Here is a 106,264-nt window from a genome sequence, read left to right as displayed (position 1 = left end):
CTCATTTGCATATCTAATGAGCTGCCATTTTGCGGAAAAGGCTCTTGCCCAAGAAGGAGCGTCTACATTGCCCCTTCTTGTGCAAGAAAAACTCTCTTGCACAATGCTGTTATTCCTGAAAATAATCAGAGTAACGGCATGGCTTCAATCCCTAAAAGTTCACTGAAATTAATTGGCTGACAGAGGGGTTACATCAACAGACCCAGAATATATGTGTAAATTGCTCTGACCCTGTGATATATTACAGTGGAATTTATTCCAATGTCATTAACATAGTACAAGATAATTAATTCATCTAGGCATGATTGATTCATCATAGCTTTTAAGGCCAGAAGGGACCATTGTGATCATCAGATCTGATGTCATGCACAACACAAGCCATAGATGTCTCTGAATTCCTGCTGCAAGACCAGGAGCTGTGGTTGAATTAGAACATACCTTCTAGACAAATATCCAATCAGAATTTAAGATTTTCCAATGATAACTTCTTAGCATATGCACAACGTGCCTTAGGTGGGACATGACCAGGATACATCATGGATTTTGGTCCACTGATTGGATCATTAACTTCCTTGGTCTGAGCTGGGTGTTGACAGGGAATGCATACTGCCCATAATTTCTAGTTTGTCTAGCTTCAGCACCCTGCTATTGGATCATCTTACAAAGTTGCTAATAGACAAAGAGCCCCCTATTATCAAATTCCAGTTCCCCCCATAGGTACTTACAGTCTGTGATCAAATTATCCTTTCTCTTTCTTTTTATCAACTCTAATATCATTAGCTCACAGACATTTACCTCCCCCCCATCCCCCTTATGTTCTGAAATTTGATTTGTCTTTTTCGTATGTGTTCATTTTTTTTAATTGTATCCTTTGGTATATATGGTTGTGCCAATTTTCTTCCACTATTTGATCTGAGGAAGTGGGTCTGGCCCACGAAAGCTCATCACATAATAAACCATCTCCTGCTTTTTGTTTCAGCTACGCCAGACTAACACGGCTACATTTCTATCACTATTTAACAAACAAGATAGGCTGAGCTCCTTGAATATCTCTCTGTAAGGCATATTTTACAGTCCTTTTATCATTCTTGTGGCTTTTTGTTGGCCTTTTTCTAAAAGGGTGTATCAAAACCGCACTCCAAAGGGGACAGACAGCTATGTCCCAGGAAACCACACTCCCTGGCCCCTTCTGCTTACGCTCCGGGTGGAAGGAACAGATAAAAGGAGGCAGCCCAGCTCACTCTGGGAGGGCTGAAAAGGAGGCTCCTGTGATTCTCCAAGCAGGGAGAACTGTCAACCTGGACTACCCCACAGACAACCAGATGACCACAGAGACTGACTGAAATGCCGAGCCACTGTCAGCCGAAGAGATGCCCAAGAGGAGCTTTATGCTAGGAGGTGACATAGGGAATGTATTTGAAGCCAATGCTTAAACCCTTAATTGGGAATTTCCTGGTTTCATAGGGCCCTGGGTCAGAACCCGGTGAAGTAGGGTGAGCTCAGGTTTCCCTATCCCCCACCCCATCCATGCTTGCCACTGGGTGTGGCTATTGGGCGCTACAGCTACCAACTGTTTGCTATGCCCTTCTTAGGGGCTACACACTGAGAGTATGTCTACAATGCACACTTATTTGGAATAAGCTATTCCAGAAGAAATACTCCAAAATAGCTTATTTCAAAATAGCATGTCTACGCTACTGGGATGCCTCAATATTAGTCCAACGCAGGCTCCCCTAATCTGGATGTGCTACCTTGATTTAGAGCCTCAGGAAGCACTAGGGCCATGGTCACCAACCAGTAGATCGTGAGCTATCGGTAGATCTCAGGGGCTCTAAGAGTAGCTCTTGAGCCTTCTCTGAACTGCGCACCTGTGCAGTACATTTACATTAGATTTCCTCATTTCAGGAGCAGCTATTCACTGAGCAACAACACAGGTGAGTAGCTGCGAGGAATGGTGGGAGCTGGGAGGTCGGGAGGGCTGAAACACTCCAGCCAGCTGACTGTGGCTTTCACAGCTGGAGCTAGACACAGCCTCCCTGGGCTGAGCGCAGGGCAGCCGGGCTGGAGGGAAGAGAAGCAGCTGCCCGGCCAGCTGGCCATGGCGCTCAGCCAGGGTGCACTACGCTCCACGTGGGCTGGCGCAGAGGAGAAGCTGCCTGGCCTGCTGGCTGTGGCATTCAGCCCAGAGGAGGCTGAACTGTGCTCCAGCTGATTGGGCGGCTTCCCCTCTGCGCCTGCCCACGTGGAGCTTGGTGGCACCCTGGCTAAGCACCATGGCCAGCTGGCCGGGCAGCTGCTTTTCTTCGCTCTAGCCCGGCTGCCCTGCAGTCAGTCTGGAGGGAGCGCGGGTTGGAGGCTTCCCTCCGTGGCTGGTGTAGGGAACTCCCTGCCCCCAACCTTGTTCCCTCTCCCTTGCCCCCCCGACCACGCTGCAGAAACCTGCCCCCCCTGCAGAAACTTGTCCCCCGGCACCCTGCTCCCCTCTGCAGAAACCTGTCCCCCCCAGCACCCTGCCCCCTCTCCCCTGCCCCCCCTGGCACCCCGTTCCCTGCTTCAGAACCCACTAGCACTCCTCCCCAGTACTATGTCCCCTGCTCCCAAATGACTTTTCTATGGGTCAGTGACACCTGATTCAAGGCAGGTTCCCTGCCATTCTCATAAATAAAGACAATGCAGAAATTTTTTGTGTTTAACATAGTATTCTATTTAAAAATGAAGCCTGGCCAACAAACCCAAAATTGGGGCCAAGCTCCCATCTGGCCACAACCACTCCTGTACTCCCCCATTCCCAGACCCTAGATCTGAGCTTATCAAACACTGGAACCTCATGCCCTCAGCCCCTCACATACCCCAACCCAAATTCCTGCACCCTCACATCCGCAAGCCTGTGGCTTGCTTACTATCCCAACACTGCCCAGCCTGGAGCCCCCTCCCCGAGCCAGTGTCCCTTTCTCCACCTCCTCCTGCATCCAGATTTCCTCCCAGAGCTTGCACCTCTCACCCCTTCCCACACCCAAATCCCTCATTCCCACCCCAGAGACTACACATCCTGTCTCAAGACAGCAAGGATCCAGCTAGACTACAGGAGTTTTTCAGGATTCTGGAGATATCCCAGAAAAACTCTTCTGCATCCAGGGTTGCGTTTGTTCTTCCGCTTTTTTTAGTGGAAGAGCAAACAGTCTCTTTTGGTCACCCCTATCCACAAGGAATAAGGTGGCTTCCAAAAGAAGGGTTTTGTTTTCTGACATTTGGTCCAGTGTAGACAGGCCAAATGTTGGAAAATCCTCTTCCTACAGAATAATAATAATAAAAAACTAAGCAGCAGTATAAGGATTGGGGATAGCAAGTGATGGAGAGGAGGAGAATAGAGAGGGCGGGGCTTCAAGGAAGGGGCGGGGCGGTAGATCTTGGCTTGGTCTGTCATTTAAAAAGTGATCTTGGGTGTAAAAAGGTTGGAGACCACTGCACTAGGGAGTAATTACTTTGAATGGCCCTGGGGAGGAGCTATTTTGAAGTAGCAGCAGTGGAGCATCCACATTACAGCTATTTCGAAATAGCTATTTTGGAATAGGCATTATTCCTCGTAGAATGAGGATTACAGAAGTTGGAATAATCCATCCATTATTTTGAATTTATTTTGAAATAACAGAAGTGCCGTGTAAACGCATTGTTATTTTGAAATAACGGCCATTATTCCAAAATAACGATGCTGTGTAGACACACCCTGACTGTGTTCTGCCCTGCACAGCGGGTCAGAGCCCTCAGCTGCTATTGCCTGACCCAGTAGAAAGGCTTAAGAGGCTCAAACTATTTGCTCTGCTTGACCCTGCCCAGAAAGCTGCAGACTATTTGGTGGCTTTATCTTACCCGGAGGGTTAAAGACATAACTGTGATCTTTGCCCATACCCAGAGGCTTGGGAGGGATAGACAGAGTGTTAACTCAGCCCACCCAGGGTTCTAAGCCCCTATCACAATTGCCTGATCCTGAGGCAGTCCAGACGATTTTGTGGGGAGCAGGTACCAACCCTAAGCTTGGCCAATGGTGCAGCTCCACTTGACACACAGTGCCCCCTGTGACACGTCCAGTTTTTCAACATCCTTCTTCAAGTGTGAGCACTAAACACTCTATTGCAGCCATGGTTGCATTAGTGCCAAATAAAGAGGTAAAATAAACTCACTCCTCCTCCTCAGTGTGCCCCTGTTTATATGTCCAAAGACTGTGTTAGCCTTTTTAGCGAAGCATCACACTGCAAACTCAAGTTGGTCTGCATATTCTGCATCCTCCAGAATTGTTTTAAAATGTTTTGCTCAGGAACTCTTTTATTTAAAAAAATCATTTTAAAAAACAACAACAAATAGTCTACTAGAAACTTAAAGACTAACAAAACATGTAGATGGTATCATGAGCTTTCATGGGCACAACCCATTTCTTCATATGACTGGAATATTAGAAGTCCAGATCCAAGAATAAATAAGGGTTGGAGGTGTGTTGCGTGGTTACTGGAAATAATTTTTCTGAGGTTAGAGGATTGTGTGTAGGCGAGGACTTGCTTTTCCCCCAAGGCCTGTGAGAATGAGAGGTCATTTTTCAGGATAGGTTGTAGATTGTTGATAATGCATTGGAGGGGTTTAAGTTGTAGACTGTAGGTGATGACAAGTAGAATTCTGTTGTTTTCTCTTTGGGGCCTGTCTTGAAGTACTTCATGTCTGGGTACTCTTTGACTCTATCTGTTTTTTCACTTCTCCAAGTAATCATGCAAGACTCCACCCCTGCAATCAGCCCTAGTGCCAACTCTGCACACACATCTACACTAGCGATTTCATCACGGACCCAACCACATCAGCCACCAAATTAGAGGCTCATTTAATTGCACATCCACTATTGTGGTCTATGCCATCAAATGCCAACAATGCCCCACTGCCATGTATATGACAGTCTCTAGGGGAAAGAATTAATGGGCACAAATCAGATATCCGAAAAGGCAACTGTGACAGCCTGTCACTGGTTGGGGGGCGGGGCGGCCAGAACCCCGGTCCCCAGGAGACTGACGCCGGGGAACCGGCTCTCCGGCGTTCCCCCAGCTCGAGCGGGCAGCGGCGGCGGGCGGGAGAACTCCCCCCGCGCCTGCGCCGGCTGCGCCGTGCCGACTCCTTCCCCACGTCCCCGGACGGCGGGGGCAGGCGGGGGCGGATCAGCTGGGCAGCGGGACGCTGCATGCCGGCGTGCCCGGAAGGGGCGGGGTCCCAGGGAGCGGCGGATACGGCGGGCCAGCTCAAAAGGGCTGGCCGCCGGCGGAGAAGGAGGCAGGCTCCCGGCAGGAGCACAGGAACCGAGCCGGAGGCAGGACGGAGCCCGGCCGGCATACCCCGCGGCTGCCAGCCCGGCGCTGGGCCCGGGGTCTTCGGGACAGCCACTGCCCCTGGCGGTCCCTCAGCCCATCGGCAGATGGGGGGGGTACCGCACCGCGTCGCGCCCAACAGGAGCGGGACGCACGGAGGCAGAACAGTGCCACAGAGTGATCCCCCGAGGCTACGCCGGGAAGTGAGACACCACGAGACCCCGAACCAGGATAGGTGTGAATGCGGCGGGCCCGATTGGCGGGCGCTGCCCGGGGGGAGGAAGGAGTCCGGGGCAGGATGCTTTTGGCGACCTTGGGTGGACGAGTTTCGGAGGGATTAGCTCCCGCGTCCACCGCGTCGGGGCATTAGCAAGCCCCGGCGCCTAGGGCCCCGGGCTGGGACCCGGAGAGAGGGCGGGACCGGGTCCCCCTCCCTCCCCGAAGGGAGTATACTACTCCCCGCGGCTTGAGCGGCGAGCTGTTGTAAGTCACGACCCCGCAAGGGGAAACGCTGAACCAGGGGCCGGCTGCCCCACCCCACATAGGCGGGTGACTGTCGCCGGGTTCGCTGACCCCCCCTTCCTCCTGGGAGGGGGTGATCGCACCCATTACTGGGAGTTCCCCGTTGGGGGCCCCGAGGCCAACTAGGCACAAAAAGGGGGCACGAGGGTTCGCTGACCCCCCCTCTTGGGGCAAGAGGGGGTGATCGCACCCTGAAACCCCCACAGCAACACACAAAAATCTGTTGGAGAACACTTTAATCTGCCTGTACGCTCATTAATAGATCTCCAAGTCACCGTGTATTTTTAGGCCAATTCCATAAGACAAATACACAAGGAAGGATTGGAACTTAACTTCATTCACAAGTTTAATTCTTATGCAAATGGTATGGACAGGAACATCCGATGGCTTGCACACTACCTTCCACATCCTAATGACTTAACCAACCAAACAAACAATGAAGGTGCTATTTGTTCTTATCAGCCTCTTGTAACTACTTGAAACATCTACTCACTGTCTCTCTTCCCCCCTTCTCTCTCTTTTTTTCCTTCCTCCACCCCTTCTCCCCCCTTCCCTTATTTATTCTTGGATCTGGACTTCTAATACTCCAGTCATCTGAAGAAGTGGGTTGTGCCCACGAAAGCTCATGATTCCATCTACATGTTTTGTTAGTCTTTAAGTTGCTACTAGACTATTTGTTGTTTTTTAAGTTTTTCCTGTTACAAACTAACTTGGCTACCCCTCTGAAGCTTTTGGATATTTTTGTTTTGTTTTGTTTTGCTTTTCACCCAGACTGAAGCTGATGGAAACAATGGGTACTCTGTTTATGGGAATCAGACCCTGAAAAGTTGCATTCTCACCCAAATGTTGGTCTTTTCTGTTAAATATATCTTGGTAAGTAGCTGATCACAAAACAGACGTTATGTACTGTATTTTTCTACTAAGCACAGTAAGGAAAAAGCAGATAGGTTGGGAATAAAATATACTTTCACTCAAGATAAGATGGTGTAGCATGGGGAAATTTATAATCAATGCTGGACTCATGGAGTGTGTCACACTGGAGAGGTTTATGGAGTAGTACCAGTGAAGTAGCTAAGCAGCAAGGGTTAGGCTTATTTGGCAAGCCTCTAAACTAAGAGCTCCCTATTTCCTAACTGCACTGCCTGGAGCACTGGGGGAGCTGAGGAACTGAGAGCTAGTCTCCCTGGACATGATCATCAGCAGCCCCTGCTTGCTGCACTACCTGGAAGTTGGGCTGGCTCTTCTCAAGCACAAATGTCCTGATTCTACTCACAGGGTCCATTGGGCCAGATATGGCCTGTGGGCTGTAGTTTGCTCCCCTCTGCTCTAATGTGTATTAACACAGATTAGTTAGCCCTGAGCTGTTGCTCACATCTGCATTGCCAAATTAAACCATCACCCAAACTTTGTTTTTAAAGACATTCTGGGCCCATTTCTTTTCCATTTATATTGGACAATGGGGTTCTCTTCCCTGGCCTCATATATTAATGCATTCATATCTAATGACTACCCGATTACCCTGTTGGGGCAAGAATTGTTTTATGTGAAATGCATGACAAGCGCAAATGATCAGAAGAAAAAGATACAGTAACAGGCCAGGTTCTGGGCTGTTCCACTACTCTCAAGCTGATGCCAATGAAGGCATTCCGGATGTCACATCTTATCACTGAGATCAGAATATGGACCATGACCTCAAAATTCTTGGGAGAGAGTGTGATGGGGCAGCGCAGCCCCACACTGAAGCCCCAGGAGCTCCCCTGGCCCGCTGGCCGTACAGGCCCCAACTCCACAACCCTGCTGGGCGTGCTCAAGAGGGAGGCGGGGGATAAAAGCCCGGGCAAACAAGCAGTCAGGGGGATAGCCGGAGGGGCAAGAGCTCAGGGAGGAACTCCTGAACTGCACCAGCAGTGGCAGCTGCCCCAGGAGCAGCCCAAGCTGCCCCAGGAACAGCACCTGCTACCGTAGCCACCCCAGGAGCAGCAGTCCCAGCCACAGCGTCAGCCTCAGCGACAGCACTGGGCAGGGAGATCATCGGACTGGGACTGACCCAGGCAGCAGCACGCAAGGACAATGCCTAGCACTGGAGGAAGTAGGAAAGAGCCCAGGGCAGACGATTGCACTCCGAGAGCTCAGCGTGTTCCGGCAGGCCGCCCTGCCAAGCAGACAGCGAAAGCTTTTGCTGCCATCAGGGCCCTAGGCTGGGACAGGAGGACCTAGGTCCCCCACCCCAACCCAACCGTGCTCCCTTTGGAGATTTTGGGGAGAAGCTCACTGAGAAACTAGGCTGGAAGGCCCTCCACAGCCCTGTATACACGGACTTGTACTTTGGGATTGGGCCTAGAGGGTCGTATATAACTGTATAGTGGTACTTGTACTTTGGTGAACAGGGCCTATAAGGCTGTATATGCTCTAAAAGAGGAGCATCTGTGTGCAACTAAGGACAGCCCTGTCCAAAGGGGGCCATAACCCAGCTGTAGGGGACGTCTGAGTTACTGAGGTGCAGGCAACTCCTAGACAGCTTGATGGAGAACGTGGGCACGTCCTGCCCCTGTGTTGAGGGGCAAAGGAGGTAGCTTGGTATAGCATAGGGAATAGGACATGGGGGAAGGTAGAAGAATGGAATTAGCTAAGTTACTTGACTGGCTGGCGGAAAATCAGAGTCAGCAACAACTAAGGGCAGCCCTGTCCGAAGGGAGCCGTAACCCAGCCGTAGGGGATGTCTGGGTTACCGAGGTGCAGGCAACCCCTCGACAGAGAGACGTACTAGATATGGACTAATAAGAGTCAGGTTTGTTTATTACTAAATAAACTGCTACTAATTTTTATTAACAGGCAAGTCTGGATGTTCATAAGAAAGACAAATAAGCATGGTAGTGCCATTTTTAATGTAATTTCTGGCCATACTGTATCACAATAGCAAAACTGTGTAATTTAAGGAATGAAAATGCTGTTTGACATGCTGACAGTGCTGTTGCAGTGAAATATGATACAACAGTGACAGTGTTTGAGAATAACTCATAGTACAGCTGTTTAACATGCACAGAGTCTATGAATCATAAACAGTCAAAGGACAAGGCTCTCGTACATAATCTTCTCCACTTTTAAACAGCCATTTAAAATAATATGGATATATAGTGCATTGCCTTAGATAGGGAAATGGATATGTGACTAGGCTAATAATCCTGATTTCATACTGACAGAAGAGTTTGACTCATCAGGATGGACTGAGTACAAGATGGTTTGCAGTGAGTAACGTTTGTTTTACATGGTGTTACCTTAGCTGAATGACTCTGAATTCTGCATTTCTAAAACAGCTGACAAGTTGTTTAATTAATTTTATTAGGAAAACCATTTGAAACCAATATATTAAAGAAACGTGGAGCTCCACATAACAGGTGATTTTGTGGAAGTGTAGATAATGATCCAACCCACATTATTAAGCTCTAGCTGAAAGCTCCGGACATGAGCTCACTAATAACTGCAATAAGATGTGATTCAGATTTAGCTTCATCGCTCCTGAAAAGCAAAACAGAGCAGAAGGTTCCCAAACAAAACATACAATTGCCTGGCAAGAGCTCTTCTCACCTAACCCTGAAGGTTAACATTGCAGTAAAATGACTTTTTTTTGTGACTTCTCACGCAGGAATAAGTCAGAGGAAGACTCTAATCTCCTCTGCAATGATTCATAAACTACTGAAAGCCAGTGGTGGTATTTATTAATTCCTCTTTGGTTTTTCCAGATGGCTGGGGAGCTAAAATACTTACCAGATAACCAGTGTCTTGTAAAAAGTTTCATAATGCAGACTAAAACTGAGTGAAGATTTTTGACTAGCTATTTATGACAAAAATAAATTTTAATCATACTGAGTAGATCCTTATGTTGTTTAATTACAGAGTATACCTGGTACTTGATTATTGGCAGTTTATTTCCTAGTTTTTATATGCAAAGGAGATATTCTTCTCCTGGACTTTTCTCTCTGAACATTTACATCTGGAGTGCAAGTTAAACAATTAATTAACAAAACAGTTTGATACAAACTTTGTCTATGAATCTATAGCAAATGCCTCTAAGTCTCTGCATTGGGTGTAGGACAACTGCACTTGATTAAAAAATTCCACTGTAGACCAGGGAGACCGGGAGCAAAGCCTTGGAGCATGCCTGCAGCGGGACAGCCCGGGAGCGCCTGGGCTGTCCCGCTGCGGGCGTGCTCCAAGGCTTTGCTCCCCGTCTCCCTGCAGACCAGGGAGACGATGGTTCAAAGACCCCAAGATGCAGAGAATCCTCCCGCTAGTGACCCAAGGGTTCTAAAAGAACTCAAATGGGAAATTGCTGAGTTATTATCTGTGGTTTGTAACCTATCTTTTAAATCAGCTTCCGTACCTAATGACTGGAAGGTAGCCAACGTGACACCAATATTTAAAAAGGGCTCTAGAGGCGATCCTGGCAATTACAGTAAAGAATAAAATTGTGAAGCATGTAGAAGAACATAATTTGTTGGACAAAAGTCAACATGGTTTTTGTAAAAGGAAATCCTGCCTTACTAATCTGTTAGCGTTCTTTGAAGGGGTTAACAAATATGCGGACAAGGGGGATCCAGTAGATATAGTATACTTGGATTTTCAGAAAGCCTTTGACAAGGTCCCTCACCAAAGCCTCTTGTGTAAATTACATGGCCATGGGATAAGAGGGAAGGTCCTTTCTTGGATTGCGAACTGGTTAAAAGACAGGAAACAAAGGGTAGGAATAAATGGTAAATTTTCAGATTGGAGAGGGGTAACTAGTGGTGTCCCCCAAGGGTCAGTCCTGGGACCAATCCTTTTCAACTTATTCATAAATGATCTGGAGAAAGGGGTAAGCAGTGAGGTAGTAAAGTTTGCAGATGATACAAAACTGTTTAGGATAGTCAAGACAGAAGCAGACTGTGAGGGACTCCAAGAAGATCTCACCAAACTAAGTGATTGGGCAACAAAATGGCAAATGAAATTTAATGTGGATAAGTGTAAAGTAATGCACATCAGGAAAAATAACCCCAACTACACGTACAGTATGATGGGGGCTAATTTGGCTACGACAAATCAGGAAAGAGATCTTGGAGTTATCGTGGACAGTTCTCTGAAAACTTCGACACAGTGTGCAGCGGCGGTCAAAAAGGCAAATAGGATGCTAGGAATTATTAGGAAAGGGATAGAAAATAAGACCCAGAATATCTTACTGCCCCTGTATAAAACTATGGTACGCTCACATCTTGAATACTGTGTACAGATGTGGTCTCCTCACTGAAAAAAAGGTATTTTGGCCTTGGAAAGGGTTCAGAAAAGGGCAACTAAAATGATTAGGGGTTTGGAACGGGTCCCATATGAGGAGAGGTTAAAGTGACTGGGACTTTTCAGTTTAGAAAAGAGGAGACTGAGGGGGGATATGATAGAGGTCTATAAAATCATGAGTGGTGTGGAGATGGCTGATAAAGAAAAGTTATTTATTAGTTCCCTAAATAGAAGAACTAGAGGACACCAAATGAAATTAATGGGTAGCAGGTTTAAAACTAATAAAAGAAAGTTCTTCTTCACACAGCGTGTAGTCAACCTGTGGAACTCCTTGCCAGAGGAGGCTGTGAAGGCTAGGACTATAATAGAGTTTAAAGAGAAGCTAGATAATTTCATGGAGGTTAGGTCCATAAAAGTCTATTAGCCAGGGGATAAAATGGTGTCCTTGGCCTCTGTCTGTCAGAGGCTGGAGAGGGATGGCAGGAGACAAATCACTTGATCATTGTCTTCGGTCCACCCTCTCTGGGGCACCTGGTGTTGGCCACTGTCAGTAGACAGGATACTGGGCTAGATGGACCTTTGGTCTGACCCAGTACGGCCGTTCTTATGTTCTTATGTTCTTATGACCTGTGCCCCCATGCTACAGAGGAAGGCGAAAAACCTCCAGGGCCTCTGCTAATCTACCCTGGAGGAAAATTCCTTCCTGACCCCAAATATGGCGATCAGCTGAACCCTGAGCATGTGGGCAAGACTCACGAGCCAGACACCCAGAAAAAAGTTCTCTATAGCAACTCCTATCTTCCTACCATTGGCCTGTTTACCACTGATAGTGAAAGGTCAATTCATTGCCAAGATCATGTTACCTCATCAAACCATCCTCTTCATAAACTCATCTAGCTTTATCTTGAAGCCAGATACGTCTTTTGCCCCCACTACTTCCTTGGAAGGCTGTTCCAGAACTTCACTCCTCTGATGGTCAGAAACCTTTGCCTCATTTCGAGTCTAAACTTCCTAATAGCCAGTTTATATCCATTTGTTCTTGTGTCCACATTGGTATTAAGCTTAAATAATTCCTCTCCCTCCCTGGCATTTATCCCTCTAATACATTTAAAGAGAGCAATCATATCTCCCCTCAGCCTTCTTTTGGTTAATGTAAACAAACCAAGTTCCTTGAGTCTCCTTTCATAAGACAGGTTTTCCATTCCTCGGATCATCCTCGTGGCCCTTCTTTGTACCTGTTCCAGTTTGAATTCATCCTTCTTAAACATGGGAGACCAGAACTGCACATAGTATTCCAAATGGGGTCTCACCAATGCCTTGTATAACGGCACTAACACCTCCTTATCCCTACTGGAAATATCTCACCTAATGCATCCCAAGACCGTATTAGCTTTTTCAAAGCCATGTCACAATGGCGGTTCATAGTCATCCTGTGATCAACCAGGACTCCGAGGTCCTTCTCCTCTTCTGTTACTTCCAACTGATGTGTCCCCAGCTTATAACTAAAATTCTTGTTATTAATCCCTAAATGCATAACCTTACACTTCTCACTATTAAATTTTATCCTATCACTATTACCCCAATTTACAAGATCATCCAGATCTTCCTGTATGATATCCCGCTTCTGAATTTGCAATACCTCCCAACATTGTGTCATTTGCAAACTTTATTAGCACATTACCACTTTTAGTGCCGAGGTCAGTAATAAAAAGATTAAATAATAATGGTCCCAGAACTGATCCCAGAGGAACTCCACTAGTAACCTCCCTCCAACCTGACAGTTCACCTTTCAGTATGACTCGCTGTAGTCTCCCCTTTAACCAGTTCCTTATCCACCTCTCAATTTTCATATTGAGCCTCATCTTTTCCAATTTAACCAATAATTCCCCACGTGGTACTGTATCAAATGCCTAACTGAAATCGAGGTAGATTAGATCCACTGCATTTCCTTTATCTAAAAAATCTGTTACTTTCTCAAAGAAGGAGATCAGGGTGTTTTGGCACGATCTACCTTTTGTAAAACTATGTTGTAATTTGTCCCAATTGCCATTAACCTCAATGTCCCTAACTACTTTCTCCTTCAAAAATTTTTCCAAGACCTTGGATACTACAGATGTCAAACTAACAGACCTGTAGTTACCCAGGTCACTTTTTTTCCCTTTCTTAAAAATAGGAACTATATTAGCAATTCTCCAGTCACATGGTTCAACCCCTGAGTTTAGAGATTCATTAAAAAATTTTGCTAGTGGACTTGAAATTTCATGTGCCAGTTCCTTTACTATTCTTGGATGGAGATTATCTGGGCCCCCTGATTTACTCCCATTAAGATGTTTGAGTTTGGCTACAACCTCCGCCTAAGCACAAGTTGTATCCTATGACTTCTAGTTATTATTACTTCTAATTCAGGTAAACATTTCAGGAGCAGCCTCTCTCATGGCATTTCTATGCACCTGCTTCTGACACAAGCAGGCTAACATGAAAGCTTAAAACCCCCCAATTATCTGACATTCTTGTAATTCTAACAGTATGCTACTTACTAGTCAAGTAACCTAGACAAGCTAAGTAAAAAATGGCTCAGAACAAGGACAAAGGCCTAACATGAAAAATTAATAACAAAAAATATATGCAGCTTCTAAATCTTGAATGCATCCAGAAGCTGAGCACTGAGCTTGGTTTTATGTTTCATGCTCTGCCTCACTATACGCTCCATGAACCTCTCGCTGTGTGGATGGGGATTTAAGATGCATCAACTGAAGCTATGTAATTTATGCAGCTGGAGTTGTGCATCTTACTTCAATCTTCCCATGTACTGCGTACCAAGCCTGAGTAAGAAATTCTGCAAATGTCAGTAAATGGAATTCTCACTTCACTTTTCACATGCTGTGTGGATTTTTATTCAAATTCTCTCTCTTTGCATATTTGAGGGAGGCATGAGCACTGTTAATATATATCTGCAGCTTGGCACTTTAAAAATATAAATATTTCTGAAGAAATAGCTCAGACTGATGATTCTAATATGAATCATCATTTCAGGCACTCCTTAAAGACTAATAATGTAGGAGGAAAATCAGACTTGTCATCTGCATTGAATCTTCACCTATACCAGGATGCACACTGACTCAGTAACACTTTATTTCACACAGTATATCTATGCAAGGAGTCATAGAATCACAAAACAGATGCTGTGACTGATAAAGAAATTGAGAAATTAATTAACATCTCCAAATACTGCTTAATTTATGTGTTGCAAAACAGATGCTAGAAGAAACTAGAAATCCTGTTCTCTATTGCTCCATCTGTATCTCACTGGGAAGGTATGTCTACACTACAGCGTCTTTTTGGGAAAAACGGCCTTTTTTCCAAAAAAACTTCACTTACGTCCACACTGCAAGCATGTTCTTTCGAAAAAAAATTGAAAGAACAGAGGGGTTTTTCCAACATTGGTAAACCTCTTTCTATGAGGAAGAAATCTTTTCCCAAAAGAGTTCTTTTGAAAATAGGCGTGTGTGGAAGGGGAAGAGGGCGTTCTTTTGGAAAAAGAGGAAAGAGGAAAAAGCACAGGTGCCCTGGTGGCCATTCCGTCCATAGTAATCACAATTTAAATGTGAAATAGCATCCATTCAGTGTGGATGCGATCTTTCAAAAAAAGCAGATGGCTTTTTCAATGCACTTTGGCATTGTGTACTCACTGTGTCAGAAGACTTTTTTTGGAAGTTCTCTTCTGGAAAAGCTTCTTCTGAAAGAAGCCTGCAGTCTAGACATAGCCCAAGAAATAGTCACCTAGTTTGGAAGACTGGGATGTTGGGTTGTAGGAAACAAGCCTTTAACCTGCATCACCACTTAAAATCTTGTTCAAGTTGGTTTTGATTCAAAGTTGGTATCAGCTGATGCAAATTCAATGCCTTATCCTAAATGTATTTGGTAATCTTACCCTACTTCCTAGAGGACTATTATCAACAGTGCAAAACCGGGGGAGGGTCCTCACTAATTTGCACTTTTGTTGGCATTCTCAGCTAAAAAGCCATAACCCTTAAGTAGACTTATCATCTCTACTTATGGTCTCTTCAGGGTCTGCACTCAGAGAAATTAACTGGGCACTGCAGAAAAATCTTTCATTGCCCCTGTCCATAGTACAGGCAGTCCCCGGGTTACGTACAAGATAGGGACTGTAGATTTGTTCTTAAGTTGAATTTGTATGCAAGTCGGAACTGGTATATATTGTAGGGGAAACTCTAGCCAAACATATCTCCAGAGCTCAGTTTTATTCTCCCACACCTCACTTCCCTCAGTCCTTTATTCTCAAGCTGAGGTGTCTGCTGAGAAAAGCAGCTCCGTGTCTCCCTGGTCTGCTGGGGGGAGGGGGAGCGCTAGCTTCGCGTCTCCCTGGTCTGCTGGGGGGAAGCAGCTAGTGCGGGGTTGCCTCACCCTGTTTGTAAGTAGGAATCCGATGTAAGTCGGATCCATGTAACCCGGGGACTGCCTGTATATGTGTTCTGTGGATTAATGCTAAAAACAAGTTAGCAATAATGTAGACTATTTTATCTTGCATCTCAGAGATCTTAAAAGTGAGTAAGTCTCATTTGCCCCAGCTCTGAAATTCAGCTAATGACACTGCAAACTTTGAGATAGAAAGAAGCTGCAAACTTTGGTTACAAATCCAACTTTTCCTAAAGTTAGTAGGTGTTTGTGTAACCCACACACCTTCTGGGTGTGGTGTACTGTCCTGCCTAGTGGCACTAAGACAGGGATGGACAATAATTTTTGACTGGGGCCACTTCAGAAATTTGTGATGTGGACCTGCGCCACCCCAGAAGGGATGGGGCTTCAGGTGGAAGGGTGGGGTCAGGATACTTCCATGCTTCCCTGACCACAGATTGGTCTGGGGGTGGGGGTTTGGTCTGGGGGTGGGGGAGTGTGTGAAGTCTTTGCCCCTGACTCCCCCCAGAGAGCTACCAATTGTTCTGAACAGCTGGTGGTTCCTTCGAGGCACTCGCATCCCTGGCGCTGGGAGGAGATTTCACACACCCCCCCTCACCCCCACTTCCAGGTCAATCGGAACTTGGGGGCAGGAGGGAAGCATGTAAAGTTTCCTCCCACCCTGCCCCTGTCCTGTAAGAAGCACGTGGTGCTTAGAAGAGCCACACCCCTGCAGGCAGCTCTAAGGATGGGGAGGGGGCGTGCTGCACTCCAGGCAGCTCTGAGGACTGTCTAGGGGCTGGCACAGAGCCCTTCAAACAGTGTTCACGGCTGGCTACCCTGGGCCCGCCCTTTCTGCCTTAGGCCCCACCCCTACTGGGATCATGGAGCTGACTTCCCCCTTATACCTTGCCCAGGGGCCCGTAAAGGCTATCAGCTCCCTTGGTTCAATAGAAGATATAATCTCTCCCGCCTTGTTGCTCTATTTTTTAAACAGTCAAGTAATTTAGTCTGAGAATTCCTCCTAGTAGTGGGAAATTCCTTCCAAATTCTATTACTTTAAAAAATGTCAACACTGTATTACCAAAATCTTTTAAAAACATGAACTGTATTAATAACAGTATTTTTCACATGCACTTTTATAGTGCCTTTTGTCAAAGGATCCCAAAGCTGTTTATAAACATTTATAGAGATTTTTTCTGATTTAGATATACTGATACAACTCCCATGCTATGTCTTTATCTACTACACCTACACTATAAAAAGGCTGCCGCAGCATAGCTATGCAGGCTGTCCTTGCTATAAGTCCAAGATACATTCCAAAAAACTTGGACTGATAGTGAAACAACTTATAACAGGGAAATGTTTTCCTGTGGCTGACTTCCATTTGTGCAAATGGGGAGGGGAGAGGAGCATGACTTAAGAGTGGGAAATGTGAGGATTTATAATGCCTTCGTTCCTACAAGTGTCAATGACTTTTTTGTGGAATTGGATGTATACTGTGGAGACTTATAGCGGGGATGCCCTGTATCAGCATAATCAGATAGTGTTGATGTAGTTGATACAGTTTTCTGTCAGTCAGACCATCAGACCACCACCTCCCTGAATGAAGTCAGCTATGTCAATGGAAGCCCTCTTCCATTGACTTGGATGCACCTACACTAGCCTTACAGCTTCACAGATACTTTCGTCAGGGGAATGAAGCAGCCATACCACTAACAGTTATACCAATTTTTTTTTTGTTGTCGACCAGACCCTAGTGTGGACTCAGTTATACTGGTATAAGAGTCCCTTATACTGATAGGCTACATCTACACTATGAGTTTTCGTGGCAAAAATATGCTAATTAGAGACTAATTTGCATGAGTCATGATCTCATTTGCATATTTTCTGCCAATCCGTATTTGTGCTAGAGATTTTGCGCAAAAACAAGCAGTGTGGACATTTTCTTTTTGCAAAAAAAACCCTTTTCCTGCAAGATCAATAAACCTCTTTTTGGGGCATAAGGATCTTGCGGGAAAAGGGGTTTTTGCGAAAATAGAAAATGTCCACATTGCTTGTTTTTTGCACAAAAACCCTAGTGCAAAAACGGATCAGCAGAAAATATGCCAATGAGATCACAACTCATGTAAATGTGTCCCTCATTAGAATATTTTTTGCCGAGAAAACTCGTAGTATAGACGTAGCCATATAGTTTATGTACTATGCATATGTGAATAAGCTGTACAGGTATATGTACCTTTTACTGATATGACTGTGTCTGTACTATAGGGGTTGCACACTTTAACAATACCAGTATAGAAAAAGTGGTACAACTTTTTTTCTGTAGGGCAAGGCTCCATCTCTCTCTGCTCTTTTAAAGAGCTCAGTCTTATTGTTCAGCCAGGTAACCCCATTTGTTAATCAAAGTTGGGGCTATGGAGGTGAAAACATGGCATGAGCTGAACCAGTGGGAGAAGGAATAAGTGGAGAAGGATATCATTAGGATCTTTGTTTTTTCTTTGTTCTAAAGAGGCAAACGCTTAAAAAATTAAAAATAAACAAGTTAAAATAACAGAAAACTTCTTAACACAGAAAACTTCATTTGCTGAAAACCTTTTAGCAATTTGCTTCAATGCTTTTAAGCTCAGAAGGGTACATGCTGTGCTCTTATCAGAGTTTCTAAACCCTGGAAGTGAAGAGCTTGTAGTATGTGTTAATGAAATCAAAGAAATATAACAGATTCCATTTGTGACTACCCCATAAGGCCTCGTTGTTACATTTACCATGTTACTTCTAATATGTGACACAGTTCAGCATGGTTGGCATTTCATAAACATATATTGAATTTCTCCTGTATTTTCCACTTCACTGGTATACATAGAATATGACACAAAATTCTGGCAGGTTCCTGCTGCTCTCTCTTGAAACCTAGCTGCATGGTGATAGTAAACAAAACTGGGGCCAAGAATGAGAACATGTGGATTCTAGTCCTGCTTCTGTCACAAAGGCTATGTCAACACAGCAGCATTATTTCTGAATAACTGATGTTATTCCAAAAAAACATAGACCACATCTACACATATTTTGACACTTATGCCAAAATAATGTTGAGGTGGAGGACTGCTTACTCCAACTCGGGTAAGCCTATTGTACAAGGAGTAAGGGAAGTCAGGGGAAGAGTGATTTATCTCAACATAACTTCTGTGTAGACAGCACCAATTGTCAAAATAAACTATTTTGACTTAAGCTACGCAATTAGCGTAGCTCAAGTTGCAAAACTTATTTCAAGGTTAGCCCTGCTGTGTAGAAATATCCTAGTCATCAGGTGACTGTGGTCAGACAGGTTTATTCATCTGTCTATATCTCAATGTTTCATAAAATGAGGATAATACTTCCTTAACTTTGGAAAATGCTTTGAGATCTTTGAAGGAAAGGCACTCACTTATAAATACAAAAATGGTGGTGTTATTGGTGGAGGGCCTATCTTAGAAAACAGACTATCTATGTCCTGTGAGTGATATGCAATATTTTTGGAAACCACTGTCTTGTATGATTTACCATAAAACAATCTGTTGGAGGAAAATAAATTTGCTTCAAATAAAGTTAATCTCAGCTAGATGATACTGTGATATCAGGTCAAGTAGGGTTGCCAGGTATTCGGTTTTGAACTGGACAGTCCAGTATTTGAGCGTTCTGTTCGGGAAATTGAGAAAATATAAATGAGAAAATATAAATGTCCGGTATTTTCTAAATAAGATGTAATGTAGATTGTGATGTAATGTCAAGTGTGTCCGGTATTTTTGTTGAAACCATCTGGCAACCCTAAGGTCAAGGGTTCTATCTGAGAAGCAGTTCGTGTTTGCTGCTAACCAGGAATGCCACTGACTTTAATGGGCCCAAGATTTTACCCCAAGAAAAGATATCTCTCAATGTTGCTATTGGGCATATGCTGTTAACATGCAAGGGAAATACTGCATAGCATTGGAAATACCTCCCTTTCCCCATTTTTCTCCATAACACTTGTTAGATCTTATAGAGTTTCCTAAATGGACCTTCAGTTCTTTGCTTTTGATTTCATGTATGAGATCTGAACATGGAGATATGGGGGTTAAACCAGTGTACCCTGCCATGGTACACATGTCAATAGAGGATAATATTTCTCTATTGGTCGCACTGTTCAGTAAATTATGACCATCCAAAAGCTGGAAACATCAGTTCCTAAAACAGTCAAGTGATGTATGCTACTAAGCAAGGCTTTAGTGGCAGATCTGATTTTTCAAGTGAGAAAAGAAACTTCTCTAAAGAAAGGTTGATTTTAAGAGAAGGAAACACAATTTTAAGAATTAAATACAACATAATTATAAGAACTGATTAGAATCCAGCCAGCTTGTGGCTACATTATGCTACTATATTTGTAACTGCTACGTACATTTGAAATGTAAAAAGGCTCATTAATGTAACAGATGTGTCTTGACTCTCTTGAATGTTCTGATCTTCTCTGTATGTTCAAAATTTCAGAACGGTTAAAGGTCCTGAAAGCAAGGGGAAAGTTCTTTATTCATTTCATCATTATCCTTTGAGGTAAATGGTTTACAAAAGTAATAAAAAAACCAATAGTTCAAGGCCACTTTGGCTCTATGATGCGGGAAAGTGGTGCATAACATATGTACTGGGAGCTTGTAACTTTAAAGGTATGATTTACTGAAGGCTCTCCAAGCCTTTGCAGGCCCTGTGATGGTTTGTTCTACATATTGCAAAACTGCTCTCTAGTGGTAGATATCTATCACTGCAGATTGAGTATAGAATCATATTAAAGCCAAATTCTTACCCAGTCTAGATAATTGTTTTGCTGGAATAAGGGGTGAGTAAAACCACTGTAAAGGCATCAGGATTGGACTGTAGGAAAGTGAGACAGAATAGATCTATTAGTGCATTTAGCCTAGTTCCCTGACAATATAGATTGATCCCTTCAGTACAGCTTAATTCGTGTATCTGTACTTCTTAGGGGGCTGGCATATGTTTTGGTGTACTTATCAGTTGTCTTGGCAGATTAGGAGCTACATTCATTGCTGGTAAATAAGTTGGCTTCAATGGCTGCCTGGAAGCTGGGAAAGTTATAATATGAACCTTTTCTTCATTGCAGATTGCCAGTAGTCAATAAAGTTGTTTCCCCTTTTCAATTATAGAAATTGGAGACTGGACTGCTCTACTGAGACATTTCAAACCGTTCCCTTGCTAGGTTTGTTTACTTACATATATATTTTAGTTCATTACCAATCTAATTTTAAAGGTCCATAAAATTGCTAAAATACATCATATTCTATTTGTAATATACACTGTAGTTTTGCTTGCAAAACTCAGAGAAACTAAGAAAATCAGTAAAAAAAATATATATCCTTTCTATCATTGCTGAATGTCAAATTGAAAGATGTAAAAGGCATTGAATATAATCAGACCTGAAGGCTTCATTGTACAACAGCCAGGATACAATATTGGAAAATTTGAACTTTTCTATAATTATCTCCTAAAAACAAACTTGTGGTAATGGAGATTAGCTGTTATATAGCAGCTATACAACTGTTTCTCATTAAATTTATGGTACTGAATATGAAGAAAACAATAAAAAAATTGAATTAACTTTGTTGAATAGATTTTTTGTGGGTCATGATAAATACAATATTTTGTAAATTCTGTACTGGTATACAAGAGGGTAGTTATTCCTCATATTTTGCTGGTTTCCAATTTGCAGTCAGGGTGACACACTGTGCTGTGTGTTGTTCTCTCATCTTGAAATTTAGAATCCACAAAAAATCTCACATGGGCACAATTAAAGTAAGGGACTGCCAAGGAATTTGTGTTTACTATTGGCTTGTCATTGGTATGATAAACAATTGCCACAGCACAGCAGCTGCCTAGCCAATGTATAAACATTTATAGGCATCACAGCAGTGGAATATTTTAATGAAGACATTAAAGGAGAATAATGAGGTGGTTCTGTGAATGTCTATATAGGGAGCTAGCTCCTCACACACTTTTAAAAAAATATTACCTATGTCAGTGCTCTCAGTTTGCTGATTTGTGCAGGTAAGTGCATATAAAGCTATGGTCACAGTTTAAAAAAAAAAAATTGGCCCAAGGCATTTTGTATCAATGAAATACCTTAATCTCCTCCTCCAATCCCCTTCATTTTGAGGGAATGCATCCTTTAGAAAATGACTGTTAGACCTTGCCAGACCCAGGCATGTTCTAGAAAGATACTTTGCAAGCTCTCTTACGATTAATGACTGTGTACTTCATTCTAACCTACTGTAAAACATCCGTACTACTTCACATCCAAATCTCTTCTGAAGAAAGGGTGCTGATTATATAGAATGTTCTGTGATGTTATCTACTCTACAATTGAATGGGTGTGAAGCCACCAAGAAGTTCTGGCCAAATTCAGATTTGAGCCTAGACACAGAATCATAGGACTGGAACACAGCTCCAGAGGTCTTCTAGTCCAGTGTTTCTCAACCAGTGGTACGAGTGCCCTTAGGGGTACTTGAGAGAAGTCTGGTGGGTACGTCAACACAACTGAAATTGAGAAAACTGAATTTTTGTTTTAAGTTTTACAGCGCTTTATTATTTTTGTACTTTTTACACCCAAAAATTTCATCGCCCACCCGGCTACGATTAAGTTGTTTAAACAAATGTGTTGCAATGGTAGAAAAAAATTGTGCGTCTGAAAACTATAAGTACTGGGAGTACTTATAATTTTTTTTTTAAAGGGGGTACTTTATAAAAAAAAAGGTTGAGAAACACTGTTCTAATCCAGTCCCCTGCACTAAAGGCAGGACTAAGTACAGTATTAGTATTAGCAGGGCCGGACTAAGGGGTGGGCTAGCCAGGCAGCTGCCCAGGGCGCCAACCTATGGCCGCAAGGCCTTGCACGGCCAGGTGCAACCCGCCCTGGGTGACCCTGGGTTGTGCGCCATTGGCGGTGGCCGGGCCGACTGGGCAGTGCATACGGTATGCGTCCGCCCACGCGCCCTGAGGGCGGGCCTGCGCATGGGTCGTGCGCCCGGAGGTGGGACCGCACATCCTGGGGGCAGGTCTGTACACGCGCCCCGGGGGCGGCACCGTGCACCTGAGGTCTGGGATGCCAAAATGGCTCGGGCCAGCCCTGAGTATTAGACAGTGCTAAAAAATATTACATAATAACCAAATGTAGTCATTGCCGTAATCTGAAATCACTAATTTAATTTAATGTAATTATTAAGGCATTTTACTTTCAATCATTCTTAAATACAGGCAGTCCCCGGGTTACATACAAGATAGGGACTATAGGTTTGTTCTTAAGTTGAATTTGTATGTAAGTCGGAACTGGCTCCAGATTCAGCCGCTGCTGCTGAAACTGACCAGGGGCTGACTACAGGAAGCTGGAGGCAGAATTGCTCTGCCCCCAGCTTCCTGGAATCAGCCACTGATCAGTTTCAACGGCCGCTGAATCTCTAGCCTGGGACAGAACAGCTGGGCTGCCAGGTAGGTTCCTGCAGGACCAACCCGGCAGCACCCCAGCTGCTCTACCCCAGGGAACTAACTGCGCCCCCCCCCCCCAGCAGACCAGGGACATGGGGAGCAAAGTTGCAGCAGCAGCGGGGTGCCGCGCCTCTGAGGCTTTGCTCTGGCAAAGCCTCAGAGACGCGGGACCCCTCCGCCTCCCCGGCTTTGCTCCCGGTGCCTCTGGTCTGCTGGGGACCATCTCCAGCAGACCAGGGACACCGGGAGCAAAGCCGCAGAGGCGGCAGAGTCCCGCGCCTCTGAGGCTTTTCCAGCGGGACCCCTCCACCTCCCCGGCTTTGCTCCAGGTGTCCCTGGTCTGCTGGAGACGGTCCCCAGCAGACCAGGGGCACCCGGAGCAGCTTTTCTCGCCCCGGAGGTCGAGGTGGCGGGACCGCTGCGCTCTGGGCGGTCCCGCTGCCTGCGAGCTCCGGGGCGAGAAAGCCCCGTTTGTAAGTGCGGATCCGACATAAGTCAGATCCGCGTAACTCGGGGACTGCCTGTAAATCAATATTTGCTATGGAGACTAGACAACAAAATATTCAATGTCCAGTGAAGTCCACCAGCTATGAATGCGCAGTACTATCTGAGAACAATTACAGTTTTCAGCAAATGGACTCATCAGCTGTTTCATAAGAAGTGCAGGTGATTTACCATCTGTGCCATGCAATAAATTCACTCCCCAAGATGTTCTATAGAGTTATGATGCATAAAGTGATGCAGTTTAACCTGTTACACAAATCTGGACAATCTTGTATTGGGCGTATTGTTTTCAATACACTTAAAAAGCAGATATTCCAAGACTAGATAGAACAGCCTTAATACCTCTTTTGTCTTCAGTAGCAAAGGGATAGTATGGCCTCATATGACCCATTCTGCAAGATAGTATGGTCAAAAGTGTTTGCATGAACTACATCAACTGATAACATTGTACTGGCATAGTTGGTGTAAACAAATTGTTCAGTAAGTCATTACTTTACATGCCACCTGCAGTTTCTATAAAGCAATGAGGTCAGTACTGCTCATACGAGATGTGTTTGTGAAGTCTTAAGTCAAACGAGATTGTTTGCAGTTACAAAGCACTATAGAAAGCTGAATTAAGGCAATATAGTTCTCTGCTATGGCCAAATGCACTAAATTTTCAAAGCACTCTAAACTAATGCATTGCACGAAATCAGAATAGAAGTGGGAATACTGAAGTGTCACAAAGATGAAATCCAAGCTTTTATCTTAGAGGCAAAAAAATGCTCCCAGAAGGTAATAACTGAATACTAGGAAAGGAATAAAAAGGCTTGTGGTTAAGACAACATTCCTTACCGTGGAAAGGTAGGAAATGGCTTACTAACCACAGGAAGAATTATTAGAAATTGAATACACTTTGTCATTTAAAGGAATGGTACATCTTCCCAGTAAACTGACTCAGTAGCAGTAAACCCTCTGCAGTTTGATATTTTCTTTGTCTGTTTTGTGTTTTGTTCATTTTTATACTTTTGAAAAATGGCTATGGGGAAAATGGCTTTGTTTGTGGGGTTCCATGTTAATTGTCTTTTACGTGTTTTTATGTCAAATTTGCTCCACTTGCTAGTGGAAAGATTTTTTTTTAAACTGCAAGGCCTGAAAACTCCATCTGGACTAGAACACAGCCGGATGTTCACGTATCATTACCAGTACAGCTGGTCCCTGAGTTGCAAACGGTCGGCTTATGACCATTCACATTTATGACCAAAGCTCCCATGCAGTGGTCGTAAAGGTGGTCCCCGAGTGATGAATGTGAACAGCGCGATCGCTATGTAACTCAATGGGGTCCGAGTTACAAACAGATCGAGTTATGGCCAAGTGTTTGGTCCGTAACTCATTCGTAACTCGGGGGGAGGCTGTAATAAAGATTTTGCAACTAGAACTTAGTTAGCAGTTGTGTTGATGGATGAATCAGAATTGAATCGAATTTGCTTTCCTTCATTGGTGTTGGTTCTGTGGTGCTAACAGGAAAAAATACCCAAAATATTTAAGTTTTATGCACTTACTTATTTGCAGAATTAAACTGCAAATGAATGCTGATCTGGACATTCCATGGCTGAGATAACAAAACCAGATAAGATTGCTCTTGCCACGTCAAAACAACAGCCATCTAAAACCAGTACATGTTCAAAAATCTCCCTGCAACTTTGGGGAAGAGAGCCTCCCAAAGAAGGTATCTACTAAAAAAAAAAAGTTTTTCCAATTTATCCCAACACCACCCTCCCAATGTACTCTGGGGAAAAGAGAAGTTTTGCAGCATGCCTGGAATGTTAGCTAACCAGGGCACAAGCAGGTGTCTACACTGCACCCTTAGCTTGAAATAAACTACGCAATTTGAGCTACGCAAATTGTGTAGCTTATTTCGTAATTTGGTGCTGTCTACACAGAGCCAAATTTTGAAATAAACTGCTATTCTGAAACCTCCCTTAATCCTCGTGGAAAAAGGTTTACAGGGACGTCGGAATAGCGAGCCTGTTATATTTAGAAATAACGGGCTTGTTTCAAAGACGCAGAATAGCGCTGCAGTGTAGATATTCCCTAGCTGACTAAAGGGGAAAGTTCATTCAGAATAGGGACATTCCCAGAAGACAATGCTCTTATGTCAGCAGCCCTCTCACCTTGATACAGAGAGAGCAGCAACTCTAGCACCTTCTCTGGTTGCAACTGCAGGGGTATGGCATAGGTGTAAAAGGGTCCCTCTGGGTACATCTACACAGCACCCTAAACTCAAAATAAGGTGCTGTGTAGACGTGTATTTTATTTTGAATCTATTTCGAAATAGCTTATTTTGAAAGAGGTCTACACAGCACCAAATTTCAAAGTAACGCACCATTTTAAGACATCCCTTACCCCTCGTGGAACAAGGGTTACCAGGATGCTGAAATAGCATGCCTCTTGTTTCAAAAAATATTTCAAAATAACTGGTGGCTTTTGGGATACCTCTGGTATCCCAAAATAGCTGTGCAGTGTAGACGTACCCTCTGAGAGTTTGGTCCCATATCAGGATGGGCTTTAAACTTCAAAAAATAGCGTCTTGAATTTCACATACAAACCTAGAAGAGCTCAAGCAAGTTCATGGAGCATCAGTGTTAAATGCTCCTGGGGAGCTCCTGGTTAGTTGGCAGGCTGCTGCATTCTGCGCCCATTTCAGGTTCTAAGTAGTGTAACCCTGCCTCCAAAGGTCATGCTTGTCTTACCAAGCATAGATGGAAAATACATTTTTAGCTGTGGCTGCTACCTGATTGTCTAGCAGTCTTGGAGCCAAAGGGTATGTCTACACTACAGAATTTTGTCAGAAAAACAACCATTTTTCTGACAAAGCTTGAGAAACGTCCACACTGCAATTGCGTTCTTCTGCAAGAAAATCGAAAAGACAGAGGAGTTTTTCCGGCATTAGTAATCCTCATTCAACGAGGAAGAAGCCTTTTTGCGAAAGAACTCTTTTGCAAAAAGGCGTGTGTGGACAGGGAAGAGGGAGTTCTTTCGGAAGAAGAGGAAAGAAGAAAAAACACAGGTGCCCTGGTGGCCATTCTGCCCATAGTAATCACAGGTTACATGTGAGATAGTGTCCGTTCAGTCTGGACGCTATCTTTCGAAAAAGCACATCGCTTTTTCAATGCACTTTTGCAGTGTGGACGCTCTCTTTCAGAAGAAGTTTTTAAAGCTTCTTCTGAAAGAAGCCTGTAGTCTAGATGTAGCCAAATATACTCCCAAACTGCAGAACTCTTTTAGGTAATTTTCACAATTATTGCTGTTTCCTCAGTTCTATAAATATTACCTTGGTACTATTTGTATTTTGCTTCAACCAGCTAGACCAGGAGTGGGCAAAAGGGCCTCCACAGGCCAGATCCAGCCCACCAAGTGAGTTGATCCAGCTGCCACTCCCCTCTGACCTCCAGCAATACAGGCCCGAGGGTGGGGGGGAAGCACACAAAGTCTCCTCCTGCCCTGCCCCTGCCCTGCAAGGAGTGCGCGGCGCAGTGTGCTCCTGGAAGGACAGGAGGAGACTTCACATGTTTCTCCCGCCCCCAAGCCCTGATTGGCCTAGGGGTAGGGGGAGCATACCGCCTGCCCTGTGAGGAGTGTGGCACTTCTAAGCACCACATGCTCCTTGTAGGATGGGGGTAGGGTGGGTGGAGACTTCGCATGCTTCCCCCACCCTAGACCATTCAGGGCTTGCGGGTGGAGGGGGGGGGTAGTGTATGAAGTCTCCTCCGGCTCTGCAAGGGGCTCAGCACTTAAAGTCAACTGCCATCTGCTCAGCTGGTGGTTGACTCTAAGCACGGCACTCCCTTGCAGGGCGGGGGCAGGAAGCAAGAGACTTCATGTGCTCCCCCTCCCCATGTCCTGATTGATCTGGGGCTAGCGGGGGGGGGTCTTCTCCCATGGCCAGGGACATGGGTACTTAGAGGGAACTGTCAGCTGTTCAGAACAGCTGGCGATTCTCTTGGGGGGACAAAGACTCTTCCCATGGCCAGGGTCTGTGGGTGGGAAAGCACGGAAGTTTCCTGTCCCCACTCCTTTCATCAAGTCCCCGCCCCTTCCAGGGCAGCCCTGGGCCACTTCAAAAATGTCTGAAGTGGCCCCTGGACAAAAATTATTGCCCTCCCCTGACCATCATTCAGATCCTGATCACCAGGTCTGAAACAGTAAAGGAGACATATAAAACTCAGGAGACACTGAAAGTTAGGGTATGTCTACACTGCCACCCTAGTTCTAACTAGGGTGGCTAATGTAGGCAATCGAAGTTGCAAATGAAGCCCGGGATTTAAATATCCCGGGCTTCATTTGCATCTTGCCGGGCGCCACCATTTTTAAATCCCCATTAGTGCGGACTCCGTGCCCGCGGCTACACGCGGCACGGAGTAGGTAGTTCGAATTAGGCTCTCTAATTCGAACTACCATTACTCCTCGAACTAGAGAATAACTACTGTTACTCCCTGTTACCATTACTTCTCGAATTAGAGAGCCTAATTCGAACTATCTACTCCGTGTCACGTGTAGCCGCGGGCACGGAGTCTGCACTAACGGGGATTTAAAAATGGCGGCGCCCGGCAAGATGCAAATGAAGCCCGGGATATTTAAATCCCGGGCTTCATTTGCAACTTCGATTGCCTACATTAGCCACCCTAGTTCGAACTAGGGTGGCAGTGTAGACATACCCTTATAGAAGAGAGCAGAAAGACTCCTACATGTTGAGAAGCATCGTCATCATCATTCTTCCAACCGTCCTTTTTCTCTGTACATATCACTGCCCATTGACATTCAGTTTCAGCTTCCTGCTGATGTACCTCGGGATAATGCTCATTTGCAGGTCCTAGTGAAGGACATTCATTATCAATAAAGCAGTGACTACTCCTACACACTAAGTGCTGCCCAATGCTCAAATTAACAAACTGGGGGGAGGGGGGGAAAGAGACAGAAAATGCATCTTTCCCCTTTTCTAATCTCTTTCCAAAAGATAAATCTCAGGGGTTATTCCATACAGAATGAATAATAATGTTATTCCCATACAGAATTTTCATATGGAAAGTGATTTTCAGCTTTTCTATGTCCTTTGAAAGTCCTCTAGTTAAACACAAAAGAAAGAGAACAGCCCATAGTAGTGCATGCCTATGATACATCCGTGTGCTGCATCCGTGATTTGAAATCACCTCTAACAGTTCTTCCTTCCTGTACAGTTCTTAGCCTCTGTGCAGATACTGCTAACAAGTCTGCCCTTTCTGGTAGTGCTTTCTGCCAACGTTGGTGTAAGGAACCACAGATCAAGAACCTAGAAATGCAGGGGTCCAGTTGACTGATACCTTTATGATGCCACTAGGGAGTCAGCTGAAGCACCAGACAAAGAGAATGAATGGTTAGGTACCACAGGAAGTACCACTCTAAGAGGCCAGAGCAATAAAATGCTGAGGCCACCTGACTGGTCCTCACCAACTATTTAAACCACAAAGTGTAGCCAGGGAACTAGCTAAGTAACCATGCAGATTCTTCTTTGCTGCTGACCTTGTCTTTTTGCCCTGTCTTGTTTTTTGCTCTGAATCCTGCCTTTTCCCCAGGCCAACTATGGTACCAGAGTGCTGATTTGACTTGGTAACTAATCTTCACTCCTACCTTTGACCCCAGTCCAATGAATTGTACTGTACTGGCCTGGCCTGGTTGCCTCTGCTTTGGCCATGATAGTTGACACCCATGCACCAGAAAATGGACTGATACCATTGTCTCATCTTGCATTGGCCACTTCTGGTAAAAAAAAATGTGGTGAAAGTAACATTCAGTCACTACCCAGGGTGGGCTAACTGAAGCTGGAAATCAAGAGGTGGAAGGCTTCTAATATGTTTCTATTAACCCTCTAAAACATTAATTCCTAGTGTTTGTTTAGCATCAGGAAACCCATAATGATGAAGAACCTCCCAGATTCCTTGGTATATCTGCTGCAGCGCTGCCAGTCTTAACCATTGTTACTATTCATACAAGAATACACAGGCAACAGTGGACTCACTGGGCGTTCCAAGCAGGACTCATATTCCTGCTGAGAGGGGTCCAAGTTCAAAATCAAAATAATTACCCAGACGTTGATGGTATTAAATACTCAGTTACAAGCTGAGCACATTAGGATTTATGTTGTTTGTCTTTTCCAGTGTAATGGCAGACAATAAATATGGTAGCTTGAGTGAAGTGAGTGTGGTACCATTATTTCACCACTAGGTAGCCCCTTGTGCACACCATTGAATACTGTAGGAGAGGCTACACCAACACAAAGCCATATCTTATAGCAGCAAAAAAAAAGTCATATAATTTGTATTGATTGATTCACTGACCAGCACCACTGTGCAGAGTGCTATGACCTGCAAAATAAAGGTATATTGTCCCTGTGGTTTTGGTGGTCACATGGAAGGCTGATGGAATAAGGAGCATGGCATGACCATTAACCCCTACAATTCAGTGTAATTATTTTTCATTACAGGGTTTCAAAAAGTCAAGAAATAAACTGGCCTGATTATTTTTAAATTACTTTTTTCCTGTTTCCTATGAAATCATGATTCAGTCTATGGAAAAGAATTGTATGAGATTTTGACGATAGGTAGTATTTAAGTTTATTTCCCTGTTATATTACGGAATTCAATTTTCAAACTTGGATGTCTAAATAGCCATATTTAAGTACCCACGTTAATCTTTTTTTTTTCTGATTTGGGCACCCTGGGTACCTAAATATAAGGGTTCTAAATAAAATGGCTCCCAAATAAGTGTGTGTCTAACTATAAATACCCAAGTTTGAATATTTACTCCACAGTTTCATCCTGTATCTTTGAAAAGTGGAAAATTCTACTTTCACATAGACAACACTGGCTTCCAGCAGGGGATCTGCCCCAAGGAGTTTTATGGCTCTCAAATAAAACTCCTGCTCCTGCTTTCACTTGAGGCCATGATAAATATATTAGGGGCAGATCTCCCACTGCTATAAATTGACACTAATTGACACCATCAGGAGAATCTCTCCAAGGATTTTTTTTTCACTCTTTATGACTGAATGTGCTGGTGCAATTAAGAAAAATACCTGTTTTATTTTGTTGTTGTCGTTGTTTTTTTTACGAGCCATGTATGTTCAATTTTGATTATAAAAGTTTTAAAAGCAAATAATTTGGACAGTGCATTGTAATTTTGTAGTGGTATTTATACATTTGTTTCTCACAAAATGTGCCTGGGAATGGTGGAACCATGACATCAAATTCTTTTTAACTCACTCACTCCCTGATGAGATCCTTACACAAAAAAACTAGTGTGTAAAAACTACAGTGGTCTCTGCTGCTCAAGCCATTTAACTCAAGATAAGACTACTGGACAACTAAAAAGACATTATTTGTCTCCTGCTCAACATGAAACGAAAATTCATGTAATGATGCAGCATCCAAAGAGCCCAACACAAGAGAAGATGAGGAATTAGAAGTGCTGAATAAAAAGTATAACACAGCCTTCACTTCTTTCTTTTCTTTAACATAGACACCTATTTGAAATGAAGCCAGAAACAAAATGTTTTGAAAATCCCTCTTGACTTAAGGCTCAAAATTTGCTAGATTTTGCTCTATCATTAGAGGCATATTTACTTGATGTTCTAGGCAGATCACTCTTTTGACTGAATTATCAATATATATTTGTTTTAGCAATTATATCCCAATCATAACAAACTAAGGGAACTTTAATAGATTATCACCTAGTCAAGACAATGGAATACAGCTTGAAAAATTTCAACTAGTTAATGTTTTTCATTTAAAAATGCCCTTTTTTCCCCAAACATGAATAACTTTGCGAAAATCCTATTCACTTTTGAAAATAATTGTGAATATGTTTGTAACACTTTTTTGTGCTTTTCAGCTATGGCAATGGAAAAAATGATCAGATCAAGTTATTGTGAATTTCTGTTTATTTTAACTAATGGTCTCTTGTTAACAATGTTATGGGAATATAATCTGTTTTCTCTGCTATAACCATGAATCTGATTGTAAAAAATGTGTATATGTTTGTTCTTTCCTCTTTCTTAGAAAAAAAAGAGTGAATGCTGGAAGGTGTCATCTATGAAAATCCGACTGGGAATAACTGAAAGGTAATCAGTAAAATGCCAATGACTCCACTCATGTTAGAAGAGGTATGTGGGATTCATGTTGTATTATATCATGCCATCAAATCTAGAGCTGGGTGACCTGTGAGCTACATTCAGCAAACAAGTTCTGTGTAACAGTTGTACATGAGGAAAGGGCATGGTAGGTACTAAGTAAAATGTGTTGCTTTGAATATGTGGCAGTGAAAAAAAATGTGTAGAACAGAATATTTATGACAACTAATAAGCTTGCTTCATTGACTCTAAGGGGAATAGTAAAAGGGTTGGTAGTTCAATACTAATGCAACTGTATTTTAATAGTATATGACATTTTCTATCCTTTGGGGCCAGTTAACAGGAGGTGTGACCAGGTGTGCCTCTACAAAAAACACAGGTTGAGCCCACTGACATGAAGTCTGTATTTTAACTCCCATCTTAAGCAGCTGTGAAAAGTGCTGTGTATACTGTTGCTACGTTTCAGCACAGACATGGCTGCTTTTTAGTGGTCTTAGGGTGCTTTGGGGTCTTCAATGAAGCTAAGTAAATGTAAGACCTTTACCAGGTATTGAAACAGTAGGTCACATTATGAGATTTCAGGGCACATATAAAATCACAAAGAAAAAAATGAGCTGAAACTTAAACTAGACTTAAAAAAAACAAGAGTTGATATTAGAAAAACCTCAAATTTCAGGACTTTTTTATTTCAGGCAGGCTGATTTGTGATCATTTAAACAATGAATGTCTTATCTTTATTGTAAACTATGAAGTAAATTTGCTGGAAGTAAGTAAAACATCAGTATGCTATGTGTTGAAGCAGCAGTGACAAAGGCACATATATCCTAAAAAACCTCCTATCATTCTGTCCACAAGACTGCAGTCACTTCCCTGCTTCTCAAGAGAGGATAATAAAACTATCAAGATAGTTGAGGGCAGTTTGCAGAATGAGAACAAGCTATAGTGCACCAATTGTGTCAGTTAAATTTGCCTGTTCATTTTAACGGATGACAAACAAATGTGTGTGGCAGACTTTTTCTTCTAACACAAACATCTCACAGGAGCTATGCTGTAAAAACATTAAATGCCCATGCTGCTGGAGAAAATATGAGAAAATGCTCAGATGTGACCTGTGTGAAAAAGCTTCACAAGACACACCTTTCTTTGATTTCAGTAGAGTTCTCTGGATTTCCAGTGATGTCAATAAAATCAGAATCTAGTTATAAACCTACTGACATTTGGTCTAAAATAAGACAGATTTTGTTAAAGTGCTAAATTGACCTGATAGCCTTCCTGTCTCAATTTGCCATGTAACCGTATTGTATTCATGTGCCTCTGAAAGACTGAATTCTGCACCATCCACTGGAAATATTTTTAAGAAGGTGCTTCCAAGTTAACATTTCTTCTCAGCTTCTCAGAGCATTTTGTATCTTGTACAGCACTCAGCACAACTTTTGACACAACCAATAATAATAATTAGCATTCAATCTGAGTTTCACTAATTGGTGATGATCCAAAACATAGCGATGGAAATGGAGGTTTCCCAGTTTTTGCTCAGAAAAACTCCTAGATTGGGACCCAAAAGGGTTTTTAGGAGCCATTACAATCCACTGAATGCCCACTCAGCTGAGAGGGAGGAGGGGGAATTGATCAGTGGGGCCGGCTGGGGGCAAGGTGGCGAATGGGGGAAGTTTGGCTGCTGGTGGGTGCTGAGCACCCACTAATTTTTCTCTGTGGATCTGTGTTCCTGGGATTGCTTTAGGTCCTTTTCTGGCCTTACAACCTGAGTGAAAACTGAATAAGAATCTCAGGGTATGTCTACACTAGAAAGTTAGTTCGAACTAACGGACGTTAGTTCGAACTAACTTTCCTATGCGCTACACTAGCGCTTCGCTAGTTCGAATTTGAATCGAACTAGCGGAGCGCTTAGTTCGAACTAGGTAAACCTCATTTTACGAGGACTAACGCCTAGTTCGAACTAGCTAGTTCGAACTAAGGGCTGTGTAGCCCTTTAGTTCGAACTAGTGGGAGGCTAGCCCTCCCCAGGTTTCCCTGGTGGCCACTCTGGCCAACACCAGGGAAACTCTATGCCCCCCTCCCGGCCCCGGACCCCTTAAAGGGGCACGGGCTGGCTACGGTGCCCGTGCCAGGTGCAAGCCTGCCAGCACCCAGCCAGCAGACCCTGCACCTGGCACGGCACAGAGCCACCCACCCGATGCCCCCCAGCCCACCCCCTCTTGCCGGGACCAGGCTGGCGGCTCCCGGGAGCTTGCCCTGGACCGCAAGAGGCGGGCACCTTCCTGGGCTAGTGCGGACATCGTGGACCTCGTCCACGATCTCCGCACTAGGCACAGGAAAGTGGCCGTCTAGGGCAGGAGAGCTGCCAGCCTGGCCACCCAGGACCAGGTGTGCATGAAAATCAAGGGGGTCCACTGAGACCCCCGACACTGAGCCCTGAGCTTACAATGGCCGTCCTGGGTCAGACCAAAGGTCCATCTAGCCCAGTAGCCTGTCTGCCGACAGCGGCCAACCCTAGGGACCCTGGAGGGGATGGACCGAAGACAATGACCAAGCCATTTGTCTCGTGCCATCCCTCTCCAGCCTTCCACAAACTTTGGGCAGGGACACCACTCCTACCCTCTGGCTAATAGGACTCCATGGACCCAACCTCCATGACTTGATCTCACTTCCCTTTCAACTCTGTTCTAGTTGTAGCCTTCACAGCCTCCTGCAGCAAGGAGTTCCACAGGTTAACTATTTGCTTTCTCAAGAACAACAACTGTCTCTTACTAGTTTCAAGCCTGCTACCCATTCCTTTCCTTTGGTGTCCTCTAGTCCTTCTTTATGGGAACTCAGGAAGAACTTTTCTGAATGCACCCTCTCCACCCAACCCCTGCTTTTAGAGACCTCTATCCTGTCCCCCCTCCGTCTCCTCTTTTCTAAGCTGAACAGTCCCAGTCTCTGTAGCCTCTCTTCATCTGGGACCTGTTCCCAACCCCTGATCATGTTAGTTGCCCTCCCCTCTCCCAGCCTTTCTCTTCCCCTCTCCCACCTCCTTTTCCCAGTCTCCCCCAGTTTTTTTCAATAAAGACAGAGTCAATGTTGGAAGAAACGTTATCTTTATTTTGTACATCAATAAGAAGGGGGGCTAGGGAAGGGCAAGTGGAAGGAGGTGAGGGAGGAATGGGGTACGAGCCCCCGATGGGGAGGACTGGGCTGGCTCTGCGGGCTTCTGGGGGTGGAAGCTCTCCTGCAGCCCCCCAATTACTCCCTCTCCCCAGATGGCAGCCTGCGGCAAGTGCAGCCGGGCTGATGGCCGAGTGGTGTGATGTGCCCAGTGTGGGCACTCAGGGCACTCCAAGCCAGAACTTCTTTGCAAGCGGGGCACCCCTTAGAACTGTGTGTCCGGGGTGGGGGTCGGGACCCTTTAAGCGCAGCCCTCGGCTAGCCTGAGACAGTATCTCCATGCTCTAAGTCCTCCTTTTATGCCCTGCCGGCACTGCTTCCGGCCATCATTAAGCCCTGTTCAGAGTCCACTCAATGTGGACTTACTAGTTCGAACTAGCAAAACGCTAGTTCGAACTAGTTTTTAGTTCTAGATGCGTTAGTTCGAACTAGCTTAGTTCGAATTAACTAATTCGAACTAAGTTAGTTCGAACTAGCGCTGTAGTGTAGACGTACCCTCAGAGACAGACTGCAAGGCCACACTCTGTCTACTCAAAATATTCTTTAGCCCCAGCTGTTCTGGATTCACAACAATTGTTTACTGTGGCTCTCTGAACAGCAAATATACGCAAGGTGTCACCTATCGGTCTTGAAGAGCTCTGCCAACACATTCATACACATTTTATCTATAACCGCAAGGAATTCCGAGTTGTGTTCTGTGTGGTGTGTTCTGGTCTGCATTATGTAGCTCTGTAAATAGTGCAATGCCCTTCTGAACTCAGGTATATTGGTGAGATTGACAGATTGGCACATGGTTACTTAGTGTTATTCTGGCTGAAATTTGGTTGCTTTATATACATAATATATATTATAAATATCTTTCAAAGGAATAGGTCACAGGCCTTGCTTTTTAGTTCCTCCCAGATGAAAGTAATATTTTTAAATGCATAGGCATTATAGCTCTTTATATTTCCCTGGCAGTGCTGATAAAGCTGTCTGAGTAAGTATTTCTGAAGTTCCAACATGTCAATAAGAATTGTAAGGGTATGCATTGCAGACCATGTGCTACCTTTAAAACAGGGAACCACCTGAATAGTGAAGAAGTGGAATTTAAGAACAATCTGTGGAAAACCAAACTAAACATAGTGCATCAGCAGGCAGGTCCAGGCTGAGCAACGCAAGGAATCTATTGCAGTTCACCAGGCATGTTGTGTACACACATCAAAGAAGCCAAGACAGGAGGACAGAAAATGAACGTATGTGCAACCTACCACCTGATTGCCCAAATTCACAATTTGGGGCCGTATGGTATAATTTTTACTTCCTAGTACCAGCTTGGACATTCGCAGTTGCTGCTGCTTCTCACCTCCTGGTATTTTAACTGAGAGCAGGGGGCTGACAGCTTCCGTAGGCCCTCGGAAAAGGTATGGGGGAGCCCCTGAAGGGGTGGGGCTTCCTCAGTTGGAAGGGGCTGGACTGGAGGTAGCCAGCCCTTGGCAGCAACCAGACTGCAGTGTTGGCTCCCCAGCCATGCAGAATGGCGCGCCGCCATTCCCAATGTGATTTAAAGGGCCTGTGGCAGTGGTGACAGTCAGGAGCCCTGGGCCCCTTTGAATTGCTGGGCCTTGGGGCAATTGCTCAGTTTGCCCCCCGCCCCCCCATCAGCAGGCCTTACTGAGAAAAAGCAACTTTCATATCCACAGAAGCACTTTTCATGGAAATAATGTCTCAAAGCATCTCTCAGCTGTCAATCAAGACTTCACCCTAGCCATAGCCATATGCATTTGGGTATCACTGCTGACTCACTACCCCTCAGTCCTTGACCAGGAGGAGGCTCTGGTTGGTTTCTGCTACTGGAACCTTACTCTCTTTTACAGAGAGTATGCTTTGGGACCCTGCAGCGGACCCTGGTCTGAATTTAGCCTCAGAAATAGTAGCCTTGGTACCTTAGCTTCAGCATGCAAACTGGAGTCTGCAATAAATAGCTTATGGATGATTTTACTGTAAATGCAGTGAGAATCATAATAATGATGTGACCTCCCCACTAGGTAAAGGTCAAAAGAGATTTATTTCTAGGGTGAAGTTAAGTAAAACAAACCTCCAGATAGTGTCAACCAACATACTAGAGAGTTTACTCAGGATTCCATTAGCAAGGTGCATGGGATCAAATCTCCAAAGAAAACAATGAACATTTGCCTTCCTGCATGGATGTTTGACCACATGCAGAGAGCAAGATTGTTTTAAATTCTCCTTCAGCTTGCTTCAGTCTTTATTTGTTTGAAATGATCAAGCTTGACAGCCCTGCATTTGCTTCCTTTTCTCTTGTACTCCATTCCCATATGCAATCTTTTATATGCATAAACATGCAAGCCGGATTTTTAAACATCACCAGTGATTTTGGATAGCTTGTTTGTTGGGGGAAGAGAGAGGGTTATAAATAAATTGAGTCTGATTTTGAGAAGTGATGTGCACCCTCTGTGTTTGTTTATTTGGACAGTTGGGGGAGAGGCCAAAACACATCTGAAACTAGGCCTTGAATGTCTCAATTTAGGCTCCCGAAATCAGTGATCACTTTTGAACTTTTTGGTCTTGGTGGCTGTTCTAGTGATTATGGAGCATCATTTTTCTAGTGTGATTCCCTGTTTACCAAGCACAACATTATCCAGTATTAACCTTTATTGCCTACTTATTGAGAAGGGACCATGTCTGCTTGCACCTCATAATATTAATTAAATGCATTCACTACACAAGTAATCCAAATGAGGTGGCCCCTGAAAACTCTATGGAGGGTAGCGGATGTCTGGATCCCATCAATACTCAGGGGAGAATTAAGAGAGCTATGCAGTTCCAGGAGAGAAACTGGCCATAAAGTGCTCCCTGAAGTCACCAAGAAAGAAGGAGAGTGTCTCTGGGAGCTGGATATGAAAGACATCTTTGGAATGGGTCTTTTGGAGGTTTGATTTAATTAAGAACCTGAATCTTCAAGTGAATATCATAACTTGGTCCACTGCCAACCGCAGCACCCAAACTCTATGGCTGTGTCTACATTGGCACCCTTTTCCAGAAAAGGGATGCTAATGAGACACTTCGGAATTGCAAATTCTGCAGGGGAATTTAAAGATCCCCCACGGCATTTGCATGAACATGGCTGCCGCTTTTTTCCGGCTCGGGGTTTTGCCGGAGAAAAGTGCCAGTCTAGACGGGATCTTGCAGAAAATAAGCCCTTTTCCAGAAGATCCCATATTCCTACTTTCAAATAAAGTATCTTCCGGAAAATGGCTTATTTTCCACAAGATCCCGTCTAGACTGGCGCTTTTCTTTGGCAAAACCCCGAGCCGGAAAAAAGCAGCAGCTATGTTCGTGCAAATGCCGTGGGGGATATTTAAACCCCCCGTGGCATTTGCAATTCCGAGTGGTCTCATTAGCATCCCTTTTCCGGAAAGGGGTGCCAATGTAGACACAGCCTATATGATTTGCACCGCTCTGAGAAGTCTATATCCTGATATAGGAGTCAGTCCTACGCAGAACATTTAAAATCCCAGTTGATGAGTTGAGAGGAAAAAAGGCAAGATTCTGGGTTTCTTAAAATCACAGCTTTAACTTAAGGTATACAGGCAGTCCCCGGATTACATACAAGATAGGGACTGTAGGTTTGTTCTTAAGTAGAATCTGTATGTAAGTCGGAACTGGCGTCCAGATTCAGCCGCTGCTGAAACTGATCAGTTTCAACAGCGGCTGAATCTGGACGCCAGTTCTGACTTACATACAGATTCAACTTAAGAACCCCAGGCATCCCCAAGTCAGCTGCTGCTGAAACTGATCAACGGCTGATTCCAGGAAGCCCGGGACAGGGGCTTCCTGTAGTCAGCCACTGGTCAGTTTCAGCAGCGGCTGACTTGGGGACGCCTGGGGCAGAGCAGCTGGGGTGCTGCTGGGTTGGTCCAGTAGCGCCGCCGCTCCTCGGCGCTACTGGACCAACCCAGCAGCACCCAAGCTGCTCTGCCCCAGGCGTCCTGATTCAGCCGCTGCTGAAACTGACCAGCAGTGGCTGAATCAGGACGCCTGGGGCAGAGCAGCTGGGGTGCTGCCGGTTTGGTCCAGTAGCGCCCAGAGCGGCACTACGGGACCAACCGGCAGCGCCCCAGCTGCTGTACCACAGGCATCCGGAGCAAAGCCGTGGAGTACGGGGGCAGCGGGACAGCCCAGACACGCCGTGGCTGTCCTACTGCCCTCGGGCTCCGCGGCTTTGCTCTGCTTTGCTCCCCATCTCCCTGGTCTGCAGACCAGGGGGACGAGGAGCAAAGCCACGGAGCACGTGGGCAGCGGACAGCCCAGACGCGTCTGGGCTGTCCGCTGCCCGCGTGTTCCGCCGCTTTGCTCCCCGTCCCCCTGGTCTGCAGACCAGGGAGACGGGGAGCAAAGCAGAGCAAAGCCAAGGAGCACGCGGGCAGCGGACAGCCCAGACGCATCTGGGCTGTCCGCTGCCCACGTGCTCCGCCGCTTTGCTTCCTCTCCCTGGTCTGCTAGAGACCAGGTAGATGGGCCCCATTTGTAACTGCAGATCCAACATAAGTCAGATCCGCGTAACTCGGGGACTGCCTGTACATATGACATTTTCCCACATGCTCTCCTTCAAATCTCATTCTTGTGAGGCAATTAGGTCAGCATGGCAACTCAGGCAAGGTGTGGCATCTCTGATTCTACAAAGCCAGCATTCTGAGCTTCTACTTGTTTTGCTCCTGGCCATCAGATAAGATTTACAACATTTGTAGTTCTCCTTTTTGCTTCCCACGCTTTTATTGCAAATCAGTGATTGACATATTTCTTAAAAAGTGTAACATTATTCATCTTAATCTACTTACTATCTGAATTTAACAATCATGATGATATTAGGTTTGGTCCCATTAATCTCTCTCTTTACTAATAATGTGCAGGAGAAGTTATTTTTAAGAACGTAGAAGAGCCTGTAACACCACACCTGAATTAAATCCCAAACAAACATACCCCTTCTTTTTGTTTCAGGCCGGGTATCCTAAAACTACTACCCAAAATTACTAGCCACTTTTGAAAATCTTGGCTTAAAGAATGATGATGTATTGTCTACAATATATTAGGCCATTGAATAACTGAACTGCACGTTGGGCCAAAATTTATTCTGAGGTAACATTGGCTTCCACTGTGGCACTATATAGGTGGAGTTACTTCTGACAGACACTAGCATACAGGAGTGCAGATTTTTCCTCTTTGTGTTTAGAGGTAACCACTGAGGGTGGGTGTAGAGGTATTCTGGGAGTAGCTATGTAAGTACATGACACAGCAGAGAAGTTCTGTTAGTGAAATCTCTCCCCTTCTATTTCTTACTCATATGCATCACACCCAACTGGGTTGGCACTAAAAAATGATGAAGGGATCTAGGACACAGATTACGCTAACAAGGGCAAAAAAAAAAAAAAAGAGAGAGAGAGACCTGGACCAAATGAGAAATGTTATAGACTGTAAAAATTGTAGAATATGAAATAGAATTCTTTTAATCCAATGAAAATGAACTATTCCTGGTGTTTTCCTATTGTAAAATTTTGACAACTGAATACATTTTCTCTTTAGATTCCAGTAATACCCTTAAAATGAATATGGGTGGTTCTTAGTGTTACGGATCACTGTCATTATCTCTTCTTATTCCGTTTAAGCTCCCTTCTCTGAAACCTGTGTTCACTGCTTTTTAACTCCAGGATCTTTTTAATTCCGTTACTCCAGGAGGCTCTCCCCCCCCCCCCTTTTTTTTTTAACTTATAAAACAAAGGGAATTTCAAGTGGAACAGTTTAGAAACATACAAGTACCAATAGATTCCTTCCTTCTTTCAGAAGTTTTCTGGAATTAAATCCCTGATCAAATTCTGAAGTACCCAAATATCCTGTTAATGGATATGGTAGGAGTTCTAAGTTTGGAAGGCTCTTACAGTTTTTTGGGGGGGAGGGGATGGCGTTTGGTTCATCACACATGTACTAATTGTTTATAGCTTAATGCTTATATATGTGTCCACTCCAATGGGTATGCACACTTTGTGAATGAGATCTAAGCAAATAAACACTTATTACATGTTTTACCATATGTTAGAATACTAATTTGACTAACAGTATAAGAAAATTCTTCTTTTTGTGGCTATATAATTTGACCAATTATCTGTAATGTCATAGAATGCCTCTCTCTTTCTAAGGGTCTAATTCTGCAAATGTGCGCCTTACGAGATGCCCATTAATTTCATTGCAAGTTGAACAGACGTAGCACATCACAAGATCCAGTACAGAAAGGACTTATAGTAGGAAAGCAGTATCATCAAACTTGAATGCGATCTTGAAGATGACATCAAGTCTAAATTCCTACACGTATGTTATGAGAAACATGAATATATCACCATCCTTTATTTATACTGTGAATGGTCAATGGCACTGAATCCTGAGTACTCACAATGCTACCAGACCTATTAGCATTGAAACCTTTACTGCAAGCTTTAGGAAATTCCAACAGCTGGTTTTAATGAATTAGCTAACACCTTTCATTTGAACTTCCTTATGTTATGTGATTTAGAAGAGGCATTTGTAAAACAGATTTTGCCCAAGTTCTCATTGACAGCTTGTTTTAAAGCGGTGAAAACATCAAAAGGAGAAAGTGGATATGATCCAAGCCAGTTATCAGATGATCAGCTCCTTCCAAGTCTCATCACTTCAGAGAAAAAAAAAAAAAAAGACAGATGATGGAGATACAAATCCAGGAGCTGAGCATGAATTGTTTTGTTCTGAAGTATTTGAATTTACTATACCTTAGCTGAGTCAGGAGCATTATTGATTATACTTTTGGAAAACTAAATGTTTAAGCATAAAAAATTCATGTTAAAGACATCTATTAAACAAACAAACAGGAAAATATTTTTCAAAATTTTTTTACCTCCTACAATGCAGAATATTTTATCAATGTTGCTTCCAGTCACTGTCAGACAACAAGATTTGTAGAGGTTCATTTCCTACCTAAAACCAACCATGGGATGGCTTAGCTGCTAGAATGAGAAAAGCTTGACTTACAACAAAATTGCTCCTGAACAAATTATGGCCAAACTTTCAAAAGCTTTATAGGCTTCAAGTTTTTGCATACTCAACTTGCGACATTAAAATCTAGAAGGCTAGATTTACACAGAAACCAAAGACCCACAGCCTGGAAAGGCTTTCCAAATAAATTACTCTGACTAAAGGGTTGTCTCTTTGGGTACATCTACATCACGCTTATTTCAAAATAGGCTATTTTGGAAGAAATACTCTGAAATAGCATGTCTACACTATAGGGAAGGCTCAAAATTAGTCCGAGGCAGGCTTCCCTACTGTGGATGTGCTACCTCAATTTAGAGGCACTGGGAAGTAATTTCTTTGAATGGCCCTGGGGAGGAGCTATTTTGAAATAGCAGCAGTGGAGCTATTTTGGAATAAGCATTATTCTTCATGGAATGGGGTTTACAGATTTTGAAATGAGCTGTGTAGACACTCGCATTGTTATTTGAAAATAACGTACATTATTTCACAACAACTGTGTTGTGTAGACACACCCTTTGATACCGCTATATTTAATCACCAGACTAGCATTTTGTAGGCTTCAGGATTAATCCTTCCTCAGTTAGGATTCCTTATAACCTTGTGTCACGGGGTACACCCCCAGCGTGAGGGTGTGCCCCCTCTCTTAAGGTCCTGTGGCCCGCTGTATCAGGGTAACTACAACCCTGGCAGTCCCAACATAAAGTCCAGGCCCCTCTATCAGGGTAAATACAGCTTTGTAGGCCTAGCTGCTCAGAGAAGCCTCTCCTGGACCAAGGGTTGATTATCCAGGGAAGGGAAAACGGGTGGTAGGGGGACCCAGGTCCCCCCTCTCCACCAGGTCCCAGCTATCAGGAGGATAGGGTCTGTAAATTATCCTCAGTATCCAAACAAATATAAACTAAATATAGTCTATAGTACATTTATTAAAATAAATGATTTTGCAAATAAGCACTTAATTCCTTAGCTTTGGATCCAGCTAAGTTCTTGTTAGTGCAGGATCTTAAAAGAGGACAAGGTAGGTTTACATAAGCATTGCACTCCCTCAAGACCACAAGCAGCTAGAGGTCAATTCAGCCCCCATTATAAATTAGAACAGGATCAAGGCTCTTTTCATTTATGCCCATTTGTAATTATTCCCAAGGAGCCATTGCATTAATCAGGGATAGCTAAAATGCAGTATAATGTGATTACTATTCCTCCTATCCCAATACTTCTCTAATGCCAGAGGAACTGGTAGAAGGGATGTAGAGGCACAACAAAAAAAGTCTTTGACTGCTTTCAGTGGTTTTCTTTAAGGTTGTTTTGTGCTACTGAAATAGCTCAAAATGGCTTTATCAGAGGATAGGCCCAGACATTTACTTATAACTCTACTACAAGTTGAACCTCCCAAATCCAGGACTCTCTGGTCCAGCAACATCCATGGTCCAGAAGTGCTCTGGAGGCAAGGAGTGGAAGCCAGCCAAGAGAATGCAGGTATTGGGGAGTCCTGGCTGGGCTAGCTGCAGCAGGGCCAGGGAATCCCCAGCGTCAGTGGGGCCAGGTGGCAGCCAAGAAATTATTGCCCTGGCAAGGGGAATCCCCAGTGGTAGCAGGACAGGCAACAAGGGAAGTCCCAGCCAGCCAGCATTAGCAGGACAGCAGCAGGGTGGGAAGGCCCAAGGAGAGGAGCCAGCAGCAGGGCAGCCAGCAGGGGGGAGTATTGACCTGTGATCTGGCAAAATCCCTGTTCCAAGACCACTCAGGTCCCAAGGTTCTGGACCACAGAGGTCCAATCTGTAGCATATTTACCTGGCATTGTTTGAGTCCTTCAGAAGGGCTCAGGGAAGGCGGATGGAGGTGTAGGTGGTGAGAAGGGGCTCTGGGAAGGGGATTCTGTGTGTGTGTGTGTAGTGGGGTGACCAGGAATGGTGGAGGCAGGCTTCGTGCCGTCCTCCCAAGATTCATACCAAGGCTGCTTGCTCTTCCCTTTTCTGTCCTTGTCAGGAAGTGAGAGCTGAGTGCACAGTCTGTTTTCCCCTTGTGCTCCTCAGACAGTGAAGAATGCAGCAAATTGTGCACTTTACCCTCACCCCTGACGAAGGGGTATAGGTAATTCTGTGTAGACACACCCTAACAGACAGACTCTCTCAAATGTATTGCAGATAATATGTAGTAGCTTATAGTCTCAAATCATGCTAAATCAGTCTGCTCACAGAATGAAGTGAACAGTCATCTTCCTTTTCTTCCTGGTATCAGCAGGCAAGAGTTGTAGAACTTGAGATTCTAGTACTCTTTTTCTTTAGGCTTAAGTGTTTTTCCCACAGAATAACCTTCCATTATTACTGTGTGTTGGGGCATGCCTGCTTGGCTTGAGGCTGAGCTCTTAACTGAGTTAGGACACCATTTGTACTTGATGCTGACATCCTCTTGGCTGAATGCCAAACTCCCAGCTGAACTTGGTTATAGAATTTATAGGAAACCAATTAGATCATCCAGTCCTTCTCTCTGCCAGTGCAGGATTGCACCCTGTTGTTTTAATGCTTTTCTAGTTTAGTTCTAAAAGTCACACCTGATGTGGTTTCTGCCAATTCTTCTGGGAGGCTTCCAACATATTGTTAGGAACTATTAAAAAAGAGATAGACAGTAATTCAGAAAATATCGTAATGCCACTTTAGAAATCCATGATACACCCATACCTTGAATGAGATATGCAGTGCTTGTTGCCCCCATTTCAAAAAATATAATAGAACTGGAAAAGGTACAGAGAAGTGCAAAAAATGAGTAAGGATATGGATGAGATTTTGGGTGTCTCCCCCCACAGGGCTTAACTTGAAATAAGTTTCGCAAATTGAGCTATGTCAATTGCATAGCTTATTTTGAAATAGCTTATTTCAAAATTGGGAGAATCTACACAGCACTTATTTTGAAATAGAGTACTCTTCCTCCGACTTCCCTAACTCCTTGTACAATGAGGGTGACAGGAGTCGGAGTAAGAAGTCCTCCAGTTTGACAGTATTTCACAATTATTTTGAAATAACTTCCTACTGTGTAGACATGGACTAAGTTATTTGATAACGCTAGTTATTTCAAAATAATGTTGCTGTGTAGACATACCTTCTGTATGATGACCGGGACTGTTCATCTTTGAAAAGATACAATTAAAGAAAGATATGAAATTATGAACGGCATGGAGAAAATGAATATGCAAGTGGTATTTACCCCTTCACATAACATAAGAATCAGGGATGACCAAATGAAATTAATAGGCAGCAGGTTTGAAACAAACATAAGGAAATACTTCTTCATACAATGCAGTCAACCTGTAGATTTTATTGCCAGGGATGCTGTTAAAGTCAAAAGTATAATTGGGTTAAAAAAAGAATTAGATAAGTTCACAAAGGATAGGTCCATCAATGACTATTAGGCAATATGATCAGGGATGCAGCCATAGGCTCCAGGTGACCTTAAACCTCTGATTGCAAGAAGCTGGGACTGGATGACAGGGGTTGGATCACTCATTAATTGTCCTGTTCTGTTCATTCCCTCTGAAGCATCTGGCACTAAGGATATTAAATTGAGGTTATCTGGCTAATTGTGTAGTTGATACATATTGTATCGATTACGTGATGTGTCGATAAGGACCGCTCTGCAGAGCCACAGTGGGGGTAGCTCCAGGAGCCAGCTTGAGCTGGAATTGAGCAGTCCTGGCTCATGCCGGCTCCGGGAGCCACCAGCACTATGGCTCTGCACTTGAAATGTAGAGGTGCAGCATCCCAGATCAATGCGAGATTTGTTGTTGCTTTGCAGCAACCTCCCCTATCCTTCCTCAGACCTCTCCTCTCTCCCCGCTGGCTGTAATAGAGGCAGCAGGAGGCAGACAGAGCGGTACTGCAGAGACAGTGCTGGGGCGAAACCAACTTTTAAGCCAGCTCCCGCAACCACAAGGTCCTGTCTCCCCCACCTTGTTGCCTCTCTGTGAGCAAACTTAGGAGGACTGGCCATGTCATCAGAATGGAAGACCACTGTCTCCCAAAACAGATATTGTATGGGCAGCTGAATCTGGACAAATGAAAGGTTTTCCATATAAGCTCTTCAAAGATAATCTGAAGAGCAACGTGACACTCTATATAACTCGGGGGGGCACCTTGTATCCCCCCCTTATTCCCTATTTTGTATATAATTGCGATCTTGCATATAAAGCATGCCATGTACAATATTAGGGGAAAATTCATGAACAGCTGAAACCCATTGTTTTATCTAAATATATGTCTCTTTAGTAAAAGCAATAAGGAATCCAGTGGCACCTTAAAGACTAACAATTTTATTAGGGCATAAGGTTTTGTGAGTTGCAACTCACTGTGTCAGATACATGAAGTGAAAGAATCAGATGGTAGGGATACAGATTCTTTCACTTCATGCATGTGACAAAGTGAGTTGCAACTCATGAAAGCTTAAGCCCTAGTAAAATTGTTAATCTTTAAGTTGCCACTGGATTCCTTGTTGTTTTTGCTGAAACAGACTAACACAGCTACCTCTCTGAAACAAATCTTTGGTGCATATGAAGTTAGGAGATTGTGTTATATGATTGTCACTAAAATGTGCTATAAGTTGGGGAACCTGCCATATATTAGATCTTCAGAGACAACAGCAATTAAAGTAACCAACAATTGGGCAGGTGTCAGAACAGCCATTGAGGGAGCTACAATGTGATGACCAGTCTCCACCCCACCCCTTATGGAGCACGCGGTGTGGCACTCTAATGGCAATTCTAAAAGGCCCAGGAGTCCAGCAACTGCTGCTGCCACAGTAGCAGTGGTGGCAGCCACAAGCCCTGGGCCCTTGAGAATCACCAGGCCCTGGGGCAATTGTCCTCTTCACTCCCTCTGTTGATGAGCCTGGTGGAGTCATATCCATAGCATTCTATGAGAATTGCAACAATATTGTCATCATCATCAGTGATGGATTACCAATGTCATAGCAAATGTGGCATAACAGAACGCAACATATGTATCATTAACATTTTCATGTACAATTAAATCATTCTGCTACTTAGAACTGATTAAGTTGTGATAGAGAGACGTTGCAGTTTGAAGAGGGCCAAGGTTTATGGGAAGGGTGATGAGAGACGGTAAATAAATTTGGTTTTGTAAGTGCTTGTCAAGAAACATCTGGCACATTTATCAAACTGTGAAAAACAGAAATGAAAAGATTCTGCACAGTGTCCTTTTAGCCTTTCTGCCAAATACATTTACTCAAGAACAGTGTTCCCTCTAAGATTTTCCATCCATGAGCAGAGTGAGCTTTGTCAGCTGCACCAACAAGGTCATATGCACTTGTTCAGATGTGTGCCACTGTGGCAACCAATGGCGCTGTTCCCCAAGACTCTCTCCCAGGTAGTGCACCCCTGCCACGTGACCCTACCAGGCGCTGGCCGCTGGAGCACCCCAGACCCCCCACCATGCCGCCCCGGTTCTGGCCCCAATAGGGCCATCAGAACATCTGCCAGACCAGTTCTCTACCACATGGCTCCAGTTCTGGCCCCAGCTGCAGCTGCTGGAGCAGCCACTGCGTGCCTGTGACCCAGCTCTGGCCCTGGCCCCAGCTGGGACTGCTGAAGGAGCAACTGCCAGTCACCCGCCATGCAGCTCTGGCTCTAGCCCCAGATGCTGGAGTAGCTGCCACCCACCACGTGTCTCGCAGCTCCAGCTCTGGGGCCAGGCCTGCATGGTAGCTGCCCTACTGCTCCTTGGGCAGGGCAGCCTCACACCCCAGAACAGTTGAGCAGCCACTGTGCAGCTTTGGTGAGGAGGTGGGCGGGGCTCAAATTATTGGTGTGTTCCTGTGCAGGTGGCACCTTTGGGGGAACAATGCTCAATAACCAGTCATATAATTTTATATAACTTTTCTTGGAAGTTTAGTAATTACCCAATGTGTTCTAAATAAAAGAATTTTGTGACAATGAACAAAACTAATCCTAGAAACTGTTTTCAAGTATTTGCCCCAACGCCATGAAAAAGAAAGAAATAGTGTTCAGCGGGGCACAACTAGGTGGCTTGCAGGACATGGCACACGTTGCAGGCCTACGGCCACAGGGGGACCCAAATCCAGAGGTGAAAAGCAGCATGCCCCGGTGCAGGGCTCTGGCAAAAAGAAGGTGGGGCACTTGGCTGCAGAGGCTCCCAACCAGCTCCTGGAGCTCTCCTCCAGGATGCTTTGATAAGAAGCAGGCAACCAGACAGGTGAAAGGATCTGGCTGAAGGTGTGTGTCCCTCCTCCCCTGTTGATGGCTGCCCCAACTCCTAGACTTGACCTGCAGCCTTTAGAGGGGGGTTGCAGCTGCATGCACCTGGAACTCTGCTGCTTTTCTTCTTCCCCTATCAAGGAGAAAGTGTGCAGCTTGTGTGCCCAGATTCCTGCACTTCCTACATCCCCCCTGCCCTTATTCCTGAATGCCCCAAAACTTTCCTGCTCTGAGGACTCTCTCCTGCTTTACTCTAATCCTCTGCTTTGATCCTCTGACACTTAAATTTCTTACAGGTACTGTTGTATTGAACGCCGCCTCCCAACACTCTGCCCTCAACTTTTCCCTCCTCCCATGGTGCAATGCGTACTTAAGCATGGCTATCTCTTTGCTCTAGTTCTGGGATCAGGACAGTTGTGTTTTCTTCTTTCAATGCATAATATTTTCCCTCATCTCTGCTCTTCGTGTCTCTCCTGCACGTTGTCCTGTCACTGATTGGCAGCAGTAGCCCTGCTCGTACCCCTGTTCTGTCTTACACGCAGAGCTTCGTTATCCCCCTCTCTCACGCACGGGACACAGACTAAGGGACAGACCAGTGTTAACCATAAGGAGGAAGTTGGTTTATTGTAGACATTCAGTCACGAGGTTATTTAAATGAAAGAGGTGTATTGTGATGTGTCAGGGACTACGCAGAACTAGCGACACGCACGTAAAGCGGATCCAGCAGGGACTCGAGCCCCCTATTACAAACGAGGACAATGTATATTCCTCACAGCTCTTGACACCCGCCCTCGGCAGAAATTTGCACCGCTAGGACCCTGGGTCACGGCCCGGGTGCCCCCAGTGAAGGCGGGGCCGCTGCTCGCGCAGGTAAAGGCAGCAAACGCGGCCAGTTGCCGGCCCTGCCCAGTGCGCAAGAGGCGCTGCGCAGGCCTGTCGGCGAGCACGGAGGAGGCCAGGGGCCGATTTATGCCCGTGGGGCGCGCCGAGCGCAGCGGCGCTAGGACCCGCGCGCGCAGCGGCCAATGGCCCCGCCCCGCCTTCCCCTCCCCAGGTCCTTGCTTAACGACACGCGGGTTTCGGGGGCGCGGCGGGGAAGGGCGTGGTCACGGCTCAGTGACGTATCAGCGTCTCCCCCGGTTCTGCCTGCGCCGGCTGACGTCAGTGCGCGCCGCGGCCTGGAAGCGGCGCAGGCGATGGCGGCGGCGGGGACGGGGCAGCAGTGGGTGCTGGTGGAGATGGTTCAGGCCTTCTATGAGGTGAGACTCCCGCCCTGGGGAGCGGGCGCTGGTGGCACCGGCGGGGGCGCTGCTTTGGCCGAGAGCGCAGTAGCTCCCCGCCCCCCTGCTTCCTGGGGGGTGGGCAGGTCCTCTTAAGTTGCGCGGGTCTGGCAGCGGGGCACGCTGGGGGAGGGGCATGGAGGGTGGTGGTTGGGGCCCGGCTCAGGAATCTCCTTGGCGCTGGGGCATGGTGGGTTCGTGTAACTGATCTTAGGATCCTAGACCGCTAGAACTGGAAGGGATCTGGAGAGTCCAGTCCCCTGCCCTCATGGCAGGACCTGGTGCCATCTAGACCCTCCCTGATAGACCTTTATCTAACCTGCTCTTAAATATCTCCAGAGATGGGGATTCCACACCCTCCCGAGGCAACTTATTCCAGTGTTTAACCACCCTGACAGTTAAGAAGTTTTTCCTAATGTCCAACCTAAGCCTTCCTTGCTGCAGTTTAAGCCCACTGCTTCTTGTCCTATCCTCAGAGGCCAAGGAGAACAATTTTTCTCCCTTCTCCTTGTGACACCCTTTTAGATACCAAAGACCCTATCATGTCCCCTCTCAGTCTTCTCCTTTCCAAACTAAACAAGCCCAGTTCTTTCAGTCTTCCTTCATGGGTCATGCTTTTTAGATCTTCAATCATTCTTGTGCTCCTCTTTGGACCTTCTCCAATTTCTCCACAACTTTCTTGAAATATGGTGCCCAGAACTGGACACAGTACTCCACTTGAGGCCTAATCAGCGCATCTACTCTGATTAGGCTTCAAGTGGAAGAATGAGTACTCGTATTTTACTCACAACACTCCTGTTAATGCATCCCAGAATTATGATTGGTTTTTTTGCAACAGTCACACTGTTGACTCATATTTAGCTTGTGGTCCACTCTAGCCCTTAGATCCCTTTCTTCAGTATTCCTTCCTAGACAGTCGCTTCCCATTCTGTATGTGTGAGACTGATTGTTCCTTCCTAAGTGGAGTACTTTGCATTTGTCTATATGAAACTTCATCCAATTTACTTCAGACCATTTCTCCAATTTGTCCAGCTCATTTTGAGTTATCCTCCAAAGTAGTTGCAACCCTGCAAACTTAATAAGCATGCTCTCTATCCCAATATCTAAATCGTTGATGAAGATATTGACTAGAACCGGTCCAAAACAGACCCCTGCAGAACCCCACTTGTTATGCCCTTCCAGCAGGATCGTGAACTGTTAATAACTACTGTGAGAGTGATTATTCAGCCAGTTATGCACCCATCTTATAGTAGCCCCATCTAAGTTTTATTTGCCCAGTTTATTGATAAGCAGGGCTCAACAAATAATGCAAGCTACTCGCCTGTGGTGAGTAGATTGCAACCTGGAAGAGCCGGGTTTGGGCGATCTGTGCATGCGCAGAAGGATCTGCACATTCACAGATCACCGGACAGCGTGGCTGGCAAGCGGGGCTCGCTGTGGTTCAGCGAGCCCTATTGATAAGAATATCATGTGAGACTGTATCAAGTGCCTTACTAGAGTCTAGGTATACCATATCCACTGCTTCTCCCTTATCCACAAGACTTCTTATCCTGTCAAAGAAAGCTATCAGATTGGTTTGAAATGATTTGTTTTTTATAAATCCATGCTGGTTGTTCCCTATCACCTTATTATCTTCCAGGTATTTGCAGATAAATTCCTTAGTAACTTACTCCATTATCTTTCCTGGCACAGAAATTTAACTGACTGATCTGTAGTTTCCTGGTCTGTTCTTCTCTTTTTATAGATGGGCACTATATTTGCCCTTTTCCAGCCTTCTGGAATTTCCCCTGTCTTCCATGATTTTTCAAAGATAACTAAAAGCTCAGATCTCTATCAGTTCTTTGAGTATTCTAGGATGCATTTTATCAGGCCCTAGTGACTTGCAGACATCTAACTTTTCTAAGTGATTTTTAACTTGTTCTTTTTTTATTATTATTATCTTCTAAACCTACCTCTTCCCCACTAGCATTCACTGTTAGGCATTCCTTCATCATCAGACTTCTTGGTAAAGACGAAACAAAGAAGTAATTAACCTCTTCCATTTCCAAGTTTCTTGTTACTGTTTCTCCCTCCTCACTGAGCAGTGGGACTACCCTGTCCTTGGTCTTCCTCTTGCTTCCAATATATTTATAGAATCTTGTCTTGTTTCTCTTTGTCTGTAGTTAGTTTGAGCTTGTTTTGTATCTTTGCTTTTCTAATCTTTTCCCTGCATACCTGCATTGTTTATATTCATCCTTTGTAATTTGTCCTAGTTTCCACTCTGACTCCTTTTTTATTTTTAGATCATGCAAAATCTCCTGGTTAAGTCAAGGTGACCTTTTGCCGTACTTCCTGTCTTTCCTATGCAGCGGAATAGCTTGTTTTTGGGCCCTTAATAATGTCCCTTTGAAAAACTGGCAACTCTTGTCAGTTGTTTTTCCCTTTAGTCTTGCTTCTCATGGCTCTACCAGCTCTCTGAGCTTACCAAAATCTGCCTTCCTGAAATCCATTGCTTTGCCCACAGGGAATTGGGCAGTGAACCAGTCTAAGGGTGCGATAGCTGGCGATCAGTGCCCTGGCTCACTTCTTGGAGATGTAAGCAGGGCTCAGAGAAGAACAAATTGAATGAGTAGTGGCTTGGAGATACACTAACAGTAGATCAGGAATGCCCTGATCCAAGTACAAGGTGACATTCAGCCAAATTAAAAAGCAAGAAATTTGCAACTAATAAAAGGACTTCTTGTCTTATTAGCAATATGCATGTTTAGTTGGTTAGCAATATGCATGTTTAGTTGGTTAAGTGGTAGAGGCTGCCTCTTCAGCTGGGCTGGTACAGCACCTGCTTGTAGCAGGCCAGTGCACCCCATAAGCAGGGAGCTGTATTGGTGTCCTGGCCATACCAAGCTCTGTCCATGGCTTGTGCAGTTGCCCTGCAGGTAGGGTCTGCTCCTGCTGGGATGCCGTGGTAGTCCCTGCCTATGGGGCACTCTGGCCTTCCAGGTGCAGGGGCTGCCTAGAGGAGAGGGCCATGCTGCAGCTGGGCTAGAGTGGCCCCTCCCACCTTCACCCCCTTTAATCAGTAACAATATTTTTATTATTTTTACATCCCTATTTTTTTATATGACCTGTCATTTGACTGTGGAACTTGCTACCATAGGATACAGAGGCAGCAGCACAGAGTGGAAGGCAGTGACTCAGGAGTGAGGCTGGAATATACTGGCTGCTGGCCCCACCCCTAGGGACTATAGAATAGTCAACTAACCGATAAGAATTCATGAAGTTACTCAACTATTCAATTAACTGATATTTAACATCCCAATCAGAGACTGGATGCTGGAGTAGATGTAGGTGGGGTCTGATCTGGAATAGCATTTGCTATATTCCTATATTGACAAACTATGCATAGTTTGTCATGTCAAAGATAAAGCATAGTGACAGTTGTGTCTCGAGGTAAATCTAGTATCCATCTATGGTCAGATTTTACATTCACCTTTAGCACATGGTATAAATTCTCATCAGTATTATTGACCAGTTCTGACTTGGAGATGGCTTGCTGCAAATTGTGACTTATTTCTGCTGTTACATACTATGTTATGTTTTGGTGTCCACTATTTCTACCACATTTATTTTTTGAGGCAGAAATCTACTGTTTTAGTAAGTCTCTTGTCTTATTACCTCCACACTTAGTTTACATGTTGGTACTATTATTGAAAGGCAAAGATTTATTTATTCATACTCTGAATATTTTTTTCTCTCAAGATGGATTCGTTGTCGTTTATGCTAATGGCAAAAATGGATACTTATTTCAGAGTTTTTAAAACAGGCATTTCTGTCTTGTAGATCCTGATGTCTTGGTTGCTGCTTCATAGGAAAAGGTGTTGCTCTGATCTCTTCCATCCCCCACACAATTTAGGGGGTGACCTACTTCCAGTATGGAGTCTTATTTGAGTTACCTAGTAGATCAAACAGTGATGCAGCAGCAACTCTGACATTGATGGCATTTTTTGGTTGGTCTCTCTCTGTTCCTACATCTTGGTCATTTAACACGGTTCTTAAACACCAGGGCTGTGTCTACACTGGGCCACTTATTCCGGAAAAGCAGCCACTTTTCTGGAATAAGCTGCGAGCTGTCTACATTGGCCCCTTGAATTTCCGGAAAAGCAGTGATGATCTACTGTAAGAAATCAGCTGCTTTTCCGGAAAAACTATGCTGCTCCCGCTCGGGCAAAAGTCCTTTTTTCGGAAAACTGTTCCGGAAAAGGGCCAGTGTAGACAGCACAGTACTCTTTTCCGCAAAAAAGCCCCGATCACGAAAATGACGATCGGGGCTTTTTTCCGGAAAAACGTGTCTACATTGGCCACGGACGCTTTTCCGGAAAAAGAGCTTTTTCCGGAAAAGCATCCTGCCAATGTAGACGCTCTTTTTCCGGAAATACTTATAACGGAAAACTGTTCCATTTTAAGCATTTCCGGAAATTCATGCCAGTGTAGACGTAGCCCAGTAGATTACAAGTGGAAAGATACGTTGCCAGTGATGCACACTGTGTAACACGTTTCACTTGGAAGGGTCTGCTTGCAAAGCTGATCCTTAATTGTCTAGCTTTAAAAAAAATCTGATTCTCTTCTCCTGATCATAGTGTAACAAGGCCTTATTAGCAATAAAATAATCCAGTGGCTGTTTTAAACTAGAATTTGTAGTGTACAAGGCCTGTGGCAGCCTACGGCAGTGCAGGCTGCTGGAGTCCGGCAGGCAGTCTAGCTGTGGCTGCAGCAGCGAGGCTAGCAACCCAACAGGCAGACTGGCAAAGGCTGGCACTAGTCCCCCTCCCCCGAGCTGGCAGAGTCCGGCTGGGGACTATGGCAGGGAACCTTCTCTGGTTCAGCAAATTCCCTGGGTTCCAGATAAGAGATGTTCAACTTGTTCTCTCTAATCCTCTCATACACCTTTCTAGAACTAAAACTGCTTTATATCGCAACTTTAAGGGCAGCTTATTACGTCTTCCACTAACACCAATTCAAGACCATCCTTTTTCAGTTTAATGTCAAGGAGCCATGATCTGCAAAGCAATCAATCTCTTCTCCTTTACTTTTTAAAAAAAAGTATGAAAAGTTAAAGTTGCCTTGCATCAACTAGATTACATTCAGAAACCTAAATAATGGAAATAAAAACCTGCTAATTATAATTGAATCCTGTATGTGCTTTTTTTTTCTTTTTTTTTAACTTCTAGGCTCCTGCTTACCATCTTATTTTGGAAGGAATTCTAATACTGTGGATAATCAGACTTCTTTTCTCTAAAACTTACAAACTTCAAGAACGATCTGACCTCACACCTAAGGTATGTTACTACAAACATTCTTCCCAATATGCAGATTTTTTTCTTAAAGCAACAATTTATATAATACTAAATATTGTGACACTCAGAGCATGATGACCTTCAGAATTTGAAACCCTTGTGATAAGACCATATTTCTACAGATTGTATCTCCCCTAAACTGGGACTCTCTGGTTCGGCAACATCTGTCCGTGGATCCGAAACTGCTGGGCTGGAAGCCCAGTGTCAGTGGGCTGGTGTCCAGCAGCTCTGGCTGGGGGCTGACTGACAGGGGAGCCAGTGGCGGTGATGGGGAGCTATGGCAGGGGACCTCCCCCTAGTCTGACCAATTTCCTTGTTTGAGACTGATCAAGTCCCAAGGGTGCCACTAGACCAGGGAGGTACTCCGTTTTTTGAAGTCACTACAATGTGAAAGAGCTCTATATGTTTTTGTTTGGTCCAGGAAAAATGATTAAATCATAAATAATTTACACCAGTTAGAGGGTAACTTAATTTTTTGGAAGATACAAAGCACAAATTTGAAGGCATTAGACTAACTTTTAAATTTTGAGAGGGATGAAATTGGCATCAGGACTTCTTTATGAACAGACTTGGTTTAACAATGGATACTTCAGGTAGGTTCAAAAATCAACAACAAAAGTTAGTGGAGAAATTCATGTTGAATTATGCTACCTTGGAAGTTAATAGCTAAATCCTCAGTCTAGAAATGGTTAACAAATCTGAGAAGACTGACAACTGTTTAAACATAATTTTACTCCACAGATGTATAAACTTTGAAGCTCATTCCTGCAAACAGTTGTACTCCTGCTTAACTCCACTCCAAACAGAAATAGTCCCATTGAGTTCAGGTGGACTAAACACGCATGTGTCAGAATTAAACATCAGTAATTTTTTTTTCTGTTTCTTGGTTGTCCATCCCTACTTTCTAATGCTTGTATCTTTGCCCTATTTAGTGGCAATGTGGTTCAGGGGTTGGAGAACAGAAGGCTAAGTCTGTGGTGTCCTACAACTAACCACTAGCCTCATGTGTCAATTTAGCCGGTTGTGTGTGGCTAGTTTGCTATAGTGGCTACTGCTTTAGAACTGGTGGGATTAAGTGGAACTAAAAACCTGAAGTCTAATGCTAGCTCTGACACTGATTCACTGTGTTTCCTTGGGCAAATGACAACCTCTGTTACTTCATTTGAAAAATGGACAGGAACGCTTGCTTACCTTGCATGTGGTATGAGGATTAGTAGTTATGACATGCTATGCTAGGTGGTGTTACGCAATGTGCAGACTGATAAATTGACTAGTAATTGTAGCTCCTGTTGTCACTTCACTTTTCATTCTAATGCAACAAATATTTATTTAAATAGTGCTGTAGAATGGTTGAGACCAGGAAGTGAGAAATGCCAATAATAAATGAGTGGTGTGTGGTGTGGGTTTTTTTTTTTTTTTTTTTTTTTTTTTTTTGGCTAGTTGGTAAGGTAAGTAGAAATTGCCTAAGTCCTTGTCAAAATTTTAACACTGGGTCAACATTTCTTAACTTAAGAAACATACCATGAGATCTGTAATGAAAAATCTGGTCAGGATCTCTCTTTATTATTTAAGTTACCTTGAGCTAGGGATCTAAAATCATATTAATTGGTTAACCAATTAATGGGGGGGGGGCAGTTAACCAGTTAAACATTCACATCCCTACTATGAGCGGTGCAGAGCCCCGTTGCATAGTATACTAGGGTAGTAGCTCCACATTGACTTGGAAGGGTGCCACATCACAGTACTGGAGACAGGTATAGTTCTAGCCAAAATAACCCTATCTGCTTCTTTAGACTGTGGTACAGGCTGGACACGTCTTATCTGGCACACTCAGGACCTGACCAGTCCCAAACCAGTGAATTTGCCAGACTAGAGAAGGTTCCCTGACACAGCCCCCAGCTGCTGACTCTACTAGCTCTGGGGGCCAGAGAGTGGAGGGGGTGAGGAGGGAGAGGGCTACCTCCAGCCCCTGCTGGGCTGCCTGCTGGGTTGCTGGCCCTGCTGCCCTGGCCAAACTGCCTGTCATGCTACAGCAGCCTGCACCACTGCAGGCTCTGGCTCCATGCTGTCGGGGGCTGGCTCTGGCCCTGGTATGGTTGCCAAATGCTCAGATTTTGGTCCCAGCCCTGCAGCAGTCTGTGGGCTCTGGCCCTGTGCTGCCAGCTTCAGACTTGCTGCTGCAGGTTTGGGCTCCTAATCCATGGTAGTCCACAGACTCTAGCCCCGCTTTCGTAGGCTGCCCAAGGCTCTAGCTGCAACCCTGCACTACCATGGGCTGGTGCCGGCCCAATCCTGTGCTGCTGGGGGCTGCCCCAAACCAGTCTCAGTGCTGCCAGCTGTCGGATGCTCCTGGGAGCTGCTGCTGGCTCCAGCCCTACTGTTGCAGGCTGCTGGGGTCTGCCGCCCACTGGGCCAGCCCGTTGCTTCAGCCCAGTGCCTCCTGGATTTCCCTACTGCCACTAGGCAAACTGGGTTCTCTGATGCCTGATCATGGATGTTGCAGGACAATAAAATTCTGGTTTTGGGAGGTGAGACCTGTATAATGAAAGTCATATTTGAAAGATACTAAATGTTGGGCATTCTGTCTCCTGTTCATCTCAGGAAAAAGAAGAATTGATTGAAGAGTGGCAACCAGAACCTCTTGTTCCTCCTGTATCAAAAGATCATCCAGCTCTCAACTACAATATTGTTTCAGGGTAAATTTAGCACAAGTATTTTGTTCAAATTCAATATAAATCTCTTAAGTCCCCTGTTTTTAAACATACAAAGATTTTAATTTTCTTTGAGCGAGTTGCATGTTAGGAATACAGGACTGTATTTGTCACTGATGCTAAAGCCTTCTATCAAAATTCATTCTCTTTTTTTTGACACTAACTTCTGAGGTGATTCAGTCATACAGGTTGGACCTCCTTGGTCCCAGCACCCTCAGGACCCAACTGGTCCCAGATGAAGAATTTTGCTGGATATGGGGAGGTCATATCTGGCCCCCCTGCTACCACCCCCGCTGTCCTGCTGGCGCCTGACCCCCTTGCCTGCCCCCACTGCACTGCTGGTCCCTGACTCTCTTGCCTGCCTGCCAGGCAACTCAGTTCACAGTGCACCAGGCTCTTGCCCCACTGAATAGCCCTGCTGGGACTTGCTGAGGAGCCCTGTTATGGTGCGCTGGGGTCCCAACCCCACTGGGCAGCTCCACTGGGGCATGCTTGGCTTCTCAGCTTTAGGGATCGGTAGCCCACAACTCTGCCAATCTGCAGGGCTCCTAAGCACCAGTACTACACTTCTCTGGTCCTGGAATGACCGTGGTTGTGCTGGACCACTGATGTTGCTGGATCAGAGTGCTGGTTTACTGAGGTTCAACCAGTATAAGAATCTCATTTTCTTTTTAATAATTTATGGTAAAGTATTGGACTTCATTTTGGTATCTTATTTGGTGTTCTTTCCTGTTGGCTTCCCTGTTGGCTTCATTTTTGATTATTAGTTGTCAAGTTTTATAAAGGTATAGGCCTAAGTCTGCAAAAGCAGCTATGATTTTTGGATTTCCAAGTTGAGGGACTTGATTTTTGAGAGGATTGGTACTTGGCACTTTTTTTTAAACTTAGGCTACGTTAAGGTATCTATCTCAAATTGGAATCTCAAAGTGGAGTCATTTGAAATCTTGGCTGTAACATCTTATGAGTTTATCTAGAAGTTGGAAATGGGATTACACCAGTATATATTAGCTAATTTTTAGTACATGCCAGTTAGTGGCACCTTGCTATGATCGAATGCATCGTGTAGACAGAAATTCTCGGAGTAATCATGAATCACGGTATTGCCTATACATGTTGCAACACAGATGCATTTCAAACATAAGTATACTTCTAGATTGTACTTCACACTACTGAAGGAAGTAGTGTTTCACTTGTGTTTTTTATACACCAACAGAAAAGGAAAAAAGTATCTCAACCAGGCATTTATCATGAATGTTAACCACACAAGTAATCTTAATCATTGAAGCCAAGAAATAAGAACGTTATACAGTGAATATTTTCATGTGCTTGCTTGGCAATGTGCCACTGCCCTGTCAACAAGGAAACAGCTCTGATTTAAAAAAAAGGGGGGGTGCTAAATGTAATTGTGGCTCTGCCAGTCCTCACCCCCACACTGCTGCTTCTGATAGGCAGCAGCACAGGGGGCAAGGACAGAAGCCAATATATGCGTCCCTGCACTTATCGGCTCCTGTGGACCTGCCTATCCCCACCCCCACTGCTTCCTATAGAGGCAGCAAGCAGAGGCAGGGGCCAGTGCTTGGGGGGGGGGGGGGGGGGGGGATGCCACGAAGCAACCTCTATTTATGGTGTGGGGGAGGTCCAAGCTTCCTGCAGACAGAGGTTGCCCTGTATCCCGTGGAGCTGCCTCTACTGCGGTGGGAAGAGGCTGCTTCGTGGCAGCAGCAGCCCCGTCTATGGGGAGTTTCACTCCCCTTCCCTCGGCTCCCCTCCTCCTTGTGTGTGGGGTGGCAGGTGGGAGCTAGTTTTTCAAACTGGCTCCCCATGCAGACCAGCTCCCACCTGCCACCCCACACTGTTGCATCTGATAGTGGCAGTAGTGCAGGGTGGCAGAGGGCTCCCTGGGAGTGGGGCCGGAGCATACATTTTCATCTCAAAACTGTTTTTGTCTTTGCTGCTTGGTGGTGGGGGGGAGGTTGTGTGTTTTGTTTTTTGTTTCAATTTATTTCCAAATTCTGGTTCTTTGGCTGGCTGGCTGGCTGGCTGACTCCTGCAAAAACTGTTTCTGTAACTTCTATGAATGAAGTTCTTAAACACAATGAAATCTAGCATGTCAGATTTCCCAAGTATTCTAAAGCATCTAGTGTTGAATGTCTGTCTGCATAAATTTGGTGCCTTTTTATTTTTATACTTTTTTCCATGTGTTTGCAAAGGTGAACTTGGTTAATGACAGAACTATTTTTTTATTAAACTGTTATCAAAGTGCAAGGAAAACTTTTAAATCCTACTCTTAGCGTTTGTGTACATAGTATTGCTTATTTCAAAGGATCCCAAATGCAGGTTATACAGTGGAGATGTTTTATCCGTTACTTAAATACATCAGTTTTTTAAAACCTGTTCAGAACAGAACTTTGGAGAATACTGCATTTAGTTTAAGGGGCAGGCGATCTTACGCAACGTGTAATTATACAAATTGGAATTTGATTGATGTATATGTGTTTGTTGTGTTTAGGCTATGTTTGCCTTAGAGCTCTTCCAGCAGCATAACTATATTGAGGCAACTGTGCCACTCAAAGATCTCTTGTGTAGCCACTCTGCTGATAGCTGTCTCCCATCAACATAATTAAACCACTCCTAACTAACTGCAGTAGCTGTGTTGATGAGAGACAAGCTCTTCTGCTGGTGTAGTGCTGTGCTTGTTATCACTTATTCAGACAAAACTTGTGCCTCAGTTTTTTTTGTTGCGCCTCTGAGTGACTTTTTTTGCTGTCATAAGTGGTAATGTAGACCTTGACTTTGAAAACATGGCAGAATGGGGGCAAAAAGTCAACATGTTTTACAGAATATCTTACTATATTTTAAAAGTCAGTGTAGTTGTTTATCCATTAAAGTGACAAATATTTAATTTACACTGCTGTTTTTATTTTTTTAGCCCCCCAAGTCATAAAATAATCGTGAATGGCAAAGAATGTATAAATTTTGCATCATTTAACTTTCTTGGACTTCTGGATAACGAAAGAGTGAAAGTAAGTGGGTTATATAACTACCTATTTGCACTATAAAAGGGGATTTTTTTACAATTGCTATTGCATTTGTTGCATAAATTGCAAGGTTTCGTCCCCTTGGAGGCTAGTCTGATTTACCCCAAGAAGAGAGTCACACTTTCAGGCTGGGTCCAACTCAAGTTTATTGGTTGCAACCAAGGTACGGCTAAGGAACTCAATGTTCAGATCAGAGCCGACCCCCAACATCTCATAGGCAGGGGTTTTTATAGGGTTCACATCTTTCCTGGTTTAGGTGCCTTAACATGATAGGTTACTTCATCTTTGACATTTAGCATTCCTATAGGTCAGGTTAATTTTCCAAATGAGGTTAAATACAGTGCCTACTTGCTGAACAATGGGCAAGCCATACTTCCCTTTTTCCTTTCCTGCTTGAGCCGGTCACAAGTTTAAAGGATGTGGAATCTATCCATATCTCTACTTAACAGAAGACTGGTTTCACTTCCCCTCGTCTCCTTATTATAAGTTATTACCTGTGACAGGCCTTGACCTTTGTCATGTCTTACTCCTATACAAATAGCAAATATATCTAAGCATTAGCAATGTATGTATATTGTACGTGCCCCTCATAGGGGAATCAATAGCTCCGGGGGATTTGATTTCCCTTTTACACATCACATTTTACCTTGAGTTTGGGGATGACTTCAAAGTATGTGACCATCTCAAACACTTAGCATAGTACTAGTCTTTTCCCAAGTGCATTCACATCACGTCCTAAGCCTGGTTCTGCTGAAGACTTACTATGTGACCTTGAGCAAGTCACATCACGTCTGGTTACGTTTTTTTTTATTTGTAAAGAAAGGATCTTTACAAACCTCAGGGAGGACAAGAATCAGAGGGGTAGCTGTGTTAGTCTATAAGGTGCCGCAGGACTTCTCGTTTATGCAGATTCAGACTAGCATTTATTGGAGCATAAGCTTTCGTGGGCAAAGACCCACTTTGTCAGATGCAAGATCTTGCATCTGACAAAGTGGGTCTTTGCCCACGAAAGCTTATGCTCCAATAAATTGGTTAGTCTATAAGGTGCCACAGGACTACTTGTTTATACCTCATGAAAGTTACCAAAATTTAAAACTTAGCCCTTATTTATAGACATGTACGTATTAAGTGATTTTATGCGAGATGTTTCCACGTGAGTGTAGTCTTGTTAGAACATGAAATAAATGTATTGCAGTAATTTCTGTTGTGCCTCTAACTTCCAGTGTAGATTGGCAGTGTGAAATTAAATAGGAAAATCTTAATCAGCACTTAAATGTCAGTATATTCATCATTTTAGTTAGTGTATTATAAGTAAGGATACAATTTGGTCACAGATTCCATAACTTCAGCAGATGACTGTGACTTCTGAGGCTTCATTCTTGGGTAGTGAGAGTCTGGCTGGATGGCTTACACTTGACCACACCCCAACTTTGTACATTTTTACTATGATTGTTCCATGAATTTTGCTGAATTTTACTGACACACAATTGTAGGTCTAACTTACGTAAATCTTTCCCTTCGCTTCTTTATGTGAAGGAAATAAAGGACAAAGTAAACAATACACTTCTGAGGTTGTTAGAATATAATCATGTTCCATTTAGCTAGACAGTGTTACTGATATGGTTAATATTTCAGTAGGTAAAGGATCATGTACAGTTGCTCAGTTTTTAAAGTAATATTAGTATAGGTTGTACCTCCCTTAATCAGGGCTCTCTGGTGCAGCACATTACAGATGTTCCTGGACCACAGATGTTCCTGGACCACAGACTCCAAGTATAGGGAAATCGGGCTGTGTGGCAGGGGAGGCCGGCAACTCCGCTGGGAACCCTGCATCGGTTGTGGGGGAGAGGAGGAGCAGCAGAGCATTCCAGCTCCTGCAGCTGGACAGTAGCAAGGAGCCAGCAGTGGGATCTGCTAAGCTCTGGCCCCAGCTGCAGAGCTTGGGGGGCCGGCTGTGGGACTCCAGCCCAGTAGTGGAGCTCAGGGATTGTGGCAGTAGCTGTGGAGCTCTGGCCCTTGTGGCAACCACAGGGCTCTAGCCTGGGGGTCCACGGCTGTGCAGTGGAGTTAGGCTGGAGCTCTAGCTGAAGGCAGCAGGACAGCATGGATTGTGTTGAGAGACCTCTCCTTGTTCGGAACTGGTCAGGTCCTGACGGTGCCAAATATGGGAGGTCCAGCGTGTACCTTCTTAGGTGTTCTTTCATTCAATGTAGTGTGTGTGCTACAATAAACTAAGCTTAAATGCCTGATTAAAATACTTATTTTATTGGCAACTGATTTCACATTTTAATTGTATTTGATTTTGTGGCTATATAAAATTGGTGGTATTGTTCTGTATAATGTGACTTATACAGAGTGTATAACTATATAGAAACAAGTTAAATATTGTTTCTCATGTAATGTTTTCATTAAAGAATGCAGCCCAGGCATCTCTGAAGAAATATGGAGTTGGTACCTGTGGACCTAGAGGGTTTTATGGCACTTTTGGTAAGTATAACTTTGCTTTCTGTCGACATGCTTTAAATTATCTTTAAAGATTTTTCATATTTGTTAGGGCAAACATTTCCAAAATACTTACTCTGTACGCTGTCGGTGGTTTCTCAGTCCAGGGAACAAAGTGTACAACAGACTCTTTTTGGTATGGTTGCTAATTATCTGTGACGTTTATCATTGCTTAAACAAAAGGCGCTTCTCACATAGTCTATCTTACCTGGGTCAGTTAGCCAAGTGTTAATGCTGAATTTGACCTATTGACTTCAGGGCATTATACAAAGGTGCATAAATAAATACATTTAAATGATAACATGGGGTGGGGAACCTTTTTTGGGTTGGGAGCCACTGACCCACAAAAAAAGAATTAGGGGCCCCACACACGTGAGAAGAGTGGAGGAACATCACGAGGCAGCCCCCAACTGAGAAGACATCCCCTCACACACCAGAGCCTTGGGGGACCGAGACTAGTAGACTTTTGTATGCTCCAGCCCCGTGGGGTATGGCAGAGGGCTGGAGCATCACTGGGGCTCACCAATGCTTTGGGGAAACCCTGAGCCTCCAGGGACGGATCTAGGTATGACCTAGGCCTTAGGTTCCTCACCCCTGTGATAATGGGTTGGGAAAGAGGGAATAGACCCAAACCAGTCAAGACTGAGACCTATCTAAGTAAAACTCTTCTAATACATACTGTCAGTAACAGCAAGGTTATATAGAAGTTACTTGCCAAGTAAATTTAGTATACTCTTTTTAGAAGTGTCTTTGTTTCAAAATGTATAAACAATGCTGTGGAATTTGCCATACTGAGAGGCATGTTTAAAATGGTTGAGGGAGAAATGCAGTTAAAATTCCAACATTAAATGCTAAATAGACCACAAGAGGGCAGTGTGACTTATGTGTATATTAAAATTCTAATGAAGAAACTTGTCTTATATGTATAATACTGTGTTCAGAGTGAAATATCCTGTGCAAGAAACCTTAAAACTGTCAATTAGAAGTCTTCCCCTCCACTACCACCAAAAACTATATACAAAACATTTCATATACAAAACATTTCATATTAACAATCAGCTTAGTTGTGAACTAGCCTGTCTAATATTTCATTACAGAATGATAGCATTTAATCTTCCTCTTCTGTCTCCACTGCGCAGATGCAAAAGGCAGGATTGTTACAAGCTTAAAATTTTGGCTTATCTTTTGAGCTTTCATGGCACTCCCCTGTGAGTGAGTCATGGACTGCATGTTTTTTATCCAGGTTGTTGCAGAGCACTCCCTTGGCACCAACCATACATTTTGACTTCTCCAGAAGGCTATCCAAGTACTTCGTTTAGTTAGGTCAGCCTGATTGAGTGGTCAGGCAATAATTTTGTGCTTAAATTTGATCAATGTTTCATATCTGCTAGAAGAAGATTGTTTTATTGCAATCTTTTAATCCTGCAGACTTTGTTCAATGATGTCACAAAATATTTGATGTGCCTTTCCAATCAAGGTAATGGCCAGCTAATAATAGTTACTAGTGAGCACCATACACTGGCAGTCTTGTGCCCTGGGACTTGAGCAAACTTGCTTAAGACTCTTCAAGATAGCTGAGGAAATATCTTGTAAGTGGAATTTATGCAGGTGAGCTCTGAGTCCCCTATTCTTTGCATTGTTTATGGCTGAGGCTAAGACTAACTCTTAGTTAAGCCTCTGTTTCAGTCTTTCACCTGAGTAACTTCTACAAATGGATTGTGATAAGTTGAGGTCTTTAGTGAATGAGTCCAGTCTGGTGTGTCCAGCCCTCTTTATGAGAATCATAGGCTTCTACCTGCATATTTTGCATATGAGTTGGTCATTGTCTAATCTTCTGGGTTCTTTGGGACTCTGACTATCCTAGTATCTCAAGGAAAGTGGTATTGATCTGTGATATCCCTTCACTATTTAATGCTTGCCTGTGATGTCCCTTGACAACATCACCCAATCTCAGACCTAGGCAAGGTGATTGAGAAGTCAGCAACTGTTCAATTTCTGCTTCATCTGAAGGCTTTCAACTTTCTGGCTGAGTTCAAGCTAAGTTCCTGCCTTTCTTTGGACTTGAGCTTTTCAGGATCGTGAATGGTCTTGCTCTTTTGTGTTGTCATATTCTGTTTATTATATAAAGTTATTTTGTTTGGTGCTACATATACTTGGGATTTGCTACAGATTTCTCATTCATTGCACTAGCCACAGTACCCATGTTAAGCTGACCCTGGTTCTTATGTGTTTGGAGTCTTACAGGATGTTGACAATACTTTTGTAATTTATCATGGTTGCCAAGTATAACGTTTTTAATGACAAACTGATTGTATTCACTGCCTGGTTGCTGGGAACATTTTCTGTGTGTAGAGTCCCTTCACTGAGTGTAATTGTATCTATCACACTCGGGAAACCTACAGAGTAGATAACCTCTTCATTCCCCAGATAGATGCCTGATGGGAGATTTCAGAAACTTTTATTGAAAGGCTTAGGCCATCCACGTACATCTCCCTAGAAAGCTTTCTTTGTCTTTGAGGCTCCCATCAACATGCTATAAAAACACCATAGCTCATGTGTGCCACAACTGTTTTTCTGCATATAAAAGGCAGCACTGGTATTGGAGTAGCAAACAGGGCAATTGTCAAGGGTCCCACACCACAGGAGTTATTTATGCTTCAGCCCTGGGTTGCAGGGCTCATGGCCCTCCACTTAAGCCCCATACACTGGGTTTTTTACACTCTGTCCCAGGGCCCAACAGGTCTAATGCCACTGTGCTTGGTGGGCCCCTGAAACCTGCTCATGTCCCACAAGGGGCCCTCAACTCCTAGTTCAGAACACTGCCCTAACCCATTCATAGCAGGACACTGAAAGCTGTAGCTTTTTCCCATACCTTGCACGCTTCAGCTGATGAGATCCCATGAGGGGGAGTATGGCTTTTTGAATGCTGTATCTCATGTAGCCTCTCCTTGAAGTCTTAATTGCCATATAACAGACCCTGCCCATGCTTCTTTTATTAGTGCTGATTTTTCTGAATCTGGATGGGCAAAAGTTTAGCCAGCCAGGATTTAGTTACTTGCTGGAAATTGCATTGTTTTGTTACTGTTTGCACTGCAATAGTAGCTAGGAACCTCAGTCATGAACCAAGGTCTCATTGCATTAGATGCTATACAAACAAAGTAATCCTTACACCAGGGTGCTTACACTCTAAGGCTACGTCTACACTGGCCCCTTTTCCGGAAGGGGCATGTAAATTTCACGAGTCGTCGTAGGGAAATCCGCGGGGGATTTAAATATCCCCCGCGGCATTTAAATAAAAATGTCCGCCGCTTTTTTCCGGCTTTTAAAAAAGCCGGAAAAGAGCGTCTAGACTGGCCCCGATCCTCCGGAAAAAGCGCCCTTTTCCGGAGGCTCTTATTCCTACTTCAAAGTAGGAATAAGAGCCTCCGGAAAAGGGCGCTTTTTCCGGAGGATCGGGGCCAGTCTAGACGCTCTTTTCCGGCTTTTTTAAAAGCCGGAAAAAAGCGGCGGACATTTTTATTTAAATGCCGCGGGGGATATTGAAATCCCCCGCGGATTTCCCTACGACGACTCGTGAAATTTACATGCCCCTTCCGGAAAAGGGGCCAGTGTAGACGTAGCCTTTGTGTAAGGAAATTCTCATTGCTATTCTGAGTACACAAGCACACTGGTTCTTCGAACATGTCACTCTTTACAATATGTCGATATCTTGTATGGCCAGGATAGGTGGGAATGGTGTCCCTAGCCTCTCTTTCTCCAGAGCTGGGTGATGGGAGGCATCACATGAGGGTTACCTGTTGTGTTCCCTCCCTCTGGTAAATCTGGTATTGGCTGCTGTCGGCAGACAGGCTACTGGGCTGGATGGACCATTGGTCTGACCCAGTATGGCTGTTCTTATATGGTTTGACAAATATTAGCACTTCAGATGCTCGGATTTGACAGACACCAATCAGTACTCATCAAGAATGGATTCACCAGCTTTAATGTTTAGTGTTCATTTTATTGTGAAACTGTTACTCTTTAGCTATTCCTGTTCCAGTAGGTGGCTGCGTCACATTTGAGTACAGACGGCTAAACCATTCTGCAACAAAAGCAAAACAATTTTAACTGTATGAATTTTAAACTTTTTTCCTCAGACGTACACTTGGAATTGGAAGATCGACTAGCAAAATTCATGAGGACAGAGGAATCTATTATATACTCATACGGATTTGCCACAATTGCCAGTGCTATTCCAGCATATTCAAAGAGAGGGGACATAGTGTTTGTGTAAGTAACCCTTACTTTTCAGAGATCCCAGAATAAAATTTCTATTTGGAGTGTGTGGAAGGAATTTTAATACTGAAGAACTCTTTTTTTTGTGTATTAGAAAGTCTGGTATTCTCTAGCCAACAAACTGAATTTCCACATAAATTTGTACATTTAATATTCAGCTGTTTCCAGGGAGTGTACAGTGCAGTTTAGGACGACTGCAAAAATGGCTATCTGTGCTGGCTGTGTTAGGGAATTTCCCTGGTTTTAAACTAGAACGTCTGCAGATTCACTTTTTAACTTGAATCATCTACATTGGGCTGTGGTGGGAATGGGAAGCCTTAAACCATGTCTGTGCCCCTAGATAGTCTTGTGCTATACTGGGATGATCTTAAATATGGCATAGCCAACCGTAGGAGAGCCACTTTTTGTCAGCTGCATGCTACAAAGCCTCCTCAACGCAGAGGACAAGCTTGGACACTTCTAAAGTTGAATGTCTACAAGAAATAGATGTTATCATAAAGTGGTTTAAGCTTGATCAGTAAATTTGAAAGACTGGGTTAAAATGAAAAGGGTATTAGGGATGTTATATGCGGGGGAAGAGGCAGCTCCCAAGGAGCTGGTGTGCACGTGGAGCTGGCTTTCATGCTCGCTCCCCATGCATACCAGGAGCCTGTGTGTAACCGTGAGAGTTAACCAATGAGCCCAGGCTACACAGGTTACACTTTCCTGTCTCTAATACTTAGATATTAATCATAAGCAAGATAGAATGGAGTGTGTTAAGCTTGAGGTTAAGCTTCTTTGAGGTACTGAATCATTCAGTAGATACTTGAGTATTAAATAAAAACAAAATAAAATCCTTTTTTGAATATTTCTGCTGCCTTCTGGTTACCTTTTGATACTTTATATTGCATTAAGTAAGGAGGCAAGTAAGATTTGTATCGTAAACTACATTTCTGGTAAATGTACAAAATTATTTGCAGATCACCACTGTGGATTGATCTTTTATAGAGAAAATACATTTTTCTTCAAGCAGTTGGCAGTCGTCATCTTAAAAAAAAAAAAATCACAATTCTAACTTTTAAAAAATTTAATTCCACTCTAAAAATATATTGATCACACTTTTAAAAAGTAACTAACTTTTACTTAGGGTTGCCAACTTTCTAATTGCAGAAAACTGAGCACCCTGGCTTTCCCTCACCCCCTCTCTCTCACTTATTTCACCAGTCTGGATCAGGGGGATGCAGTGCAGAAGAGGGTGAGGCTGGAAAATGAGGGATTTTAGGTCAGCAGAAGGCTCTAGGCTGGGATGGGGACTGGGTCCAACGGGTTGGCATTGTTGGAGGAAGTGGGATGTGAGAGGAGTATGGGGGACTGGGTGTGAAGCTTCTAGGATGGGGACAGAAGCCTAGGACCCTGGAAGCTTGTAAGTAGTAACACTTGTTCTTGCTATGGGTAAACATAACTAGTTAAAGGAAATCTTTGGGAGTTGTATTAAATACTGCTGACAACTTATGGTTACACTCAAATGACCTCACACTGTCAATTAAAATGAGTTGATGACAATCTGACTAGCAATTATTGCAATAGTATGGAGAACAGTTGGCAAAATTGGTATCAAATGTCTCTCTCAAAAAACACTTCAAAGTTAATGAAGAGAAAATGGCTTACTAACAGAGTGCTTTCTTTGGGAGTTGGTAAATCTTGCCTCGCTCTTGCAAAATTCTTCTGCAGCCACAAAATACAATAGAGTTCTGCTGGGTGACAAAAGCCTCAGATCCAACCTCCTTTCCTTCAAAAGAAATGCAGCCCACCTTGAGAGAACATACTGTATTTAGGTTAGATTATTTTCTTGGAGAATATGTACCCAGGTGACACACAGCATCAGACTCAAGGTTAAGGGTACATTCCCAAACATGTTTTTCTTGATGGTGTAACAAAACCTGAAGGATGTGTATTAAGGATGTTAAGTATCGTGTAACTGACTAATCAAGTAGTCGATGCATTTTTTTGCGTCGATAGGGCAGCGCTGCCCCGTTGAAATGGCTGCAGCCATTTCAAAGCGGCATGTAGCCTAGGTCTCTTCCCTCTCCCCACCCCGCCCCCCCGGCCTCCTGTGTACCTTTATCTGATAGAGGCAGAAATGGGGGGGAGGTGTGACTAGCCTTAACATCCCTAATGTGTATTCACACTTGATATTAAAGCTAATTAAGATTTACTGCACTGAGTGGCACTGCTCGGACATGTGAACAGCCTGTGTAGGACATATGCCCTAAGGGTTCAGGCTTGTAGGGCACGCTACTTGCCTAAGCTGTGCCTCATCATCTATGTTGCTGTTTATATCTGTGCTATCTGGGAATGTAGTGCCTGTGCCTTGCACACAGCTGTATGTATAAATGTATCTTAAGAGTCTCTTCAGTAGAACACAGTATTTATCACTAACTGCCAAAGATGTATTCATGGTATGGTCTTAATTCTTTGTTTGAAAATTGAAATTACTAGTTGTTCAATATGTTGCTAAAGGAGGGATTTGCAACTTTAAAAGGAATTCTTAGTGTATCCAGTTATGTTTTTTTTGTAATTTCCTAACTTAGTGGAAGGAGAATTACATATGCATCTCTGAAGATATGGCTTATCGGGCCTGAAAACAGATGCAGAGATTTTAACATGGTGTCTCAATAGAAATAGTTAGTTTTATTTAGAACTAGCAGAAATACCTGGCATTGCCCAGGGAAAATATAGTAAAAGGTATGATGAATGAACTACGTCAATGACATTAAGATAGTATATTTTATTGGAAATGCTTTTCTCTTGTATATTAAGAAATTAACATAGCTAGTATTTTCTCTATTATCATATGGTACGTCTAGACTACAGGGTTTTGTCGACAGATACTGTCGACAAAGTGTCTAGACTACATTCAGTTCTGTCGACAAAGCAAGTTGTTTTGTCGACAAAACCCTGTAGTCTGGACACAACCCTAGATGCAATAACACCTTCTGTCGACAGAACTCTGTCGACAAAATGTGTTATGCCTCGTAAAATGAGGTTTACCAGCGTCGACAAAACTGCTGAGTTCTGTCGACGTTATGTCGACAGAACTCAGCGGTAGTGTAGACGCAGGTATAGTTTTGTCGACAAAAGTCCACTTTTGTCGACAAAATTCTGTAGTCTAGACACACCCATAGAGAAAGGATCTCGTAGTTGCAGTTTGAGACGCACTTAACAGAAGAATACAGCAAATGCCTATGATCAGGCACTACTAAAAGCTAATTAGTGGCTCAGTTGGGGCTCTGGGGAACCAATTTTGAGATATAACCAATCCAGTTATTTAAAATCAGTAGTATCCGTGCAAAATTTGGTGTTTCTAGCTCTTACCATTTCACAGATCTTTCAGACAAACAAACCAACTTTCAGAAATATTTATGAATAATTCAGCATAATTAGATACTAGTATAACTTCTGTGCTTTGGCTCTTGCTTTAGTTTAGAGGGTCTCTCTAAAGTAATTTCTAAGGAGTATATTTCATGACTAAAATGTAAATGTTTCCACAAAGCAGAGGGTACGACAGAGGGTAACAGGTTTTAGAAACCAATTTTTAAATTGATTACAATTAAGTGTAATAACATAGATTTATTTATGCCTATACAAGTATACGTGACAGTTTAAAAGCAAAGCAGCTCCAATTTGCTTTTAGTTAAAAATGATTAACAAATCAAATGCAAAATGAAAGTGTTCTGTGTTTAGAGATGAAGCTGCCTGCTTTGCTATTCAGAAAGGATTACAGGCATCTCGAAGTAACATTAAGTTATTTAAACATAATGATATGGCTGACCTTGAGCGACTTCTGAGAGAACAAGAGATTGAAGATCAAAAGGTAAAATTTCTTTGTAGTCTTTGCCCTTCTTAACTAGGTTGTATATTTGAATCCAGTACTCATGATTATTTGTTTTATATATAAATGCTTAATTTTGATGTTATAGTTAAAATGGACATGGCTGTTACACCTTACCATGATTGCATTGTTAAGAGTAGGTGATGGGAAGTGGTCACTAACGGCGTGTGATTTAAACAGTGTTTGTACCTATACAATTATTTTGAAATCTGTGTAATTGCCCTCATCCTACGTTTCAAAGCCCCTGAGTTTGGTGGCCATGCGACTCACAAGCCGTGGTATGTGGCTCTTTCTTTCTCCTCCCGTCCCCCCTAAAGTGCAGCTCGCGTAGCCGCTCCTGTGCCACTAGAAACGGCCCCCAGCTCCCTGTGCTCACTGGGGCAGGGCAACAGTCTGGTGCAGCAATTCGAAATGGCGTTGCCAAGATAGTAGCTGCTGACAGGAGCCTGATGTGGCTAAGAGCCTTGTCTTTTAAAGGGGCAGCGGGTTTATTTTATTTTATTTTATTGCTCAACAAAGTAGTCCAAAAAAAAAAATCTAGTGTGGCTCTTTGCATTTTTTTCTGCCACTGTTTCAACTCTTTTTTTTTTTTTTTTTTTTTTTTAATGGGTTGGCCACCCCTGCTCTAAGTAAATCAGACTGTTTAACAGTCTGAACTTTATCAATAAATAATTGATCCAGAATTTTACAAGAGGTGAGGTGATTTTTCCACATGCTTCCTAATTATACAAATTATTGTTGGAGCCAAATATGATGATGAAATACTTCTATTCCACCAGTAATTTGAGAGGACATTAAACAGTAGCTGCTAAAGCTAGAATCTTTAAATCAGCAGTTGCAATTAACTTACATGCTTTTAAAAAACTGGTCAAGGGGTGCTTAGGATTATTGGGGTGGCTTTTTTTTAAAATATGTCTTGGAATATAGAGAACTCCCAGAAGCTTAGAAAAAAGTTAATGTTGTGCCAGTATTAAAGGGTAAGCAGGATGATTTTGATTAGCATATAATTACCCATCTCCCAAAGAATTAAAGGTGAATAATATAATTATTTGCAATCAATGTGGGTTTATGGGAAAGTGTCTACCTTTCTTGAGGTTACAAGTTTACTTATTTGAGGAAAATAGTGTTGATGTGATATAATAAAGCTTCTGTAAGGCATTTGACTTGGACTGCATGACATATTGTTTTAAAAAAAAAAACTAGAACAATGGGAAATTAACATGGCACAATTGTTTTAAAAATGACTACTAATTCTCAGCATGTAACTATAAAGGGAAATGAATGAGCAGATGTTAGGTCCCACAAGTATCAGTTCTTGGCTCTAGGATATGTAACGATTTTATCAATATTCTGGAAGAAAATATAACAGTTTGCAAATATCTAGATTGAGGGAATAGGAGTAGTAAATACTAGAGGACAGGTGAAGAGGCAACATGGATCACTTGGTAAGCTTGACTCAGGAAAACAATGCGTTTTAATACAACCAAATATTCCCTAGATCTTTGGGGGGGAAGGAGGGGAATGCAGACTGTGTTTACATAATGAGAGGCTGATATACAGAAAGACTTGAGGCCCCTTGTGGATAATCAGCTGAACATTGGAAACTAATATGAATCTGACTGCAAGGGCTAATGTATAAATAGGGGCATTGTGAGTAGTAGTAAAGATGATATTTAGCTTCTGCTTTTTGGCACTGGTATGACCATGGCAAGAATACTGTCCGTGTCTGATGTACACAATTCCAGAATGATGTGAGTAACTTGGAAAGGATCCAGAAAAGGGCCAGGAAAATTATTGAAGAATTGAAAAACATACCTTCTAGGCAAGATTCATGAGGTAAGGGGTAACTTAGTCAGTCTAGTTACTTACATGGGGAATAGAATTTTGATGAGGGCTCTTCAGGCAGCAGGTAAATGTACTCCAATCCAGTCTTGATGTAAGGTGCATATTAATAGTGTGAATACATGTACCATTGGAGCATTCTAAGTATTGTGATTCCTCTGGTACTGGCAATTTACACATCAAGAATGAATGGTGGGTTTTGTTTTGTTTTCTGTGAGAAGTTCAAACAGGAATTAATTCAGGGAAGTCCTAGGGCCTGTGTTAGTCACAGTAGATGATCACATGGGTCCCTTCTGGCCTTATTCTATTACTATCTACTATATATACTGCCTACTATATATTTGAGAGGGTTTGTCTGTGAACAAGTGAGTCCATCTGTACATTTGTTCAAATACTCATTCTAAAGTTTTTGAGCTAGGACCACGAAACTTAGTATTCAGCTTCCTCTTACATAACTTAAAGCAAGGTAAGGGTTTAGGTGTGGGGGAGGCCTAGAGCTCCCCCAGTGTGTATGGGGATGCATAAAACAGTACAGAAAAGGAATAGGATCACCAGGCAGGTAAAAGGGGCTGGATGGTGGTGTGCCTCCCTCCGCACCCAGGACTGCCCCACCCTAAAGCCTACTGTTCCCCTAGGTGCCCTTTTGGGGGGGGGGGCTGCAACTCCCCCCTCCATTCATGTGGGAACATTGCTGGCTGTCCTCCTTCATCAGGAACTTAGGGGAAAGTGCATGGTTTGCTACATTCCTCAGTCTGGCTGGGGTGTGCTGGCAGCGGACAAACCTGGACCTGCCTCAGCTGGGAGACATGCACCCCTCCCCTGACTGTGCCCACTGGAACTGCAGCAAATATGGAAAGGCACTTTTCACCTGGCCCCAATTTACTGCAGTCAGAGGGCTGAGTCTCTTTCTCTGGGGAAACCTGCAAATTGAACCCCTCTTCCTTACCCCCTTCCCCGAGCAATGATTTAAATGAAGAAAAAAAAAGTAGGTAAACCTTCTAGCATAAGAATATATTTGAGGTGGCTACAAAAGGGCACTTGTAATAGGATTCTGTTGAAATGAGACTAAGGCTTTTCAACATAAAGTTACTGCAGTCAAAGTCTTTAAACTACACTGTTTCCACTTACCTCTTTTGTTGCAGAGGAAATATACCCTGAATGCTGCCAACAGCTAAGGGAGCATTTTTATTCTCTGGTAGAGCCCTCTGAGTGTACAGTTCTGAATTCTGTTCCCTTAGCATAAACATGCAGTTTAACTGAATTGATGGTATTCTGTCCCTGATGTTACACAGTAATATGGAATCTTAAATATCATATAAGATACGGCAACTTTAAAAATAATAAAGCTAAATAGCCAATTGTAAGACACTTCATATGGTTATAAGAGCTGCAGTGTATCTCACTAGGAAATAAAAATTATTTGGTTTGAAGAAAAAAAAAACCTAAATAAGTTTGCATTTTTTTGTTGTTGGACAACTTACGTACTGAAACATACTTTCTCTCTGAAGAATCCTCGTAAGGCCTGTGTAACGCGAAGGTTTATTCTGGTGGAAGGATTATATGTGAATACTGGAGATATTTGTCCTCTTCCAGAATTGGTAAGTGGGTTCATTTTGTTTAAGTTGTGTGCATTATGCAGACAAATTACTAATAGCGTATTAATATTGCATGTTTGAGCCTTAAAAGTAAGGGAAGGCAATATTTTGTGTGCAACCTTAAACTTTCACTTATTCATGATTACGTTTCTAAAATAGAATATTATCACTCTTTTTCTGTTAGCTACAAAGTGGATTTTTAGAACTGACTTTTTGAGTTCATAATCAGGCTCAGAATTTTGCAGTCTTATAATGTACATATCATAATTGTAAGCAGTAATACGTTTTTACGGAGTATTCCTGATAAGTTTAATATTCCTATTTTTTTTTTTTTTAATTTTCATTTAAAAATTGAGGCTGGTCTCTTAAATATGAAAACAATATGCTTCTCTCCAAGGAGTACAATCTTAACTAAACATGAATAGCATGTATGCAACACTGTGCCCGATGGTAAAGGAGAGAATACTGTGAATATTTTACATAATATTTTAAAGTATTTTATAGCCTGTTTGTTAAAACGAAAAGAATAGGTCTCATTACTGGCATTTTAGATTTCCTATACTTAAAGTCTTTAAACAGTGGTAATGATGTGGCCAACTTAAAAAGCACAAAATAGCTGAGCAATCTAGTGGGATGAACAGTCTTGCGTTAGTCAGAATACTTTAAGATATTCCACAGAATTTTCCATCTTTTCTATACCTACCTTATTTCTTTGCAAAGTATGCCTGTCTTGTATCATTTGTACTGTCATATTACTGTCTTGTATCATTTGTACTATTAAATGTATTTGCAGATAAAATTGAAATATAAATACAAAGTGAGGATTTTTTTGGAGGAAAGTCTTTCCTTTGGGGTACTTGGAGAACATGGACGAGGTGTTACAGAACACTTTGGAATAAATGTAAGTGCCAGGTCCGTGGGACCACTTTGTGTTGGCAAGAGTTGTAGACTGGAGCAAGTTCTGGTGCAAATTTTCTTTTATATTTTTGGCAGTGACAGTACTATACATTTTAAAAGTATTCATCTGTGAATGTTAAGAATCTTAAGTCAGTTTGTCTATCCAATTACTGTGCTGATCTTTTTGTTTAATAGACACAATCACTTAATTTTTTAGTTCAAATAACAGCCTTGGGGATTGGTGGAGTTGGCACTGTTCCCTTTTATGAGACCTCTTATCTGCCATTAACATTCACTTTGGATTTGAATTTTGCACAAAGTTCTCTGAAGAACAAATTACTTAAAGTCTTAAACTGGTTTTATATCTCATTAATAGCAGGAGAGGAGAGAGAAATAGTAAATGTTATATGCTATGTTTGTCCTATGAGGACATTGTACTTGGAGTAGGAATTGGAATACCTTAGACGCTGAAGCGTCTTCAAGCCAGTACTCCGCTAACACGTAGTAGCAGGCTCTTCAGTTAACATAGTAATGTGAGCTTATGTGACTGATAGAAGAGTTGTCTTAATTTTAAATGCAGTAGAATATATTTGCTCTAAACAATGTTATGTGGAAAACAAATGGCTTTTAAAATCAATCCCTCTTAATGAAAGATTTTTTTTTAAATACATAGATATTAAATGACCCCACATTACAGATGGGCACAACTTGTAACTTCTCCAAAGACATTTGTATCCTGCTTTGTCTAGGTACCAATATCTCTGTGGTTTAGTCTGTACTCGAGCATGGTACACTTCAGAACACCAAGGCATGGACTAAAAAGAATCTTTTAAATTTAAAATGTAAGGTGCTGTGGCGCTGTCTCCACAGTAGAGGTTGATTTCTGCTGATCACCGATAATATAATCTGTCTAATTCACTTAGTTTGATTTACATAAATATTCCCCCCCTTCTCTCTTCCCCCCCCCCCCCCCCCCCCCCCCCCAAGATAAATTAAGTCCTTCAATTGGGGTCCAGGCACTTTTTTTACTTTACCTACATCACCATAAACTCAATTTTACATGAACACAAATATTCTGATGGAGAAGGCCTCAAATCCTTTTCCATCTGCTGTGCCCTCATTCCCCTTCAGTAGGACACAGAATGATTTTCATAAGGAGTCAGACTTTCTATTGCAGGGATCTCCAGTCTTTTTGAGCCCGAGATCACTTTGAATTTAAATGCAATCCAAGATCTACGTCAAATATAAATACCCTTGCCCCGCCTCCTTCCCGCCTCTTCTCCAAGGCCCTGCCCCTGCTCACTCCATCCTCCCTCACTTTCATCAGTGTGAGGGCACAGGGTTGGGGTGCAGGCTCTGGTCTTGAATTAAGGCATCTGGAGTGTGGGGGGGGGGGGCTCTGAGCTGCTCTTGGGACAGGCCGTTGGGATGCTGGAGAGCGTTCTAGCTGCAGGCTCTAGGATCGTATTTGAATGCGGAATGCTTGGGGATAGAGCAGGGGCTTGCGCTGTAGGAGGGGGTTAATGACCGGGGTAGGAGTTTAGGATGTGGACTCCAGCTGGGCACTGCTGGTGGCTCCTGGGTGGTGGTGCAGAAGGGCAAAGACAGGCTCACCCCTGTCCTGGCCCTGTACCACTCCCTAAAGTAGTCAGCAAACTCTATCCTAAGTCCTGTTGTGCCCCCTCTTTGCTCTCTGGAGAGAGGATGCAGAGTGGGAGGGAGCACCTTGACCTCAGCACCCCTCCTCTCTCTCCCCTGCCCTGCACAGAAAGCAGGAGGCTCCCTGGGGGAGGGGCAGCTCCAAAGCGAAGGGCAAAAGGTGCACAGCAGTGGGAGGAGGGGGCAGCTGAAGTGCCAGCACTTGATGGCCTCTTGGCCAAAGTAATCAAGATCACCTGTCAGGCTTCAAGATCTGATCTATCGGTAGATCCCAATCTACTGGTTGGTGACCACTGTTCAATTGCTAAGTTGTAGCATAGCCCTGCTCATTGTTCTAGCACTTCCCAGTGTTTGCAAATTCAGCAGGTTTCTTATGCTTTGGAACACTAGTTTGGCATGAACTGTATAGTGCAGCCACAAGAAGGTGGCCTTTTCATAAGCCATAGACCGGGGAAGAAAGAAAAGCATACACGGGATGCAGTGCTTCCTCAACATAAGTGACTTTTGCAACCTCTTGAACATTGGTGATGTCCAGTTCTTCCACCTTCTGGCTGGCCTCTGGCATCCTTTTTTTCTCTGCTGATCTCTCCCTCCTCTGTCAGTGTCACCTTCCACGCTGCCATCTCTTCTCCTGCCTTTGTTGCCTGCTCATTTGCTCTAACTCATCCAACCCACATATTTGCAACAAAACAAATAAACACTCTGAAGAAACAAAGTGCAAGTGGGATTACCATGATGTTTGCCAAGCATCATTTGATTACTTGTATGTAAAGTCCCTTGGCCCAAGCTCAGTCTGTCAAGACTGACAGAAATAAAGCTCTGTGTTAAAGGTCATTTCTTACGTGCTGCATTGCACCCTTCACAAAAAAAAGAGAACTTGTTTGAGTTAATGGGACAACTAGGTATTTCTAGGGCCTAAAGCTTGTTCCAGTTGAGCGTGTACTTAAATCACATTCAGTCCCATTGACTTTGTTGGGAAAAATCATATGCTTAAAATAAACTATGTACCAAAGTACTTCCCTGGATTGGGGCCTACAGATGCATACTTTGATTTTTACATGCTGCATATATTGCAATACCTGAAAACATAGAAGTGAAATAAAGAGTCCTTCTAAATATAGTTTTAAAGCTTCTTGTTTGTGTCAACTGTGTAAAAAAAGTATGGCTGAATGTCCCAGTTTTAATTTGAAGCTATTTGGGGGCATGAATGTATATGGTAGCATGGTGTATTTTGCCCTATTAAGCCTGTTGGAATGGTAGATCATGCATTGTAATTTAGCTTGATTATAATTAAGCATCATTGTGCCTCCATCCACCTTATTCCTCTCTTGTAATTTATTAATGGCAGATTGACGATATAGATCTGATTAGTGCAAACATGGAGAATTCCTTAGCTTCTATTGGAGGATTTTGCTGTGGAAGATCTTTTGTTATTGACCATCAGGTATGCTGCTTCTTATTTTTAAATGAAATAGCAGGCTGAATTACTAAGAAATGACAGTGACTGGACTTTTGTTTACAAACTGAATCCTGACTTACATAGGGATTTAGAAGACCACTTCTTCAAACAGATTGTGTGGATGACTTAAAGAACCACTGTTGAATACTTAAGTGGAAAGTTATGATTTTTTTCCTTAATTTAAACCAAATGACTCAAAGATTTTTATTTATATAAATAATATAGCCATGGACAAGCAAAACTGATGATAACTTTCAGCTTTGTTTATAACTTTTCATTTTCTTTCTCAGCGATTGTCGGGTCAAGGTTACTGCTTTTCAGCCTCTCTGCCGCCTCTACTAGCTGCTGCTGCTATTGAAGCCCTTAATATCATGGAGGAGAATCCAGGTATTGTATTCTAAAAAATTAAATACTTTTGTAATGTGACAAATTATTAGTTCTGCTCAAAAGGAAAGCTGACGGAGCTCAAGATTAATGCCTGTGGGTGTAATTTCCTCCATTTTCATCCCCCGCCCTTTTAGTTGAGCACTTAGACTCATAGACTTTAAGGTCAGAAGGGACCATTATGATCATCTAGTCTGGCCTGCATTGTGCAGGGGGTCACAGAATCTCACCCCCCTCTCCTAGAATAATCCTTTCACCTTTCAGATATTGAAGTCCTCAAATGGTTTAAGGACCCCAACATGCAGAGAATCCTCCAGCAAGTGATCTGTGCCCCATGCTACAGAGGAAGGTGAAAAACCTCCAGGGCCTCTGCCAATCTACACTGGAGGAAAATTCCTTCCCAACCCCAAATATGGAGATCAGCTGAACCCTGAGCATGTGGCCAGGACTCACTAGCCAGACACCCAGGAAAAAGTTCTCTATAGTAACTCCTATCATCCCACCATTGGCCTATTTGCCACTGATAGTGAAAGGTCAATTAGTTGTCAAAATCATGTTATCCGATCAAACCATCCCCTTCGTAAACCCATCTAGTTTAATCTTGAAGCCAGATAGGTCTTTTGCCCCCACTACTTCCTAGTGGCCCCCCTTTGTACCTGTTCCAGTTTGAATTCATCCTTCTTAAACGTGGGGGACCAGAACTACACACAGTATTCCAAATGAGGTCTCACCAATGCCTTGTATAATCGCACTAACACTTCCTCATTTGTTACCCTTTGATTTGTTCAGTCTCTTTGCTATTTTTCCCCATCTTACATTCATTATCTCCTTTTCACTCCTTCTCCCTTAAACATCTCTCCCATTCTCTCTTCCCATCATATCTCTTTCTCCCTCCCCTCCCCCCCCCCACCATTCTTCCTTTTTTTACCATATGTGAAAAAGTGGAAATGGAAAGAGCCAGATGGGGGAGCTACTGAACACCCCATTAACATCTGTTTTGTACAAATAAATGGCCTACTCATTTCCCTCTTACTGTGTTGACCAGAATACAATGGGTAACTTCCACGGTAAGTTAAAGAAGAGAGTAGTATATTATTACCAAAGGTTGAAGCCGTTTTACCTCTCAGTTATATTCCTGCAACATGTAGTTTTTTGATTCTCCATGTTATGTCCTATAACTGGCTCTCACAAGAAAACATTCTAGAAGGAAACTACTCTTCTAGAATAGTAGAGTGTGGGGGGAAAACCCATGTCAGATCTTCAAACCCCGTCACTTCATTCTCTTAGGATTGAGGATAGTTATAAGGAAGTGTAAAGAGGATCAAAGTTTTGTACTAAATGTTTTAAATATTAAAAGTGTATTTGGGATTTATAGAGATATACAGCAAAAATATACCAAGGCTCTCTTCTTTTGTTTAGACATTTTTGAAACTTTACGGGAGAAATGCAAAAGAATTCACAAAGCTTTACAAAGGTAACTACTTGATTTTGATTTACTGTCAAATTGCTCAGCATTTTATAGGTCCATATTACAAAGTATCATGAATATAATATCCTCTGTAGTGACACTGGGGTTAATAAAGTAAATGTTCTAGATTCATTACTTATGTATTTATAGGCAATTGACTAATTTTCAGAATCATACCTGCTCCTATAGTTCCAATTGAATTTCTACATTGTCAGTTACTGCAGTAACTTAGAATTCAGTTGTAGTGCCCACTGATTTTTAGCAGTGGTCAAGCAATTACAATCTTTTTTTAATTTCATATAACGGTATTTGCTATATTTGTGGGGGAGGGGGAGTTTCTAATAGCCTTCTAGTGATTAGCCTTGTAGTCTAGTGTGTGTGGTGTTTTTCCCTCTAATGGGTTCTGATAAAGAAATGAAGTCAGTTGCTGAAGGTTTTGAAGGTTTCCATTGAAAGGTGGTGATAAGTAATCCAGTACAGTCTGGTCTCCTTGAATTGTGTGTTCTTTGCCAATAACAATATTTGTGTGGTCTCTATCTAGTTGCTTGATGCATTTAAATTCTCTTACAACTAATTGTAAAGGAAGGGCACTAAATAATTGATTGAAACTTATAACTGGGATAAAAGACTGTAGTAGACATGTAACAGTGCTACTTTTCTGTAACTCTATTTTCAGGTATAATTGTAGGGTCCATAAACTTTTTACTTTAGGAATTTGAAGTGTAAGAGGCACAAACACACACTGCAAGCAGATTCACTCTGAAAGTTTTAATGTTACATAGATAAACTGTTGGTAACAAATCTTATTTAAAATAAGAACAGCCATACTCTGTCAGACCAAAGGACTCTCAGACAAGTATCTTGTCTTCTGCCAGTGGCCAATTCCAGGTACCTGAGAGAGAATGAACAGAACAGGTGTTAATAAAGTGTGATCCACTCTCTCATTCCCAGCTTCTGGCAAAGAGGCTAGAGATGCTGTCCTTGCCCATCCTGACTAATAGCCATTGGTGGACCTATCTGCCACACATTTATCTAGAATTTTTTTTGAACCCTGTTTACTGTTTTGGCCTCCATAATATCCTTTAGCAAAGAATTTCACAGGTTAAATACACAGGTATGCCCATGTCTTTAATACTGTATGCAATTTTGTTGCTGTTCTGTAATTTTTGAGATTAGGCAACCAGATATAAGGGGATTGGAACATCCTCCATATGAAAAGAGTTTAAAAAGACAGGGACTGTTCTGCTTAGAGAAGAGAGATGACCAGTGTGGAGAGGATGGACTGAGAGTCTATAGAAACATTTAATGGTGCAGAGTGAACAGAAAAATGTTGTTTACTCCTTCAGATAATATAAGAACTGAGGCTCACCCAATGATATTAATGGGCAGCAAGTTCAAAACACAGAAGGAAATACTTTTTCACACACATACTACACAGCTGTAGAACTCATTGCCAGTGATTGGTGTAATGGCGAAAAGTATAACTGGGTTCATGAAGGAAGCTCACTGCCGGGACCCCCTGCAGTCAGGGCTGCTGCAGTCAGGGATGTGGGTCAGCCTCTGCCTGTGGTGAGCCTGGGCCTGCTGTGGGCAGAAGCTGCTTCGTGGCAGCCTACCCTGCCTCCCTGCATCAGAGGCAGCAGTGCAGGGAGGGAAGGGCAGGTGGCACCATGGAGACCATGCTGTGAGGAACTGGCTTTTAAGCTGGCTCCCCCCAGCACTGGCTCCTGTTCCTCTTTTCCCCCCTTCCCCTGCCTTGGCTTATCGGGTAGCTGACTACTTGCTTACACCCCTACTTTCAATATTATGAATTTTTATCCTAAGTTTAAAAAAAAAATTGGTGATAAAAGGTTGAAAATACCAAGGTTCTATAATTTAGTTGCTTCATTGGAAAAGTCTGGGGCAGGGGGATTTTAGTATTTTGTGCATGCTGGGGACTTTCAAATGTTACTTCACTTAACCAAAGCCTGCAAGAGAAGTATAGCCAGCTGTTTCATTTCACACACTGAGTGTCTATCCCTTTCTCTGACAAAGCTGTGCTGAAACTGACTTTCTTGCATTTCTTTTTGTTCATCCTTGGTTAAATGGCTGCTTGAGTCAGATTAGGGTTTATTTAACTAGAGTTGTAACTGACAACTTCAAATTAGACATCAATTTGGGATTTGCAAAGCAGCTTCTAAGGGATTTGCAAAGCAGCTTCTAGAAGTCTAGTGTATAGTCAATACAAAGCATTGTTGTCTCAGCAGAGTCACTGAGATTCAGAGTTTGAATTGGCAGGGATACAAAGGCTGTTTCCTGCTTTAAAATACATTAACTCTTACCCGTCCTCTTACTTCATCCCCTGTTTCCTTGAAGCTATTCATGAATGCTTTGCCTAATTTAAATTTAAATTACTTCATATTGTGTAACTAGCTACTGATGTCATTAGTATATTGATGCAGATTCTTTAAAATGTTATTAATAGCAAGTATTTAAGTTCAAGACAACATATTTGCTAGAAGAGAATATCTGGTGCAAGGAAACCTTTAAGGTGTATGGTACCATGTCTGACTGCAGTTTCTACCTGTTAATTTCTAGAATTGTCCTTCAGTAACTCCAGGTCACTACTATGAACATATCTAACAACTGACGTCTGTCATCCTGTGTAGTCTGTTTGTGATTGACATTGTACATTGCCTAAGACTGTTTTTCAGGGATCCATATGTTGCTATGTATTCTTCCCCATGATTTCTAGAGTCAGCATTCTAATATTTAAACATGCAGTTAAAGAGCAAGTGACTTTTTTTAGAAGCAACTTCAGAATTTATATCTATAGAATACCAATTTTGAGTGCAGTTTTATTGTTGCAAAAAATGGAAGGCCAGTTTAAGTTTCCTTTAAAACAGAGCTCTAAATTCATAGAACTTTGTGGAAATGCAAGGCACGCTTCAAACCTTAAAATATTTTTCCATGATTCATTATGTGGCACACTGTTCTTTCCATGGATTTGACAACTTGTGTGTTTTTTCTGAAGAGAGCCTAACTTTGTGCTTTCTTTTTTTATAGGGAACTAATATGGGGATAAAAAAATCCTTCATATTTACAATGGATTGTATAACGCACAATCTGCCAATGCTAGGAAATCTAAATTAAGCTGACACGAGCAGCATAGTGCATGAATGTGATAAGCTGTTAATATTTGGAAACCAAGAATTGGGATTTTTCATTTTGTCTCCTACTGTATTGATTACTTTTCTTGATAGGGAATTTACAGTTCTTCATAAGAGAAGGTTATTTCCCCTCCTAACTTCCCTACTGATTCTTAATTATGATTGGTGTGTCTAGGTGTTGTCTTTTATTGGTAAAATATGTTGTGCTTAAGTCTTGCCTCAAGGTGTGTGATTTTTAAAGAATCAGCCTTACAAATCAAGGAATGAACTGTTAGGTTTGTGTATTACAATCTCACATTTCTTAAGGAAAGGGATTCAACTTATATGAAGCCTTATTGAAAAATTAACATTGGTTATGGCAGACAACTGATTCCCCACTTGTGTTGTAAATATTCTGTTAGAGCAGAACAGCTAAATCAGAGAAAATTAGATAGGTATTGCATAAAGCAACAAATCTATTTTACCCAAATTCACATGGTGTAAGCATCCTTTGAGAAGGAAACAATGTGCAGTAGGGTTGTTGGATTTGTTCAGTAATTAGCTGCTGCTCACGAGTAACTTGTGGCTGCATAGTTGAAATTTTGTTGTGGTTGCTGGTATATAGAAGCTCAAAGGCATAAAGTTTTGTTTGCATGCAAATTTCTCTTGTAACACATACTCCCAATGTAAAACAATTTAGAAAGTGTTTTCCTGAAATACTGCCAAAAAATGAGCAAGCCTTTAAATAGCTTTGTTTTGTGTTTACACCATTTTGTTTGTATACCTTGCTGTTTTATTCTGATCACTGAAACTATTTGACTTGTTTCAGGATCTCTGGTCTAATAGTTGTGGGGGAGTCATTTTCTCCAGCATTACACCTTCAGTTGGAAGAGACCAGTGGCTCTCGAGAGAATGATATGAAGTTACTCAAGAGAATTGTAGATTATGTAAGTGTCCTTTTTTAAAATTAAAGCATCTATACTCTTTAAGTATTAGCAAAGCAATAATTCTGTGCAAAGCCATGGCATGGTAGTTGGTTGAATTATTGGTTTGACCTGGAGTTTGCCAGACCCCCTTTTGGGAAATAGCAATTGAATAAGGAGAACAGCAGGTGCCTGTTCACTTTTTGAAGATGTGAGATGGTATTGTAGAGGAAAAGAGATTTTAAAAAAAATCACAGGAGTAAGGTTGGGAAAATAACCTGAGCAGGAGGGGAAACATCCAACTAAAAACAAGGGATGTGGGAGTATGATTCTGTAAACAGTTAACCGATAAACCTTTCTTTCTCCAAGTGCATCCCTTGACCACTTACCAGATTCTTGAAGTGGCCCCCATTAAAAATGATTGCCCACTCCAATGTATATATGAATGGATTAGAAAGGACTTTTCTGAGACGTCTAAAAACTAAGTTATTCTTTATGAGCAGACTTCTGTTGCTCTATTGAAGCATTTGAACTTCTGTTTTGTTTTAAGTGTGGTATTTTTACCGGATGGAATTTTACATGAGTCCATGAGCATATTATTATTATTTTGCAGGTTGTTACAAAGTTTAGCACTTAAAGCACAATACTCCCTGTATGGCCCTGAGAATGTAACATGGGCTGCAGCTGTGTGTTGATGGGCTGCAAGTGGCCCAAGAGTGCAAGTTAGAGAACCACTGTTACAGTGATTCTCAAGACATCTTATGTGAGAGGTGTGTGTGAAAGATGAGTGCATCTTGTGCATTTGGGACATCGGGAAGGGGGGGGGATAACAGTACTTGCTTTGTGTTTGAGCTCCTCTAAATTTGAAAATGTAACTCTAATAGGTGCTCTTCTGTTTAAGAAATCTTTTAAATGTAGTCATTCACATCCATAGTTTTCTGTATGGGCTCAATAACTGCTTACATTGGTGATTTTAGTCCATGAGATCCTTCTTACTAAAGAACAAGATAATACTCATGGTATATAACCTACAATAACTCTTTATTCCATAGGTAATTGCAGTCTTTTTTTCTTTATTAGCATAGCTACAAATGTTAAGTCCTAAAGTTAATCCATCCTCTGTCTTAAATCTATCCACAGTATCCGTATTGACTTCATCAGCAATGATTTCTATAGACAGGGATACTAGATAGTGATGTATAGTCAGTGTGTATTAATCAAGGTCAACAATTTGTGAAGCATTCATAGAAGCAAAGCAGAAATACTCAATAGACATAGTTGGATGATTTTACTGATATTTAAAATAAAAAGGACTACTAAGTAGTTGGTGTAATCCTATTTTAAGTAACATTTTAGCTGAACTTGCAGACAAGTGTGAAATTAAAGAAGCCTATTCTTAGCCTTCTCTATTTAGGAACTCCTACTGACTTAACGTATGAAATACCTAGGAGAGTGGTCCTTTTACTCCATTTCAGACCCCCTCTAAAAATCAACTGAGCCACTCCAAAATGCTGGTAATAAGATGCAGAAGGAAAGGTCATACCTGCCCCAGAATGTCTCTTCTAGGATAACACAACCACCTACTGTAGAAACTCATTTGAGTTTTTAAAAAGTTTTAAACTTTTAAAGGATGCATTTATGCGCTGGAGTGTTGTATAATGGCAACTAATTAGGGAATTGCTAGTACTTTGGATACAGGACTTGCCATTGGTTTTGATGTGTACTTTTCTCTGTGCTATACAAGATTCTGCCATGTTTGTCTAGCAGACATTAAATAACCGTTGTTCATAGAATGTAATACTAGTGTGGTATTGAAGTTGCCAGTTACTTAACTGTTTGTTTATATGTCTGCAGTGTATGAATAGAGGTATTGCATTAACTCAAGCCTGTTATCTGGAAAAAGAAGAGAAATGTCTTCCACCACCTAGGTGAGCAAAAATCAGAAACCTCTGTTTTTATCCCTCTTGCATGAGGAAAACCTCCTAAATGTTTTTATAAACAAAGTGTCTGCTTTTGGCCTTCTTAATAGCTTGCCAGGTGAAGAATGAGAAATATCATGCTTACAATAAACTTTTAATGGATATTACGGCTTATGGTGTCTTGAAAAAATAACCTGTGTGTCAAGATAAAGTAAATCTTCATTGTCAGCAGAATAGTATTGCTTTCACTGCTACCCTGGCAGGCTTTTATAAGAGGCCCATTGAACTTGAAAGTACAGTAGACTTCCGATAATCCGGTACCTTTCAGACCTAGGTGGTGCTGGATTATCGGATATGCCAGATTATTGGGAGGTACTCTAGCGAGGGGCTGTGACGGGTCTGCTGGGACCCGCACTGCGTCCGGGAGGTGGGCGGGGAACGGTGTGGCGAGGGGCGAACCCTCCGCCATTTTGCAGGAAGGCGGGGGAAGCCTCACATCGCTGCCAAGACTTTCTGGGAGGGGGAACGGGCTCCCCAGCTCCCAGAGTGCAGCAGTTAGCACCAACCACCCCTCCACTCGCCCGGCAGCACCCCAGCTGCTCTGCTCCGCGCCACTTCCCCAAGTCCTCTGCTGCCACTGACGAGCAGTGGACTTGGAGAAGCTTCAGAGCAGAGCTGGGGTGCTGCGGGTTGGTCTCACAGCACCGCCCTTCACCCCCCTGCTCGGCGATAACTGCTGCAGTCTGGGGGGGCGGGGAGCCCGCTTCCCTCACGGAAACTTTTGGCGGCAGCTTCCCCCGACTTCCTGCAAAACAGCAGAGGGTTTGCCCTTCACTGCGCTGTTCCCCACCCACCCAACCGGCCGGTCACAGTGCGGATCCCGGAAGACCTATCACAGGGGTATAATCCCCTTCCCCTCTTCTCCCCTTCCCTTTCCCAGCCGCGAGCGCCCATGGGGCTCACAGCAGCTCCAATTGTCCGGGTGGCCGGAGCATTTCCGGGTTCCAGTTGGTGCCAGACTATCGGGAGTGCCGGACCACTGAATGCTGGACAATTGGCGTTTTACTGTATTTCTAAATGTGGGAATAAGATGGTGCTCTCAGTGCCTAATTCAAAAGAGATAATATGACTGTTTGCTTTGCTAAAGAATCATTGCTTCACAAATCTGTTATGTACCTTCTCATTTGTGCTTGAGTTTATGGCCCAACAGTTGTACATTAAACCAAATTTTCTAAACTGTTTGATTTTGATTTAACTAAAAGTTAAGAAAAACAGGTGCTTGCTACAAGTTGAGAGGAAAAAAATACTTGTAACCCCAAACATCGGTGATAAGTATTCCAGAGAGCAAAGTAGATAAAAGTTCTTCAAAACTAAAACATCTGAATGGGGAAAATGGGCAAAACCACACTGTTGCTATGCATGATCTCCATGTAACCGATTAGAAGGATGTTCTTTATATAAAAGAAGTAGCTATCTACATAGCATGAAATGTATCAAATAGGACAAGGGATTAGATATGAGAATGCACAAATATATGGGTTACATAAGTGCTAAAAATAAAGCAATGCTGGACGCACTCCTCCCCCCCACCTCAACATCAAAGCAGTGTGGACCTAGTAATGAAAGGAGCAGCCTTTCTGCACCCCATGATCAGGTAACTAATCACTGCCCTTTTCTTTTGTTTGAGGAATGCATTTATAATGTGTTTTTAATTAAGGTGGTAGGATATTCTCAAATTGAGGTTTAAAGATTGATTAAGTTTGTTAAATTGGTGCGAAACTTTTCACCCAATAATTCTGATATTCCTTTGTTTCTCCTATGCTAGTTTTAATGTATGTGTCATTACAAGAGCCTACTCTTGTGGTTTTTTTTTCAGTATTCGAGTAGTGGTAACAGTGGAACAAACAGAAGAAGAATTGGATAAAGCTGCATCGATCATCAGGGAAGCTGCACAGTCTGTACTGAATTAAACTGCTGATTTAGATACTTGTATCCTGACATTATGAATTTTTTTTTTCCACTGTATGTGATGTCTTGGCTTCCACTCCAAAAGTTCCAGCTATTTATGGCTCATCCATTGATGGAATTGAAAGCTTGATGATTAACATGGTCATGCCAGAATCATGTAGATCTAGTAAGGGGAAGAAAGATGAATTTGAGTTACTAAATAATATGCACCATATGTAAAGAGTGTAAACTCTACTTATAGTACTACTGCTTTTTTTTAAATTGAGTATCATTGTTGCACAGCAGTATTTTATATTGATTTCCCCAACTTTTTTGTAAAGGCCTTAAACTTTTGTCAATCCCCTGAAAAATTAGAGTCCATTTCCCTGAAACTGCTGAGCATTATGAGAATGTAGGAATTTTTAATATAACCTCAAAGTAAATTTAATTTTGTTGAAAATATTACCTCTTTCAAGATATTTTTAATATATTTAAAAGCTATATAGTTAATGTATTAAGGAATTCTTGGTTTTGATCTATACTAAGTAAGTATTTTTATTAAAATAAATAAGTACATCCTATATTTATATTAAAAAAAAAAAAAAAACTTGCTTTGGTTAACCATTCCTTGAAACCAGTTCTTAATCTTTACCCCTACACTAGTCTACTTTTCCAAAAGAGACCTTCAGATGAAATACAGTGTGAGTAATGCATTGAATCTGTAAGCACATATTGATTTGACCGTTATGGATGAGGTTTTTCTTACTCAAATTTGCTACTGTTTCATATATTGTGTACAGTCAAATAAGCTAAAGACTAGTTTAAAAAGATCTAAGGAGAGATTTTTAATGACAAGGGGGGGAAAGTAACCAAAATTTTTATCACTACAACCGCTATGTGGAAGTTCTGATGCACAATATCTAAATTATGCTATTGGTTGACTACTCATTAGCTATAGTGATTTCCCCCTCCTCCCCCCCAAAAAAATCCTTAAATAATTTGAGGTGTACAAGTCCCATTGAAATACAGCTGAATTTATATACTTCTCCTAGAATCTTTTGAAAACTTATAGCTTAAGGTCACGTGCAGGTTCGTAATAAACACAGGTGAAGGTACAGACATAACATCAATCACTTGGAAAACAAACTAAAAGGATGACATAATTTATTATAACTTTTTATAACGTGAACCATTCCTGTGTACTCCAGGACTTTTTAGACTAATTGTGTTTGAAAATACTTCCTTTGTATTCTTCCTGTTCTGTGTTCTGGATTGTTTTATAATGTCTCTTTGGTTGCTGCTACAAAGACTACAGTGCTATATTTGGGAAAGAATTTTGTTTAAATAAAATTAAACCTATTTGATTCAAAACCTCATGTATCAAAGTTGAATTACTATTTGTGTATGTTGAATGTTTTAGATAACATGCTTCAGTCAGATTTTTTTCAGTGAATTGTAAGATTGTGCCTTTCCAAGTTAGTCAAGATATTTTAGGGTACGTCTAGACTACATGCCTCTGGCGACAGAGGCATGTAGATTAGGGTACCGGACATAGTAAAATGAAGCAGCGATTTAAATAATCGCCGCTTCATTTTACTATGTCCGGTACCCTAATCTACATGCCTCTGTCGCCAGAGGCATGTAGTCTAGACGTACCCTTAGTTGCACTCAGGTATATACCACTGAAGTCTTCTGGCGATTGTGTTCTACTTGGAATATTTTTGTAGTCAGAGCCCTACTTCTGCAGGTGTTGACTGTATATTGCCAAAACACTGATTCAGAAAAAGGGCAAATTCTCCCCTTTGACTACTGGCCTTGGGTTACAGCAAAATGTGATGACATCTCCTTTTTAAATCATTATAACATGGAAAGGTAGCTCACAGACATGTGAATGGAACATGCGTTTAGAACAGTACCTGTGTGCTCCTAACAGTAAATTACCACAGGGTGAAAACACTGTGCTAAGTAATTTAATCAAAAAATGCTGCTTGTCAGTCTACAGCATTAGACCCTAAACTTTTGTGATGCTCAGCTCCTGCATCCTATCTTAACTGCTGAACAAATTTATTTTGAATAAGGGAAAACTTGCAAATAAGCAGCGATTAACTGATTGATTAGAGAATTTATGCTTATGCAGTTCACATGCCATTTGGTGTGGTCATATGAACAATTTATTCAGTAATTAAATTTGGGCTTGAGTTGATGGTTGTATACAGGCAGTCCCCGACTTACGTGGATCCGACTTATGTCGGATCCGCACTTACGAACGGGGCTTTTCTCGCCCCGGAGCTCACAGGCGGCGGGTCACCACCCATGTCCTCCGGGGGCGAGAAAAGCTTCTCCTGGTCTGCTGGGGGGGGTCCAGCAAAGCCGCTGGACCTCCTCCTTTCTCCCCCCCCCCGCAGACCAGGGACACCCAAGCAAAGCCGCTGCCTGGGAGGGTTTGCTCATTTGCCCGGGAGCAAAGCCGCCCAGGCAGCGGGACCCCCGCCGCCTGGGCGGCTTTGCTCCTGTCCCCCTGATCTGCTGGGAGGGTCCAGCAAAGCCGCTGGACCCCCCCCAGCAGACCAGGGACACCCGAGCAAAGCCGCTGCCTGGGCAGCTTTACGAGCAAAGCTGCCCAGGCGGCGGCTTTGCTCAGGTGTCCCTGGTCTGCTGGGGGGAGGGGGAGTCCAGCGGCTTTGCTGGACCCTCCCCTCCCCCCCCCCCAGCAGACCAGGGGGACAGGAGCAAAGCTGCCCAGGCGGCGGGAGTCCCGCTGCCTGGGTGGCTTTGCTCCTGTCCCCCTGGTCTGCTGGGGGGGGGGGGGGGAGGGGGCACACTAGCAGACCAGGCTTTTGTTGCGGGATGCCTCGGGTAGAGCAGCTGGGGTGCTGCCGGGTTGGTCCTGTGGGAACCTACCGGGCAGCGCCCCAGCTGTTCTGTTCCAGGCTCCAGATTCTCCCGCTGTTGAAACTGATCAGGCTGATTCCAGGAAGCTGGGGGCAGAGCAATTCTGCCTCCGGCTTCCTGTAGTCAGCCTCTGGTCAGTTTCAGCAGCAGCGGCTGAATCTGGAGCCAGTTCCGACTTACTTACAAATTCAACTTAAGAACAAACCTATAGTCCCTATCTTGTACGTAACCCAGGGACTGCCTGTATTTATATTGTGAACTCAGACTGATTCACTTGTTCATGTATACATACTGCAGCTAGTGTGAATATAAATACCTGTGTAGCTGTGAGAGCACAAGTGGTGTCAGCAAAGGCATGGCTTAGCTGTGCCAAGTTAGCACCCTTTCCTTTCAGGCAGGCTTGTTATGGACATGCCTTGGCAGTTTTGCTGCTACCTATGCTATGAAGGCTACATTGCTGTTTATACTTGAGCTAGCATTAACATGTATACACAAGCCAGAGATCCATGCCTTTAGCTCTTACTGTAGATGTAGCCTATTATCACAAGCATTTCACATCCCTTCTCTCAAGTGACCTTTTTCTAAGGTATCACATCATCCAGTATACATACTTCCACTGTATATCTGAAGTGTCCATCAGTGGGGAAACAAGCTTGTAACTTCACTGTCCCTTATTTGCTCCCTCTTTACTCAGTGCATGTGCTGTACCTTCTGTTGTGTGGTCAGACTACTGTAGAAAGTTTCTGCACTTATGTAGCAAGGTCAACATCCACCTTTTACGCAGTCCTGTCAAAGAAAACTATTGGATCAGAAGAGGGTGAATCTCTGTATTTGTGTTACAAAGGAAATCAATTTTATAAACAGCATTTTAGCACGCTGTATGTCTTAGCACACTTTTAGGACTGACATTATTTGCTGCTGGCAATAAGAGTAGTAACTAAGTTCTCTGCTGTTACAAACTGTCACACATGTGACGATAAAGCTTTCTTATTTGTATTACAGTAGCACCTAACTGCTGAAGACACCTTTGTGCTATGTACTAGACAAACAGTAAAAGACTCTGAAGAGTTCACAATCTAAATAGGCATAGCTATGTGGAAGGGAGTATTATCCCCACTTTCAAGATTGGAACTGAGGCACAAACTAATTCTGTGTGCCCAGGCTCTCAGAACATCTGAAATAGAACCCAGTTATAAGCATCCTACCTTCCAAATCTCTCTGGCAGAGGACCAGAATAAAAGGCCTTTCAACTGTATAACAAGCTGGACCTAAATTTTATACCATTGTGGGAACACATTCTTAATTTAAATGTGCAAATTAACAAACAGCATTTAATTTCATCCTGCCACAAGGCTTTTAGTTTTCAGTGTGTCATATTCTTGCATTCACACAACTGAATTATTAATTTTGTTTTGTTGAGGTGAAGTTAAGTATGTGAGGCATTTGACACCTAATGCAGTACAGGAAATGGTTTGGGAGTGCAGAATAAACATATTAACATAACACTGACCAATGCTAAAATATTAAGTATCACAATTAATACTTCACTCTTTCAAGCTATCTGCAACTCAAAGGTTGCTATTGATTTATGCCTTTAGAAGGTTTTTTTCTTGCAATTAGAAGAACTGGTATTAATAGATATAATTAAAGCTCAGATGGTGAAGAATTGTGTGATAAGTGATAGAATTTCACTGTAAAGTCAAGTCCACAAATACACCTGGAATTAATCCTGGGTTGGTTTTTTTCCCCCTATTTAATGTGCATTCTAGTCTGGCCCATTTTGCTAACTTCTACTTGCTATTTAAAATTTCTGAAAACCTGACATTACTATTTCTGAGTGTGACGGACCGGGCCTTGTCTGGGCACAGCTGAGTGCGTCCGCTCAGGGCGAATTGCTCAAATCCGGGGTTCCTTACAGCCCCCGACTGGTGACCTCTCCACACAGGCCACAAACCAGTCTCACAGAGCGCTTCAGCAGCCTGCCTGAAGCCTCCCGAGCAAAACCCCTCCGACACCCCAGCAATATCCGTGCCCCAGATGGCCCCGGGCCTCATACACAGGTGGGGGGTCCTAGCACCCAATCCCACCTACCCCAAACAAGTTCTGTCCGGTTCCAAGAAACCAGCCACAGATCCCTGGTCAATTTACCCTCTGGACCTTACCCACAAATCACGCTGGGCCAATCCTTTAGAATCTATATCTAAAGGTTTATTATTACAGGAAAGAAAAGCATGAGAGTAAGGTTATTAAAGTACAGTACGTTACATGCACCGAATCTCCCAGTACTCGATGCAGGCTCTAGCAGAGATGTTGCAGCTGCTGGTTTAAGAGTTCTTGTTGCACATCCTACGATCAGGATGGGTTCACAGGTCTTCCGGGCTCTTCAATCCCTGCAGTGCTGCCTCTGGGATGAAGTGCTGAGCTGAGAACAAAATGGCATCGACCACATGGCCTCTTTATACTCCTTCCTGGCCTCTTCTAGTATGTAGCAGGTCACCTGGTCCTCAGCCTCTCTGTGTTCCCTGCTGGCTGCTCTCAGGACAGCCCCCATTCTTTGGGTGTGTCTTTGGCCCATTGAGAACCATTGTCCCACAGGTAATTAGCATGTCCACAGGCTCGGCCCTGCCCAATGCTTAACCACATGCAGGGAAATCTTCAGTTTCCACACAGATTACAGATCTACACACACACAGACATTATATACTCACATAAACAGTGTACACAGGATCAGAAAACAACAAGCTCCCATTCAATACCCCACATGGCTCCCTTTCATACAGATTTCTGGGGCCAACACCCCCACCTAGGGGTGCAGCAGCGATCTGGCTGCTTCCCTCCAATTCGGTAATGTGACACTGAGATCAGACCCTCTTTTCAGCAATGATGACAGTGCTTAATAAGGAAATAGTTACTGAAGTTAGTTGATGTAAAGTAGAATTATTACAACTAGCAGTAATTGAGGTATTTGATACTGAATGTTATGGGAGACAGGCTACTTACCTTTGAAGTAAATTCCTCTTTGCGATACATGGGGCCTTGCTGGCACAACAATAGATGTGCCAGTGTAGGCAGACCCTGGCCTGCTTTGTTTGTATTATAAGCTAGATAAACAAAGAACATAATGCATCGAACTCCTTTAGGCATTTAAGTCCAGCATTTTAGGTGCCAATAAAATTCTCATCACTACTCAGCTACCATTTTTATCCGGGGGTAGGCAAGATACCCCTCAAGGGTGGGATCTCACTGGCCCACAGCCCATCTTGCCAGGACCCTCAGGCATACAGCATCTGCTGTTATAAGTAGAGTGCTGCTCCATGTGGTGCTCTGCTCTGGAGGGTTAGGGGGAGATGATCTCCCAGCCCAATCCACAGCTCCTATTGGCTAAAAACAGCTAATAGGTGTGAAGAAATTGGTCTGAGGGATGGGGAAAGTGCCTTCCCTGCCCTTGCCTGGAGCTAAGAGCCCAGGGAGGGAACAGCCTGCAGTTTAACACCATCTGGGGCTGCAGCAGGAAGCCCAGCCTGCCTTGGGGGTACTGCACGGCTGCTGGCTGGGAGATGCTGAGGTTAGTGTCTCTGCTAAAGCCTGCCCCTCCTGCACTCCATCTCCCCTGGTCTAAGGATGTTACCATTTGTATCAAGTACACGATTAGTTAATAAGGGGCTTCTGTGACTGCTGTTTTCATGTAGTAGGAGCCAGGTGTGCAGGCAGAAAGGCTCCTACTAAGTTTTAAATTTCAGATCTGCAGTGGGAGTAGGTCCAGGACCTGGCGCAAGCTGGGACTGCTCAGTCCTGGCTCACATTGGTGTGCCTCTACTTTTTAAATGTAGTAAGAGCCGGGTCCTGTGCCTCTGTCTGCCCTGCTCCTCTGCCCCCTGCACCACAGAGATGGTGCTGCAGGAAACTGGCTTTTTAAACCAGCTCCTGCTTCCTCTTCTCCCCCCCCCCCCCCCCCCACTTGCTACCTCTGATACAGTGGTAGTAAGGTGGGAGGAATGCGAGTAGTTGACTACCCAATAAGCCTAGTCAATAAGTCGCCTACGCTTTTACATCCCAAACCTGGTCACCATCCAAACTCTCTGCACCAGAGTTCCCTCTAAGTTGCACGCTTGTGTGCACGCACAAAAAAAAATGTACTGCTCCGCCCACCTCCTAAGCAGAGCTGTGTAGCAGTATGGTGGGTGGCAGGCAGCTAGTTGCTCAGGTGACTAAGACCAGAGGAGCCACGTGGTAGGTGGTTGTTCTTGGGGCTGGAGGAGCTGTATGGCGGGTGGCTGCTTTGACCAGAGGAACCAGTGGCAGACAGTAGGGGCTGCTCGGGTGGCCGGGGCAAAAGGAACCGCATTGCTGCCTGGGACCAGGGCCAGAGGAACCGTATGGCAGGCAGGCAGGTGGCTGCTCGTTAACGTTCCCATATGCAATGCTTTTTCTGTTTGGAAGTGTTTGAATTGTAGGAGTGGAAAATGATCAAGTAACGCAGAATAATAGTTACAGCAGCACAGATTATCAAGGTGAGTTATTTCAGAGTGTCTGCAAGTGGTTAAATTGTTAAGCCTAAAACCTGTGTGAATAGTTTTAAACCAGAGCTAACTTGAGTTTTAACTGATTACTATTTCCATGAATAAACATGCTGTGCTACCAGGATAGTTCTTGTGCAGGAAACCTGAGGATCCTCAGGTTTTCCCCTTTAGAAAACATTTGCTACCCTTTCAGGACCTTTAGTCATCCTTGCTATTGAAGCTGTAAAACAAAAACAACAATAGGCTGACTATAGCTTTGTCAGGGAGAAATTGAGAACCAAGTAACAGTTGTAACTGTTGAAAAGCTTAAGGCTGAAAATTACAGGGAATCAGCAAACTTTGGTTTGATTTTGTAAAAACTGGATTAATCTCCTTGAATGTTCTGTATTGCTGGAAGTTACTAAACATTACAGCTATGACACTGAGATTTGCTCTTTTAAAGTCTTTTTCCTGCTTTGCTCCAGCGGGCCAGGGCCACGTGGTGGGCAGGTGGCTGCTCTGGCTGCCCAGGGAAAATGTCAGTTTTCAGCCTCCCCTCCCCAATCATTAACATGGTGTCTAAAAGTAAACTGCCCCACCAATATCCATCCAGTGAAAATGGCTAGTCAACAGTAGTATATCAGGAGAAAGGGAACTACAAATGGTTCCAAAGGAAGTTATTCAGTACTAAAAAGAGAATAAGGGTGCATCTACACGGCAGGGCTTGACTCTAAATAAGCTATGCAAATTGAGCTACATCAATTGTGTAGCTTCAAAATTGGGAGCAGCACTTATTTCAAAACAGAGCACTCTTCCTCCGACTTACCTTACTCCTCATACAATGAAGATTACAAGAGTCGGAGTAAGAAGTCCTCCAGCTTGGTGGTATTTCGATGTTATTTTGAAATAACTGCCTGCTGTTAAGTTACTTTGAAATGTTGCTGTGTAGATGTACCCTAAGTCCCACCATCAACAAAAAAATCACAATAAACATTTCATTAATGTGAAGAACTGCAGATAGAAAGCGACACAATTGAAGTTGCATCAAGAGTTTCTATAAAACTGCTAAATCTTCAAATGCTCAACAAAGGAAGGATCCTTGTCTGAGTAGAAAACCACAGGACTTGCCCTCCAAACTTTTCAGTTGGAGCTGGCAGAAATCTCTCTCTTTAAAGAACATTGGGTCCATTTTACAGAAGCTGTACTTACGCATGAATTTCAGAATACATTTATTGGAAAAATTCATGATATGAAACATTTATCCATGAATAAATTAGAGACTCTGAAATACAGTGCAATAAATGTGTTGCTGCTAGAAAGATTTTTATGGGTGAAATGTGAAAATTAGCAACATTAAATATGATTCTCCTTAACCCAGCATAAACCCCCATACGATTATTTTGACATGCTCTGCCATGCATAACCACAGATATATTCAAATAATGCTGCAAAAGAGAATCAGAATTTAGGAAGACACCAAAAAGTACTGGAATGAAATAAGGAACCAGTGCTTCACCACTGAAGTTAATCAGAGTTTTGCCATTGACTTCAAAGAATAATGGCTCAAAATATGCCTGTATGGCTTGTTTAGTCATTGGATCATCTAGTAAAAAATTTTAAACTCAGATTAATATGTATATAAAACTGTCATATTCCATTATGCTAAATGTACAAAGCTGTGCCTCAGTTTCCCCTCTGTACAGTTGTGAGGCTACAGGCATTTGCGATTGTGAGGCAGTCAGATATTGAAGTGAAGGAGGGCGGGGTGATTTCTTGGTAGACAGACTGCATGTGTCCTAGTGAGGCTGGGAGAGCACCATTAACACAGGCCTTGTAAACCTGAGCTCTGATTCCTTCGGGGAAGAGTTACACTTTTTCGAGTGGTTGCTCATGTCCATTTGAAGTAGGTGTGTGTGCCGCGTGCACCACGTCTTCCGGAGCGTTTTCCTTAGCGGTACCCGTAGCGCCGGCGGGGCGCCCCCTGGAGTGGCGCCGCCATGGCGGGGCATAAGTACCCCTCAGTACTTCCCCACCTCAGTTCCTTCTTACCGCCGTGTCGGTCGTTGGAGCGTCTCTCTCTCTCTCTATAGTTGTTAGGCTTAGATAGTTAATGGTTCCCGTTTCTCACATTGTAAATAGTTGTGTAGTTAGATAGTTAGGTTTTTGTTTTTTGTTCCTTCCCCCCTTGGGGGTAATGAATGCCAGGGCCGCAAGGCTTCAAGGTGTGCGCTGACTGCGGGAAGTTTATGCCCAGGGGCGACCCACACGACAGCTGCATTAAGTGTCTGGGTGAGGCTCATTTGGCAATTGCCTGCAAAATCTGCAAGTCTTTCAAGCCTCATACGAGGAAAGAGTTTCCCGCTTGAAGCTTCTCCTCATGGAGATGGTGCTTCAACCGGCACCGCCGGACCAGCCTGCGGTGCACAGCGCACTGGCCTCCACACACGAGACCACACACCAGCACCGGGAATCAACATCAAGATCCCAGCACCGGTCTCACTCTCCACCGTCTAAGAAAGTGAAGAAGTCCCGGGGCAGGTCTCGGTCTAAGAAGCCGACGTCGGCTGGACACCGCGCCGGCAATTCACCGGTGCGTGTTTCCCCTCCGGTGCACTGTCAGCACCGAGGGGGTCTAGTGAGCCCTGGTCGCCTGCCCTCTCATCACCCGTCTACACCGGACACCTTTGAAGCAGCGCAGGACCTAATAAGTCTTATAACCTCCCCGCCGTCGTTGGTTGACTCGGACAGGTCGAGATCGCCCCCGGTGCAAGCTCAGAGGGCACCGCCGTCGCCCATGCATGGCCAGGGTCGGTATGCTACAGTGGCTTATGCGTCGGGACCAACCCCGGTGGGGTCCCGCTACTACTACGGCACCCTTCACGATGCCGAATCGTCATTCTCAGAGAGCGTCGAGCCATGGCAGGTCGTTGGTCTCCAAGTTGCCAGAGCCCCACTTGGCCATACCGGTGCCATATCCCCATGGCCATGTGGCCTCCCAGGAGTCAGCGTCCGTCTCCGTGCCGTCATCAGTACCGGAATCGACCCAGTGGTCTACCCTGGTACCGGGCCTGGGCACCCCGGTACCGTTTCAGTCGGGCACGACTCAGTCGGCATCGAGCCTGAGCACCTTGGTGCCGCAGCTGCTGGCCACGCAATTGGCACCGGGCCTGAGCACCCCGGTGCCGCAGCTGCTGGCCACACTACCAACACCGGGCCTGAGCACCCCGGTGCTGCAGCTTCAGTCGGCGCAACTGGCACTGGGCCTGGTGCACGCGATGCACCCAGCACCGGGCCTAGGCACCCCGGTGCCGCAACTCCAGGCATCGCAACCGACACCGAGCCTGAGCACTTTGGTGCCGTAGTTACTGGCGACGCACTCGGCACCAGGCCTAGGCACCCCGGTGCCACAAACGGTGCAGCTGGCACCGAGCCTGAGCACCTTGGTGCCACAAATGACGTCGCAAATGGCACCAGGCTTGGGTACCCCGGTGCCACAGTTGACTGCTTCAGCGGAGTTCGCTGCACCGGGTCTGGGTCTCCCGGTGCCGCAGTTATCAGCGGCCCTTACGGCACCGGACATGGGTCCCCCGGTACCTCAGACGGCACGTCCTCGCCGCACCCACGCGGGCAAGCCGGAGTCGATGGCCAAGTTTGCACCACAATCCTCGTCGGCCCCCCCTTGGCCTGAGTCCGATTACTCCTTGGATTCGGACGCGGTGTCGGTGCGGTAAGGGTCTTCGGGAGCTTCCTCGACCCACAGGTCCAGATCCAGGCACTGGAGGGGCCACAACCAGAAGATGTGGCCCCCTCATTCGCAGTGGCCTTTTTGGACTCCCTGGGCCCATCATCAGTGGCAGGGACAACCACCACCATCTATGGGGTCGGAGGCTTCGGGGCACCGTTCCCGCCCCTCTGCGTCCCTGTCTAGGGCACCCCCCTTCCGCCTTCGAGTGCCGCAACAAGATCCTGCGGCACCACAGCCACGGGTACCGGAGACAGGCTCTCCGGAAACTCAGACCATCCAACCGGCTCCGCAGTTGGTCACGACCGCTCCTCTGCTGATTCAGGAGTCGTCGTCGTTGTCATCCTCCCCCGATGAGGCACTGGCAGACCAAGCGCCTGGGCTACCATCAATGGATGCCAGAGCACATCAGGACCTCCTGCGGCGCATGGCTTCCAACCTGGCTGTCCCGGTTGAGCCCATAATTGAGGATACCGATCCAATGGTAGACATCCTCACTGAGGACACCCCTGCGCGCTTCGCTCTACCGCTCAATAAAACTGTGTCAAAAATTACTAATGCCCTGTGGCAAACGCCAGCAACTCTGACTCCTACCCAAAAAGGGGTAGAAAGGCGTGATTTTGTCCCACAGTCGGGTCACGAATTTCTTTATTCCCAGCCCATCCCGGGATCATTGGTCGTACAGGCCGCGGCCCAAAAAGAAAGGCTTCCCCAGCCCGGGCCTTCGCCGAAGGCAAGAGAGCCTAAGAAGCTGGACCTGTTAGGCCGCAAGGTCTACGCTACGGGTGCTCTGCAGCTTCATATCGCTAACCAACAGGCGATGCTGAGCAGGTATGCTTTCAACACCTGGCAGGCGATCGAAAAATTTAGAGACCGACTCCCGATGGAGGACCGCCAGGAGTTTGCAGCTATGGCTTCCGAGGGTAAAGTCATTACTCGAACTGCCCTCCAAGCGGCTTTGGACACCGTGGACTCGGCAGCCTGCACCATGGCGACGGGTGTCATTATGCGCCGTGGAGCATGGCTCCACGTCTCGGTGATTCCCTCGGATGTGCAGCATACCATCCAGGACTTGCCCTTTGAAGGAAAGGCCTTGTTTTCGGAGCACACAGATTCCAGGCTCCATACCCTAAAGGACACTAGGTCAACTTTGAAGTCCTTAGGCATACATACGCCAGCCACGCAGCGGTGACAACTGCCGTATAGGCAGCAGGGTAGAGCGCAGCCCCAGGTCCCCCGTGGGGATTTGTGGAGGTGCCGGGGCGGCTGCGCACCCTGAAGGGCCTAGGGGTCGACATCGTCGCCCCAGGTCAGATTCCCAGAGGGCAGGTCCCCACAGCCCTTCCAATCAGGGCAAGCCTCAATTTTGACGTGGTGTTCGAGAGTCCCGTACCAGTCTGCCACCCTGGCCCCCCGTTTGGGGCCCGGCTTTCCCGTTTTGCCCAGGCATGGGCCCGAATAACATCAGATGCCTGGGTCCTGAACATTGTACATACGGGCTATTCTGTCCCGTTCCTGGGCCCACCGCCTTCAAAACCCCCTACCCTGTTCCTAATAAGGGACACCCCTCACGAACGCATCCTATTTCAGGAAGTGGGGGCACTCCTCGAAAAAGGAGCAATAGAAAAGGTTCCCCCGCATCTGTGGGGCAAGAGGTTCTACTCCCGTTATTTTGTCGTCCCAAAACCAAAAGGGGGAGTTCGTCCTATCCTGGATCTTCGATACTTAAACAAGGCGGTGGTAAAACACAAGTTCAGAATGGTGACTTTAGCCTCGGTCATCCCAGTGCTACAAATGGGCGACTGGTACGCGACTCTCGATCTAAAGGACGCCTACTTCCATGTGGCTATCAGGCCCAGTCACAGGAGGTTCCTCCGTTTTATGGTGGGCCGTTATCATTTTCAGTTCATGGTACTCCCCTTTGGGTTATGTACTGCACCAAGGGTATTCACAAAATGTATGGCTGTGGTTGCCGCCTTTCTGCGCAATCGAGGGGTACACGTGTTCCCGTACCTCGACGATTGGTTAATCCGAGGTCGCTCGTACGAGCAGTTAGAAGCTCACGTATCACTCATAAGAGCTCTCTTCCTAAGGTTAGGGCTCATGATAAATGTCGAGAAGTAATCCCTGACCCCCTCCCAGAGCATAGAGTTTGTGGGAGCCCTACTCGATGCGAAGGTGGCAAGAGCATTCCTGCCCCACAGCTGGTTCTTCTCCATAGTGGAGCTGATTTCAGAACTAACCCTGTCCCCCATCACGACTCCTCGGGTCTGCCTCCTGGGACATATGGCGACATGCACTTACACGGTGCGACATGCCAGGATGAGGATGAGACCTCTGCAGGCATGGTTGGCAAAGGCCTTCTGCCAATCCAAGGGTCTATGGGACTCCATAGTATCAATGCCCCCGGACATTCTGGACTCCCTACTCTGGTGGACCCAGGAATCCGTGGTGCGCAGCGGGGTTCCCTTCAATGCTCCTCCCCCCTCGCTGACGCTAGTCACCGATGCGTCCGACCTGGGATGGGGTGCACACCTCAGGTGCCACAGAACTCAGGGCCTCTGGTCCCCTTCCGAACGGTCCCTACACATCAACGTCCGGGAACTGCGGGCGGTGAGGAGGGCCCGCGAAGCATTCCTGCCGAGGCTCTCCCACCGCTCCATCCTGGTACGTATGGACAACATTGCAGTGGTTTTCTACTTCAACAAGCAGGGTGGGGCGTGTTCGCCACCCCTATGCAAGGAGGCCCAGCGTCTATGGCATCTGTGTGTCACGCACAATATCACGCCTCAGGCGGAGTACCTCCCCGGGTGCAAAAACCTACTTGCAGACACACTGAGCAGATCCTTTGGAGCCCAGGAGTGGTCGCTCAAGGACTATGTCCTCAGCCAGGTTTTCCGCAGGTGGGGCTATCCCCACCTCGACCTGTTTGCCTCGGCACGCAATGCGAAGTGCAGGAACTACAGTTCCCTGCTGGGGCTGGGGGAATATTCCCTGGGGGATGCCCTGACGACCGTGTGGCCAAAGGGCATTCTCTATGCTTTCCCCCCATTTCCACTAGTTTCCAGGGTTTTGACCAGAGCGAGAACTTTCAGGTCCTCGATCATCCTCATAGCCCCCAGGTGTCCCAGACAGTTCTGGTTCCCCATCCTGGTGGACATGCTGACCCAAGACCCTATAGCACTCCCTCCAGTTTGAGATCTGCTAACACAACTTGGGACGGGGGATAATGGTTCACCTGGATCTCCGGTCTCTTCATCTAACGGACTGGTTTATCCGTGGTTGAACCAACCAGAAAGGGAATGTTCCCGACAGGTACAGATGGTGCTCCTTAGCAGCAGGAAGCCCTCTACTAGACGGTCGTACGCTGCCAAGTGGCGGCGCTTCTCGTCTTGGGCGTCCCGGAGAGGAGTACAACTGTCCTCGGCCCCTATTCCAACTATTCTCGACTATCTCTTTCAACTCCGTTCTTCTGGCCTGTCCTTTTCCTCTATTAAAGTGCATGTGGCATCTCTTTCCGCCTTCCATGTTGGTACGGCAGGAACCTCTCTTTTTTCTAACCAGGTGGTTAAAAGGTTTCTTACTGGTTTGGAGAAATTGTACCCCTCGGTGAGGGCTCCATACCCTGCCTGGAACCTCAACCTGGTCCTTCACAGGCTTATGTCCCCTCCTTTCGAGCCTTTGGCTACATGCTTATTGAAGCACCTTTCATTGAAGGTTGCTTTCATAGTAGCCATTACGTCTGCTAGAAGGGTATCAGAGTTAAGGGCGCTGACTATAGAGGCGCCCTACCTTGTTTTTTCACATGATAACGTAAGGCTACGGCCTCATCCAACCTTCCTCCCGAAGGTGGTTTCTCCTTTTCACCTATCTCAGGAGATTTATTTACCGGTGTTCTTCCCTAAACCTCACACATCCCCTAAGGAGCGTGTTCTACATTCCCTGGATGCCAAGTGAGCGCTGGCTTTTTATATTGATCGAACCAAGCCCTTCCGTAAATCCCAACAATTGTTCGTTGCATTTGGGGATAAGGGAAAAGGTTCACCTATTTCTATGCAAAGGTTATCAAGATGGGTGGTGCAATGTATAGCAGAGTGTTATCAACTGGCTGGTAAAACCCCACCCAGGGTGAAGGCACACTCTACCAGGGCGCAGGCGTCCTCGGTAGCCTTTGGTGCCCAAGTACCTATCACAGACATTTGCAGGGCAGCCACCTGGTCTTCCCTCCACACATTTGCAACACATTATGTGCTACTTCAACAGGCCAGGCAAGGGTGGGCTCTGCAGTCCTTGAATCTGTGATGTAAATATGTAAATATATAGATCTCGTTGTCTTTGTTCTGGGTTGGTGACTTGTCACTGTTTATTTGTTCAAATAAATCTGTTATTGTTCACCTTCCTTTATGACTCTGGTGCTATGACTGTTCTGACCCTTCCTCCTTGGGGTTAGCTTGGTAGTCACCTACTTTGAATGGACATGAGCAACCACTCAAAGAAGAAAAAAACGGTTACTTACCTGTAACTGTTGTTCTTCGAGATGTGTTGCTCATGTCCATTCGACTCCCACCCTACCTCCCCTTCGTCGGAATATCCGGCAAGAAGGAACTGAGGTGGGGCAACACCAGCAAGGGTACTTATGCCCCACCATGGCAGCGCCACTCCATGGGGCGCCCCGCTGGCGCTACGGGTACCGCTAGGGAAAACGCTCCGGAAGACGTGGTGCACACAGCGCGCACACCTACTTCGAATGGACATGAGCAACACATCTCGAAGAACAACAGTTACAGGTAAGTAACCGTTCTTTTCTCCCAGTTGGTGCAGCTTCTCCCACACCTGGCTGGCGGTCTCTTTCTATGTACTCCTCACATCAGACTTAGCCCAGCCCCTCAGGTCTACCTCACGCCTTGTCCCCCATCTGCTCCCCATTAGCCCAGGGGAGGGGGAGTAGAGAATAGCTGCAACACAGTGTGAAATTATCCCTTCTTACAGTATTCGTTCTTCCATGACATACGTATCTAAGATGTTTGTTAGTAACTGGTAGGTGTCGTGGTGGCACACATCTGAACAAGTGCACATGACCTCAGTAGTGGTGCACAAGACAAAACTCACTCTGCTCATGGATGGAAAATCTTAAAGGGAACATTGCTCTCCACCCCCCTGTCTGAAGTCACTCCCTCCCAGACCCTCTTACACCCCTCCTCCAAGCCAGAATCCTCTTCTGCACCCATACTTTCTCCCTAAACCTACACCCCAATCTCTTGACCCAGATCACAACCCCCTCTTTCACCCAAACTCCCTCCCAGACCTCATACCATCTTCCACTCCCCAGTCCTTTACCCTGAGCGCCTTCTGCACCCAACCCCCACCCTAGACCCTGCACCTCCTCCTTGGAAAAGTGTGGTCCTTGTCCACTTTCCAAAATCTTGGAGTAGCCCCCCACCAAAAATTATTGCCCACCCCTGCTCTATAAAAATAGATCAAAAATCTCTGTTCAAAACTAACTTGCATTAACACTTTTCCTAAAACTTCTGGTTTCTAGAGGGGAAATCGTCTTAATTGAAGGTATCTTCTTAAAGTGACTAGTGATCAGTGTAGATTGGGTATTTTTGAAGGCAGACACATAATTTCCTCTTGCAAAATTATGTTTACAGTAATAATTCCATGCTACTTGATGCCATTAGTTTCTCAAAGGAGATAAACCGAAAAGGAGATTATTTACTTGAACAATTGAAAATAAGTGATTGCATTTAGTTTTATTGTTTTTAAGGAAATCTGCAGTTCCCTTTTCTGTTTATGGTAGAGATCAGTTTTTGAATGGGAAGTAAAATCCATAAGGAAAATATTAAGAAAGAAGTGAAGGTATGGCTGAGTAGCTTTGATTTTACACTTTTGAAATATGATCCGGTCACTTCAGAGAATGGTATACTGTCTCCTTTCTGTCACTCCATCTGGAATTTATTATTTTAAACTAGGTTGTGGGGTGTTGGCATTCACTGATCTATGAAATTGCTACTGCAAAAGTATTTTGCATCCTAAGATACAAAAAATGGGCTGTAAATGCACATGAGCTGTAAATGCACCTTTAAAAAAGAATAGGGTTAACCCAAAGCATTTGAGCATTAAACTGTTTCTGTGTCCCAATAAAAGGATGCATTTGGGGAACATGTCTTGTGTTTTATATTCATTGGCAGTTTTTGTGCTAATAAAAAAATAACCCGATTCTGTCTTGCAACTAACCCAGGTTGCTCCACCATTAGTTGCCTGGCCTCTGTGCTGGAATCATTCTAAAATATTCGTAATAGAAATCAGAGATATTCTGCAACAAAGATGCCTTTTATGTCATAGTCCAAGGTTTTGAGGGGCCCTTTGAAAAGGTAGCTGCACCCAATTCTCTTGGCAGCTGTGATCATATCTCCCCATCTTCTTGTACTCAGGATCCACTGTCCAACACTCATGAGGGTGTCACAAAACCCTCTCACCTCTCCTGTTAGTGAGGCTTCAGACAGGTAAGGGTAAAATTTAGGATATCCATTTAGTTTATAAGCTCTTGAAGAGATCTATTTAGATCTGGGTGAATGCTACCATAATTAGACTAAACTTATAAGGAATCAGGGTATGTCTACACTAGAAAGTTAGTTCGAACTAACGGACGTTAGTTCGAACTAACTTTCCTATGCGCTACACTAGCGCTCCGCTAGTTCGAATTTGAATCGAACTAGCGGAGCGCTTAGTTCGAACTAGGTAAACCTCATTTTACGAGGACTAAC

At 44.0% G+C, this 106,264-nt stretch overlaps 1 protein-coding gene and 1 long non-coding RNA gene across 3 annotated transcripts; both read left to right on the top strand.

Moving 5' to 3' along the window:
* Positions 1 to 8,932: 8,932 nt before the first annotated feature.
* LOC142830056 (uncharacterized) lies at positions 8,933 to 42,073 on the top strand. The gene is made up of 3 exons (XR_012905081.1): positions 8,933 to 9,106; positions 31,619 to 31,722; positions 41,049 to 42,073. It is a non-coding gene; the product is annotated as an uncharacterized LOC142830056 (long non-coding RNA).
* Positions 42,074 to 48,871: 6,798 nt separating this feature from the next.
* On the top strand, positions 48,872 to 89,735 carry SPTLC1 (serine palmitoyltransferase long chain base subunit 1). Of its 2 annotated transcripts, none has more exons than XM_075931904.1 (15): positions 48,872 to 49,003; positions 54,621 to 54,728; positions 57,348 to 57,442; positions 60,387 to 60,480; positions 62,910 to 62,982; positions 67,134 to 67,266; positions 70,996 to 71,125; positions 74,494 to 74,583; positions 75,374 to 75,481; positions 78,485 to 78,580; positions 78,886 to 78,982; positions 80,399 to 80,453; positions 84,405 to 84,522; positions 86,353 to 86,426; positions 88,294 to 89,735. In XM_075931904.1, exons 6-15 carry the CDS (start codon positions 67,172 to 67,174, stop codon positions 88,385 to 88,387), a joined length of 957 nt encoding a protein of 318 aa, XP_075788019.1. In that variant the 5' UTR covers positions 48,872 to 49,003; positions 54,621 to 54,728; positions 57,348 to 57,442; positions 60,387 to 60,480; positions 62,910 to 62,982; positions 67,134 to 67,171; the 3' UTR covers positions 88,388 to 89,735. The 2 variants fall into 2 exon arrangements, with proteins under 2 accessions (XP_075788019.1, XP_006131939.2); XM_006131877.4 differs by lacking the exon at positions 48,872 to 49,003 and adding an exon at positions 49,144 to 49,392.
* Positions 89,736 to 106,264: the final 16,529 nt, after the last annotated feature.

The sequence above is a fragment of the Pelodiscus sinensis genome, chromosome 6 (assembly GCF_049634645.1).
Source record: "Pelodiscus sinensis isolate JC-2024 chromosome 6, ASM4963464v1, whole genome shotgun sequence".
Lineage (NCBI taxonomy): Eukaryota > Metazoa > Chordata > Testudines > Trionychidae > Pelodiscus > Pelodiscus sinensis.
The sequence above is the reverse complement of the archived record's forward strand: the minus strand, read 5'-3'. Positions and strand labels throughout refer to the sequence as shown.

Bases quoted from the DNA above. Each gene is read 5' to 3' on its own strand.
- SPTLC1 (XM_006131877.4), top strand. From the start codon at position 49,159: ATGGCCCCGCCCCGCCTTCCCCTCCCCAGGTCCTTGCTTAACGACACG. The intron at 62,983-67,133 runs GTAAGTATAACT...TTTTTTCCTCAG, and splicing joins AGGGTTTTATGGCACTTTTG to ACGTACACTTGGAATTGGAA. The intron at 86,427-88,293 runs GTGAGCAAAAAT...TTTTTTTTTCAG, and splicing joins AAATGTCTTCCACCACCTAG to TATTCGAGTAGTGGTAACAG.